This window comes from Scyliorhinus canicula, chromosome 3 (assembly GCF_902713615.1).
Source record: "Scyliorhinus canicula chromosome 3, sScyCan1.1, whole genome shotgun sequence".
In the NCBI taxonomy this organism is placed as follows: Eukaryota; Metazoa; Chordata; class Chondrichthyes; order Carcharhiniformes; family Scyliorhinidae; genus Scyliorhinus; species Scyliorhinus canicula.
Genome location: NC_052148.1, coordinates 160,054,313 through 160,198,491, shown reverse-complemented (window position 1 = coordinate 160,198,491; position 144,179 = coordinate 160,054,313). Strand labels below are relative to the sequence as shown.

At 47.7% G+C, this 144,179-nt stretch overlaps 1 protein-coding gene across 5 annotated transcripts; it reads left to right on the top strand.

Moving 5' to 3' along the window:
• Nucleotides 1-53,499: 53,499 nt before the first annotated feature.
• LOC119963062 (complement C1q tumor necrosis factor-related protein 7) lies at nucleotides 53,500-143,686 on the top strand. Of its 5 annotated transcripts, none has more exons than XM_038791610.1 (4): nucleotides 53,500-53,737; nucleotides 58,761-58,845; nucleotides 114,338-114,595; nucleotides 142,311-143,686. In XM_038791610.1, exons 2-4 carry the CDS (start codon nucleotides 58,797-58,799, stop codon nucleotides 142,937-142,939), a joined length of 936 nt encoding a protein of 311 aa, XP_038647538.1. In that variant the 5' UTR covers nucleotides 53,500-53,737; nucleotides 58,761-58,796; the 3' UTR covers nucleotides 142,940-143,686. The 5 variants fall into 5 exon arrangements, with proteins under 5 accessions (XP_038647538.1, XP_038647541.1, XP_038647540.1 ...); XM_038791613.1 differs by lacking the exon at nucleotides 58,761-58,845 and adding an exon at nucleotides 109,474-109,531 and having other exon boundaries at nucleotides 53,501-53,737; XM_038791614.1 differs by lacking the exons at nucleotides 53,500-53,737; nucleotides 58,761-58,845 and adding exons at nucleotides 80,450-80,872; nucleotides 109,474-109,531.
• The last annotated feature ends 493 nt before the right edge of the window (nucleotides 143,687-144,179 follow it).

The following is a 144,179-nucleotide window of genomic DNA, read 5'->3' as shown; positions in this document are numbered from 1 at the left end:
GAATGATTTTCTGGTTCGCGCTAATAAGGCTAACATTAGTTGGATCCTTCTCATCCATTGGGATTTCTGCTCTCCTTCACAACTAACTTTTGCTTCTATGCTTGTTTCATTATCACCTTGACTTGCTTTGCAAGATCACCACTTTTCTCATTTCATGACTCCTGCCAGCTATTCTTTCACAGCCGTTACCCTTTTGTTCCCTTCCTGCAATCTTCTCCCTGGCTCGACACTGTAGTGTTGTCCTCACTTGTCTGCATTGATCCCACAGTATAATGAAGTGGGATGGGGATTCAGAATGGGGATTCGTATTCAGTTTAAATTGTGCTGCTCAGTCTTGGCTGATGATCTGCGCTGCAGAGTTAGCAATCTTCTCCCAGTGGAAACATGGGGTTTTCAGTGGTGCTAGTTTTGTTCTGTGGTCCTTGCCATTGTATTGGCGTTGCCATGGATGGTGATTAAGGACAGGTCCTTGCACACCAGTAGGCCTATGACCACCAGGCCCATGGCATCCACAACATAAAATATATGGGATGACCAAGGTGAGAGTATAATGGATCCCAGGGATGGGATATCCAAACCAAGCAATAAGTTTGACATTAGTTGATTGAACCATCACTTGTCACTTCTGTGAGTGCACACATTTCAGTGTGCAAAGTGGAAGGATGTTTGCACGTCTACTTGTATCCAGTTTTGCATATGCTGACCCTGCATCTGTAATCTGGCAGGTGGCAAAGGCTTTTCGTGGTATCACTGTGCCAATACATTATTTGATGTTCACCCTTCTGAATGTCATCTCACTTTGTGTGTTGATGGCCTGATCATCCTCATAATCGACCATGTAATTTGACTCGACATTTCGTCTTGACCCTTTTTGGTACATGCTTGATTGTTTAGACTGTTGTACCTGTCTGGCGTCTACTTGTAGCTTCTCATGATGTCATTTATTTTAGTCTTTTCTTTCTGCAATGGCACTCCCAGTGTCCTCTGGTGCCACTCTCACAGTTTACAGACGAGGATACGTTCTTGATAGAAACAGTCAATGGGATTTTTCTGTTGGATGCTGATGAAGAACCAATCATGCCTCTCGCATAAATAATGAAAGAGTGGACTATATCACTAAATCTTAATGGCATAGCAACACCATTCAAGAATGATACAGGAGCGCACGTAAACATTATCTCACAGTAGCATCTGGGGCAAGCTTATCAAATGCCAATAGTAAAGAAATCGGAGTGTCGACTTCTGGATTACAATGGTAACACAGTTGTCACAAAAAGTTAATTTTGGCTTGTAGTTAGATATAGCGAAACTGAAATGCCTCTCAACTTCGAGGTGGTGGACGACGGATTGTAATCGTTAGTGGGTGTGCAAGCTTGTACAGCGTTGAATCTTGTTGAAAGAATTTACTCAACAGGTACGTCGAATGACCGAGTTGAAGGTCTATCAAGTTTTTTCGCTGAACCAAAAGAAGAAATCTGGGAAAGTCTATCAAGTTTATTTGATGAGCCAGCAGCAGAGGACTCTGAAAGTCTAACCACTGTAGTTCACGGCAAAGACAACAGTGAAGAAACAGATGATGAAGAACACGAAGAAGACTATAAAGGTCTATCCATATTATTTGCGACTAGTGAAGTAGCAACCATTAGTAGTATGCAAGTTGTGCAGGATAAAAACGAGACTGACAGATCTCATCTGGACTGTACAAGGGCTGATGACAGAAGTGCAACAGTGAACAGATCACTTGACAGCACAGCAATAATGAACATCCAACAAGAAGATGGAGACTTCTTAGACAAGTTGACTCCAGATAAGGAGCACCAAGAGTTCATGCATACATCCGATCATCCAACAGGAACTGATATCACAAAGCCTGATGTGACATCAGATAATCCTGAAGGACACGGATGGTAAACAAGTTAAAATTGAATCAACCAAGCAACAAGACTGATCCTGAGCATACCAGGAATAGTTCTGCTACTACAGAATATACTCAGAGGTACGAATGTGATACCAAAGGATAATTCAATGAAATATGGCACTTGAATGAAAGGAAAGTGTTGGAACTTGCAGTCATGCTTGACAAACCATACTAATTGGGAAGCAACCCACATGACAACCAGACAAGGGACTGCAGCACAGTGTGTGCAACACTACTACCATTCAAGGTAGACCAGACAAATGCGTGTGTTGACTATACCAAGTTCGTGTATAATGGCACCAATGGCAGGAAGAACAGGACATTGTTTGGAAAGAAACAACAACATTCCAAAGGTCTGGAAGTGGTGGTTCTTGCTGAAACACCAGATTCCAAACAGGTTTTTCAGGCAAAGGAAACACGAACGCAATATCACAAGCACAGAAAGCGACCGTGTCAGACTACGAACATGATTCAACCATTCAAACATTTGATTGTTTAGACTGATGACTTGTTGGTACTGTAACACACTACCACAGTGAAGACAGTGCATATTCAAATTTGTGGACTGTAAAAACTTTCAATAATTTAAACAATTCTTAACTAGTGCTCAACTACTTGTAATGAAAAGACAACGATTTTGATATATGTTTGTAACAATCTCCAATTATCAAGAAACAGGAAGAAAGAGGGATCATATGATATGTCTAGTCATTAGTAACAGAACAGGATAATGCATTTATGATTAATACTGCATGACATAAGTGTGAAAGAAAAATATCTTAAACAAAGTGCAATAATTTTTCTTTCGAAAGAAAGGGGGATGTGGTATTGTCATACATGAAGGCAATGGAAGGGTTAATAAAATGTATACAGAGAGCCACTAGAAGGAGCTAGTTCTATAAGTGTAGACGGAATGATGCTAAGCCTTGTGAGACAGAAGGTTGGAGAAGGTGGTAGCAGAAGGAGTGAGGAGTTAGCTAGAGACAGACTGAAGGAAGATGGAGAGAGAGAGAGCGCAGGTAGTAGTTTAAACTGGTAGTGAGATTAGATGTAGATAAGAGTAGTTTATGTGTTATTAATCAACTGTATGTTTCTTAGGGACACAGTTAGTAGTGTTACATAAAGTAGTTTTGCTTGTTAACAAAGCTTGTTGTTCTTTGATCAATGCTACACATCAAAACCATCCGGGTAAAGTAAAGTAGAGAACAACACAACCACCACCTTCTGAAAGGGAACTAGGGATGGGCAATAAATGCTGGCCTCACCAATGTATATATACATCATTTCACAACATTCACCTAGTTAAAAGCTGTTTATCTCTAACCTCTTTCAGTTTTACTGATGGCTTATTGAGCTGAAAGATTCACTCTGCTTTTCTCTCTGAAAATGCTGCCTAACCTGCTGAATGTTTCCATCCTTACCTGTTTTTATTGATGATTTTTACATTCTAGTCCCTTGAAGGAGATTGGTTAGCATCCAGCTAACAATATTAAGGGAACCATATTTTATAATGTTCAGTGACAGCCTACTCTTTTAGTAAGAAAACAATTGTGCATTTAGCAAGCATTCTATCACCTGTGTATCTTGGCTCCCATATCTGGTGCTGGTATTTATTTATTTTACTTTTCTTTGCCGGAGGTGATTCAGCTATCTGTCGTGTTCAATCGCAACTTGGTCAATGAATGGATCACAATTACTGTATTCTCAGAAATCAGAGTTTACCCTAGACATACACAATCATAAATGAGACATTTAAAGTGGTGTCCTGTCAATAATACTTTTAAATGATACAAAGACAAAGAAATGTGGTTAACTAATAACTGCTTGCCTTTTTAATAATTTTCTTTGAATAATTTTGTTTCAACCGATGATGATGATATTGAAAAAACACTGGCTGGAAGAAGTTACACACCTAACAATTAAATCATAACATTGGTTGCTTCTGTCTAGGTTTGATTCTAACTAGTTGACAAAGTTTTGGTGCGAATTTCAATGGAGTTTTCCTGCTCAACTTCCAGAACCTCAAAAGAGCTGTAGAAGTCCAGCAAAATGGTTCAAATGGCATTTACAGCATCTTTGAGTTGTCTGTGACTCCACCAGTAAAGTTACAGCAATGAGTAGGAGGACATATCGCCAACACACTGCCCCAACTCTTATAAATTTACCTTTACTAAATGATGTTCCCTGGAAGTATAACAGCAGACTTAAAGGCAATGTGCACAGTTAAAATAAGCTCACTGATGTTCCTTAGGTAAGCGGCATCATTAATTGATGTAAATTAATTTTCTTCACATTGCTGAGTCAGTACAGTCATCGGGCAGAACCACTGAAAAATTGTGGAAGACTATTCAGAAAAAGTGGGAATTTCCCTTAATTTAGGGAAGTGAAAGGTGATCATATAAGATCCTGAGGGGACTTGACAGGGCAAGCGCTGAAAAGATGTTGCCCCCTTGTGGGAGAGATTCAAACTAAGTGGCACGGATTAAAAACTAAGGTTGGGATTCTTCGCTTGCTGACGCCGACTTTGTGGAGAATTCCTTCTTACGACCGAATCGGGGCGGCGCCTACTTTTGGATGCTCCGCCCCCTTCAAAACAGCATCATCGGGGAGTTCGCCGCACACGTTGGGACGGCCTCAGGACATTACCTGAAGGCCTTCCCCCGATACGCCGCCACCGATGGGCTGGGTTCCCGATGGCGCGGGACATGCGTGCTCTCAGTTTTCGGGAACCTTGCGTGGCGGCTGCGGACTGTGTCCAGCGCTGCCACAATCGGGAGGGGGGGGGGGGGCGGAGCCGTGCCACTGGCAGGGGCTGCTTCAGCGAGGGCTGAGGGAACTGCTGGGAGGCCCAGGGGGGCACTATCTGGCTGGTCGGGTCCGCATGGGCCGACGTCATGTTGTATGGGTGACCGATGCAGGTTATCACCGTGCACATGGACGGCCACGGACCCGGACATTCTCCAGCCATTTTTTCCACGGGAGCCTGAAGTCCTACCCAGTATGGCTGCTAGCCCCTCACCGGTGCTGGAATCGGCGAGGGTTCGGCGCCGATTTTGGTGTCGTAGAGCGCCACAGTTCCCATGCCGCGTCGGCACTACTTAGCTGCAGAATTCAGCCAAAGAGTCTCTCATTTCAGACGGAAGTAAAGAGAATTGTTGTCTCTCAGGAAGCCTGTGGAATTCTCTTCCCCAGAGAGGGCGAAGGCAGGATTATTAACTATTTCTAAAGCTGATCTTAACTGACAAGGGAACCAAGAGATATAGGGGTAGACAAGAAAGTAGTGGCAATAAATTGCAAAAGCAATGGCCTGTAGCTAACCCTATAGCAGGGATTCGCTTCATGTGGGGATTCCAGTGTTGGCGAGAGGAGTTCTGGAAAGAAGTTTCTCTGTGACAAATCGAAGAATATTAAATAGATTCTAAATCTGAAAGAATGCTGCCAGAGAAGTAGTGGAATCTGATGAACCACAACAAAGTAATTAATTTATAATTAAGTCAAGTATGGAATTAATTGTATAATTAAATCTGGCATTTAATTAATTAATCGGATCTACGGGGATAATATTAAAATGAATTAAATAGAGGGTACCAACATTAAAGTAGTCTGAATTTTTCAATAAATTTAACTCAAGGTGTAATTAGAGTTCAGCAAATGATAAAACAAAGGAGCAGGTAAACAAAAACAAAAGCAGAGCAGAGCGAAAGTGCCTGAAGCTAAAAACATATAGGCCATTCAGCCCCTCGCGCCTGCTACACCAGCCAATAAGATCATGGCTGATCTGATTGTGGCTTTCTCCCCACTGTCCAGTCTGTCCCCCATAATCCATGACTCTTGTTGATTGAAAACCAGTCTAAGTCGAATTTATTCAATGACCAAACCTGCACTGCTTGCTGGGGAAGGGAATTCCAAATACAAATAACCCTCTGAGAGAATACAAAAGAGAAAATGCTGGAAAATCAGCTTTGACAAAGAGTCTTCGGACTCGAAACGTTAGCTCTTTTCTCTCCCTACAGATGCTGCCAGATCTGCTGAGACTTTCCAGCATTTTCTCTTCCGTTTCAGATTCCAGCATCCACAGTAATTTGGTTTTATCCTCTGAGAGAATAAATTGATCCGCAGATTCATCAATCTCGTTATGGCTGAAAATTCTCGCCGCAAGGCCATAACAGGATTGTCACTGATGAGTTCTCAGGATTAGATCTTGGAGAGCCCAATGCCAGCGAATGATGGGAGTGCGACAAGGAGCACCGATTCTAGCAAATGGGGACCGTGTTGGGAGGGGCCTGATACCGGCAAATAGGTGGAAGGGTCTTTAACATTGATTTGAGATCGGGACTCCTTTAAAGTTGGTGCCCTGATCTCTATGGAGCCAGGCTTGCTGGAGTCTTTAGGCCCCTCCGCTCACAATAACGATACAAAACACACCCCCTACTTTAAAATGGCAAAGTGTGAGAAGATCTGGATGGCAAACCTATCAATTTCTCTGAGGAGAAACCTGTTTGAACCCAATACACTGCCATTTTTTGGAAAATTCCATATCCCTTTTTTTAAAACTGTGGCTCCTAGTTCTAGATGCCCCCCCCCCCCTCCCCCTCCCCCCACAAGAGAAGAAACATATTTTCCTTAGAGGCAGGTTGCCACTTAAAGGAAAGCTGGAAAATAGGATTTCTGTAATGTATATTCTTGCAAAGTAAATACCAGGGCAGACTGACACATCCATGCTGATGGATGTGGACTAGAGTCATTGGTGATGGAGCAAGGCAGGAGTAGACTACCATGGCTATGGGAGAGGGGTGGCAGGAGAACCTCAAACGGGAGACTGGGTGCAGGTCTAGTATCTCAATGTCAGTGAATGTATCTTCGTACGATATCTGCTATTCATCACCCTCTCACGTTGCTCAATGTATCACACCTTCATCACTCACCCAGCAACACTCTCTGGCACTGAGAATTCAGACCGCATTTCCAGATACTCCATCTTATACCCCAACCGATTCTGTCACCCTCTGACCCACATCTTACTGGCTCTCCAGCTATTATCTATGACAGGAACCCAAATACATTACTGCAGAATCACTGCCATTCCACCCTCTCTCTTGGGACAAGATGATGCACCTTGTGGATGTGGGTGCAGGCAACGCCATGTTTGCTATCTGCACAGCCCCACCTTCATGCAGCTGTGTGCACCCAAATACTTTGAATTAGCAATATCCTGGTATCATACATCCTAACCCGTTGTGACATCAAGAAAGCAGATTTGGTTAATGCAGGTCCTGGCAAAGCCGGTCTTGTCCAAAAATGAAAGGAAGAATTGTAAAGGAGCTCAGGGGTGCTGGTTAGCTCAGTTGGTTCGAAGGTAATAGAGGCTAGCTTTATTTATAGTTATATTCATATAGGTGCTAGTTGAATGCATGTAGCTCAGAGGCAAAAATATTTAAAGTGTCTTGACTGTGGGAATCCTGTCATTTTTTCATATAATGAATTAACCATTGTAATCCATTGTATTCAGCACTAAGAATGTATTGTTCTTTGTCTAATCAACTAATCAGTTCTAGCAAGGTCTCTGCCAAGCTGTGTTACATGAAAAGTGTGAGAAACATATCCAGTAATTTTCCTAAGATTGTGCATGCAAAAGCTTAGCTAGTTTTGATAGACACCAGTCAATCTTAAGTCATGTTCAATATTTGATTAACAAATCATCCTAGAAGTAATGGACATTCAATTGGACAAACCAGGATGTCTCAGCTGAGAATTAGAAGCCAATGAAAGTGAATGAGGGGTTTAACCAGAGATAAGAATTCCCTTAATAGCAGGACCTCATGGACTAGGTCTTTGTTCCTGAATTTGTGAATCATCTATCTGTTTCTTGTGTTTCAAGTGATTTCCTTTTGTGCTTTATGCTTTTTGCCATGTGCCTAACATTTCTTATGTATTGTTTGATATTTTGTTTCTAAGTTTTTATTGAGTTCTTAGTCAAGTGTATTCAAGTGAGTAATTAACATTAATAAAGTTGTATTTTGACCCCTCCCACCAACCGGACTACCAATTCTCATTAGAAGGTAAAATAAGAGTCCCAACAGAAGGCTAGCGTGTGGTTCAGAATAATGTTAACAGTGCAGGGTTCAATCCCTGTTCTGGCTGAGTAAGACTTGACGCCTATCTTCACATTCTACGCTGTAGTAAACACACAACACAAGGTGTGGTTTGGTGACCCTTGAATAATCAAGGATGCTACTTGCACAAGAAGACGAGGTAGTGAAATGAGCAGGCATCCTGGTTCCAGGAAAGTAAAATTTGTAGAACATTTTGATTGGAAAGAGTCTGAAAGAGACTGTTCTTGGAGGTATTTTGATCCATTTGTCACAAGAGATGGCAGAGGAGAAGGTGACCTGAGCACAGAAAGGCTGTATGTAACAGGAATGAAAGCAGCAGTGACAGTATCTCTAGGTCTGCAGCATGACAAAGGGATGGAGTAGAGCCTGTGGAGGGGTTAAGCTCTGCATAATGCCCCGTCAATTTGGAGCCAGACTGTCCATGACCCCTAACAGTGACTAGAGGCTGTCTCGCAGACCAGCCCATGCACCCAGTATCTTCATATATCTACCCATTGGACGTCTTCTGTATGCCTTGCAATTGAGGTCTTCATCTGAGTTCTTGGAAAATATCTGTGGCCTTGTTCTGGGGAGATGTAATTGAATCATCCTTTATCCCTGACCTGGTTGCAATGACTCATATGCAGTGTTTCACCAGGGGCTGGTTTAGCTCACTCAGCTAAATCGCTGGCTTTTAAAGCAGACCAGCAGGCCAGCAGCACGGTTCGATTCCCGTACCAGCCTCCCCAGACAGGCACCGGAATGTGCCGACTAGGGGCTTTTCACAGTAACTTCATTGAAGCTTACTCGTGACAATAAGCGATTTTCATTTAATTTCATCTTACTTCTAAAGTAGCCTCTGAGATTCATGCAATGTTGGTGTCTGAGATGGTGCCCGTCAGTGTCAGATCAAGTAGCAGGACCTGTTGATCATTGTGGCCTTCTAGCTTCCTCTTTTTCTCCTTGGGCTGTGTGGATGAATGGGCGGTGGTTCTTGGGCACCTGAAGCAGGAACTCAGAAGGAACAGGTTAGATGCGTGTGTATGAGGTAGGGTGGGAATCAAAAGGTTGATCACCAAGAGCAGCTTGCTGATTATGCTGCACAGCCGGATGAGAGTGAGCTGTGAGTTGACAAGGGACATAGGCAGGAACATGTCATCATCCTTAATGTTCCCAGTGACATCAGATGTTATAACACTGTTACAGCAGAGATCAGTCTCATCCGCTGGGCTCAGGAAATTCAGGGGCCCTTGTTCCCCCACTGGGCCCTAGTTCCCCCACTGGCTCTGCTTTGCTACCTTCTGTTCTGCCCCACCTCTTCTGTCCCCTTTCCAACTATATCAGTTTGTACATTTCTACCTTCAGTGCTATAGAAGGATCACTTCAATCCAAATTTTACCACTGTTTCTTCCTCCACAGATGCTGCCAGACCTCCTGAGTTTTTCCAGCATTTTGTGTTCTTATTTCAGGTTTCCAGCACCCGCAGTATTTTAAATTTATTATCATAGAATCATAGAATTTATATTTGGCCTGTCGAGTCTGCGCCTTGGAAAGAGTACCCTACTTAAACCCACACCTGCACTCTAACCCAGTAACCCCACCTAACCTTTTTTAGGACACTAAGGGCAATTTGACATGGCCAATCCACCTAACTGGCACATCTTCGGACTGTGGAAGGAAACCGGAGCATCCGGAGGAAACCCACGCAGACTCGAGGAGAACGTGCAGACTCCGCACAGACAGTGACCCAAGCCGGGAATCGAATCTGGGACCCTGGAGCTGTAAAGTGACAGTGTTAACCACTGTGCTACCCTGCCGCCCACATCCAAATGGATTAACCTGGAAATGTAGAAAAATGGAAACTGGTTTTAGTACCTTGACCACAAGAAAGTTAAATCTTCATTCCTTCAGAAAACATTGAGGTAAAAACACAATTTGGCACCTGACTATGTACATATCATTACAGGCTTCAGAGACCATCAACATCTAAATACAGCTATTCACAAACTCCTTGTGGCTAAACTGAAAACCCACGCATCCCCGTGCTCCCAATGACGTCACACATTCATACACACTTTTTTTGTCAAAGACACCCATACACAGAATCAATTAGGAAGATGCTTATTAAAGGACTATTAAAACACTCTATTACACTGAAGTGGATGATAATAGTGGGCAAAGTTAAAATCAGTAAAATAACAAATATCATTGAAAATGGCTAAATAAGGCAATAAAATAGAAAGACAAAATACTGCAAACTGTTAACATTAGCAATCTAAGGTGCAAGTCAATCACCCACCATCAGAATTGTTGCCGTTTTATATAACAAAATATCAAAATGCATCGCTCTGCCAAAGAGCTGGGAGAGTCACAGGGCTGGGTTCTCCATTTGGAAGATTGTTCCCCGGCCGGAGTAAAATTACACCTGGCTGGCGTTAGGTGTGGCGCACAGTAGCTATTCACTCTCCCTCGGCATGCTAATTTATGCATGGCAGAGAACTCCCGCGATTCCCTTTGGAATTCTGTTACCGAGCCGCCATTTTCAGCAGGTGGCCTGATACCGAGATCCGACAGATGGCCCCCCTCACCCCCACAATGCAAATTCCCCCACCCCCGCTGACAAGTAGGGGCATTCTTCCCTCATCACCACGGGAATTTCTGCCCCCCCACCCACCCACCCCCGCCTCACGGAGATGCACGAGGGTGACACGACTATCCCCTCTCCCCACCAACACCTTCACCTGGCTCTTATCAGAAACCTCCCATCAACCAGAGCTCCCTTCAGGCCCCTATATCAGAGCCCCCACCAGACCTCACCTCCCCGGTTTGATGGTGGCCTCAGATACGGGGGTCGGATGCGGGGGTTGGGACTGGGGTGGGCAAGATTTGTATTGTGTGGGGGAGAGGGCCCTCCGATGGACTTTGGGGGGGCACCTATGTTACACACTTGCCCCCTTAACCCACCGTCGGGTCCACCACGAAAATACTTGCACCAATCCACGCCCATGCATGTGAATCCTGGCCAAGTGGGCCGGAGCATCTTGGAGGCATGGAGAATTGGGTTTCTAGGTGGGGAACCAAAGCATCGGAGCGCGGGCACAGGTCCTGTTTTTTGCTCGATTCACCACCGCATCAGGAATGCCGCTATTGGTGACAAGCGGCGAGAATCCGGTGCTATGTCTTTTCGTCCGACGTCATTTCGTCCAACGACACTTCGTCCACGTCTTTTGGTCCAACGTCTTTTTGTCCGCACGTCTTTTGGTCCTAGGTCTTTTTGTCCGATGATTTTTTTCGTCAAAGACTTTTTGTGACTTGTTACGTTTTTTTGTCGGATGATTTTTTTTGTCAAAGACTTTTTGTAACTTGACTTTTTGTAACTTGCTTATTAGCACTCCACTCCACTCCCCACATTAACTTTTTGTAAATAGAAATCTTCTCTAATTCACATAGCAAGGTATAATATGCAATAAAGGATTTTTATTACCGGTCTCTTCCCTTTAACGAGCCTCGTTAAAGGATAGTTATTATCGTTCTCTTTCCTTTAACGAGCCTCGTTAAAGGATAGATATTATCGTTCTCTTTCTTAATTCGCCCATCCCGAAATGGCAAAGTTCATTGTGTCAACGAAGAGCAATTTTAAGTAATTAGTAAACTTTTAGATTTTTCAACTTGCATTTTACTTGCATTTTATCAATTACTTGCATTTTAGCAATTAAATTCACTTGCTGTATTGTACTTGCATTTTATCAATTAAATGGTTTTATACGGAGTTAATTTGTAATTGGCTAATTGGACAAAAAGACGTTGGACCAAAAGACGTGTGGACAAAAAGACGTTGGACCAAAAGACGTGGACGAAGTGTCGTTGGACGAAGTGACGTCGGACGAAAAGACGCGACACGGGGAATCCACCCACAATGTGCAGAGATGCCTCTTCCTCAGCTGTCAGAATCAATTCTGTGCTTTATAACTATCCTCTCATCAGAACAGCAGACAATAACTACTTACATTTGCAACAGATAGCTGGCAATGCTCCATATCCTGTTTTAAACACAATTAGGAATGCAGATTGTACACAAGTCATGCCAACCCCAATTTGTCTCTGTCTAACTGAGGCCAAATGTAGATATTTGGCTCAAACATTTACTTTTAGCTCAACTTGAAAGGATACAACAATCTGAAAGCACACAGTTTAGATGTGTTCGGTATTTCTAAATTTGAACACCCATGAAGCATTCCGAGTGCAAATTTTGTCTCATAGTACATGATTTTCTTACCTCATGTGCTAGAATGTATAATGGCAAATGAGGCTCCTTGCTGGGAGAGCTAAATCATAAAATTATTTCTTCAAAGTATTTATATAAATGATCATTCGGAATCACAGCAGGGGCTTTCCTGTCTTAACTTGGGTGGGACTTTGACAGGAACTCAAGAGAAACGACATAAAATGTACAAGAGGTTCCTGAATTGTTGTAAGATTTTTCTCTTTATTTGACCTCTGTCCGGATGTAGTGAGTGGTTGGGGGAATGGGGATGATGGTGTGTGGAAGTTAGATCATGTCAGGCAGAGTGAGTTTTAGTTTTACTGTCCATTTTGTACGTCAGGCATGGAGATCAGTACAACTGATTCACAAATGATTTTCTATCTTTGGAATATCAGGATGCTTGCAAAGCTGGCATGCTAATATTCATGTCCAAATTTCTGAGGTGTTGGGATGAATGTAGGAATTTCAGATGTATTATAGGTATTCGGTGCTGTAAGGGTTAAAATCCTGTTTTAGAGTGTCTACGACTGCTGCAGTAGTGTATTAAAGAAGCCTGGTTCAAAAGGGAAGTATGTTTTGGAAACAAAGAGTGCGATTAAGATGTCGTAAAAAACCTTGGGCCAATGCAAATTTGTTTGGATTAAGGGTTTCCCTGTGGAGTTAATTAGATTTAAGCTTGATATGACAATGTAATTATTGGGTGGAGCTACTGTATCAGGCATTTTGCTGAAAAGCAGTTCATTGGGTTTTAGATGAAACTGTGAGCAGAAGTCCAACATTTGCTCACTGCAGTTCAGTTGAAGATATATCTGTATACCGATTTACAGTTTTTTTCAAGCAGTTCAGAATAGTCTGATTAGAAGGTGAGCTGCAACAAGCTGAGAAGCATCTTCTGAAGAAATATAGCCAGAGTTTCTGCATAGTTCTGACAGGACTCAGATCTTTTCATTAAGACAGTCTCAGAGAACATCTCTGTACAAATGTATTCCTGAATGCTAACTGTATTTAACATTGGATTGAGAGCTGAGATGTCTTTTTTTGTTGTTTGAGTGAAAATAAAGCTGACAATTAAGGGTTATTGTGTCACTATATTGATTAGCATTGTTTCAGGTAATTGTACGTTCTTTTGTGCGATTTTAAAGATATTTTAATACTGTATTAGTAATAAAGTTTGTTTCAATATTCAATATATGAGATAGCCTTTCCTCCCAGTCTTACAAAATTGAAATAAAATATTGGGGTTTCTGCCCAGTACCCTAGCAACAGTTGAGGTCTAGTCCGGGATCCTAATAATGTGTTTCCCCTCACATCATCGTCCACCGAGAGTAATAATCAGAGTCAATGATTTGCTGATGGTGATAGGACATAATCTGTGCATTTCCTGGTTCCTGATTGAAACAAGGACATGGGTATATCTCTTCACGTTCCTTACATACCATACTAAACAAAAAATACATTAAAATATAAACTTCCTAGATATCCTCATTTGATTCATTATTTTAAAACTGCATATTATTTATTTTAGTTTGATCTGTCATGAAATTATATATATTAATCATCTTTCTTATGACAGGAACTCTCTCTACTTAACAAAATGTCTAATATGCAAATTAATACATTAGCATGTCAACATTTTCCTTCCTTTGCTTTTCTTGGTTAATCGTGCTCCTCTCCATAGATGACAACTAGCGGCACATAGGTTTAGATCCCCTGTTAGTTCACCAAACTCTCGTAACTGCAGGATGTTCCAAAGCACTTTACATCCAATGAAGCATCTTTGAAGTGCTGGAAACACGGTGGCCAATTTGGGCAAATTTCCACAAACAGAAATATGATACCTACAGTTTGTTTCAGTGACATTTATATTTTGGCCAGGTCATTGGAGGAACTCCCCTGCTCTTCTTCAAAATAGCACACAGGGACCTTTCATGGCTGTGTAAGGGGGTGAATGGGGTCTTGGTTTAACATCCCCTCTGAAAAGCAGTGCAGCACTCCCTTAACACTGCGCTGGAGAGTCAGCCGAGATCCTGAACTGACAACCTACTGACTCAAAGGCAAAAGTGTCACCACCAACTAAACAATGGCCAGGTTAATTGATCACTTTTCATGTTAGCCATGCCCAGCAAGGGAAGAGGTAGGAAAGGATGTCAGTTCCCATTCCCAAGGGGGGGTCTTCTGAATGAAAAATTAGCTTTCCGGGAACAGAAGCAGAATATATTAATTTTACTTCTCAATATTGCTGTGGATTTAAATAGTATTATCATGGATATAATCCAAAACTGAAGAATGTCCCTGATTCTGTATTTATTCTAACTTTGCTCAAAATAGCTGCCCAGCTTGTAAAGCTGGCTAAACATTGACAGGGGTCTTTGGGCTGAATCTTATTAACTTTTGAATTTCCCAGTGTCGGGACCATCTGTGTGCCCCACGCCAAATTGTCCTGCCTGCCTGCTTACATAATCTTCCTGGAGGCGGCGAATTAACAGGCCTCCTCCAGGAACCCAGTTGGTGGCAGGCGGTTCCCCCAAGTGGGAGGGCCACTTGGAGTGCCCAAAACAGCAGGTGGCCAGCAGCCCCAGCGGGAGACTTGGGCACTGCTGATGTAGGTATCAGATAATGAGGGTGCCTTAAGATGGAGATACTCTCTGAATAGGTTAAAATAAATGTGGCCACAGCAGGAATATGACCCTGCCACAGTATGGCCTGTAGGCATACCTGTGACTCTCTGGTACCCGTGACTCTGAGGGTGAAAATCAAAGGAGGCCTTGCTGGCCAATACAGGCACATGCCACCTGGAGGCCAGCTCTAGCCATCTTCCAGATTTGGACTTCAAGAGGGAACTATCAGATGTTGCAAACATTTCTGCGGCATCACCAAGCTTCCCCCAACTGCCCCCAATTAATTGCCATTAATTGAGTAGCTACTGTTGCCAGGTGGATAGCTGTTACCAGTCTGAACCCACATCCAACAAGAAAGCTTGGCGACTCCAGGTCAATTACCAGACCCGCAACTTTCCAAAATTCACCTCCCTCCAACTGCAAAAATCATCCCTCCACGCGGCTGATAAGATTCCGCCCTGTAGTTTCACCAGAGGTAGTTCAATTCCTGTGTGAAATTGTTCGACTCAATGATGCAATGCGACCTTGGTATTGGAAAGATCTGCTTGATTATAGATTGGTGATGTATAGAATAAAGTGCCAACAGTACTTAAAATCGAATGTTTGTGACTACTGTAGGACAGTGGCTTTGTTACTGTACCAGTAAGTCATAGAAAGTGACTTGATATTCCGGCATGATAGTCTGAGTATTTGAGTTCAGGAAAAAAATTGGATTATAAAAAGTTTTGATTAGCTTAAAAGTGACCACAAAGCTCTCAATGGACCCACTATCTCATTAATGTCCCTTAGGGAAGGAAACTTGCCACGTGGCTCCAGTAGCACCGTACCAATGTGGTTAACTCCAAGCAGCCCTCCTGAGGTGCCTTTTTGCTGTCGAAGATGATTCACCAATAACATATCTGGGCAGCCAGAGAAGCTAAATAATGCTGAACTTGTCCCATCTTAGAAATTATGATGTTTTAAAATATTGGCAACAATACTGTGGCTCTCAACTGCTTGACTTCATTTTGGAGAATCATAAGGGTGACAGCAGTTTGACTCCATCTAAGCAACAGTGAAAGCAGCTGCAACTATTCCCCAAATAAATGGGCTTTCCGTTCGGAAAGTAGGGAGGACTTTGAATGATCTGGTGGCTGGGTTATGTTTTGTCAGTTATTCCGTTTACAGTGTGGCTGAGGGATATAAAGATTTCTATCTCTTTCAACACGGGTCTATATATTTCATAGAAATTATTCTGAACACACCAGTACAGAAATCCGGTCTGTTTTGTATAATGAGTGCAAATGTTTTCCAAATTCACACATGTTGTTCTACACCCACATGACAACATATCCTATAAAAATATTGTTGGAACAGAAAATTATATTTTTTAGAATGAAAAAATGTTTCCAGAAATTGAACAGAATATTCCATCAATTATTCATTTTAAATTAGTTGATTGGGGATAAACAAAAATCTCTATGTAATAAAAGATTCCAGATTGGTGCCTCGGCTACATTGTGGCACATATGTTCTGAATTAGGAATCTTGGGAGCATTGAGAGAATAAAAATGTAAGAACATAAGAAATAGGAGCAGGAGAAGACCACATGAGCCCTTGAGCCTGCTCCAACATTCAGTATGATCATTACCGATCTTCTGCCTTAACTCCAGTTTCCTGCTTGCTCCCCATACTCCTTGATTCCCTGAGAGACCAATGTTTTAGTTTTAAATAGACTCAATGGTGGAGCATCCACAACCCTTTGGTTTAGACAGTTCCAAAATGCATAATCCCCTATGTGAAAACTTTATCTTTGCCTCTGTTATAATGATCAACTCCTTAGATTGAGTCAGTAGTTCCGTGTTCCAGATTCCCTGTCAGTAGAAACAACCTCTGAGTGTCTATCCTGTCAAGACCCTTCAGAATCCTGAATGTTCCATTGAGATTACGGGCGCAATTTAACACACAAAAAACAGAGGTTCGATTTTGGTGTGAATGATGGGATGTTTCTTGATGCCTGCAGCAACAATTGTGCTGTCACAGCACAAGTGTATTTGCTACTAACAGGATGCTGTTGTCAAGGCAAAAAGATGTTCTGCCTATCATGCAAATGAATAATGTGGTATATGAATTTCAGTGCCGGTGTGGTGCCAAGTATGTAGGTCAATGCCCCAATGACTGGGGGATTGGATCACACAGTACATTCCTTTAGATGTTAACAACATGCAAAGCACTGACTACCCAACCAGCCCATGCTTGCCAAACTCAAACGTTGGGTGAGATTTTCTGGCTGTTCACACCAGTGGGACCTTCCAGTCCCACTGATGATGAACCCCTGCCGCAGGTTTCCCAATGAGGTGGGGTAGATTCAATGGAAAATCCCACTGACCGCAGCGGTATAAGATTCTGACAATGACAGGCCACCTCCCACCACTGAGAAACATGTCGCGTGGGAGGGGCTGGGGTGGGGGTGGGAGGGGGGGGGGGGGCGGACTGGGAGGGCAGAAAATCTCAGCAGGAGTGTCCAACATTAGATATGATTCTGCAATTGGATAGCACTTGCTAACAATCATGATTGTGCTATGAATTACATTGACAGGGTGGCGCAGTGGTTAGCGCAGCTGCCTCACGGCGCTGAGGACCCGGGTTCGATCCTGACCCCGGGTCACTGTCCGTGAGGAGTTTGCACATTCTCCCTGTGTCTCCATGAGTCTTGCCCCCACATCCCAAAGATGTGCAGGGTAGGTGGATTTGCCCTTTTTTGTATAACTTAACTGTTGTAGTTTTGTGTAATGAAAGCGTGCTTGTGTGTATGGCACGGTGCTTTTCCCTTTTTAAATAATGGGACACTAAGGTGTACAGGCATCATTGGTCTTTCGAGGAGATGACGGACTGTCTGTGCCGCAGAAGACTCCATCCCAACAAAGAAACATGTGGCATCTGTGCCATGTCCTCACAGATTGGCACCGTGTGGAGGAGGAGGGCACCTATCCCCAGTGGCAGTCAGTGTCACCGCAACTCTGAATGTCTATGCAACATAGAACATAGAACAGTACAGCACAGAACAGGCCCTTCGGCCCTCGATGTTGTGCCGAGCAATGATCACCCTACTCAAACCCACGTATCCACCCTATACCCGCAACCCAACAACCCCCCCCTTAACCTTACTTTTTAGGACACTACGGGCAATTTAGCATGGCCAATCCACCTAACCCGCACATCTTTGGACTGTGGGAGGAAACCGGAGCACCCGGAGGAAACCCACGCACACACGGGGAAAACCATTTCATTCCAGGGCTCGAACGGGGATCTGTGCGGCAATTCCTAAGCTACAGCCCATAAGTGCCTCCATGGAGGTCACGGATGCCCTGTATGCCCGGGCATCAGACTACATCAACTTTGAGCTGGAACAGGTCCACCAAGATGCCTGGGCTTTAGGATTCTCCACCATCATCTGGAAGTCCCAGGTCCGGGGTAATTGATGGCACGCATGTGATCTTACGCACACCGGAGTATTAGGGAGTGCCCTTTATTAAAAGGAAAGGGTTCCACTCTCTCAATGTTCAACTCATGTGCAATAACCACTTCTGGATCATGCATCTTTCGCAGGGAGCATGTATGATAACTACATACTGGGACACTCGGAGATCTCCAGCTTTTTCGAGGACCAACCCAGGATGATGAGTTGGGTCATGGGGGATAAGGGGTACCAGTTGAGCTCCTGGCTTATGATGCCACTGCGGGGGCCGGAGACTGAGTTGGGGGCCTGATATAACAAGGCCCATGTTGCCACTCATTGAACGGTGCATCGGACTGCATCGGTTCCGATCCTGGACTGCTCTGGTGGTGTCCTGCTATACACCCTCAGAGGGTCTCTCACTTTGTGGAGGTTTGCTGTGCCCTCCACAAACTGGCACAGCAGCAGGGTGAGTTGCTGGAGGAGGAAGGATATAAGGCCTTGCCTGAGGAAGAGGAGTTGGACCAGGAAGGGCTAGAAGATGAGCCCAGGGAGGAGTCACAGGAGGTGCAGAAGGATGGAGAACAGGCAGCACCAAGAGTCCAGCGTGCCTGGAGGACCAGGGATACCCACGTGTTTGCCCGATTCACATAGGACAAGACTTTGTCTGTCTACTCACCCTCTTTGACACAATCCCTCCTTCACCCCACCAATCCCGCCAAATCTCTCCTTCCCCTCCCGTTCCTCCAATCCACCCCTATTCCTTCTCCCCCTCCCCCAATCCCTCCTTTCCTACACAAACCTTTAATTCCCCTCCTTCCCACCCACTTGCCTCATTACTCCCACCCCCCCATTCCCCGACCCTCCCACACACACCAACCCCCCCCCCCCCCCCCCGCCCCAAACTACCCTGTTCCATCCTCCCAAGAGTCTGCGTACCATCACTTCAGGCAGGAGGGCGATACCTCGCTGTGAGGGAAGCTCTGGTGCTCCTCAGTTTATGCTAAAGTCTGTCTACTGTCATTCTGCTGACAGCGCGCTCACACTCATCCTCTGCATGGGGGCATTTGATCTTGGACCTGGGAGGCAGGGGTGCAGGCAGGCCCGTGTGAGGGTTAACATGACAGAGGCTACACATGAATCAAGAGTAACCTGTTTTAATTGTGAACATTTGACTTTTCCATTCCTCCCTCACAACAAATAGTGCCCCTGTGGTGATATCATGGTTGTGTTGTAATTCACCAACTGACCACTAGGAATCTCATTAGTATATAAGTGAATGCCAACACCCTTTTGATAAAATTCTCACCTCCCAATTGGGTGCATACCTATTCACCAAAACCACAGGAATCCCCTCCCATATCGCACTCATGATCACATATCTTCCTTCTGATGCCATCACTATATTACCCACTGAAAAGGCCATCCTCTTGAGAATAAGCACCGCTGCGCCCCTCGTCTTCAGGTTAAAGCTCAAATGGAACACCTGTCCCACCCACCCCTTCCTCAACCTCACCTGGTCTTGAACGCTCAGATGTGTCTCCCCCTTGAAAATAATATTCAGCTTCAAGCTTTTTAATTGGGCGAACACCCGAGATCCTTTAAACCGCCCATTTAACCCCCTTACATTCAATGTGACCACTCTGGTCGGGGACCTTCGGCGCCCCCTCACCCGCCCCGATCAGCACTATCCCATCCACAACGAAGTCCAACAGGGCCTCGCCTCACCCAGACTCCAGGCCCAACCAAGATGGCTGTCATCACCCCTCTCCATTCAGTAGCCCAACATCATCAGCAACCTGTCCCTCCGATCAACATGATACAAGATTGTCTCCTTCACCTCCTGGATCAACGAGGTCTGTGCCTCCAACTGCTGCTCCATTCTTTCCAGAGCTGCCCAAATTGACTCAGTCCCTTTTGCCAGATCGTCCTTAATTGACTGTCTCTGCTTTCTAAATTTCCCCCATCAAACACACCACCAACCTTCAGTTGCCCACTGAGCTGGCAACAACCACTCCGAGAAATCCGCCATTTTTTCACTTCTGTGCCTCGCGGGTCTTCTGAGTCCTATGAGGACTCTTTATGTGACATACTCCTCGTGTGGTAGCCTGAAGGCATCTCACACCGGAGGATGTAAAATGTACTAGATGCTGTGGTATGAAGAGGCAAGAGTTCAGCTCCTTTTTCACCAACACACCTTTAATGGTTCAAACTAACTCTGCACAGAACTCTACAGATCATCACAAGCTCCAGAGTCCACCTGAAGCCGCTTTACATATCAGTGTCAATCATTGAACACTTAACATAAATGAGACAATCATTGAACACTTAACAGAAATGAGACAACTAATTGCAATGTCTCTTAACCCATTACTTAACAGTCTCCCCTTCCTTGGAGAAAAAAAACCAATTAGGTAAAAACAAAATTTCAAGAAACTAAAATTTCAAGAAACTAAAACACACACCTGATTCCCCCCTTTTTTTTAAGTAGAAGAAAAAAAAAACATTCACAGAAACAGGCGCCCTTCATTGACGATATCTAAAAGTTTCTGTGAACTAGCCCCTCTTTTCGTGAAACAGTCTGACAGTTGATAGCTACTGTCAACCCATTTAATTTTTGTTATTTCACCTCTGCCCAACATCTGCTTTAAACGTGCGATGTCTATCCGTAACCTCTTTTCATTGACACTTTTTTTAGAGTGCACATTTTCCCACAGAGATTTATTGCCAATGTGACAGTCAATAGGTATATTACCTAAATCCTCTAATCCCAAAATGTCTGTCAATATCTGACTTATATAAAAGGCCATATCCACCGCTTCCACTAAGCTTAATGTCTCAGCAGCCAAAGTGCTTTTGACCACTCTCCTTATTTTCTTTGTTTCCCACACAAGAGGGCAACATTTACCATTGTTCCCCAAAGGAAAAATTATAAAACCTCCTGCGCTTGAAACTCCATCACATAAATTTGCATAGGACACACCACTATAAACTATGAGTTTCAAATGCCTCGGATCACCTAAAACAGGGAACTTCAAAACACACTCCTGCATTTTTAGTTTGGCCAACACTTTATTTGCTCTTATTATGTCTTCCACTTTGGGATCATTCATCTTTGTACTCAACTCTAAAACATCAAAACTCACGTCCAGTCTAGTCTGTCTTCCTAACCAGTTCAGTTGCCCAATTAAACTTCGCAGTTGCTATTTTTCTACCTTCGAAACCATTGCGTTTTTTTGTGAAACCCGGCCACGACTAATTGCTATTGGACTGATGCTTTCCAAGTAAGATTGCTGACGTAAAGTTGCCCCTAACTGAATCTGTCCGATTTCCAAACCAATATATTTAAATGCACCGGAAGCCTGATTTCCAACCCTGAATTCTTTCCTCAAACCAGTGATGACAATAGCTTCAAAATCACTAGTCCCACCCCACAAAAAATCATCGACATGCATCATGAAGATGCCAGCAGGATTTCCTTTATAGTGCCAGTAAAACATTGCAGGATCTGCTTTCAACTGGCAACAGCCTAACTTTAACAAGACTGACCTCACCGAAAAGTACCACACTCTAGATGCATCATTTAATCCATATACACATTTGTTCAACTTCCACAGTACCCCTTCTGTGTTAGCTGCTTCTTTAGGAGGACGGAGGAAAATGTCTCTCTGGAGCTGATGCCCCTGCAAAAAGGCAGCTTTTATATCTATAGATTTGAATTCCCATGCCTTTGTGGTTAATAGAGCCAAGAAGATCTTTAAAATAACCTTTCCTGCTGCAGGTGAATCTACCCTTAAGTCCTGATCGTCTAAGTTTTCTTCATATCCCCTTGCCACAAGCCTGGCTTTTGCCTTATAAGTTCCATTTGGAAGAACCTTTTCTGTACAAATCCATCTGTGGGATAGAGCTTTTTGTCCCCTATCTGGTACTTCCGTGTATACCCCAAATTCACTCCAACTATGCAATTCTTGCTGTTTAGCATCTTTGATAACTTTTTCATCTAATTTATTTGAAGCCACCAAAATCCTCACGTGCATGTGGGCTTCTACTTCGATTAGTATTCGTAGTCTTACTCCTGTTCCAAGATCTTGATAAACTACGTCCCCTTTCCTGCCTGGTATCTCGTTCTGTACTGCTACTGCTTGATCTTTCTCTTCTGTAGCGGGATGTCCTTTCAATAGTTCTCGACCTTTTCCTGCAAACCTGTTCACTATCCGATGTACTATCTGAACTGGCACTGCGTTTCTGTGCCCTCCATTTTTGAACTTCGCTTTCCCAATCCATTGTCTTAACTTCCTCCCCTGAATGCTGTACATTCAACCAATGTTTATACTTTCCAGTGGCCTTCCCTGCTCTACTAATAACGGTTGCATCCTTCCATTGACTAGACCCTTCAGGCAAGTATGTCACTTTTGTACCAACCTTTGGCAGTTGCCCTTTCGGAAAAATGGCCTGATCTAATTTATCAGAAGTATCGTGTTCCTCTACAGAAACCCTGTCTATATCAGTTAACTGGTCCTCATAGTTCTGTATCACATGCGTACCAGATGACTCTGGTTCCTCGTCTTGTCTGTCTGCTCTGTCTAAATTTGAAAATTTGTAATCGGTACCCATTATCCTTGATGAATGTACCCTAACAGTTTGATTACCATGTTGCAAAATAAATGTTTTGCCATCTATACCTATGATCTTCCCTAGGCCTTTCCATTCATTAGAATTGTCTCTCTTATAGTATATCATTTCTCCTTGTTGAAAAACGGCATCTGATGGCCGTACATTATGTCTTAAAGCTCTGCGAATTCTTTCAGAGACTTCTGCTTCCAAAAAAGTTTTTCTACTGCTATGTAACGCGTTTAAATGTTCAGCAAAACCTGAGCTAATTGTAGTCCCTTCCCAAGATGGAGGCTGGTCATCCAAAATGGAGGGAATTTTAGGATTTCTACCAAACACTAATTGATAAGGACTATAGCCCCCAACCATCTGCAATGAATTCTTTGCATGTACCGCCCATGCTAAAGCTGAATTTAGCGTGCAGTTTGGTCGATCTCCCAAAATTTTCCGAAGCATGTCATCGATAACAGCATGATTTCTTTCGCAGACACCATTACTAAACGGGCTTTCGGCAGCCGTGTTCATAACTCTGATATTCATGTTTTCACACATATCCATAAACTCATCATTAGCAAATTCTCCCCCATTGTCTGTAAAGAATTTTGCTGGTGGACCCATTCCTGTCCCGATCCATTTTTCCACAATTTTGTCCAAAATTACTCTTTTCTTTACTTCGTACAATCGTTGATTGACTAAATCTGGTAGCTAAATCTACAAAATGCAAATAAATATATTATTTGCTTTATCCCAGATCTTAAGGTCCATGGCCACAATGTCATTAAAATCCCTGGCCAAAGGTAGGGTTACTATCGGTCATGTTGGTGTCCTTCTGTACTTCCTGAAAACTTCACAGCGATCACTAACCTGTTCTATCAGCTTAGAATAGTCATCATCCCTTACCCCTGCATCCTTTAATAAATTTTTCAGCCTCCGAGGAGACGGATGTGCAAATTGCCTATGCAGTTTTACTACAATAAGCTTTTTACCAGCTAAAGTCGCATTATCAACTGTCATTAATACATCCTTAACCACTCTACTTGAAACATTATTTGTCAATAATGGAATACAATAATGGAATACAATAATGTCCCGACTGTGTAAATTGTAAGTCCACCGTCTTTCCAAAAACTGTTGCCTTATCCTGTTCCATATCCAGCTTCATGTGTGCTTTCTTCATCGACGGTCTGCTCAGAAGCAAAGGTACCTCACTTGATATAACATCCGTGCTAATAAAATGATTCACTCCAGCAATATTGCAAGGGATCACCACTCTTTTCAGCGACTTCAGAGTATTATCATCCCCAAACCTGAAACTTGTGGAACTTTTAAATTCCTTAACCTTGTTACGATTTTCAGCATCCAATGAGTCCAGATAACATTTTAACCAGTCAATCCCACACACAGTAGATGTGCAGCCATTGTCCAATACAACACAGTTAAAAGATTCTACAACCAACACCCTCATTACCGGCATAAAACAGCTTGTTAATAGGACAATGCCTTCTTTCTGGTCACTATCTTTTTCCTCTTCTGACTCTTCCGTGTCATGTGTCGCTTCAAACACTCTATCATAACTAATTGGACAGTTGAAAGCATAATGGTATTGAGAGTCACATCGAAAACATCGATTTATCATGCCCCGTGCAATTCTGGGGTTCATCCTCCTTTGTAGGTTCTAACTGGGTTTCTGTCTTCATAATTTCCTTGTCTCGATCTTCTTTTATAGTCTTGAGGCCTGTTCGTAGCCATACGATTTTGCCATCCTGTTGGTAGTGTATCTTCCATATTCTGCCTTATAGCAGGCTGACCTATTTGGATCATCAGAGCCATTGGAATCGAATGTTTCCCCAATTTTTTTTTTAAAGCTGTTGTCATCTGTTCGAATAAGGTATCGTTATCCGTAAACTGAACTCCTGTCAAAACTAGGAGCCTATCCATGTTGCTCACTCTAGCACAGTCAAGTAATTTAAAGGCCAACACAGACTGTGGAAATTCCAGCCTGTGTTCTGCAGCCTTTTATATAGTCTGCCAAATTCCATTATATAGTCTTCCATAGATAAATCCTCCATTTTCCGGAACTTATCAAAATCCGACCATGCTTCATACGCACTTAACAAGTCATCTTTCTTATAAATCTTGTCCACATAAAGTAATAAAGTCACCAGACCTTCTTCTGAGTCTAACTCTTCCAACTCCAGCTCAGAAAGCACTTTGTTTTGGATTTTACTGCCATATGGTAAAGAAAGAGCCAATGCCATACCTTGTTTTCTCTTTCCTAAAGCAGTCACCTTAGTCCACATAACTACTGCACTTCTCCATTGGTCGTATGATTCCCTTTCAGAAAATAGGGGAGGATAATCATAACCAGCCATCTTTGTCCTGGGTTCAGCCATATTTCCCTTTTTTTTTACTCCTTGGTTTGATCTGGAAAAATTGTATCTTTCACACCTTCACATTTACACAGCAACCATTCTCTGCTACCATTTGTAAAATGTACTAGATGCTGTGGTATGAAGAGGCAAGAGTTCAGCTCCTTTTTCACCAACACACCTTTAATGGTTCAAACTCACTCTGCACAGAACTCTACAGATCATCACAAGCTCCAGAGTCCACCTGAAGCCCCTTTACATATCAGTGTCAATCATTGAACACTTAACATAAATGAGACAATCATTGAACACTTAACATAAATGAGACAACTAATTGCAATATCTCTTAACCCATTACTTAACAGAGGAGGCCTTCAATGATATCACTTTTACACCTGCACAGCGCCCATTAAACAGGCAAAAAAGGCCAAAACCAAATCCCCAGCAGGAGCCAACTTATGTGCGACCGCTCACTTCATGGCTGCCACTGGAAGTTGCCCTATGATGTTCTAAGTGCATTGTTTAGACTTCTTCCTTAATATGTTGCCGCATTTTCCTGACAGCACGTGGTTTTCTCTCCATCTCCTTTCTTTAAAATCGGTGTTACATTTGCTAACTTCCAACTCACTGGGAGTTTTCTAGAATGTAAGGAACTTTGGAAAACGAAAACCAATATATCCACCATCCCTGCAGCTACATCTTTTAAAACCCTAGGATGTACGCTGTCAGGTATTGGGATATATTGGCTTTTAGTCCCTTAAGTTTCTCTTATATATTTTCTCTGCTGGTATGAATTAATTAATAAGGAAATTATTTGCACAGTCATGTGGGAATATTTGGTGCCTCAACTATATTCTAGGTTGCAGCTAATGATACTTTACTTCCTATAAACTTTAGAATTTGTAGTCAAGTTGAACATCTGTGGTTAGTGGGTAAGAAATCAATATGTTCTTGGCAATCAAAGTTGTGGTGAATCACATTCCGCGTAATTCACACTGTTGTTATATGATGTGCTGTATTCATGTAAGCTCGGTATATGAGCAGTTGCGTGGCTCTGCCCATAGGGGGAGATGAGAGTTTATACTGGGCTCCACCTTTGGCTCCGCCCATGGCTCCTCCCACTAACTGGAAGTATAAAGCTTTGCAGTTGTGAGCCTGCCTGCCAGTTCATCACATCGCAGGCAGGCTCTGTTGTAAGACTATTAAAACCACTGTTCACTTCCAACTACGTGTCTTGTGAATTGATGGTCACATCAATTTAATAGTCTTAGGAAACTGGAAGAAAACGACTAAGGAAACGACTATGGAAACAGCCCTCAAACCTGACCGACTAGAACTCGACCCGCAGGCTGCAGAGGCAAGAGAAATCTTTCAACACTGGCTCAGATGTTTTAAGGCCTACCTGGCTGAATCAGGTACTCCAGAAACTACAGAGGAGCAGAAACTCAGTCTACTGCACGCAAGGGTGAGCCACCGTATATCTACTCAACTCAATAGTACTAACTCATATACGGGGCCCTAGCCATGCTAGATTGAATGTACGTGAGGCCCATCAATGAGGTCTACGCGCGCCATATTTTTACGAACGGCCGCCAGCACCCCGTGGAGTCGTTGGAAGAATTCCTGTGGGACTTAAAGACTTTAGTTCGGGACTGTAATTACCAGGCTGTATCAGCCGAACAGCACATGGAGCTCGCCGTCAGGGATGTGTACGTGGCAGGCCTCAGATCAAACTATGTACGCCAACGGTTGCTCGAAAAAGGGACCCAGAATCTAGAGGACATGGTAGAATTGGCTACCACCATGGAGGTCTCGTTCCGCAGCCTCGCCTCATTCCCCGCGGACCAAGCGACCCCATCCTGGGCCACCGACCAGCGACTTCCCCAGGCCTGCGCCGCGTGGCCACCCAGCCACCACGCAGCTCCAGGGTGCCATTTTAGCGGGCAGCCCCAGCACCCACGGCAGTATTGCCCGGCCCATAACGCGACCTGCAGCAGCTGCGGTCGCAAGGGACACTATGCCCGGGTCTGCCTGGCAAAGCAGGCCCCATCTCCTAACTCTCCTGCAGCCTCCCAGAGCACTCGTTTTCAAACTCCACAGGCCCGCAGGCCCCGAAATGCTGCGGCCTGTACTCCGACTTCGCCCCCAAATGACACGTGCGACTCATGGGGGCCGCCATCTTACTTGCCGCCCGCCATGTGCGATCCATGGGGGCGGCCATCTTGGAATCCTTCCTCTCCTCACTCAGAAAATCATCTCGAAGGCTACGAATTCAGGGGGAGTCATCACGGGGCCACTCCAGCACAGCTGATCGAGCCGCCGACTACCCGCAAATCAGCGCGGTGACGTTGGACCAGTCGCGTCCGAAACATCTCCGCAACTCCAAGGTGACCATTGAAATCAACGGGTACAGGACACCGTGCCTCTTCGACTCCGGGAGCACCGAGAGCTTCGTACACCCAGATTTGGTTAGACGCTGTTTGCTCCCTATCTTCCCTGCACGGCAAACTATCTCCCTCGCTTCGGGCTCTCACTCTGTTCATCTCCAAGGGCGCACGGTCGTGACCCTAACGATCCAGGGCACTAGCTACTCGAACTTCCAGCTGTACGTGCTCCCTGAACTCTGCGCCCCACTCCTACTGGGACTCGACTTCCAGTGTAACCTGAAAAGTCTAACACTCAACTTCGGCGGGCCCTTGCCCCCGCTCACTATTTGCAGCCTCGCTACGCTATAAATCGACCCCCCTCCACTCTTTGCCAATCTCACGCCGGACTGCAAACCCGTAGCCACTTGCAGCAGGCGATACAGCCTGCAGGACAGGGTGTTTATCAGAACCGAGGTCCATAGGCTCCTACGTGAGGGGATCATAGAGGCCAGTAACAGTCCCTGGAGAGCTCGGGTGGTGGTCGTCAAGACCGGGGGAAAAATTCCGAATGGTAGTGGACTATAGCCAAACCGTTAATCAGTTCACGCTCCTCGATGCGTACCCACTCCCCAGGATTGCAGACATGGTGAATCAGATCGCCCACTATCGCGTCTTCTCCACGGTGGATCTGAAGTCTGCATACCACCAGCTCCCAATCTGCCCAGAGGACCGCCACTTCACGGCGATTGAGGCCGACGGCCGCCTCTTCCACTTCCTCCGGGTTCCCTTTGGCGTCACGAATGGGGTCTCGGTGTTCCAACGAGCAATACACCGAATGGTGGACCAGTACGGGCTGCGGGCCACGTTTCTGTACTTGGATAACGTCACCATCTGCGGCCATGATGAGCAGGACAACGACGCTAACCTCCATTGATTTCTCCAAACTGCCCAGAAACTTAATCTTACTTACAACACGGAGAAATGCGTTTTCCGCACGTCCAGGCTAGCCATCCTTGGCTCTGTCGTGGAAAACGGAGTCCTGGGCCCCGACCCGGACCGTATGCGCCCCCTCTTAGAACTCCCTCTCCCTCATTGTCCTAGGCCCTCAAAAGGTGCCTGGGGTTTCTCTCACATTATGCCCAGTGCATCCCTCAGTATGCGGAAAAAGCCCGCCCACTATTTAAGGCCACACTCTTCCCTCTATCGGATGAGGCTCGTCAGGCCTTCACTCGTATCAAGGAGGACATTGCCAAAGCGGCCATGCGGGCGGTGGATGAATCCACCCCATATCAGGTAGAGAGCGATGCCTCAGAGGTAGCTCTCGCAGCCACACTAAATCAGGCAGGGAGACCAGTCGCCTTTTTCTCCCGAACCGTCTCCGCTTCGGAACTTCGACACTCCCCGGTCGAAAAAGAAGCCTAAGCTATCGTGGAAGCTATACGTCACTGGAGGCACTACCTCGCAGGTAGGAGGTTAACCCTCGTCACCGACCAAAGATTGGTTGCCTTTATGTTTGACAACTCACAAAGGGGCAAAATTAAAAACGATAAGATCCTATGGTAGAGGATCGAACTCTCTACCTACAAGTACGATATCATGTACCGACCAGGGAAGCTCAATGAGCCCCCAGATGTCCTGTCCTGCGGCACGTGCGCCAGCGCGCAAGACGACCGCCTCAAAGCTATCCACAATGACCTCTGCCACCCAGGGGTCACCCGGCTCGCCCACTACGTCAAAGCCCGAAACCTGCCTTTCTCCAACGAGGAGGTAAAAGCTATCACCAGGGACTGCCCGATCTGTGCGGAGTGCAAACCGCACTTCTATAGACCAGACAGGCCCCACCTAGTCAAGGCCTCCCAGCCCTTTGAACGCCTAAGTATCGATTTCAAAGGGCCACTCCCCTCGACCAATAGGAATGTATACTTCCTGAACGTAATAGACGAGTTCTCCCGCTTCCCCTTTGCTATCCCGTGCCCCGATATGACCTCCCACACAGTCGTTAGGGCCCTGCACAGCATCTTCACCCTGTTTGGTTTCCCCAGCTATGTACACAGCGACAGGGATTCGTCCTTTATGAGTGACGAGCTGCGTCAGTACCTGCCTCGAGCAGGACTACCAGCTATAATCCCAGGGGGAACAGGCAGGTGGTGAGGGAGAACGCGACGGTCTGGAAGACCGTCCTACTGACCCTCCGGTCCAGGAAGCTCCCGACCTCCCATTGGCAGGAAGTCCTCCCCGACGTGCTCCATGCTATTAGGTCCCTCCTATGTACGGCCAGCAACCAGACCCCTCACGAGTGGCTATTTGTTTTTTCCAGGGGCACTACCACGGGGGTTTCGCTCCCAGCATGGTTGAAGACACCGGGCCCGGTTCTCCTCCGGAAGCACGTCCGGACCCACAAAACTGACCCACTCGTGGAGAGAGTGCTCCTACTCCTCTCGAACCCCCAATACGCGTTCATCGAATACACTGATGGCCGTCAGGACACTGTTTCCCTCCCGGACCTGGCGCCTGCAGGATCCTACTCCGACACTACTTCCGCCAAGGTACCCCTCACACAATACCCCTCCCAATCCCCCGCGCCCAGCGCCCCCACGCCTGTAGGTCCATTCCCCGTGCTCCGCGCCCCCGCGCCCTTGGGTTTCCGGTGCTCCCCGTCAGCAGTCGAACCAGTCGGATACGAAGCTCTGACAGAATCACCCCCGGAGTCCGCCATCGTACCCTCGCCGACCGCCACCACCCTACCACCAGAGGAGGCTGCAACCCCGGTGCTTCGTCGATCCCAGAGGACGACTCGGCCGCCGGATCGACTCAATTTGTAATTTGTAATCTGTCATTTGTCATTTGTCATTTGTAGACACATCAGCCCCGCTGGACTTGATTTTTTTTACAGGGGGTGAATGTGGTGAATCACATTCCGCGTAATTCACACTGTTGTTATATGATGTGCTGTATTCATGTTAGCTCGGTTTATGAGCAGTTGCGTGGCTCTGCCCATAGGGGGAGATGAGGAGTTTGTACTGGGCTCCACCCTTGGCTCCGCCCATGGCTCCGCCCATGGCTCCTCCTACTAACCGGAAGTATAAAGCTTTGCAGTTGTGAGCCTGCCTGCCAGTTCATCACTTCGCAGGCAGGCTCTGTTGTAAGACTATTAAAACCACTGTTCACTTCCAACCACGTGTCTTGTGAATTGATGGTCACATCAAAAGTTTCCTGGTTTATTTAATGATTTATGGTTGTTTTTTTCCCTTGGAATAATTATAGTGCACAAAAAACAAATGTTCAATGCATTTATCCAGTGATTTATGCCGATCCTAACTGAGGAACGCAGGGAATACATCTGAGTAAGAAACCTAAGGCAGAACGAGAGGGAGGCAGGAGGAAAAGGAGAAGTTTAAAGAAGGAGATGGGGGGGGGGGGGAATAAAATAAACAATATCTGAAAGTAAAGGAAGCAGCAGAGTAGAGGGGCAGACTCATGTTTAATTTGGTGAATAAGGGTCCTGCTGCCATGGTGGCAATTTGAAAGCCTAAGTGGTGGAAAGTATAACCAAGTAGAGAGGGATCTGTAGAAAGAAAATTTAGATCCAAAACATGGGCCGGGATTTTCCGGGCCTTCTTGCCGGTGGAATATTCTAGTCCCGTCAATGGTGAACCTGAACCTCCACCGTGAGTTGCGACGGGAAGCACATAGAATGGGAAATCCCATTACGTGTGGTGGGCTCTATGGCCAATGGTGGGGCACTTCTTCTGCCGTGAAACACACCACGGAGGGTGTGGAAAATCCCACCTGTTAACTCTGTTTCTCTCTCCACAGATGCTACCAGGCCTGCTGAGTTTATCCTGCATTTTTTGTTTTTAGGTTAGGCTTCAATATGGAGCAAGATGCCATGCTCATCAGACAATTTTCATTCAAAACCGGGAAGTCAACCCTGCAATCATTTACAATAACCCTGTGGATGGCAAGGGTACTGTTCATCAATGTAGAGACATTCTGGAGGGAAATGGGGAGAAGGTTGTAGTTACTGATCAGCTGACAAGATAGCAGTGGTGGTTAGGGTGTGGACTATAGGAAGGAGGCTGGTGAGATTTGTCTGAACAACCAATTACTTTCCTTCACTTTCAAAGAACTTTGTCACATTTGTTCGATGCCCTGAGTTTCTGCAGTGCATCTTGTAGGTGGTTCACACTGCTGTCACAATGCAGCAATGGTGGTTAAAGTGCTGGATGGAATGCCAATGAAGCAGGCTGCTTTGTCCCAGATGGTATTAAGTTTCTTGAGTGTTAATGGAGGTGCACTCCTCTCGCCAAATTGAAAATATTCCCTCACAATCCTGAATTGTGCCTTAAGAATTATATTTAAAACCGTAGACCGGAATTTTCCGGCCATTATTTCAAGTGGGATCTTCTGGTGCTGCCGAAGATGAACCCCCACCGCGGGTTTCCTGGCGGCAGGGGGGCCGCATGCAATGGGAAACTCTGTTGACAGCAGCTGAACCAGAGGATCCTACCAGTGGCCAATGGCGGGCCATCTCTGCTGTCGCAAAACACACCACGGGGTGGGGGCATGGAAAATCCCACCCATAATCTAACTTCTACCCTTGATAAGAAATCATGGTATGTAGCCATAGTAATTCTAATTACTGATCAATCCAGTACTTTACTGCTAGGATTGTATTCCAAGACACATAGAACCTCATTTAGAATGATAGAATTTGAAGTGCAGAAGGAGACCATTCGACCCATTGAGTCTGCACCGACCCCTGAAAGAGCACCCTACCTAAGCCCGCACCTCCACCCCTAACCCAGCAACCCCTCCTAACATTTGGACACTATGGGGCAATTTAGCATGACCAATCCATCTAACAAGCACATCTTTGGACTGTGGGAGGAAACCAAAGCACCCGTAGGAAACCCACGCAGAAATGGGGAGAACGTGCAGACTCCACACAGACCCAAGCAGGGAATCGAACCCAGGTACTTGGTGCTGTGAAGCAACCATGCTAACCACTGTGCTACCGTGCCGCCGTAGATACACAGATGAGTTGATTAGCGAAATGACCTTGTCTATGTGTTAGCTGCAGTGATATCATAAACCAGCTCATGATATTATAACACCTGGCTCAAAAAGGAAATCTTCCCGCAACTAATTCAATCATTAATACTTTTTAAAAATCTGGGGCGGGATTCTCCCCTACCCGGTGTGACGGGGGGTTCCGGCGTAGGGGAGTGGCGCCAACAACTCCGGGGTCGGGCCTCCCCAAAGGTGGGGAATTCTCCGCACCTTTGGGGGCTAGCCCCGTGCCGGAGTGGTTGGCACCAGAAGACTGGCGCAAAGAACTGGTGCCAGCCGCAGCGGGGCTGGCCGAAAAGCTTTCGCCGGTTGGCGCATGCGCCGGCGGTGACGTCAGCGGCCAGCTGCCGCTGATGTCACCACCGACGCATGCGTGATGTGGATTTCTCTTTCGCTTCCGCCATGGCGGAGGCCGTGGCGGCCGCGGAGGAGAAAGAGTGCACCCAGGGCACTGGCCCGGAGTCTGAGCGGGGGGCCCCGATCGCGGGCCTGGCCACCGTGGGGGCACCCCCCGGGGTCCGATCGCCCTGCGCCCCTCCCAGGACCCTGGGGGCCCGCTCGTGCCGCCGATCCCGCCGCCACCAGAGGTTGTTCAAATCTCGGTGGCGGGAGAGGCCTCCCAGCGGCGGGACTTCGGCCCATCGCGGGCCGGAGAATCGCCGCCGGGGCCTCGCCGATCGGAGTGGCGTGATTCCCGCCGTCGCCACTTCCTGGGTGGCAGGGAATCTCTGCCATGGCGGGGGCGGGATTTTCGGCAGCCCCAGGCGATTCTCCGACCCTGCTGGGGGTCGGAGAATTTCGCCCCTGACATCCAACAGAAAGAGGGAATTTTTGGTGAACTGGATCACTTCTCTGCATTTGCTTTCTCTTCATCTTTGGCCTGAATTTCTGTTATAAAATTGCTTATCTGAAATTAGGTCTACATGTTTACATGGAATACTACCAAAAAATCTTGAGGATTTGGCTGTGAAACCACAATAATAAATCATTTGAAATGTAAAGCCATGGCCCAGAAAGCAAGACCGATCTAAACATAGCAAATATCTATGGCAATCATAATGACGTACAGATACTTAAATACTAGACAGATGAATGACAAATTGCACCAATATTGTGGAATATTTCAATCTGTGAAGAAATATTTCAATCTCAGATCTTGGACTTTCAGTTAAGATATTTCACACAGTGCTCCAGCTGTTAAAATGAGATGGTTTTGTTATTAATGACAAAATTAATGAAAATATTTAGACTAAATGCTACTTCAGAAAATTACTCTGAATAATTCTAGCTTTCAGGGGAATCTTTGGATACTGTAACCATTGTGGTCGATATGAAGTCCAGAACTGACTTTTTTTCATTTTTTTAAATGAACAAATATTAGGCGCAGTTGTCTCGATTGATTCTAATTGCTCCCACCAGTGGAAAAACCGAAGTGTTTCCAGCTGGGGCATGGTGAGGTGCTCAGGTGGAATTCAGTATGATTTGAAATATTTTGGAGAGGGACAGGTTTTGCGCTGGCCTTGAAATGGGTGGGGCCTAAACTTGCTGACAGAACCTGCTTCTCAGAGGTTGGATCACCCATTTGAAAGGGCTGCACAATCTCAGAATAATATTGCAGCTGCCTCTCCCCCCCCCCCTCAATTGCTGGCAAGGACCTCCCCCCCCCCCCCCCCCCCCCCCCACAATCGCTGGCAAGGTACCGACCTCAAGTCGGTGACATTCCGTTATAGGGTCTCCAAATTAGCCCTCCTTCAGGGCCCCTTCCCCTTCATCTCCCCCCCCATTCTCCCCTTCCCCTCCCCCCCCCCTCCCCCCCCCCCACTCAGTCCCTCCTCAGTCCCCACCACATGGCAGTGCCAGCCTGGCACCATGGGTGGGGGGAAAGGGGGTGAGTGCCCCCTCAACACTTACCTCCAGGGTGCCGAGGGGGGGTCTTTAAAGGGAGCTGCAGCTCAGGGGGTGGGCTCAGGCTGGGCTGGAGGGGCTAAGGTCAGGGATGAGGGTTAAGTGGCAGGGCTTCCCTCTAAGGCTTTGAACAACATTAAACTGTCTTTCAGAATTTGAAGCTGTAGTTTAAAATCTTCCCTCCGATGTGTTGGAATCTTTGATGCCTCTCCCAGCATGTCAAGCCCAAGAATCTGTCAGATGAAGGTACAAATGTTCCAATTGATGTGTTGGTAACCTTTGAAGTGTTTTTTTTTTCACAGTCAATTTTATTCCCTTTTAACCTTTAACCTAAAATGGTGGGGTCAAAGAAATAGCTGAACAACTAAATACATACCAGTCTTCACAAATGAGACACAAATAAGGTACCAGAAATGTAGGGGATGCAAGGTTTAGTGAGAGGGAGGAATTCAAGGAGATCAATATTAGTAGAGAAATGGTGCTGGGAAAATTGATGGGATTCAAGACTAATAAATCCCCCGGGCCTGATAATCCGCACCCCAGAGTACTTAAAGAAGTGGCTCTAGAAATAGTGGATGCGTTGGTGGCGATCTTCCAAGATTCTAAAGACACTGGAACAGTTCCTGCGGATTGGAGGGTAGTTAATATAACCCCACTATTTAAAAAGAAGGGAACAGAGAAAACAGGGAATTATAGACCAGTAAGCGTGACATCCATCGGTAGTGTGGAAAATTCCAGAATCCATTATCAAAGGTTTTATAGAAGAGCACTTCGAAAACAGTAGCAGGATCGGACAGAGTCAGCGTGGATTTATGAAGGGGAAATCATGCTTGACAAATCTACTGGAATTTCTCGAGTATGTAACTGGTAGAGTTGATGAGGGGGAGCCAGTGGACTTTCAGAAGGCTTTTGACAAAGTCCCACATAAGAGATTAGCATGTAAAATTAAAGCAGATGGGATTAGGGGTGGTGTATTGAGATGGATAGAAAATTGGTTGGCAGACAGGAAACAAAGTGTTGGAACTAATGGCCTTTTTGCCAAATGGCAGGCTGAGACTTGTGGAGTACTGCAAGGATTGGTGTTGGGACCCCAGCTATTTACATATATTATTGATTCACAGATCATAGATCATAGACTACCTGTGATGATATGATCTGCATACTCGTCTGCCATTGGGCCAGAATGTCGGCTTACCATTGGCCCTGGTCGGTCATGTGCCTCTCGACCGATTGGCCGAGAGGCTGAGTTAACCACGCCTCTATCAACGAGGTATAAATGCTCAGAAGCCTGACGATCGTTCCTTTCCACTGTAGACGATCGCCAGGCTGTGTTCTAGTTAATTAAAGCCTGACATTGGTAAATCACTCGCCTCGTGTGCAATCGATGGTGCATCAATTTAATTAACTACAACTTTGAAGATGGAGTTCCGCATCAAGCCCGAATGCCTCCGCATCAGCCCGCAAAATCTGAACTCTACAGAACTTTTCAAACTCTGGCTGACTTGCCTCGAAGGGTTCCTGGCATCTACAACCACCCCCCCCCCCCCCCCCCACCGGGGCACAGAAGCTGCACGTCCTGGAGCCGGCTTCCGCATCCCCACAGCTGATGCACCTAGCCGGCGTCCTGGAGCCGGCTTCCGCATCCCCACAGCTGATGCACCTAGCCGGCGTCCTGGAGCCGGCTTCCGCATCCCCACAGCTGATGCACCTAGCCGGCGTCCTGGAGCCGGCTTGTGCATCCCCACAGCTGATGCACCTAGCCGGCGTCCTGGAGCCGGCTTGTGCATCCCCGCAGCTGATGCACCTAGCCGGCGTCCTGGAGCCGGCTTGTGCATCCCCGCAGCTGATGCACCTAGCCGGCGTCCTGGAGCCGGCTTGTGCATCCCCGCAGCTGATGCCGGTCACTCACCTCTTGGAGCCGGCCTGCGCGCCTCTCCGCTCACAGCGCCGGCAACGCTAGCTCCGCCTCCAGCGGCCACGAGGGCTTCCTGGGCGCCGCCATCTTGGGGTGCCGACCCCACGTGCGGGTCCTGGGCGCCGCCATCTTGGGGCCCCTACCCCACGTGCGGGTCCTGGGCGCCGCCATCTTGGGGAACAGACCTCACCTGGGGATCCTGGCCACCGGCTTCCACATCTGCCACGCAAGGTCCCTCCAGCATGGAATCGGACAGCGACGACGGATTTTCTCCACGGCTCGCGGCCGTTCACCCCACATATGGATCCTGGCCACCGACTTCCACATCTGCCACGCAAGGTCCCTCCAGCATGGAATCGGACAGCGACGACGGATTTTCTCCACGGCTCGCGGCCGTTCAACTCGACCAGTCTCATCCACGCACGCTCGCCAAAACGACTACGCTGATCCACCTCAACGGCCACAAGACGGACTGCCTGCTGGACTCCGGGAGCACGGAAAGCTTCGTTCACCCTGACACGGTAAGACGCTGCGCGCTCCCTGTCCATCCCGTAACACGCAAAATCGGTTTAGCCTCAGGTTCGCACTCCGTCCACATCACCGGGTGCTGCATCGCGGACCTCACGGTCCAAGGGAAGGTTTTTAAAAATTATAAATTCCTTGTCCTCCCTGACCTTTGCGCACCGGCACTCCTAGGACTGGACTTCCAGTGCAACCTGCAGAGCTTGACTTTTCAATTCGGCGGCCCTATACCCCCCTCACTGTCTGCAGCCTCGCGTCCCTCAAAGTAGACCCTCCTTCCCTGTTTGCTAACCTCACCCCCGATTGTAAACCCGTCGCCACACGGAGCAGACGGTACAGCGCCCAGGACCGATCCTTCATCAGGTCCGAGGTCCAGAGGTTGCTGACGGAAGGGGTCATCGAGGCCAGCAACAGTCCCTGGCGAGCCCAAGTGCTGGTGGTCCGGACGGGGGAGAAAAACCGGATGGTCATCGATTATAGCCAAACCATCAATCGGTTTACGCAACTGGACGCGTATCCTCTCCCCCGTATCTCTACCATGGTAAACGAGATCGCGAGATACAAGGTCTTCTCAACTGTGGACCTTAAGTCCGCTTACCACCAGCTCCCCATCCGCGCGAGTGACCGACTGTACACCGCGTTCGAGGCTGATGGGCGCCTCTACCACTTCCTTAGGGTTCCGTTTGGCGTCACGAATGGGGTCTCGGTCTTCCAAAGGGAGATGGACCGAATGGTCGACAAGTACGGATTACAGGCTACCTTCCCGTACCTTGATAATGTCACCATCTGCGGCCACGACCAGCAGGACCATGACGCCAACCTCCAGAAATTCCTCCAAACCGCAAAACTCCTTAACCTCACGTACAATAAGGATAAATGCGTGTTTAGCACCGACCGCCTAGCCATCCTCGGCTACGTAGTGCGTAACGGAGTGATAGGCCCCGACCCCGAACGCATGCGCCCCCTGATGGAACTCCCTCTCCCCAATACCCCCAAATCCCTCAAACGCTGCCTAGGGTTTTTCGCATACTACGCCCAATGGGTTCCCAACTACGCGGACAAGGCCCGTCCCCTCATGCAAACCACGACCTTCCCGCCGTCGACGGCGGCCTGCCAGGCCTTTAGCCGCATCAAAGCGGACATCGCAAAGGCCACGATGCGTGCCATCGATGAGGCCCTCCCCTTCCAGGTCGAGAGCGACGCTTCAGAAGTAGCTCTGGCGGCCACCCTGAACCAAGCGGGCAGACCCGTGGCCTTCTTCTCCAGAACTCTCCAGGCTTCCGAACTCCGCCACCCATCTGTGGAAAAGGAAGCCCAGGCCATAGTCGAAGCCGTGCGACATTGGAGGCACTATTTGGCCGGCAGGAGGTTTACCCTCCTCACAGACCAACGGTCAGTAGCCTTCATGTTTGATAATGCACAAAGGGGCAAGATCAAAAATGACAAGATTTTACGGTGGCGGATCGAGTTGTCCACGTACAACTATGATATCTTGTATCGTCCTGGGAAGCTCAATGAGCCTCCTGATGCCCTGTCCCGCGGTACCTGCGCCAGCGCGCAGATAGACCGCCTCCGCTCCCTCCACGCAGACCTCTGCCATCCAGGGGTGACCCGCCTACACCACTTCATTAAGGCCCGCAACCTGCCCTACTCTATCGAGGAAGTCAGGACAGTAACCCGTGACTGCCACATCTGCGCCGAGTGCAAACCGCACTTCTACCGCCCCGAGCGCGCACACCTGATCAAAGCATCCCGCCCCTTTGAACGTCTCAGCATTGACTTCAAGGGGCCCCTTCCCTCTAACAACCGCAACATTTACTTCCTGGCGGTTATCGACGAACACTCCCGCTTCCCCTTCGCCATTCCCTGTCCCGACATGACCATATCGACCGTCATTAAGGCCCTACTCTCCATCTTCTCACTGTTCGGCTACCCCGCGTACATTCACAGCGATCGGGGGTCCTCATTTATGAGCGACGAGCTGCGTCAATTCCTGCTCAACAGGGGCATCGCCTCTAGCAGGACGACCAGCTATAACCCCCGGGGTAACGGACAGGTCGAGCGGGAGAATGGTACCATCTGGAAGACCATACTACTAGCCCTCCGGTCTAGAAATCTCCCTATTTCCCGATGGCAAGAGGTGCTCCCCGATGCACTGCACTCTATCCGCTCACTCCTCTGTACTGCAACTAATCAGACACCTCATGAGCGTCTTCTTGTTTTCCCCAGGAAGTCGTCCTCCGGATCCCCTCTCCCGACGTGGCTGGTCACCCCCGGACCCATCTTGCTCCGGAAGCATGTGCGGGTGCACAAGTCCGACCCGTTGGTGGAGCATGTCCAGTTACTCCACGCTAACCCGCAGTATGCGTATGTGGAGTACCCCGACGGTCGGCAGTACACGGTCTCCCTCCGGGACCTGGCACCCGCCGGCGTGCAGCCCCCCCCCCACCACAGACCCCCCCCTCCCGTTTTTCACCCCAGCACCCCACTCAGCTTCCCCATCCCTCATCCATGGCGTCTCCGCGGCCAGCTCAGGTGACGGAGACTACTCGAGGTCTATCGCTCCCGGACTCCAGGACATCAGCAGGACCATCAGCCGATCCGACGACACCTCCTCCACTACGGCGCTCGGCCAGGACGTCAAGGACCACCAAACGACTGATCGAATCCATCTAGAGTTCTACAGTCCCATGGACTTCCTTTTGTAAATATTGTTATGTCTGGGCCAGTGGCAAGCTCCCAAATTCGACAAGGGTACGGAGAGAAAATTATTCTCCCGACGGCTACTCATATCATCAGTTCTTCCCCCCCCCACCCCGGGTCTCGTTCACACCCCCCCCCCCCGCCGCCTTCCTTCTCCGTAAGGGGTGAATGTGATGATATGATCTGCATACTCGTCTGCCATTGGGCCAGAACGTCAGCTTACCATTGGCCCTGGTCGGTCATGTGCCTCTCGACCGATTGGCCGAGAGGCTGAGTTAACCACGCCTCTATCAACGAGGTATAAATGCTCAGAAGCCTGACGATCGTTCCTTTCCACTGTAGACGATCGCCAGGCTGTGTTCTAGTTAATTAAAGCCTGACATTGGTAAATCACTCGCCTCGCGTGCAATCGATGGTGCATCACTACCTCCTCAGGTAGGCACAGTGGAATTAGATGTAAAGGCACTCACTTCAGGACACCAGATCCTTGCCTCGGTGTTGCTGTCGGGTTCCTTGGGCTTGGGAAACCAGCCAACCACAGTTAAAGTTAGAAAGCTGAATGAGAATTAGAGTGCATTGTTTCATCGTCACGTTGATAGGACCAGACCCCTTCTTGGAGCTGGTCACCTCTACTTTTGTATCTCAAGTAAAGCCAGACGTGGGCAGGTTGCGGGGTGGTTTGTGTCTAGAATCTGATTTTTAGGACTTTAACCCTCCTCATCACCTTACCTGCTAAACGTAACTAAAGGCGAAATGCTTTTCCTGCTTGGTCACTATCATGTTAGCACAAACTGCATGTATTTCTGCCATAGTTTCAGTGCTGGAGTAGGAGAAGCTTTGAAGAATTCCATAATGTTCTGGTTTAATGTCTATCAACTAGCAAATCTACAGACTCTGTACTGGTCAAACTTTAGTTAATGCTTCACATGTTCATCGTAAAACATATGAAACAGAGTGCCAGCATTAATGTTTACCCTGCAGGGCACAATGATGCGGCCAGTTTGCCTGAAGTAATCATCTTTGTCAACAAATTGAATGTTAGCTTTGTTGAGAGTAAAAAGGAAATTGAAGACCTCAGCGGTAAAGCATTCCCATCAACTGGCTTTTATTGAATTTTTATATTTCACTGATCTGTTATGCTAGTTGGGATACTAGTTAGTAAAACAAAAGAAACAAACAAATTGATTTCACCCACCTATAGCAGTGGAAATAATGTTATCGGAAGAATTACTATGTATAACTTCATTGTGCTTTTCTGGCAGGGAAATAGGACAATTTAAAGTTAACACACCGGCAGACTTGCTGGTCCAGAGTTTCAAATGTGACTTAACACAGGCACAGAGTGTATGGAGTGCAGCTGCACACCTCTGTCCAAGTTGTCGCAGACCAACATTAACTTTGGGCTAGGACCTCATTCAAATAATTTTAGTGCACAGACCACATTACCCATGTGACTTATTGGCTATAGTTCTATTTGAGGAGACAGGAAATTGAATGTCTCTGAAACAATTTGAAGATAGATTACCCCTCTTAAGGGGGCGGTACACTCTGGCTGCAGACAGTAGGCAAATGGTTGCAAGAGATCCTGGCAGAACCTCCAGATTCTCTGATGCTATGTTGGAGACCCTGGCCCAGTGGACAGGATTAAGGAGACCTTATTCCCTTCAGGGATCAGAAAGCCCACCAGACAACACCTCATCCACCAGTGACAAGAGATTGCTGAGAATGTCAATTTCACAAGCTTAGCTGTCAAGCTATCTATACCAATCTCTTGCTCATGCTTCCAGCTCCTGCAACCTGACTATTTATATTACCCCATTCCCTTGTTTCACTTTATTCTCTTACCATCCCCTCATAGGAGAGAACTGGTGCAGGATTACATAACATTACATGTAAAATACAACAATGGAGCAGCTATTTCACTTAAACAGTCAGTGCTAAAGTTTATGCTCCACTCACGTCCCCTGCTATTCCATCTACCTTATCTCAGCCTTTCAGCATATCAACTTGTGGTGAGCCACATGTGGCTGTTGTATATATTATTGTATTTACTCACTGTTACTGTTGTTGTGTTGATGTTGTTGTTGGCTCCGCCTGTGGCTCTGCCCCTCTGAGAAGGTATATAACCCATTGACCTGGGACAGCCTCTCAGTGTGGGAGGAGCTACTGGTGGGCACATTCTAGCTGATTAAAGCCACAGTTCATGTTAACTACCATTTCGACTGGATTGATTGGTATCAATTTAATCAGCTCGATTTTTTTAACATGGAAGAAGTTTTAAAATCAGAACGCCTCAATCTTGACCCGCAGGCGGCGGAGGCTACGTCAATACTTGAAATTTGGCTCAATTGCTTTGAGGCCTACCTCAGCTCCTTTGCCGCCGAGGTCACCCCGGAAATTAAACAGCATCTCCTCAACGCCAGGGTGAGCCACAGGATTTTCCAGCTCATCAGAGACGCGGCCTCATACACAGAGGCAGTGGAGCTGCTCAAACAACAGTTAGTGAGGCCGGTGAACGAGGTACTCGCTCGATACCTCCTGATCACGCGGCGCAGCGCCAGGATGAGTCACTGGCTGAATATCTGCGTGAACTGAGAGTACTCGTCCACAATTGTAACTGCAGGACTGTCACAGTGGTCGAGCACGCGGAGCTGATGGTCCGGGACACCGATGTGGCAGGTGTCCGGTCCAGCTACATCCGGCAGTGGCTTCTAGAAAAGGGGGCCCTCGACCTCGAGGAGACTGTGAAGCTGGCTACCTCACTGGAAGTGGCCTTCCAGAGCCTGGATGCCTTCTCATCCGACCACGCGGCATCTTCGGGGGACGTCGGAGGCGCAGCCATCACCCGACCCAGGCGTTCCTCATTCCTGCGCCGCGTGGCAGCTCCGGAGGACCATGCTGTTGCTTCTGCGGTCAGGGCGAGCACCCCAGGCAGCGTTGCCCGGCTGGCAACTCCACCAGTAACGAGTGTGGCAAGAAGGGGCACTACGCTAAGGTATGCCTAGCTAAGCCTAAAAATCAAAAACCAAAAGCCTGTCAAGCCCGGTCTGAGACTCACAGACCCCGCAGCATGGCATTGTGCCTGCCCAGAGTGCCCTCTGCTGATGCATCACTCACCGTGTGTGATCCATGGGAGCCGCCATTTTGTCTGACTTCGTCGACGCCGCCATTTTGTGACCAGCACGACACTCATCACCATCAACTCAGCTCCATTCAACTTGACCAGTCCCGGGCTTGCCATCTTCAAAGCTCGATGATGGCCATCAGGCTCAACGAGCAAGAGACGTCCTGCCTCTTCGACTCCGGGAGCACGGATAGCTTTGCCCACCCGGACATGGTAAGGCGCTGTTCCCTCTGGGTCCTCCCCGTCTCACAAGTCATATCCCTAGCTTCCGGATCACACTCCGTGCAGGTCCCGGGGTACTGCACCGCCAACCTGGCAATACAAGGCATCAAATACGCCAATTTCAAACTCTACGTCCTCCCCCATCTCTGTGCCCCTCTCCTCCTGGGTTTAGACTTTCAGTGCAACCTCTGTAGTCTAACCCCGAAGTTCAGGGACCCCTGCCCCCTCTCACCGTCAGAGGCAGATGGCCGTCTCTTCCATTTCCTCAGGGTCCCCTTCGACGTCACCAACGGGGTTTTGGTCTTCCAACGAACGATGGACCGAATGGTCGACCAGTACGGGCTGTGGGCCACGTTCCCGTACTTGGATAATGTTACCATCTGTGGCCATGACCTGCAGGACCACGACGCCAACCTTCAAAAATTCCTCCGCACCGCCTGAGTATGTGTGGGGAGTGTAATGTATATATGCAGCTGCAGCTTGTCAGCCTCCCGAATGTCAATCACGAAACCGGCGAATCCTGCAGTTTTTCATTGGAATCGATTGTGTTCCACGTGACACCGGTATTACCCCTCCACAGTTGCTGAATCAATCCAGCTTCGGCGGCAGTTTTGTTGCCGTGAAAGTCCTCAAATTCCGCCTCGGCGTCAACACTTAGTTTCAGAAACTGAGAATCCCGCTCAAGGTGTTCAGGAAAAATAAGGATGGCAAGAAAGGAGGAGGCTCTTTAATTAGGGAGGTGGTGGCACGGGATGTACACCGGAGGCTTCCAGTATTTCACAAAGGGGTTTATTGATGAAAGGCAAAAGCAGATAAGTAACAGGCACAGAACACATTTACAGGTCTTAACACTTCAGCTCCAGTGTCCACACTGCCCGGGGTCCTGCTCCCAGGGCCCCGCACAAACACCTTATTGTTCGCGCATTCCTGTGCAGTTGGCCCTAAGCCGGTCATGTGGACCATAGAGCCTACCCCTTAAAGGGGCCACGTTATAACATACCCTCCAAGTCCCTTGCTACATCTACCCCAAAAAACTATCTACAGAGTTACACATATTATGAGTCAATAAGGGAAAGAAAGTCCCTCAAAAAGTCAATCGGTCCAGAGACTGCCAGGTCCTCCCAAGCCTGTGTAGTCCTGCCACAAGCTCAGCATTCTTCTGGCAATTGAATTGTTAACTGTCAATGTCACCTCAGGCGGCAGCGCCTCAATGATCAGCAAATTGGCCTCACCCACTTGACTGATGCAGCTGCTTGAGTAGATTCAGGAGCCCCTGACTCCCTTTGGCCAGATGGAGCTACAGGAGTGCTGCTGGTGGGACTTGTCGACTCCAAGCTGGGGGTCACCACCCCTCGACTTCTCAAGTGGTAGACATGCTTTCTCTCTGTCTTCGTGTTGACATTGACCACATATGACACTGGTCCGTCCTGATAACTAAGGTGCTCCTGAAGTAAAACTATGGACCAAAACTGAGTCTTGTCGTGATATGCGGACACATACATAATGATATACAGACAAGCAGCTAATGGACACAGAGAACAGGACATGGCCAATAAGCAGGCAGGACACTCAGGGGTGGGATCTGACTGTAAAAGACATGAGGCACTCACACGCCGCCTCTTTCCACTGATGAATATCTAGAGAGTCAGTCAAGGGTGTTGTTACAATCTCACACCTCCACCAAGTGGCTAAGAGCTAGTCTGGTTCAGTCAGACAGAGTAACCACACTTAAATTAGCAGAGAGTCGAACTCAGAGAGAACTGTGCTATTAGTTCAATAAACATAATTGAACTAACTTCAAGGTCTGGAGTATCTTTTTGATCTATGCTGCATCCAGTTGCAACCAGTGTTCTATCAGTGTACCTAACACGACAGGTCTCCCAACCAGAACGACCAGTCGCCCCTCTGCTCTGACTCTTCTAGGAGGCCTGACATGCCTCCACCCTCCCCACCAACTTTCGACACACAAGATCCAACCAGATTCTCAACTGATGGCCCATGAGCAGCTCAGTGGATATGACTACCATGGTGGAGTTGGGAGTTGAGTTGTACAACAACAAAAATGTAGCCCATCTTCTGGCAAAGTAGTATATCTGATTGCTTTCTCATAACATTCTTGAAGGTCTGAATGGCCCTCCATGCCAAACTGTTAGACATTGGATGGCACGGAGCCGTCCTCATGCGTCATAGTCCACTTTTCCGTACAAAACCTGAAAATCATCACCAGTAAAGGGGGTACCATTGTCCAAAATGATTGTGTCAGGAAGCCCAATATTGGAAAACACTCAGCGCAAGAACTGCTGCATTTGGCACGGGTACGTAGCTGTGTGCCAGAATCTTCCTTGGGTGGGCGCTATGTAGGTTTTGAAGGAGGGGACCCCTGGCTGGAGGTGGAACGACTACTCACGATCCCCACAGAACTATACCATGCTCATGTGTTAACTCGTCCTGATGAGTGAAGTAGGGCCTCAGTTGCTCAGACATCTGGAGCACCACCCAGTCTGTACTATTCTTTTCACCTTTGAAAGTATGGAGTCTCTTTGGGTCCAGTTTCGGATGTTTCAGGCGGACACTGGCAGCGCGTCTAGGAAGTTCAAGCCCAGTATGATCTCTTGGGTACTGGTGAGGGCGGAATGCTCTTTGCCAGGGGCAGGCGACTTAATGCATCCGCATTGACAGTTTTCGTGCCAGGCTGATGCTGGAAAGCATAATTGTAGGCCACCAGCAAGGCCCAAACATGCACCCTCCCCAATGCTATGGGCGCTATGGCTTGTCTTCCCTTAAACGGACTAGTAATGGCTTATAGTTGGTCACTATGTTGAACTGCCATCCATACACATATTGGCAGAATTTCTTCACACTATATATAACCGCTCAGCCCTCTCTCAATCAGGGCATAGTTCTGTTCTGCTTTTGAAAGGGGCTTTGAGGCAAAGGTGATAGGGCACTCCAAACCATCTCCCATTTTGTGGGATAAAACTGCCCCTATACTGTAAAGGGGCACATCACATGTGGAAAGTCTGCTCCCAACTACGGTCAATGAAGACCTGATGTCGACTTCCATTTTAAGGGGTTTGCCGTTTACCCTTAAGATAATTTCAATCGAGGCTGTCTTATTCAATTGCACTTCATTCAAATAATACGTTGTATGCTCCTCTTCAGATCTCCTCTCATTATGTTCAGCGATGCTCGGACTGCTGCTGCTGCTGTTGTTTTGTTTGCATTGGCACAGTTTGCGTGCGCGGCAATGTGGTTAGATGTGCCACCTTCGGTTGCATCGGAAGCACACAAACCCACGACGTGACAGATCTCCTGGGATGGTCTCTCCTGCAACAATCACAATCCACCTCTGACTTGGTTTGACGCTCATCTCTTTCCCGATGTTTTGACTCCGGTTCCAGTCCCGAGAACGGAGTCTGGTTCTCTGCTGTGCCTATCGATTGTGTTGCGGACCTCGCTCCAAACTGCCCTCTTTTTGGTTAACCTTCCCTTCGGTCACACTGTGGAGCTTAACGCCACCTGAGTAATCTCGATCGCTTTTTCTAACGTGGTTTCGGCCAGAAACCTCTTTTGGATATTAAGGTTATGGATCCCACAATCCAGCCAGTCGCGTACCATATTACTAAGCACAGTCTCGAACTCAGTGTTCAGTGAGCTGGCGATGAAGGCTGAGACAGATTCTTCATGGTCCCACACTGCAGAGTTCATTTTATAATGCTGGAGGATTATTGAGGGCCTTGGGTTGTAAGGTTCTTTGACCAATTTCACTACCTGGTTGAAAGTCTTCAAGTTGGGTGCCTCTAGGGCGTGAGGTTCCTAATCAAATTATATGTTTGGGTCCACAAATTGTCAGAAATATCACCTTCTGCTTGTCCTCGCCCGTGATCTTGTTTGTGGTAAATAAGGAGCCATTTGATGTACTGACGCTAATCCTCAGCCCTTTGGTCAAATAGGTTACTTTACAAATGACAGGCATTTTCACTCATAGTTTGAATGATTCTGACTCTTGCTGGAGCTTCTCTACAATCTCAACTGCTCCTTCCTCCCCCCTTCAATTAACAAATTCTGTCTGCTGCAATCAAAAACTTTTACCTTGTTGCCAATGTTGCTGGAGACAAACACTGGAGGTTTCCGGTAGTTAACAAAAGGGGTTTATTGATGAAAGGCAATTAAGTAACAGGCGCAGAGCACAATATAACAGCTGGGGCTGGATTCTCTGCCCCACGCACCACATTTCTGTTTCACCCCTCCGGCGGCATGCTCCGTCACGCCGGCTAGTCAATGGGGTTTCCCATTGTGGGACAGCTCCACACTGTTGGGAAACCCCCGGGCTGCCGGTAAAACGGAGCATCCCGCCAGCGGAGAATCCAGCTCCAGGTTTAAACTTCAGCTCTGGGGTCACAGTGCACAGGGTCCTGCTCCCAGGGCCCCGCGCAGACTCCCTATTGGCCTGAGCTCACGATTGCCCCTGAGCCGGTCACATGGTCTGTGCAGCCCTCCCCCTTAAAAGGGGCTGCACTACCACAAGGGAGAATTTTACCGTCGAGTGAGAGGATGCCCAGGAATGGTCAAGGACAGAATCTTTTGGTTATGGTTAAGAAACAAGAGAGGTAGCATTATACTACTGTGTATATTCTACAGGCCACTGACAAGTAGAAAAATATGGAGGAATGAATCTACAATGAAATTACTGAGTGGTGTCAAAGCTACAGTGCAGTAATAATTGGGCACTTTAATTATCTTAAAAACATCTGGAATAGTAATAGTTCAAAACAGAGTGGGAAGATTCTCTGAAGTATGTTCAAGAGAACTTTCTTTATCATTATGTTTATGGCCCAATGAGGAAGAAGTCATTGTTGTACCTGGTTTTGGAGAAAGAGGTGGGTCAAGTGTCAGTAGGGGAACAGTGATCACATTAAAATAAGGTTTAGATTTGCTATGGAAGAGGATATTAAGCAATGTAGATTCAAAATACTTAATTGGAGGATGGTTAATTTAAATGGGGTGAGAATATATCTGTCCAGGGTAAATTGGAATGCAAGATTGGCAGGAAAAGCTGAAATAGAACTGTAGGCTCCCTTTAAATAGGCAATAGTTCAGGTATAGTTGAGGTACATTCCCTCGAGGGGAAGCGGGGGAGTTGAGACAAACAATGTCAGAGCTCCATGGGGGATGTATTAGATAGAGAGTAAGACAAAGCATAAAAGAGCGTCAATGGCAAATGCCGGGTTGATAACACAAGTGAGAAGCAGGCAGAAAGTTTAAAGGGGAAGTGAAAAGGAAAATAAGAGAGACAGAGAAAGAGTATGAGAAGAGATTGGCAGCTGACATAAAAGGAAATCTAAAGGTTTTCTATAGGCATGCAAATAGTAAAATCAGATGTAAGAGGGATGCTGCCAATTAGAGACCAAAAGGTTGAAGGCAGAGGAAATGGCTGAGGTACTAAACAAGTACTTTGCATCTATTTTTTAATCAAGGACGAAATTTCATAATGAAAGAGAAGTTAGTTGAGGTACTGGATGTGCTAAAATCAATAGAGAAGGTATTAGAAGGGCTGGCTGCACTTAAAATGGCCAGGTTACGAGGTCAGGTGGGATCCATCCAAGGATTCTATGGGAAGTAAGGGTGAGAACTGCAGAAGTATTGGCCATAATCATCCAATCCTCTTTAAATTATGGGCGGTGCCAGAGGACTGAAGAATTGCAAATTTTAACCCTTGTTCAACTAACAGTGGAAGGATAAACCCAGCAACTACAGGCCAGTCAGATTAACTTCAGATGCGGGAACGCTTTCAGACATGATATTCACAGACAATTGAACAACTGTGTATTCATTAAGGAAATCAAGCAGATTATTTTCAAGGCAAATTGCCTTTAACTCATTTGACTGAGTTTTGTGATGAGGTAACTATAAGATTGATGAGTGTATTGTGGTTGATGCAATGCACAGGGCCTTCCAAAAGACATGAGATAAAGTGCCACATATTAGGCTCGCCAGCAAATGTACATCAAAATCCATCTGGTTCAAATATTGCAATGAAATGTGAGATGTTCATGATGATGTGAAATGTGAGAAGCCCGTGAAATAAAAAGGACAGTGGCAGCATTGGTGTGAAATTGGTTGAATAACAGGAAACAGTCGGTGCAAATGGTTGATAGCCGTAGTGGAGGAAGGTATACACTAGGATTCCCAAGGGGAGGATGCTAGGACCACTATTTACCTGATATATATTAATGAGTTAGTCTTGGGTATACAAGGCAGAACTCCAAAATTTGCAAATGTCACAGATCTCGGAAGTATTATGAACTTTGAGGATAGTTCTAAACTTCAAGATGACATAAAAAGGCTAGTGGAATGGGCAGGCATGTGGCAGACTAAATTCAATGTAAAGAAGTTGAAATGATATATTTTGGTTGGAAGAAAGAAGAGATAATATAAAACAAAGGATACAACTCTAAAGGGAATGCACGAACAGAGAGAGACCTGTGTGCACAAATTGTTGAAAGTGATGGGGCAGATGGAGAAAGTGATTCAAAAGGCATACGGGATTCCCGGCTTTATTATTGGAGGCATAAATTACAAAAGCAAGGAAGTTATGATGAACGTTTATATAACACTGGGTGTGATCGAACGGCCTTGTCGCGCCCGACTTGGTGAAGGAACGAGGCCGTTACGGTTCTCGTGAGATTTGCGACGCTTGGAATGCCTCGCAAGATTAAACGAGGTCTCGTGAGACATCACGATCTGCATCTCGCCTTTGCTGGGTGACATCCAGATTAACATATTTAATGACTCACTTAAATATGTCTGCGCCCAATTTTCACAAAGCCTGGGATCGAACGCCCGCACCTGGGAGACCACCATGGAGTCGTTTGGCACTGGTCCACACAAACGTGGACCAGGTGTAACGGCACCTGGGGGGGGGGGTCTCGCAGACCATCAGAGGCCCCAGGTGGTGGGGCTCTGGACAGGGTAGTAGCCTAACACTCCCACTGCCTGCCTGGCACCTTGACAGTGCCATCTGGGCATGTTGGCAGTGCCAGGGTGCCCGAATGCCATTTTCATGCTGGCAGGGGCATTACCGGGGGCCAGGCTGGCAGTGCCAAGATACTCAGATGCCAGATTGCCCATGCCAGCGATTGGGCCTGGGTGCACTCTGGCCTTAAGAGGTGGGGTGTGGTGAGCTCGAGGACCCCCTAAGAGGTAAGTTGGGCAGTGGGGGGTTCAGGAGGCTGTGGTAGGGATGCCAAAAGGGGTCGGGATATCAGGGAGGCATTTGCAAATGGCACCCTGAAATCTTCCTGTGCTGACAAGCTGAGCTCATGTGCAGATAATGAGGTAAGTGCGGCCTCGGCGAGGTATTCCCCGCAGAGGGCCCCCAAAAAACGAAGTCCCGTTTGATAGCCGGGTCATTATCGGCGCTGCAGACTCCGAGAAACACCTCGCTATCCGCGCCCAAAACGGTACTCTTTTTGATTCCTGTTAAATGGCACCCACTGTTTCAGTTTCAAGTGGAGCAGTGTGTTCAAATCTGAGCGGCGCACTTTCGGAAGAAAGTGAAGACTTTTAAGTGGATGCAGAGAAGGTTTACGAGGAGAGGTCTAGGAATGGTGATCTTCAGTTATGTGGATAGTTTGGAGAAACTGAGACTGTCTCCCTTAGAGAAGAGAAATCTAAGGGGATTTGATAGTGATGTTCAAAATCACGAGGGGTCTGGACAGAGTAGACAGAGAGAAACTGTTCCCATTGGCAGAAGGCTGGAGGACCAGAGAACTTTGATTTGAAGTGGATGATAACTGAACCGGGATGACAAAAGGAATCCTCTTCACACAGCGAGTGGCTAGTATCTGGAATACACTGCCTGAGAGTGCGGTGGAGGCAAATTCAGTTGTGGCTTGCAAAAGGAATTAAGTAAGAACTGAAGAGGAAATAAAATTGCAGGGAAAGAGCAGGAGGGATTGGGACAAGCTGAGTTGCTCAGGCAGAGAGCTGGCACAGACATGACAGACCAAATGGCCTCCTTCTGTGTTGTAAACATTGTATAGGAGGTCATGTGACTCAGTTGGCAGCACTTCTATCTCTGAGGCAAAAGGCTCTGGCTTCAAGTCCCATTCCATGACTTTTTTTTTGTAAAACATTATATTAAGGTATTTATAATTTACTAATAATAACAATAAACATTACAAATACAAATGTAAACATAGTGCATACAACATCTCCATCCCTCACTAATCCCACCTACCCTAAAGAGAAAATAGCCTAACTCCCCCCACCCTATTCCCCCCCCCCCCCACCTTTTATTGCCTCTGCTGACAGTTTAGTTTTCCCCAAAGAAGTTGATAAACGGCTACCACCTCCGGACGAACACCTCTTAAGGCAAAATTTATTTTCTCATGTCAGAGAAACCCAGCCATGTCCCCTAAGTTTCAGATATGCCCAAAACATATGGACATGGTTTGCTGGCCCTCCCACACACCTCGCACACCTGTCCGCTATCACAAAGAACTTGCTCATCTGGGCCACCATCATGTGTGCCCGGTGAACCACCTTGAATTGTATCAGGCTGAGCCTGGCACATGATGAGGGCATGTTGACCCTGCTCAGAGCATCCTCCCACAGACCCACCTCTATCTCCCCCACTCCCAGCTCATCTTCCCATTTGCGCTTTAGCTTATCTGTCTGAGTTACTTCCCACTCCATAAGCTCTTTGTAGATATCCAAAACCTTCCCCTCCCCCACCCGTGTCCTGTACCCCCCATGGCGGTGGGAGTGGAAAAGTCGAAACCTGCCTTTGCACAAAATCCCGTATCTGCAGATATCAAAACCCATTCCCTCCCGGCACTTCAAACTTCTCCAAATCCTCCAAAGAGGGAAAGCTCCCCTCAATAAATAAATGTCCCATCTTCTCGATCCCTGCTCTCTGCCACCTCTGAAACTCCCCATCCTACCTCCCCGGGTCAAACCGGTGATTATCCCAAATTGGAGCCCACATCCATGCTCCCTCCACTCTCATATGCTTCCTCCCTGGCCCCCGGACTCTCAGTGTCGGCACTACCACCGGGCTTGTGGAGTATTGGGCTGGCTAGAATGGCAGAGGTGCCATTATCAATGCCCCCAAACTTGTGCACTTACACAATGCCGCCTCTACTCGCTCCCGAACCGACCGCCCCCCCCCCCCCCCCCCCCCCCCCCCCACGACCCACTTCCTAATCATGTTTGCCACCCTGTAATAGTTGCTAAAGTTCGGCAGCGCCAGCCCACCCTCCCCTTGACTATGCTCCAGCATCACTTTCTTTACTCACGGGGTTTTACCGCCCACACAAAACCAGGGATCACCCTATTTACCCCTTTTCAGTCCATGACTTGAAGATAGTCATAGCAAGGGTATTCAAAACGTGACCTCTTGAGTTGTTAATCAGCTATCTATCCTTCAAAGCTCCACACTGTTCTCCAAAGGGTGTGAAGATATGAAAAACAAAAAATTATTATGTGATTTCAAACGACGAGAGCCATGCAACAAACATCAGATCCTTATTTAAACATTTGGAACAAATTCTATATACTTCGGGTGGGAGGAGACTTGGGGCCTATGGAGGAGACCAATCCAATATGGCAGTGGCAATTCTACAATCAGATATGCTCATGCGCCTCTTGCGATGCAATTTGCCTGTTATATGTCTGAAATATGGGTGCAATGCTAATGAATTTCTAGGGTACTGCTTCTAACGGCATAAAACTTTTCTGTGGGAAGATTGTTTGGACTAGTATATGATTTATTCAATAATACAAACAAACTGGCGGTACTTATTTTTAGTCTTGCAACTAAACAAAAGACCGTGACCCAGAAAGTTTGTGTTGGATTGTGCTCCGGAGTTTGATTCAATCTGAGTGCCTCATAACATGTGGGCTACAGTGACTTTCCCATGAACTGATTTGTCTTCAATAGATAAATGCAGCAGACACTGCCATAACTTGCTATGTTATTAGTTCTGTGTACATTTGCATTCCTGACTCTGCAGGTCAGTGAGGTTCATATGTGGGAGCTGGTGGCTGAATTGACTAAATGGTAAGGTCGTATTTTCACTCATGGATTCTCGACATTTTATAAAAGAATAATGAGACCGCTCTTGAACATATTGGAAATGAAGTAATAAAATCCGCAGTGTTCTTTTCATTTCAGGCAATCCTAATTTCTCCTGACGTTACTTGCTATTCTTTGATGAAATAATCCGGCCCATTATTATGTTATTCTTAAACTATGCAACCGACTAACCTGCCAAAAATGGTAGTGGAAATGTTTCTGGTTTGAGGCAGGGGGGAGGGTGGGGAGGATGGAGGGGAAGGAAAAAGGACAGTATGGGTTGTAGCTGTCGTGAGTAATGCAAACAGTCGCTCTGACATTCAGTGTATCGCAACCCGTTTCTCTCATGAGCTCTTTCCTACCCGTGTGTGGTAAAGGTAACAGGCATGTTTGGAAATGTTTAAAGAAACACTAGAAATGACCTTTACTCTGAAGCTAAATACAAGTTTGTGAAGGGTCTTCTGAGGACTGAGTTCTACAGAACTTGTATACTGCAGTTGAAGGGCTGCCTGAAGGTGGTAAGTGATTTTAAGAGGTCTAGTAAATAGTTTTTTGAAAAAGGTTGCAATTCAACTTCTTTAAAGAATGCTGCTAGATTTCAATTTTAATCTTTGGATCTCTGGAGCAAACTGTAAAACAAGTCCAGCTGCAACTTCTCAACGATTGCACAGACCACAGCTGGACTGATGTTTTCTTGTTCTCAAAATAACTTGAGCACTTATGACAGACTTGAAGCAATTGTCAACACATATAACTGCTGGACTGCTTATTGTTCTGATAATTATTAAATGCTTGTCTGCAATAGAATGGGCGAAAAGAAACAAGGCATGTTACGTTGTTCTGGACTTTTTCAAGAGACTCTCTGCGATATCAATATAGAACAGTTTACAATTTTAACCCTGCCATTCATCGGAAAAGACAAGTATAACAATCTTAAACTGGAATTAAAATGTTATTTCTGAAATGAATGTTTGACAGTTAAAATATTGCTGGGAAGCAAATATTTTATTATCCCTTTGGAAATGCGGGCTAGTTGGAGAACTATATCAAAGCCCAGAGACCCCAAATAGACCAGATGCAAGAACTGTTTGTGGGCCTTTTGCAGTTGTAACATGAACCAGTATTTATTTGTTTCACTGAATATTTTACTTGAGGCATCATGTGAGAATGCAAGCAGCCGCTGCAATACAGATTATTTGATCGTGAATAGATTTTTCTGACCTTTTCAAAGTTTCTTGCACCAAAAATATGACCAGTACAAAGCATCTTGGTGAATTAACCTTCGAGAGTTGATATTGTTGAAAGGACTGTATTGTTTTGATTTAATTTAATTTATTGTCACGTGTACCAAGATACAGTTCTGCATACAGTTCAGGTAGATTGTTCTATACATGAAAAGAAACAGTACATACGATAAAAACGCAATGTAAATACATAGACACAGACATCGGGTGAAGCAGACGGAGTGTAAGTGCGGAGGATCTTCAGACTTGTAACTGAACATAAAAAAGAAAGGTTAGAGATGTTAGAATGAAGTTTTAAAAGTTAGTACGGTTATAGATATAGGAAGAGGATCTGTATGAGATAGCTCTCAGAGCATCGCCATGCTCCGGCGCCATCTTGGAAATGAGAGTTACTACTGCCTTTTGGATTCTAGCTCGATTGGATTTATCTGTTTCTTCATGTTGTCCTCTGTGCCACTGTTTTCAGCAATAATCCTTTAATGTAAAAAATACCTTTAAAGAAGTTTGACTCTTTCAAAATAATGGGATGCATTTTAACTGACCTGACTCACCAGGATTTGGTATGGCGGGGGTGCTGTGGGTCAGTGAGGTAGGGGAAACTTGGAATTTGGGATCCCTCCCCCCACCCTCCCCGCCCCACCCATGTTGTCATGTGTGTGATATCCACTGGCTGATTCTCCGATTCGGAAGCCAGGCTGATTTGGTATGTTTGATTTCTGTCAGACGGATAGAGGTTCAGTGGAGGCCTGAGTACAAGACAGGCCCTCCCTCAGATGGGGGATCCAACAATCTGTATGGTAGAAGGGGTTGATCAGATGTGGGGGGCAGAGGGCTGGTTTGGTCTGGAGAGACAGGGACCATTCCAGGGTAAATTGGGAAAATCCCACCGGTGGAAGGGGTGTCATCCTGGGGAGAGGAGAGGAGAGGTGGTCCTTAGGTCAGGAGGGGAGAACAGAAGCTGAAGAGGGAATGGTCAGAAGTCTGTGAGTGGCGGGGTTGCGACAGGGGATGGTGGTGGAGAATTAAATACTCACCGAAGAAGGAGGCTCCAAAAATAATCCCATCCTCAATTAGGCGAAGCCCTGCACAACAGTGCAAAAGGCAAGGCTGAGGCATTTGCAACAATCTTCAGTCAGCAGTGACAAGTAGATAATCCATCTCAGCCTCCTCAGGAGGTTCTCAGCATCATAGATGTCAGTCTTCAGCCAATTCGATTCACTCCAGGTGACATTGAGAAATGGCTAAAGACACTGACTAGTGTAAAGGCCCTAACAATATTCTGGCAATAATACTGAAGACTCCAAAACTAGCCACAGCCCAAATTAAACTGTTCCAGGACTGTTCCAAGTCTGGTATCTATCCAGCAGTGTAGGAAATTGCCCAGGAATGTCCCTTACACAAAACACAGGACAAATCCAACACAGTCAGTTATCACCCCATCAGCCTAATCTCGATCATCAGCAAAGTGATGGACGATGTCATCTACAATGCTGTTAAGCACTCACTCACTCAAAAGTAACCTGCTTACTGACACTCAGATTCAGTTCCTCCAGGGCCAATCAGCTCCTTATCTCATTAGAGCCTTGGTCCAAACATAGAGTCAAACTCCAGAGGTGAGATGAGAATGACTGTCCTTGATCATAGAATCATCGAATTTACAGTGCAGAAGGAGGTCATTCGGCCCATCGAGTCTGCACCACCCCTTGGAAAGAGCACCCCACTTAAGCCCACACCTCCACCCTATCCCCGTAACCCAGTAACACCAGCTAACCTTTTTAGACACTAAGGGCAATTTATCGTGACCAATCCACCTAACCTGCACATCTTTGGACTGTGGGAGGAAACCGGGGCACCCGGAGGAAACCCAAGCAGACAGGGGCAGACTCCGCACAGACAGTGACCCAAGCCGGGAATCAAACCCGGGGTCCTGGAGCTGTGATGCAACAGTGCTAACCATATCATGTGATATCAAAGCTCCAGCATTTAATAGAGTGTGGCTGTAAGGAGCCTGAGCAAAACTGGAGTCAATAGAAAACAGGAAGAAAACCTTCCACTAATTACAGTCATATTTGGCACAAAGGAAGATAGTTGTTGGAGTCAATAATCTTAGTCCCAGGACATCACTGCAGGCGGTCGTCAGGGTAGTGTCCGAGGCACCACTATTTTCAGCAGTTTCATCAATGACCTTCTTTCCATCATACGGCCCGAAGTTCACTGATGACTGCACAATCTTCAGCACCATTCGTGACTCCTCAGACACTGAAGCCGTCTTTGTCCATGTGCAGCAAGACCTGGACAACATTCAGTCTTGAGCTGATAAGTGGCAAGTAACATTTGTTCCACACAAGTGCCAGGCAATGATCATCTCCAACAGGATAAAATCCAAGCATCTTCCTTGACATTCATTGGCATTATTCATCTCTGAATCCCCCGCCATCAACGTCCTAGAGGTTACCATTGACCAGAAACTGAACTAGATTAACCATATAAATACTGTGGTCACAAATGATAGTCAGAGTCTGGGAATGCTCAGGCGAGTAACCCACCTCCTGACTCCCCCAAAGCCTGTCCACCATCTACAAGCCACAAGTCAGGAGTGTGATGAAATACTCTCCCCTTGCTGAGATGAGTTCAAAGCAACCTGCCTGATTGATACTCCATCCGCTACCTTTTAACATTCAACAACTTCATACAAGGCTCAATGCATCACATCCCGATTGGGCGCGCATGCGCAGTGCGGCCGCTAATTCTTTTTGGTGGGGCTCTCAGTGTGAGGGTGGGGGTTCTCGGGGTGGGGGTCTCAGTGTGAGAGTCTCTCCTTCCCTCCCCGGAAGCGCACTGTAGGCGGGGTTTGTTTGAAGTGGTGACGCTGCAGCGGGCTGTGTGAGGCGGGGTTTGGAGCGGAGAAGCTGCCTGGGGAGCTGGGCCGGGGCTCCGGCTGCAGTTTGTGGTGAGTGAAGCTGAATTGTTTTGGGTTTGTCCCGGGCCCGTGGGGGCACCTCATCCCGGGGGCCGCGCTGCCGAACGACAGGCAGCTCCGCAGCTCCCCCACCCCCGCCCCAAACATACCGGCCTCTCGGCGGAGCTGCTCCACCTCTCTGCCGGATCAGCCGCCCGGCCCACGTGGAATTAAGGAACTCCCCCCCCAGCCCCAGTGTGGCCTCTCCCCCCCCCACCCCCAGTTTGCCCCCTCCCCCAGTGTGCCCCCTCTCACTCCCCCATCTTGCCCACTCCCCCCACCCCCATCCTGTTCTCTCCCCATCCCCTGTGTGCCCTCACCCCCAGAGTGCCCCTCACCCAGTGTGCCCCCTCTCGCTCCCCCCATCCTGCCCACTCCCCCCCCACCCCCAGTGTGCTCTCTTGCTCTCTCCCCCAGTGTGACCTGTCCCCCCCACTCCCATCCTGCCCTCTCCCCCCATCTCCACCCTGCCCTCTACCCCCCCATCTCCAGTGTGCCCTCTCCCCCACCCAGTGTGTGTCCTCCCCCCCCGGGGTGCCCATTCTGGTGCTCGGCTCCCTCCCTCTTTCTGTGACTCCGGCTCCTCCTGTACCGCTATTTTTTTAAATGGTCGTAGCTTTTTCTTTTACAAGTTCGGGGGGTTTTATTCATTTTTTTATTCATTTAATTTTTATTTCTTTCATTTATTTTACTCATTTTATTTTTTTTTAAAGTTCGGGGGCCGGTTTATTTGATAAAATTTTACAGGAAAAAAGTGCAGAACTTTGGACAGATGGAGACTCCATACTTTCCGACACCGGAAGGCTTCACCTTCATCCAACAGGTTCCATTGGAGGAGTGTGTATGAGGGCCAAAGGGACCCAAAACCATTTCCACCAGTTTTGTCAGCAGCAAACAAGGTAAGAGAAAATGGTGGGTCGCTCAGGTCAGCCGGCGTGGGTCGCGAAGGTTGGCCGGGTTGGGTCCCGAAGATTGGCCGGTTGGTAAAAATGGGTCCCCGGAAAAAAAAGTTTGAAGAACACTGATATAGGCACCATGTCTGTTTATGACTCTGATCTGAAATTCATCATAACCACTTGGGGTTTGCAGTGTAGAACTCCAACTATCATCGCCATGTCTGCAGTGACCCAACCCAGAACTTGCACAAACTGGTGAGCTGCATAAGGATACCTGATAGCTGTCCACAGCCTGCCAGACTTCACGTCAACAAGACACCAGCAACAACTCCGGGCAATGCTATGGTCCATTTCTTCATGGGCCTGACTCAGCGTTGTGCAAACAGTACTGCCTGAATGAGAGGTCTAAACATTGAAACTCGTCCTTTGGTTTCATTAACAGATTCAACATGAATTGGCAGTACTGGTCATACCTCCAATGGAGGCTCAACACGAGCGAAGGTGTCAGTTCACCTGTCTTGCCAACAGTAAGTAAGAACTGGGGGTGAAGGAGTTAATTGGTTCTGGCTATGGGGTGCAGAGGTAATCCTGACCCCTGGATGTAGAAGAACACGTCCATATCTGAAAAATCCATCTTCCTTGTTTTTCATGCTCAAATTTCACAAGTTCCTGGCTCGTACATCCAGATTACAGATGAGTTGTTTCCTATGAGACCAGAAAACCTATTTCCTGCTTATTAAGGTTCTAAGTAATAATTGTCAAACTTAAACTTTGGGTGGTTTAACTCTTCCTTCCTGGAGCATTCCTCACTGCTGCTCGCCAAGAAGCTGCCATGTTCCTGCAGGTTTGGAACTTGTACAGATGAAAAATAATTGCCTAAGGCTTCCTGCAGTGAAGTTCGATGGTTTGTCTACTGCCTCAGTCAATGGGTTCAGGAATGATCTAGCTCTGAGCTGGAATTCACAGTTTTCTGACTACTGAATATTGGTTCTCTTGTGCTGTGTTTCTACATCAAATTGCAAAAAAAAGATCTCTTGATTAGGTTACATTACCTTCTATGTCTCAATAAATTTCCTTCCAATTGGCCCGTGAACAACTAATTCAGCCCGTGTTTCTTTTGGAAATTAAAAGAAATCACAAAGGCTTCAAAATTCCTGAACGACGAAAGCAAGATTCTCACTTGGAGAGGCCAGGAACCTGTGGCAGAACTCCATTACATCAGGATTGTAACCTGTTTATACAAGTCCTTTAAATCCCAGAAGGAATTCATTACCTCAATAGCAAAAAAATAAAGGAACATGCAGCATTTGTTCAACCAAGGAAGGAACTGCTATTCCCTGGTTGGAATGTCTACGTGGTCACCTTTGATTGGGACCGGCACCTGTGGTGCACCTTTGCAGGCACATTGCTAGAGGATCAGTCATTTGAATGATCCTGTCCCAGGGTTTGAGACAGAATTTCCTAATGGGGATGAGGCTGGGTCTGCTCCGCTGCACTTGCAATGGTAGAGCAAGAACGCCAAGGCTTGACGTATAATTCCTCTGGGAATGGATTCAAAATGATTGGTCTGAATGCATTCAATGGGCTTCAGAAATTCCGCTCAGCATGCCGAATATTATGATTTATGGCTATAGGATTTTGTAGTCCTAGAGCCGTGGGAAGCTTGTCAAAGAACAGTGCCATTATAAATAGACAATACTTATAAATATCTGCACTCGCATTTGAACAAAGTGCCAAAAAATTTCCATTTGTGAGTGACACTGGCAAAGCAAGTATTTATTGCTCATCTCTAAATTCTCTTGAGAAGGTAATGAACATACAGTGCAAAAGTAGGCCATTCGGCCCATTGAGTCTGCACCAACCCACTTAAGCGCTCACTTCCACCCTATCCCCATTACCCAATAACCCCTGCTAACCTTTTTGGATCTTCTAGATCCACTTCAGTCCATGAGGTGTAGGTACGCCCACAGTGCTATTTGAAAGCATATTCCAGGGTTTTGACTGAAGAGAGATATAGGGCAGGATTCTCTGATCCAGCTGCTAAGTGTTGACGCCATCATAAAAACCGGAGCGTTTTACGACGGCGGGAACGGGCTGCTGTGAGTAGCGATTCTGGCCCGCAAAAGGGGCCAGAACAGACGCCGTGAGAAGCGGGGGGGGGAGGAGCGGCCCAAACCGACATCAGATGGGCGCAATGCATCAATGACGCTGGCCCGCGACGTTTAAGGTGCACGAGCGGCGCTCAGTCCCGAGACCCGCAAGATGGCCGCCACCCGCCGTGCTGCCCCGGGGTTCAGGGACCACAACCTGGACACGCTTCTGGACGGGGTGGAGGAGAGGAGGGCGGTCCTGTGCCCCAGACGTGGAGACCACCACCTGCGCAGCACCGTCCGGCGATTGTGGTGGGAGGTGGAGAATGCCGTCAGCGCCGTGGGGCACACCCCTCATACCGCCAACTAGTGGGGCAAGAAGATGCACAACCTCACGAGGGCAGGCAGGGTGAGTACACAGTGATGTGCCCCTGGCACCACCCCCGCATATCACCCACACGTGTGAAAAGTGCCACCCCACCCCACCCCCCCCCCCAGGGGGATGGAGCAACCCCCTACCTGACCCACATGGGCTGTATCCACCCATGTCAGGCGCTTTGGCCGGGTGCCCGGTGCTGCCATGCCATCATTTACCCAAAATCAGCACTGCCAGCATCGGACCGCCTAACACTGATGTTTGATTCCCCCCACCCCCCCCCCCCCCCCCCCCCCCACCCCCAGAATAAGACCGCCCACAACCACAGGGAGCGGGTGGGAACCGGAGGGGGCCCCGTACTGCACCTCCTCATCGTCCATGAGTAGAGGGCATTGGACCTCGCAGGCGGAGCCGAGGACCGGGAGGTTGCCGGCTGTCAGGTCAGAGGCGAACCAGCAAGTGAAACTCCCCTGCCTGACTCCAGCCCCCCTCACCCCATCCCCCCATGCCCCCTCACCCCATCCCCCTATGCCCCACTGCACCCCCTCACCCCATGCCCCACTGCACCCCTCCTCACCCCATGCCCCACTGCATCCCCTCACCCCATGCCCCACTGCCCCCCCCCTCACCCCATGCCCCACTGCACCCCCTCACCCCATGCCCCACTGCACCCCCCTCACCCCATGCCCCACTGCACCCCTCCTCACCCCATGCCCCACTGCATCCCCTCACCCCATGCCCCACTGCCCCCCCCTCACCCCATGCCCCACTGCATCCCCTCACCCCATGCCCCACTGCACCCCCTCACCCCATGCCCCACTGCATCCCCTCACCCCATGCCCCACTGCACCCCCCTCACCCCATGCCCCACTGCCCCCCCTCACCCCATGCCCCACTGCCCCCCCCTCACCCCATGCCCCACTGCATCCCCTCACCCCATGCCCCACTGCACCCCCCTCACCCCATGCCCCACTGCATCCCCTCACCCCATGCCCCACTGCACCCCCCTCACCCCATGCCCCACTGCCCCCCCCTCACCCCATGCCCCACTGCCCCCCCCTCACCCCATGCCCCACTGCATCCCCTCACCCCATGCCCCACTGCACCCCCCTCACCTCATGCCCGACTGCAGCCCCTCACAGCCGTCCGCCTGTTTAATGATACATGCTGCCTTGTGTCTTACAGGACCGGACGGTGGTCCCGGACCAGTGCCAGGCCCAGTGGCCCCCAGGGACGCAGGCCACGGCGGGGAGACCAGAAGCCATGGAAGCCCTTCCAGTGACACAGACACCCAATACACTGAGACCCAGAGGACGGACACCCAGGACACCGAAAGCCAGGACACGGGCACCCAGGACCCAGACACGTAGAGGACTGACACCCAGGACTCTGACACACAGAGCACACCAACCCAGAGGACTGACACACAGAGGACGGCAACCCAGAGGACTGACAGACCGGACAGTGACACGCAGACGGGGTCAACGCAGGTCAACGCAGGAGGACCTGGACTTTGGCTCCGACGATGACCTTGATTTCTCGGCACTGCTGTCTCCCACACCCTCCACCTCGGTTGGGCACTTTAGTGATGAGGCTTCTGGGACACTGACTGGTGAGCACCACACAGCTGTACAGGTAGGTGGAGGTAGGAACAGCCGAGGGGCCGGACAGTCGGAGGGCATCCCAGCCCCAACAAGCAGCTGCCGCCCAGACGGTTCTCGGGTTCCTGGACTTTCCAGACCCACCCCTAGACCTGATGCAGTTAGACACCCAGGGACTAGACAATGGGATGACGGCCAGCTTCCAGCAACTGAACACGCAGGTGGAGGAGTCCATCCGAGTCCAAGAGCAGGGAGTGGTTCCGGTCATGGCTGTCATGATATGCAAACATGCACATAATGGACATAACAGACAGGCAGCTAATGAACACAGAGAACAGGATATGACCAATGAGCAGGTAGGACACTCAGGGATGGTAATCTCACTATAAAAGGCATGAGGCACTCACACTCCGCCTCTTTCCACTGATGGACATCTACAGAGTGAGTCAGGGTGTATGTACAGTATTACACCTCCAGCACGTGGATAAGAGCTAGTCTGGTTCAGTCAGACAGAGTAACCACACTTAGGTTAGCAGAGAGTCGAACTCACAGAGAACTGTGCTACTAGTTCAATAAATCAGATTGAACTAACTTCAAGGTCTTGTCATGTGAGAGTGCCTTTAAGAAATGGATGTTTAAGCAATGTACCTTTAAGCAATGCAGTGATGTCAGAGTGTGGGTGGAGCTGGGCTTTTAGCTCAGCCATTTTGAAGTTTTTAGTTTCAGTTTTGAGAGAGCAGCTGAAAAGTGCCTGGTTGGTTGGTTTGCTGAGAGCTGCAGGAAAGAAAAGGGCTGGTCTGGTGATTTCTGCAAATCCAAAGACTATAAATACATTGAATGTAACCTGTTGTGCTCCTATTTTTGAAGGGTTGAAGTCTTTTGGAGGTTTAAAAGAACAGTTTGCAGGATTGGGTAGTGTTGTATTATTTTCGGGGTTATCATTGAAGTAAGGGGTGTTAAGAAATCCAATGTGTATTTTAAAAGGTTAAGTTGAATTCGTGGAATAAACATTGTTTTGTGTTAAAGACCACATGTCCATAATTGTAATACCACACCTAGGGAACAAGCCGTGTGCTTCAAAAGCAACAATCCATTAAAGGGGGGGGGGGGGTTGGTTGGACTCCATGATACATTTTGGGGTTCTGAAAACACCTCTCCCATAACAGTCTGCAGTATGTTTTGGGTCAAAGCTGCATCCAGTTGCAACCAGTGTTATACTAGAGTACATAACACATCATGATACCAGGAGACTGCTTAATCTAGGTGGTTTACCTCAGTCCATTCCGTGACGACCAGCGAATGTATCCCGGCACCATGGAGAAGATTCAGGCTCCTCACCAGCCATGGACCTCTGGCAATCTCAGTGCCAACTGGCGGACATTCAAGCAAAGGTTTCTGCTGTACCTCGAAGCATCAGACCTCGTGGGTGCGTCTGATGCCAGGAAGATCGCGCTTCTCCTCTCAACCACGGGTGATCAAGCCATCCAACTCTTCAACTCTTTTCATTTCACCAAAGGCCAGGACAAGACAAAGTTTCAGACCATCCTGGGCAAGTTTGACAATCACTGTGAAGTGGACACCAATGAAATCTTCGAGCGCTACATTTTTCAGCAGTGTCGACAAGGTAAAGATGAATCTTTCAACTCCTTCTGAACCAACCTCCTGCAACTTTGGTGATATTGCTGACTCTATGATCAGAGACCAAATCGTTTTTGGCGTTCACTCTGATCCTCTGAGAGAGCAGCTGCCGAAAATCAAGCATATGACCCTGCCAGTCGCAATTGAAACATGTACAGTGCATGAGCACACCAAAAATCGCTATGCCAAGTACAAATTGGCTTAAAATTAGAAATTTGCCTCCCACGCCATCTCCCGGATGCAGCGCCTCAGCATTGATGACAGCGGCCATTTCACGCGGTTTTCCCGGGACCCCACGCAACTCATCACAAATTCAATCCATCCTCGCTGTGGATTCTACGGACGAATGGCATGGGGTGATGCAGGTTAACCACTGCTCCACCCAGTTTAAGCTGGACACAGGTGCTTCTGCCAACCTCCTCTCACAGGCAGATTTCAGATGCATCCAGAAGCACTCCAAGGACCTTCCATCCTGGACTACAATGGGAATGCCATTACGGCACGAGGAGCCTACCATCTACTCGTCTCTAATCGGAGTACCCATGCATGGTTACGTTTTGAGATTGTTAAGCCAGACCAGGTTTATGCAACCACATCCTCCAATGAGGATCTTCAGGCCGACATTGACGACATCCTCGCTCAGTATCCAGATGTGTTCGACGGGATGGGCGCGCAGCCATATCGATACAAGATTCTGCTACGACCGGGTGCCAAGCCAGTGGTCCACGCACCACGCCGGGTCCCGGTTCCGCTGAGGGAGCGCCTGAAGGAACAGCTCAAGGATCTTCAGCAGCAGGGCATCATTTCCAAGGTAACCGAACTGACTGATTGGGTCAGCTCGATGGTATGTGTCAGGAAGCCTTCGGGAGACCTGTGCATCTGCATTGATCCCAAGGATCTCAATAAGAATATTATGCGTGAACACTGCTCCATCCCGAAGCGGGAGGAACTCACCAGTGAGATGGCACACGCACGTTCTTTTACCAAGTTAGATGCGTCATGTGGATTCTGGAGAATCCAGCTGGATGAGTCCAGCATAAGGCTCTGCACATTCAACACACCGTTTGGCAGATACTACTATAATCGCTTGCCGTTTGGCATTGTCTCGGCATTGGAGATCTTTCACCGCATCATGGAGCAGATGATGGAGGGCATTGAAGGGGTTTGTGTGTATGTGGATGACATCATTGTGTGGTCCACAACCCCCGAAGAACATGCTTCCCGTCTCCAGCAGGTATTCCGCCGCGTCCATGCCAATGGCCTGAAGCTGAACAGGTCCAGGTATTGCTTTGGCATGTCGAGACTTAAGTTCCTAGGTGACCAGATCTCTCAGCAGGGCGTGCGCCTGGACACAGACAAGATCAAGGCCATCAAAGCCATGAAGGTCCCTGAGGACAAGAAGGTGGTGTTGCGTTTCCTGGGCATGGTCAATTTTCTGGGGAACTTCATCCCAAACCCGGCCTCCTATACCACGGCCCTACGCAACCTGGTAAAAACGTCCACTACCTTTGAGTGGCAGGCAGCACATTAGGCAGAGTGGCTGGAGCTGAAAGCCAAGCTCACCACTGCACCCGTCTTGGCATTTTTCAATCCCGACAGGGAGACCAGGATAGCCACAGATGCGAGCCAGGATGGCATTGGGGCAGTGCTGCTTCAATGCGATGACACTTCATCCTGGGCACCGGTAGCCTACGCATTGAGGGCCATGACGCCCACCGAAACACGGTATGTGCAGATCGAGAAGGAATGCCTGGGTCTTCTCACTGGAATTCTCAAGTTTCACGACTATGTCTACGGACTGCCGACGTTCACTGTCGAGACGGATCCACAAGGACCATAATAACATGACGCCTCGGTTGCAGCGCATCCTCCTCAAACTCAGAAGGTACAACTTTGACTTAGTGTACACGCCTGGCAAGGAGCTCATCATCGCTGATGCATTGTCCCGCTCCGTCACATTGCCTAGTGAACCGCTGGAAATCATCCGGCAGATTGAATCACAGGTGCAGCTGTGTGCTAGCACCCTCCCGGCGTCTGATGAGAAGGTGGTTCGTATCCGCGAGGAGACAGCCAAAGACCCCCTCTTGCAGCGTGTCATGCACCACCTCGCCAATGGCTGGCAGAAAGGGCAGTCCCCTCAATTTTACAATGTAAAGAACGGCCTGACGATGATTGATGGTATCCTAGTCAAGCTGGACCGGATTGTCATTCCACTCAGTCTCCAGAGCTTGGTGCTCTGCCAAACCCATGAGGGATCATCGTCGAGCAGTGCAGACGCAGAGCCAGACAGGCTGTCTACTGGCCCGGTATTAGCCAGGACATCTCAAACATGGTCCTCAACTGTGCGACCTGTCAACGCTTTCAGCCAGCACAGGACAAGGAGACGCTCCAGCAGCATGAGATCGAGACCTCCCCGTGGTCCATAGTTGGCATCAACCTCTTTTGTGCGAATGGTCGTGACTACGTGTTAATTACCCTGAAGTCGTGAAGCTCTCAGACCTTACTTCTCGTACATCATAAGGCCTGTAAGGAGACGTTCTCCAGGCATGGTACCTCTTGATACCTATGAGGCCACCAGTCCGGCTTCCATCCCGCCTGTCAAGGCGCCGTCGTCCCTACCACCACCTCTCCAGCGGTCAACAAGGCTCAGATGCAAGCCGCAGAGACTGGACATAAGGACACTTGTGTTGTTTGTTATGTTCTGTTTCCTCGCTTTAGACATCTGTCTTCACATGTAAATACGTTCACATGTGCCACCGTTTGTAAATAGGCTAGTCTAGGCCACCACTTGTATATATATTTCCACAAGCCAACAGAATATACACAAAAAAGGGGAGATGTCATGATATGCAAACATGCACATAATGATACACAGACAGGCAGCTAATGAACACAGAGAACAGGACATGACCAATGAGCAGGCAGGACACTCAGGGGTGGGATCTCACTACAAAAGGCAGGAGGCACTCACACTCCGCCTCTTTCCACTGATGGACACCTACAGAGTGAGTCAGGGTGTATGTACAGTATTACACCTCCAGCACGTGGCTAAGAGCTAGTCTGGTTCAGTCAGTGTAACCACACTTAGGTTAGCAAAGAGTCGAACTCATTAAGAACTGTGCTAACTGTGCTACTACTTCGATAAATCAGATTGAACTATCTTCAAGGTCTGGAGTATCTTTTGGGTCAAAGCTGCATCCAGTTGCAGCCTGTGTTATACTAGAGTACATAACACATCAATGGCTGTCACCCAGACCGACACCGCATGGGTGGCGTCCGCGGTGGAGGCAATGGGGGCAAAGGTGTTGGCCATGGGTCAGGTTATGCAAGCCGTGGGGCTTCATCTGCATGTGTCATCCGTGGCCCAGGACAGGGCTGTCCTCTCACAGGCAGCCATGTGCCACAGCCAGCTAGACATCTCAGCCGCGCTCCGCAGTCTGGCCGAGTCTCAGCAGGCCATCACTGTGAGCATCTGCGGCTTTGCCCAGATGCTGGGTGGTGTCGCACACGCCAAGAGGGAGGTGGCGCAGTCCCAGACTGGGATGGCTCACTCCCAGAGCTCCATCGCTGCTGACATAAGGACCCTGATCGATACCGCAGCAGGCCTCCAGGACTGGCTGTGCTGGGTATCGATGGTGCCTCGGGGCTTGTCTCCACTTGCACCCCATCCCATAGAGAGGCCCAGGGGCCACCGGGTACCCTGAGGAAGGGGGAGGGGCTGGGGCCCTTGCCGGTGGCTCCTTCAGGGGAGGTCCCGGAACACCGCAGCATCTCGGACTCCCCCCGTTCCATCCCAGGTGCATCTAGTGGGCAACGGGCAGAACAGGTTGGCACCACGCCATCCAGGATGCCCGAGGAGCAGCCTGACCCGTCCAAGCTGGGCCGCCCCAGGAAACGAGCGCCGATGGGGAGCCAAGTCGCAGGGCTGGAGTCTCAGCAGTCCGCCTCCACTCCTGCTATACCATCTGGGGAGGCACAGAGACGTAGTGGTAGGGCCCTTAAGGCCAAGAAGTTAGACACCTAGTAAGTTGGCATGGGTGCAGGGCACAGTTTAGTTATAGGAGCTAGGGCACGTGCATATAACCTTTCTAATTAAACTCACTGTTACACCAATGCAAGCTGCCTCTGTGCTATGTCCGACACCTGCAGGTAGGGGACTGAGTGCCACTGTGGTCGAGGGGTGAACGAACGTTGAGCCCCAGTGGGTGTAATGTGCGCCCCCCCACCAAAAACGTCCATGCCACCCCGCCCCCAGCGGTTCGACAGGGCCATGCGATGGAGTGTCGAGCATGCATACAGGGACCACGCAGATGGAGGGTGTAACTGTGGCAGACATTGTCAAACGATTTGGAGCTGACAGTTCATCGCAGAGCGGGTTGTCATCATCTTCAATGGCATCGACCATACCCGCTTTCACAAGCAATAGTGTGAGCTCAGCCCGTTGTGCCGCAAGTGTGTAATGGAGGGGTGTGATATATGAGGTCGTGTGGGAGCAAAGGGTGGTGGGTGGTGGGGGGGAGGTGCGTCTCATGGGTGTTGAGAGAGGTGGGGATGTGGGGTGGTGAGGTGGTGCCGTACAGTGCCCATGCTCAGCGAGACCCGACCACCTAGTTGGTGAGATGTGCGGCGATCGATGCCTCCCGTGCTCGCTGGCCAAGCCGATGGCGTCATGCAGCCTCCCGTCCCCCCCTCCCCAACCTCCTCATCTGGAGAGCCATGCTCTTCCCCAGGCTCCCCCTCGGCCTCCTCCTGCTCCTCCTCCTTCTCCTCCAGCACATCGCCCCTCTGCTGGGCTATATTGAGCAGGACGCAGCAGACCACAACGATGTGGCTGACCCTCTCTGACGGGCACTGGAGGGCCCCCCCCAGAGCAGTCAGGCCCCTGAAGCGCATCTTCAGCAGCCCAAAGCACCTCTCGACCACACTCCTGGTTGCTGCGCGGGCACCATTGTAGCGGGTCTCCGCGTCGGTTTGTGGCCTCCGTATAGGCATCATCAGCCATGACTGCAACAGGTAACCCTTGTCGCCCAGCAACAGCCCCTCAGCCGGGGAGTGTGTCCCTCGAACATGGCGGGGATGAACGATTGTGCCACGATAAACGTGTCATGTACACTGCCCGGGTACCGGGCACAGACGTGTATGATCTTCAACTGGTGGTCACAGACCACATAAATATTCATGAAGTAGGATTCCTTCCTGTTCCTGAACACCGCCATGTTATACGATGGTGGATGCATGGAGACATGAACCCCATTGATTGCCCCCTGTACCATGGGTATCCTGGCCACGGTAGTGAATCCCGCTGCCTGGGCATTCTGGTGGGCGAAGTCCATAGGGAAATGGATATGGCGGGCCGTGATGTCATACAGGGTGTCCGTCACAGCACGGATGCACCGGTGCACTGATGCCTGAGAGATGCCGGATAGGTCCCCACTCGACGACTGGAACGATCCCGTGGCATAAAAGTTCAGGGCCACCTTAACCTTGACGGCCACCGGGATAGCACGCCCTCCCATTGTTCCACGCGGTGCCAGGTGTGCCATCAGGTGGTGGATCTGGCCGACGGTCTCCCGGCTCATCCGGAGTCTCCTCCTGCATGCCCTGTCCGGCAGGTCCTCGAAGGACATGCGGTGCCGGTCGACACGAGGCCTCATTGGGTGCCTCCAGTGCCGTGCCATCACCTCCTCCACCTCCTCATCCTCCTCTTCATCCTCCTCCTCCTCCTCCCCATCCACATTGGTATCCCTATCCTGTGCCGTGCCCCGTCGTTGTCATCCTCCTCCTGCGTGTGTCAGGCGGGTGGCCCTGCAGCCTGAGCGGGTGCCACCTGGCCCTCTGCAGCCCATCCCTCTGCTGCAGCCGACGCTGCCACAGGGCTGCATGCAGGGCAGCGGCCCCCGCCACGGCGGCCAACATCGCAGGCTGGTGCCCAAACATTATGATCTGCAGGGGGTGGGAGGGTAGACAACAGGTTTAACCATGGCGCATGGCCCCCTCCACAATCATATGCCATGGGCTGCATGGCCGCCCTGGTTGTTCGGTTGCATTACGCTTGCGCCAACCACACGCATGAACACCCACTCCTGGCCGCACCCTCTGTGCCCCAACTCCTGTTGCCCATCCCTCCTGATAGCGCCACCGTTGGATGGCACTGCCCTCACTGCGGGAAGCCATGGGTGCAGCCTTGGACCTACTCGCCGGTGGGTGCCGCTGGCTGGGTGGTCCTCCCCCCCCCCCCCCCGGGGCGGGTCCACATGGCTGGGGGCATGTACTCAGCCAGCGCCCAGGGTCTGTGCCTATCAGCCTGACCGTTGTAATGGCAGCCGTGGCTCAGGCGCTGCCGTGCCATGGCGGGCTATTCCCAGCCAGCGGGACTGTCCACCCTACGTCCCCCCTGAACCTGGAGGCCCTCCCCCATCATACCCTTGCCCCCTCCCAGCCACGGCCTTGTACATCCCACCATCCGTAGGTCCCCCACGCCGACCCCTCACCTCCTGCTTCCTGATCGTGAGCCAGCATGACTGGCTCACAATCTTTAAAAGCATGTTAGAACGGCGCCGGCGTGACCTGGGTGATGCCATCGGGACTTTGGCCCACCTGGCTGCAGAATCGCCGATGCCTCGGAGAATGGCTAAACGGACCCCCACTGCCGATTCTCCGGGCTGCTCAGCACCGATCACAACCACGCTATATTCGCTTGTTGGCAGAATCGCGAAACAGCGTTGGACCGGCGTCACGCAAAATAGCGTTGGGAATGGAGATTCTCCGAACTGGAGCAGGCTGAGACAATCCCGCCCATAATCCCAAGTCAAGATGGTATGTAACTTAGATGTAAATTGGCAGACCATGGTGTTTCCATGCATTTGCTGCCTTTGTTTTTCTGGGTGGTAGAGGTTGCAGGTTTGGTAGTGTCATGTGAGAGTACCTTTAAGAAATGGGTTTTTAAGAAATGTACCTTTAAGAAATGGGTGTTTAAGAAATGTACCTTTAAGAAATCGGTATTTGTGAATGGGTGTGTGTATAAATATCTGTAGTGAGAGTACCTTTAAGAAATGGGTGTTTACTACTGCAGTGATGTCAGAGAGTGGGTGCAGCGGGACTGTCTGTCAGCTTTTTACTTTCATTTCAGGCTGTTTGCTGCAGGGTGTGTTTTAGTTTCGTTTTCAGTATTGGAGCTGACGCCAGACCAAGCAGGTGTACTGCTGTTCTCTCTGCCATCAAAAGACTATCTCTTGATCATTTGGTGAATTCAGAATTATAAATGGTTTCAGTAGTGACTTTAACCTGATGTGCTTTTGTTAAAGGTTTTGTTTTTAAGTCGTATGGATGTTAAACGGAAAGCTTAAAGGATGTTCACTGTATGTTTTAAAAAGGTTAACTTGAGTTCATAGAATAAACATTGTTTTGCTTTAAAAAATACTTTTCCATTTCTGCCGTACCTCACCTGTAGAGTGGGCCGTGTGCTACCCATACCACAATCTATTAAAAGTTGTTGGTCAGGTGAACTCCATGAAACACTTTGGGGTTCTCTAAACCCTGGCCCATAACAAATTGGGGGCTCGAGGGGGATTGAAGACTATTTATTGGGCTGGCTTAGTGAATTTAAAGACAGTGAGGGGTGAGCATATTGTGGGTGCTTTTCAGGTGTGGTATTCTAGTTTCAGTAGGGAGTGTGTTGTGGACAATGGCTCTTTCAGAGGCTCTGAAGTTTTTGGGGGTGGAGACGGTCACACACAGTACCTTACGGACAGAGACTAAAAGCAGACTGTTAGATTTGGCAAAAACACTGCAGTTAACATTACCTGACAAAATGTGAAAAGATGAGCTAATTATGGCAGCGGCTAAGCATTTAAAGTTGCCTGAGATACAGTTTGACTCTTTGGAAATGGTAAAAATTCAGTTGCAAATTAAACAAATGGAACATGAGAAAGAATTAAAGCAGCTTGAGCACGAAAGAGAGGAAAAGGTAAGAGATAGAGCGGAAAAAGAACAAGAAAGAGATTGAGAGAAAAAAGAAAAGGAGAGAGAAGAAAAGAGAAAAGAAAGAATAGCCCTAGCAGAACAAAAAGAACGAGAACGAGAAAGGGAGATACAGATCAGGGAAAAAGATAAAGAGAGAGAGTTTGAACTTCAGAAAATGGCCATGAAACATGACAGTCAGTTGAAATGGACAGACGTAAAGGGAAACGTACAGTTGGATGACAGTGATGACGATAGTGAGAAAGAGCTTCAAAGTCGAAGGCTTGGTGGGAATCTATTTAAATATGTCCAAGCATTGCCAAGGTTTGAGAGAAGGAGGTATAAGCCTTTTTCATTTCAATTGACAAGGTGGCTAAAAAAATGAAATGGCCACAGGACATGTGGGTACTACTGATTCAAACAAAGCTGGTAGGTAGGGCTAGTGAAGTGTTTGCATCACTACCGGAGGAGGTGTCTGGGACATATGAGGAGGTGAAAAAATCCATCTGAGGTGCATATGAACTAGTGCCTGAAGCTTACAGACAAAGGTTTAGAAATTGAAGGAAAGAATTTGGTCAAACGTACATGGAGTATGAAAGGCTCCAACAGACTAATTTTGATAGGTGGATAAGGGCTTTGAAAATAGACCAAACGTATGAAGCTCTCAGAGAAATTATACTTTTGGAGGAGATTAAAAATTCAATTCCTAATGTAGTAAGAACTCATGTGGAAGAGCAGAGGGTTAAAACTGTGAGGTTAGCAGCAGAAATGGCAGATGATTATGAATTAGTTCATAAATCAAAGCTTGGTTTCTAACATCAGTTGTAGCCTGTGAGGGATAGAAACTGGGGATATGAGAAATACTCAAGTGGTAAAGGTAAAGGTGATTTGATGGGAGATAATAAGGAGAGTGTACCTCAGATTAAAAAAGAAATCTAGGCCGGTGGAAAAGAAATTTAAAAATTCAAATGTTTTCACTGTAATAAATTAGGCCATGTAAAGTCACAGTGTTGGTGGTTGAAGGAAAGCACTGGGAAGGCTGATGTGGTAAAACAGGATAAGACAGGGTTTGTTAAAGTGGTAAAGGAAAGCCCAAGTGAAGTGAAGGAGGTGCAAAATATTGCACAGCCTGATCAAGAGGTGAGTGATAAGAAGGTGCCAGATCTGTTTACCCACTTGTGTGGGTAAAGTTTACTCATGTGTATCAGGAGGAGCAGGTAAAGAAGTCACAATTTTAGGACATACGGGAGCTAGTCAATCTTTAATGGTAAGAGATGAGGAGTTATATAGTTTGGGAAGAATGTTGCCAGAAAAGGAGGTAATATGTGGAATTCAGGGTGAGAGGAGTAGTGATCCATTATATAAGGTAAGGTTGGAAAGTCCAGTGAAGAGTGGTGAAGTGGTAGCAGGAGTAATAGAGAAACTATCTTGTCCAAGAATACAGTTTATCTTGGGTAATGATACAGTTGGAACGTAGGTGGGAGTGATGCCTACTATGGTTGATAATCCAGTGGAAAATCAGACAACTGAAGTGTTGAAGGAAGAATATCCTGGTAGCTTTCCGGATTGTGGAGTAGCAAGGTCGCAAAGTCACAGGTGAAGACAAGAGGAGAAATCAAAGAGTGAAGATGAAGTTGAAGTGCAATTATCACTTCACAGAAACGATTTTTGATCAGATGGTTGAAAAATAACAAGAACAGGTGGAGGATGTGGTGGATATTTTTAGTTCAGGAAAATTGGCGGAGTTACAACAAAAGGATGTAGAAATAAAACGGATGTATCAGAAAGCATACACGGAAGAGGAATCTGAGTATATACCAGAGTGTTATTACCGTAAAAGTGATGTCTTGATGAGAAAATGGAGATCTTTACATATGCAGGTGTATGAAAAGTGGGCAGAGGTTCATCAAGTAGTATTGCGGGTAGGGTATAGAAAGGTGTTACGAATTGCACATGAGTTGCCAGTGGGAGGTCATTTGGGAATAAGGAAAACTCAAGCTCAAATCCAAAAACGTTTTTATTGGCCTGGACTACATAAAGATGTAGTTAAATTTTGTCGATCATATCACACATGTCAAGTGATAGAGAAACCTCAAGCAGTGATAAAACCAGCGCCCTTAATACCAATTCCAGCATTTGAGGAACCTTTTACAAGATTCCTAATTGATTGCGTAGGACCGCTTCCTAAAAGGAAAAGTGGGAATCAATATCTTTTGACTATAATGGATGTGTCTACTAGGTTTCCAGAGGCCATTCCAGTATGTAATATTACAGCTAAAATGATTGTGAAGCAGTTACTTAAGTTCTTTACTAGATATGGACTACCCACAGAAATACAATCGGATCAAGGATCAAATTTTAACTCAAGGTTATTCAAGGAAGCTATGGATAGCTTAGGAATAAAACAATTTAAATCAACTGCATACCATCCAGAATTGCAGGGAGCGTTAGAAAGGTGGCATAAGACATTAATGACAATGTTGAAGGCTTTTCACAGTAACTTCATTGAAGCCTACTCGTGACAATAAGCAATTTTCATTTCATTTATTGTCAAGGTTATCCAGAGGATTGGGATAAAGGAATTCCATTTGCACTGTTTGCAATTATGGATGCACCTAATGAGTCAACTAAATTTAGTCCTTTTGAACTAATTGATGAGGTAAGAGGACCACTTAAATTGATTAAGGAAAAATTGAAGAGTGAGAAATCGGAAATTACATTATTGGATTACATGCCATGTTTTAGGGAATGATTAAATAGAGCAGGTGAATTGGCTGGACAACATTTAGAAATTGCACAAAATGTGATGAAATGGGTAGTGGACAAGAAATCCAAAGTTCGCAGTTTTGCCAGTGGAGATAAAGTTTTAGTGTTGTTACCAGTGGTAGGTGAACCTTTAAAAGCTAGGTTTTGTGGACCTTATCAGATTGAAAGGAAATTAAGTGAGATGAATCATGTGGCAAGAACACCAGATAGAAGGAAGACTCACCGAGTGTGTCATGTGAATATGCTTAAAAGGTACTTTGAAAGGGAAGGAGAGAAAAAGGAGGAGGTTTTAATGATTCTAACTCAAAGTGACAAACCAATTCCAAATGACTGTGAATTTGACATACTTCAAATTAAATTGGAAAACGAGAGTGTTCTTAAAAATTGGGTAAATTGTTGAGTTACCTTCCAGAGGAAAAATGGACTGACCTTAAAGAGTTATTGATATCACATGGGCAAGTTTCTGGAGATAAATTGGGAAGTACTAAAATGGCTACACGTGTAGATGTGGGAAATGCTGTTCCAATCAAACAACATCCATACAGACTTAACCCTTTAAAATTGGCGTAGATTAACAAATAGATTGAGAGTATGCTTTAAAATGGCATAATTGAAGTGGGTTGCAGCCAATGGAGCTCACCCATAGTGATGGTACCTAAACCAGACGGTACCCAATGGTTGTGTGTGGACTATAGAAAGGTTAATGCAGTTACAAGAACGGACTCTTATCCTATCCCACGCTTGGAGGATTGCATTGAGAAAGTGGGACAATTAGCTTCTATTTCTAAACTGGATTTACTTCAAGGTTACTGGCAAGTACCTTTATCTGAAAGGGCGAAGGAGATTTCAGCTCTTCTGACTCCAGGTGGTATATACCAATTCAAAGTTATGCCATTTGGCATGAAAAACGCACCGGCCACATTTCAACGGTTAACTAACAAAGTTGTTTCAGGATTACCCAATTGTGGGGTACACACCAACGATCCGGTAATTTTCAGCCAGACATGGAAGGAACATTTAAAACATCTGATGGAGTTATTCGATCGACTTCAGGAGGATGGTTTGGTGATAAACCTAGCCAAAAATGAATTTGCAAAAGTGCAAGTCACTTTCCTTGGCCATATAATCAGACAGGATCAAATGGTCACATGGGATGTGAAACCAACAGTTACTGAGGACTTTTCAATACCCTCAAGACAAAGGGAAATCATGTGATTTCTTGGCATGAGTGGATTTTATCGAACATTTGTGCACAGGTTTTGTAGCACGGTTGCTCCACTGGTGGACTTGCTGAAGAAATGTCGAAACTTTCCGTGGACAGCGATCTTTCAACAGGCATTTGACGGCCTGAAAGCAGTGATAACAAATGCTCCTGTGTTGGAAAATTACAAGGAACTCTGTGACCAGATTGAACTAAAGTATCTGATTTTAAAGAGACATGCCGAGGCGTAGATAAATGGTCGGATCGTGCAGAGACCTTCTTGTTCAAAGAGACTGTCAATTGAGAAGGATTCCAGTTGGAGGAAGAAGAAAAAAAATGGACTATATTATTATACCTGTTTGCATGTGCTGTTTTTTTAAACGAAAATGTATATTCACTGTGTGCATTTGTTAAAGGATAGTGACAAGGTGAAAAATGAAACCATCTTGAAGTTGATGGGTTTTTTTTTCCTTGGGGGACGTGTCATGTGAGAGTACCTTTAAGAAATGGGTGTTTGTAAATGTGTGTGTATATAAATATCTGTAGTGAGAGTACCTTTAAGAATTGGGTGTTTACTACTGCAGTGATGTCAGAGAGTGGGTGGAGAATGTTTGTCAGCATTTTACTGTTTGTCAGCTGTTTGCTGCAGGGTGTGTTTTAGTTTCATTTTCAGTGTTGGAGCTGAAGCCAGACCAAGAAGCTGTACTGTTGTTCTCTCTGCCATCAAAAGACTGTCTCTTGATCATTTGGTCAATTCAGAATTATAAATGTTTTCAGTAGTGACTTTAATCTGATGTGCTTCTGTTAAAGGTTTTGTTTTTAAGTCGTATGAAATGAAAAATGAAAATCGCTTATTGCCACAAGTAGGCTTCAATGAAGTTACTGTGAAAAGCCCCTAGTCGCCACATTCCTGGTACGGGAATTGAACCGTGCTGCTGGCCTTCCTTGGTCTGCTTTCAAAGCCAGCGATTTAGCCCTGTGCTAAACCAGCCCCTTGGTTTTGTTTTTAAGTCGTATGGATATTAAAAGGAAAGCTTAAAGGATTACTTAGTGTTGTAGTCTTCGGTAGTTGTATTTGAATTGATGGTTGCTCAGATGTTCACTGTATGTTTTAAAAAGGTTAACTTGAGTTCATAGAATAAACATTGTTTTGCTTTAAAAAATACTTTTCCATTTCTGCTGTACCTCACCTGCAGAGTGGGCCATTTGCTCCCCATACCACAATCTAGAAAAAGTTGTGGGTCAGGTGAACTCCATGATACACTTTGGAGTTCTCTAAACCCTGGCCCTTAACAGTAGGTGCTGCCAAAGGAGTCTTGGCGAATTACTGCAATGCAACTCCTGAATGGTGTACCCTGCTGCCACAGTGTAACAGTGGTGGAAGGAGTGCCAGTCCAGCGAGCTGCTTTGACTTGAATGGTACCAAGCTTCTTGAGTGTTATTGGAGCTGCACTCACCAGGTAAGTGGATTACACCCCATTACACTCCTGACTTCTGCCTTGTAGATGGTGGACAGGCTTTAGGGAGTCAGGAGGTGAGTTGCTTGTCACAGAATTCCCATCCTCTGACCTGCTCTTGTAGCTATGGTATTTATATGGCTAGTCCAGTTAAATTTCTAATCATTGGTAACCCCTGGGATGTTGATGGTGAGAGATTTGGCAATGGTAATGTCACTTAATGTCAAAGGGAGATGGTTAGGGATTGTTGCTTACTGGAAATGGTCATTGCCTGGTACTTTTTCCATGAATGCTACTTGTCACTTATCAGCCCATACATGAATGTTGTCTCGGTCTTGCTGCATGCTAGCATGGACTTCTTCAGTATCTGAGGAATTATGAATGGGACTGAACACCATACAATCATCGAGGCCTAACTACCTTCAGCTGCTTTGTTAGTGGCCTTCCTGACATAAGTCAGAAATGGGGATGTTTGCTGATGATTGTACCATGTTCAGTCCCATTCGTAACTCCTCAGATAATGAAGCAACCCATGTCAGCATGCGGCATGCTTCCTAACACCAAGGAAGATGGTTGAGCTGCTGGAGATGAAAGGTGAATCATCTCAATCCCAGAACAGCAGGAGGTCCTTAGGTTAGTGTCCTAGGTATGATTCCAACCATGGAACAATTTCTTCTGGTTCCTATTGGCACCTGATGTTAGACTTGGTCAAATGTTACCTTGATGCCAAGGCCGGTCAATCATCTCAGCTCCGAAATTCAGCTATTTTGCCCCTGTTTGAACCAAGGTTGTAAGCAGATTTGAAGTCGAATAGCCGTGTTGGAACCCAAATTATGAGTCAGTGAACAGATTAATGCTAAGTGCCACTTGACAGCACTGTCAATTACACATTGCAGAGCTTTATTGGTGAATCAGAGTAGACTCTTACGACAGTGGATGGCTGGGTTGGACTTGTTCTCTTCTTGGGTAGGACAAGTTTCCACTTTATTGTGTATATGCCAGTGTTCTGCCCAAGACCTTAAACTGCAGCCCCATCTGCCTGCTCGAATGGTAATAAAAGATCCTATAGCACTATTTCAAAGAAAAACCGATAAGTTCCCCACAATGTCCTGGCCGATATTTATCCCTCAACCAAAATCACAAAAAACTGATAATCAGGCCATTAACACATTGCTGTTTGTGGGAGTTTGCTGACTGCAAAGTAGCTGCTGTGTTTCCTACATTACAACACTTCAAAAAGTACTTCCTTGACTGCAAAATGTTTTGAAATGTCTGCTGGACATAAAAAATGCTACATAAATGCAAGTCTTTCTTTTCTTTCAGTGATGGGAGTATAGTGTCTGTGCAATGGTTTGATGCTGCACAATGTCAATAAATCTAACTCTCTTATAACAGAATCATAGATGCCAGGGATGGCGGGACTGTCATATGAGGAGGGATTGACTAGGTTGGGATTGTTCTCACTGGAGTTCAGAAGAATGAGGGGGGATCTCATAGAGACTTATAAAATTCTAACAGGACTAGACAGGGTAGATGCAGGGAAGATGTTACCAATGATGGGTGTGTCCAGAACCAGGATTCACAGCCTGAGGATTCAGGGTAAACCATTTCGGACAGAGATAAAGAGACATTTCTTCACACAAAGAGTGGTGAGCCTGTGGAATTCATTACCACAGGAAGTAGTTGATGCTAAAACATTGAATATATTCAAGAGGTGGCTAGATACTGTATAGCACTTGGGGAGAATGGAATCAAAGGCTATGGAGAGAAAGCAGGATTAGTCTCTTGAGTTGGATGATCAGCCATGATCGTGATGAATGGTGGAGCAGGCTTGAAGGGCCAAAAGGCCTCCTCCTGCTCCTACCTTCTATGTATCTATATATCTATGCATGGATGTGTAGCTGGGATTTTCCACGTTGACAGAAGCTCAACATGATACTTACAAGGTAAGCCTTGCCCTACTGCTGACCCAAATACATTTTCTAGAGTCAACCTGACTTGAGCCATTTTGGCAAACTCCTAACTCAAGGGTGAGAAGAGAGACACTGCAGCAGATAGCAGGCACTTATAGTGGCAACACTTCGCCTTCACAACAGCTGAAGATTTTTCTAATAAATCATTTTCAGAAACGTCTGCAAATTCCTGGATGGAAGCGAATTGGTGGTCGCTGGTTTGAACAGGTGGTCAGATCTCATGCCTGGAAAGCATTTTAAATCTTCTGTCGGTTAGGAGCCTAACAATATTTTGAGGCTACCCATTTAAGACAGATATTCCCTGAGGCAGCCAGTAGCAGTTGCACTCAGCAAAACCAGGTCTTGGAACTAACTGCGATCAAAACTTAATTTTTTGAAGTGTACATACCTGAACATGGATCTGAGTGCATCAGGAATGGTAATGTAGTTGTAATGTCACTGGACGAGTAACCAGAGGCCTACGGTTTAAATCCCACCTCGGCAGCTAGTGAAATTCAATCAACGAACCTGGGATTGAAAACTAGTCTCACTAACGGGGATCCCATGAATCCATCATTGAATGTTGTGAGAAATCCATCTTGTTCACTAACGTCCTTTAGGGAAGGAAATCTGCCATTGTTACCTGCTCTGGCCTAAATGTGACCCACAGCAATGCAGTTGACTTCTAACTGCACCGTGTAAGAGGATCGCAAGCCGCTTAGTTAAAGAGCAGTTAAGGATGAGCAACAAATGCTGGCTTTGCCAATAATGCCCACATCCATCCCATGAAATAATTTTTAAAAAGGAATGCCTCCCATAAGCCGCTCACTTAAAACATGTTGGAGGTTGTTCCGCCTCCCCCTACCCATTTGACACTACACTGCAACCCAGAAACCAATCCCTCTCTCAGCTTATGATACGCCCCCTCCCACTGTCCCCTAGCTTTCAATCTGCCCCTGCAGCCTCCTTTCTTTTAGCATCTGTCCTCCAATTTCTCTTCCCCCCCCCCCCACAATAACCTGACTCCATCATCCTATTTCCCAGTCCTTCCTCGAGGGCTGACATGATGCGAGATCTCGGATAACTCATCATTGGTTGCCTGTTTGCAGCCCATTAGCTTCACTGAATTAATAGCTGAAGCAAGGGGTAACTCTAGCTAACATTCAGACACAAGGGATGTAGCCTGTGCATTGGGTGTGCCTGAATCGTTACCCTGTCACAGTGTTATTCATGCTGTGTTGTATGCTTCTTGGAGCTCCTAAGCAGCAATTAAACCACATCGGGTGCATTATTGAAGTGACTTTTTTCTGTCACTGATAATTTTGGTGTTCTTTAAAGGTGGGGGGAGGGCAACTTCAAGTTGCATAATACGTTGGAAGCAATTTCAGTAATGAAGAGAGCTTTTAAGAAAACGTGGCAAAGAAAGTTCTCAGTTAGTCTTTAGGAAGCAGCAAAACCTTTATTTTTGATGCCACATTTTAACATCAAAGGAACAGAAATGGACTCCAGTACATGTATGTAATCTATTTTCTTCTTCTAAAACCGCTGTATTGTTTTCTCATCCTAATTAACTCCTTTGTCTGAAGAGAAACAGATTTGCTTGCGTGGAACGATGACTAATTTATTAAACTCATCTGAAATCACTTAAGTTGCATAATAATTCACAGTTTGTAGAAAGTATTTCAACAGATATTGTCAGTAACCATGCATGTTTGTCTTAAGGCTGGAATCGGGATGAAAATCTCTTACAGAGTTGCCAGAACCATGGCATTAACTGTTGTTTATTACTGCTAACTCTGGGGGAGGTTGTTTCTGTCTTAGTATCTGCTTATCAGCAGCTGTTAATTGATCATATAAATCTTTAGTTCTAGTCTGTAAAGTCCACAGATAAAGTGTTGGGATGTCTGAAAATACGCAATGTTAGTTTCAGGAGAAAAATGCTGCCTTGCCAAATTAATGGCTGCCCAAAGGGGCAATCTGAATTAACCTCCCTGTCACTTAAGCTTAAAAAACAACATTAGTCCATTTTTAGAATAAAAAGGTAAATAAACCCCCGTAAAAATGATTGTTTTGTGGACTGCAACACTTGCTGGGACATGTTAATACATGCTTACTCATTTCATCAATTATTGGAGATCATATAAAGGTAGCATACATGATGCTTTAGCTGATAACTCTATAGCATATATGGCCGTATGCATTTGAGTGGAGGTAACTTTGCCAAAAATACCCCGATTGTAAGATCTCTGGACAATCAGAAACCAATTAAGTAACCAATTAACTTCCAACCCAGGAGGAACTTGAGTCCTTGATTTGTGTAAACTAGTTCTCAGTGGTGGAGGAAAGTTTGAAACAGCAGATGGAAAAATTGGAATGAATGGTGCTGTTCGAGGTGGAGCTCCTCTGCGAATAAAGCCCAGAAACACAGAGAAATGTTTCAGATGAAGAAAACATGTCCCTGGAGCCTGTCAATGTAGACCTAACTGAACTAACAGTTTAAAACAGAGCATCAAAAGAGAGAACTTGCAGTTAAGATGTGTCAGGATGTCCGAAAGCGCTCCACTGCCAATGAAGTGCTTTTGAACTGCAGTCACTGTTGGAATACATGTCGGGAACTAAATCTGGCACCAAAACAGAGGAGGGAACTAACAGCTGCAGTAGGGCTGTTTTTTGGGTCTCGCAGTCAAATAACTCGGAAGAAACAGGAAAATTGTATGCTAATCCTTATTTTGACACTTGAATAGAACCGTACCTGAATGACTTTAAAGGTGGATGCATATGAAAATGAAAAATAAAATGAAAATCGCTTATTGTCACGAGTAGACTTCAATGGCGTTACTGTGAAAAGCCCCTAGTCGCTGATGTGTTGGGTAAGCTGGGTCTGCGAGGAATACGTTTACTGCAGCAGTGAGAGAGTCAGGCTTCCAACACTTGAAGAAATGCAACTCCATTTTATTGAACTCTTAACTATCATACATACTTTAACTGTGGGTTGACACTATGCTGAGTTGACTGGAGACCTGAGGCTAACCTGACCAGACTATCTTACTACCACATGGTGTGTGTTCTAGTTGCTGCTCACAGGCTCTGACTGTCTCAGAGGCTGGATCCCGAGAGAGCGGGAAAACTAGTGTCCTCTGTATTTATAGTGGTTGTGTCCTGTCTGGTGATTGGCTGCTGTGTTCTGTGTGTTCATTGGCCATCCTGTGTGTCAATCACTGCCTGTCTGTGCACCGTCATATACCTGTGTGTATATTATGACATCTCACCCTTTTTTTTTAACATTTAAAAAATGTGTATAGGTCAATAAATAGTAAGTATGTGTGTGTGTAGGAGCCTGACTATATACAAAGTATGTGAACGTATTTACATGGGAAGGTGTCTAGTGCAGATAGAGGGCAGATAACAAATTAGGAAGAAACAATATGTACAGATGGGTAAACGGATCACAAGGTAATGCAACATTTAGTTTATAAATTCAGTCTCTGTGGCGGGCGACGAATTCTGGTTGACTACCTCAAGGGTGGGTCAGGGGCCGCCTGCACTGGAACAGGTGGAGCTGCCTCCAATGTAGAGGGTGGTAAAAGAAATGTCAGATCGGTGGCCTCGTGGAAGGGCGCGTCCTGAGGAACCAGCAGGCGAGGCGGGACATCACGTTCAGGTGGCGGGCGTGGAAGTAGCCGCAGTGCCCACCTATTAGGCCGAAGAAAGGAGCCATCATGCATGCGAACGAGGAATGATCTCGGGGCCACTTGCTTGACCACCACAGCTGTGGCAAACCAGCCACCGTCAGGTATCTGAACACAAACTCAGTCAGCAGGGACCAGAGTAGGGAGATCTGTGGCTTGGGCGTCGTACGCCGACTTGCATTGGGCCCGAGACTGTTGCATCCTTTGCATGACCGGAAAATTGTCAAGGTCCGGGATGTGGATAGCCGGCACCATCGTCCGTAGTGTGCGGTTCATTAGCAGCTGTGCTGGGGACAGGCCAGCGGACAAAGGAGTCGCCCTGTAGGCTAGCAGCGCCAGGTTAAAATCTGAACCCGAGTCAGCCGCTTTACACAGCAGTCTTTTAACAATGTGGACCCAGTTTTCAGCTTTCCCATTCGACTGGGGGTAGTGGGGCCTTGAAGTGATGTGTGTAAAATTGTACTGCCGGGAAAAATCCATCCACTCCTGGCTGAAGAAGCACTGGCCATTATCAGTCATGACTGTAAGTGGAATGCCATGATGGGGAAAGGTCTCTTTGCACGCCCTGGTGACTGTTGCTGATGTGAGGTCAGTCAGTCTGACCACCTCGGGGTAGTTAGAAAAGTAGTCCACGAGGAGGACATAGTTTTGGCCCTTTGCATGAAAGAGATCAATGACAATCTTGGTCCATGGAGAGGACACCAGTTCATGCGGCTGCAAAGTCTCTTTCAGCTGAGCCGGCTGGAACCGTTAGCACGTAGGGCAATTGAGGACAGTGTTAGCGATTTCCTGATTGATGCCAGGCCTATATCCTGCCTCTCTGGCTCGACAGTGACACTTTTTGACCCCCAGGTGACCCTCGTGGATTTGGCCGAGGACCAGCTCTCGCATACTCTGTGGGATTATTATCCTGTCCAGTTTCATTAGTATGCCGTCCACTGCTGCTAGATCGTCCTTTACATTATAGAACTGTGGGCACTGCCCCTTTTGCCAACCATCCATGAGATGGCGCATGACCAGCTGGAGTAAAGTATCCCTGGCCGTCTCCTGATGAATCTGCACGACCCTTTCATCAGTGGCCGGAAAGTTGGATGCACAAAACTTCACCTGAGGGTCTATCTGACAGACAAAGTCCGACTGCTCACATGGCGTGGTGATGGATCTAGAGAGTGCGTCGGCCACAATGAGCTCCTTGCCCGGGGTGTAGACCAGGTCGAAATCGTAGCAGCGTTGTTTGAGGAGGATACATTGTAGCCGTGGCGTCATATCATTGAGGTCTTTCTGGATGATGTGAACCAATGGCCTGTAGTCCGTCTCGACCGTGAATGTGGGAGTCCATACACGTAATCATGGAATTTGTCAATCCCTTTGAGGAGGCCCAGGCATTCTTTTTCAATTTGAGCATATCATTACTCAGTAGGTGTCATGGCTCTAGATGCATATGCGACTGGGGCCCAGGAGGAGGATTCGTCCCGCTGGAGGAGTACTGCCCCAATGCCAGCCTGGCTCGCGTCAGTGGAGATCTTCGTCTCCTTGGCGGGGTCGAAAAAAGCTAGTACCGGGGCCTTGGTGAGTTTCACCCTAGTCCGTAGTTTTTTTAACAAGATGGCGGAGAGCTGTGGTGTGTGATGCAAGGTTGGGGATAAACGTCCCAAGGAAGTTGACCATCCCTAGGAAGCGGAGGACCAACTTCTTGCCCTCCAGGGTCTTCATGGCGTTGATCGCCGACACCTTGTCTGCATCTGGCTGCACACCGAACTGCGAAATATGGTTGCCAAGGAACTTTATTTCTGATTGACCGAACGAGCATTTGGCTCTATTGAATTGGAGGCCATGCTCGTGGATCCTATGGAACACTCGTTTGAGGCGATCGATGTGCTCCTGAGGAGTCGTGGACCAGATAATGATATCATCGACGTACACTCGCACCCCCTCGATGCCCTCCACCATTTGCTCCATTAGTCGCTGGAACACCTCCGAGGCGGAGATGATGCCAAAGGGCATCCGGTTGTAACAGTAACGACGGAACGGGGTGTTAAATGTGCACAGCTTGCAACTGGACGCGTCCAACTGTATTTGCCAAAACCCCTTGGAGGCATCCAGCTTCGTGAAAAACTTGGCGTGAGCCATTTTGCTGGTGAGCTCTTCTCGTTTAGCTATTGGGTAATGGTCCCTCATGATGTTACGGTTCAAATCTTTGGGGTCGATACAAATGCGAAGTTCCCCTGACCGTTTTTTAACACAAACCATGGAGCTACCCCAGTCTGTGGGTTCCGTGACCTTAGAAATGAAGCCCTGGTCCTGGAGGTCTTGCAGCTGCTGCTTGAGGCGGTCCTTAAGGGGCGCCGGCACCCGACGCGGTGCATGAACCGCAGGCATGGCATTCGGCTTCAGTAGTATCTTGTATCGGGGGCAGCACGGTAGCATTGTGGATAGCACAATTGATTCACAGCTCCAGGGTCCCAGGTTCAATTCCGCCATGGGTCACTGTCTGTGCGGAGTCTGCACATCCTCCACGTGTGTGCGTGGGTTTCCTCTGGGTGCTCCGGTTTCCTCCCACAGTCCAAAGATGTGCGGGTTAGGTGGATTGGCCATGCTAAATTGCCCTTAGTGTCCAAAATTGCCCTTAGTGTTGCGTGGGGTTACTGGGTTATGGGGATAGGGTGGAAGGTGTTGACCTTGGGTAGGGTGCTCTTTCCAAGAGCCGGTGCAGACTCGATGGGCCGAATGGCCTCCTTCTGTGCTGTAAATTCTATGAAATTCTATGTATCGCTAGGGGAGTGTGCCCATACCTTCGAAGTCGCTGTGGTATTGTGCAATGATGTCATCTAATTGGGTTTGGAAGTTGACATCTGGTGAGGCAGTTGCCTCAGCGGATGACGTGGTGTGAACCCGATGCACAAGATTCAAGATTTTGCAGGCCTGAGCACCGAGCAAGGAAGCTCTGTTGGTTCCTACAATTTCAAAACGCAGGGTTGCTTTTGAAGAACGATGGGATACCGCAAGCTGGCATGAGCCACTGGCAGCAATGGCATTGCCATTGTAGTAGAGGAGCTGGCAGGCCGGTGGAAGAATGCAGATGGTGTCAAGGTCAGACTTTGAAATGAGGTTCGCCGGCATCCAGCCTGAAGCGTACACGAGCCTTGTTGACCGTAAGGGTGGCACACCACTCGTCGTCCGGATCAATGCTCATCACTGGGAGTTGTTTCACCTTCTTGACTGAAAGCATCGTATGCTTGGTGATGATGCCTACCCAGAACAGGGGTGTGAGGCCCTCGGTGTTGGGATCTGGAACCATGTCGGAGTCGGAGTCTATAACAGGTTGCTGTACTGACCGGATGTTCCTGCGCTGCGGCTGGGATCGCTGTGCGTTGGGCAGTTGAGCAGATCTGCACAGGGCTGCGTAGTGACCAAGCTTGCCACACTGGAGACAGTGTCGAGATTTCGCGGGACATTGCCGCTTTAAATGGGCGGAGCCACGGTAGCACGTCATGGCGCTGACGTCAGGACGTTCCATGCACCACCGCGCATGCACGGTGTGGTCGAATGATGAGCGCACCTGTGCAGTTTGGTCGTCGGCCTCGCCGTCCCCTTGGTCGTTGCGTGCATGCGCAGGAGCCCAGGAAAAGTGCGCAAAATGGCCGCCCTCAGACTCAGGCCCTGGAGCTGTTTTACGGCCTGCACCCGCTCCGCATCATGGGGGCCTTGCCGCGCCGTCTCTGCCACCTTGATATGGGAGTACTGGTTCTTAGCTTGCTCGTGTAGGACGCAGGTCTCGATGACAATGGTAAGGGTGAGCTGCTTAACCTTAAGGAGCTGCTGGCGAAGGGGATCGGAGTGGACCCCGAAAACGATCTGGTCGCAGATCATGGAGTCGGAGTGGAGCCATAGTTACAGGACTGCGCGAGGATACGGAGATGGGTTAAGAAGGTTAAGGGTTGAAAAAGTACATACTTACACTGAAACCTCTGCTGGAACACATAGCGTTCAAAGCTCTCGTTGACTTCGATGTCACAGTGGCTGTCGAACTTCAGCAGGGCTGTTTTAAACTTTGTCTTGTGCTCGCCTTCAGCAAAGGTGAGGGAGTTAAAGATGTGGATAGCGTGGTCCCCGGCTTTAGAGAGGAAGAGAGCAATCTTCCTGGCATCTGATGCGGCCTCGAGGTCGGTGGCTTCAAGATACAGCTGAAACTTCTGCTTAAAAATCTTCCAGTTTGCACCGAGGTTGCCGGCGATGCGGAGCTGTGAGGGACGGCGGACGCTGTCCATGTCACCGGATGGCTGGTCGCTGGTCAAAGGCAGATTATCTCAAGGTAGGTCCGTCAAACCCGAGCATAACTCACTGGTACCATGATGTGTTGGGTAAGCTGATGTCTGCGAGGACTGTAGCAGTGAGAGAGACAGGCTTCCAACACTTGAAGGAATGCAACTCCATTTTATTGAACTCTTAACTATCATACATACTTTAACTGTGGGTTGACACTAAGCTGAGTTGACTGGAGACCTGAGGCTAACCTGACCAGACTATCTTATTACCACATGGTGTATGTTCTAGTTGTTGCTCATGGGCTCTGACTGTCTCAGAGGCTGGATCCCAAGAGAGCGGGAAAACTAGTGCCCTCTGGCTTTATAGTGGTTGTGTCCTGTTTGGTGATTGGCTACTGTGTTCTGTGTGTTCATTGGTCATCCTATGTGTCAATCACTGCCTGTCTGTGCACCATCATATACCTGTGTGTATATTATGACAGTCGCCTCATTCCGGCGCCTGTTCGGGGAGGCTGGTACGGGAATTGAACTGTGCTGCTGGCCTGCCTTGGTCTGCTTTTTTCAAAAGCCAACGATTTAGCCTAGCGTGCTAAACCAGCCCCTCTGTGTAAAAAACCCTCATATATTGCTGAAGACAGAACAGTAATGAAAATTAGATTGCAATAAATGGCAGCATTACCATCGGTGAATCCCCCACAATCAACATTTTAGGATTACCATTGATCAGAAACTGAACTGGACTCCTCGCATTAATACTGTGGCTACCAAGGCAGGCCAAAGGTTAGGAATCCTACGGCGAGTAACTCATCTCCTGACTCCACAAAGCCTGTCCACCATCTCAAAGGCAAAAGTCAGGAGTGTAATGGAATACTCTCCATTTGCCTGGATGACTGCAGCTCCAACAACTCAAGAAGCTCGACACCATCCAGGACAAAGCCTACTTGATTGCTCCTCCTTCCACAAACATTCAAATCCTCCATGGGCATGGGGCATGGACAGAGTAGATAGTCAGGAGCTTTTTCCCAGGGTGGAAGAGTACTTTGGGGCATAGGTTTAAGGTGCAAGGGGTAAGGTTTAAAGGAGAGGTACGAGGCAAGTTTTTTACACAGACGGTGGTGGGAGCCTGGAACCCGCTGCCTGAGGCAGTAGTGGAAGCAGACACTGTGGTGATATGCATCACTGTAAATACACAAAGGGTTAATGCAAATACACTAAGACTAAGTAAACACTAGAGGGAGCACCAGAGACATCATGACATGCAGACATACAGCTAATGAACACACAAGATAGGACACGACCAATGGGCAGTCAACACACCCAGAGGTGATACTACCACAAAGGGGCTACCCATATAAAAGGACAGGGCACACATGCTCTTTCTATTTCCATAGGCGACACTCAGTGAGACCGGGGCAGATCAGGAAGCATCACACCCACCGTATGGATTAGAGCAGACTGGTTAGTTAGATTGCGTTACTATAGCAAGATTAGCAGGAGAGTCGAACTCAAGTAGGAGAATTGTTAACTGTTCAATAAATGTGTTAAACCTATATCCAAGTCTGAACCTTCCTTTGTCAGAGTATACATCAAGGAAGCAGTTTATGCTACATGAAGAAGCATAACAGAGTTTATTATAATACAATTATAATACTACCCATGCACACGCTAAGATGATTAAACTATTCCTACCACTAAATAAACCAAAACTTATCTCAAATGGAACTGCTGGATCAGGGGACAAGGCCTCTTGCTCTGCTCTGGTCTGTAGACTTCAGGTTGGTACGGGTTAAAAAGGGGTCAGCAGTGTCTATGTCTGGTAGCGATCGTTGTGAGACACTTACTTGCTGGTGGCTGCTGTCCCAAACCTCTCCTCTCTCTCGGTCAAGGTCTTCTTTGGTAAAAGCTGGTCGAGATGCTGGTCCAGAGAGGAGGGCTGATTAAGAAGAATGAACTAAGTGTGGGACCTGTCTTTTATAGGTCCTAGGGCTTTGCGCCCTTTTTGGCGGACCCTTTACCTGCTGGGAATCGATTGAGTCTCTTCCCAATTGATTTGTTTGAATCCCCCCAATACTGAGGCTGTCTCTCGGCTACTGGGCGGGCCTTCAGGTGCTTTGTTTTCGAACCCCGCTGGTGCCGGGGTGTTTGGTTTCGCATACACTGTTGCAATCACTTCTCTATTTGTGTCCATTGTCCCTGGGATCGTTCCATTGCTATGTTAACTATCCCGGAGATTGCCTCATTAGTATGCGGAATGTTCGTTTCGGTGCTGTCTGCTCTCTTCGCAGACAGAATACACATTGGCTTGGTGCAGCCTGCTTGTGCTGCAAACATTGTCCATTTTAACCTGCAAGCTTTGCGTTCCTCCATTTTGTATTGAGGGAATGGCCAACTTCGGTGGCTACACTCCCTCCTTGTGATCCTCATGATAAATCATGAAGGATCTCCCAAGTACGGTGTCTTTGGGTCCCCTGACCTCAGCGAGTTCCATGGCTTCTATCCTTGCCTCAATTATGGCAAAACATTTTTAACTAACAATTTCTGATTGGCGCTATGTCAAAGGGGACATGCATTATCAATTGGAATCGGGAACCTCTAACTATCCTCAATAAACTACTCTCATCTCAGATTTAAACATTCTACAACATTCTAAACCCTTAATCATTCACACAACAGCATCTTTACACTTCATTTTCTGACTCGGCAGTTGAGCGCAGAACATTATGATACATCCGCAAAAGTCTTTATTTACAGATCATATCAAAACTAAATCCTTTATTATGCATCAAGGGGTTGGGGGGATTGGTGGAATCCGAAAATGGGGAATTGTACTCTGTACACTGTTCAGGCACAAGAGCGGTGGGCTCTCCTTCTCCATTTCCTCATCCTGAGGGTTTGGACTAAAATGCATAGAACTGCAATCATCAAAAGTGATTCTATGACATACGACAAGGAGTACCATGTCAGAAATATGGTACACCAGGTCGGGGTACTGTTACCATTGACTGGGCTGGGGGTGGTCTGGGTTTGGGAGAAGTTAGCAAACGTTGTACTGTGGGAAAGGGGGTCCGCGTCCATGCGCAACCACACAGATGCCACAATAGCTAAAAACATAGCAATTGGACTGCTCCTCATCTTCTCTGTCTCTTCTCTTCTCTTCTCTTCTTTCCTGGGATCTTGCTGTGCTGTTGCTTCGGTTCCTCTCCGAACGTCCGAAAGCTAGGGGATCAAGCATATTATCTGTTAGTGTTCAGCTTAATATCTTGGCTTTAAGTATATCTGTCCTCTTGTTCCAATTTTCCCTTTATGATGGTCACCTCCATGTGACTCCCTCATTTGTTTTTTCTAAACGGATTTAGGACCAGACATATACTTATCTATTAAACCAGTGCGATCCGTCTCGCAGAGTGTTGCAATTTACCATCCCAAAATGTTCTTGGATGTAAATAGCGTATGGAGTGGCGACCGAAGGGCTACCTTAAACAAAATGAAACCAAGCTTTAGAAATGAAAGGTCGAATGAGTTGTGTATGGGCCGCGACGGGTAAGAGTTGAATGGGATCCCCGGGTAGGGCGTGCTGTGCTGTACCCGAGCTTAGCTGACCAGAGGGGTGGTCCTCAGACAGGGCGGGTCCTCAATGCCGTTTCTCCACTGCCTGAGCAACCTGAAATGAACGGGCAAGAATGTAGTCATTGTGGAATTGCAGCCTCTATTCTCAGAATAGAGGGGCACCTAAAAAAAAAGGGGGAGGAGCCAAGATGCTCCTAGTGGGGTGAAGGGTGAAGCGTTGAGCTGGGCTCCAGACATTTCAGCTGAGTCAAGTTCTCAGAAATATCGGCGGACAAACTAACGTGCATGTGAGGTGGTCACAAGCTTTTCGGCTGAAAAGCAAGTGGCCAATCTCCAAATCAAACATTTAACAGACAAACATACAAACATGTATGCAGGTTCCATCAGAAAGGACATCGCTTCTCTCAAGCGGTTCCTCTTTTTACATCATCTGGACACCTCACTTCTCTTCATTCTCTGCGAACAGGGTCGCAAAGGGGTTGCCGTGTCGGGAGTCAGACATCAAGTCTTCCTCTTCTCCCGGATCCCATACCCTTGTATGGATCAGGCATGCAATTTTTGCATTGTGTGATCGGGGGTCACTCTCATCGTTTCGGACAAGTCTCCAAGAATTGTCCCTTTGCCAAATCGTGGGGTCTAAAATTGAAGGAGCGTTGTCGGGGTCATCATAGTTGGGTGGTGGGTTTGGGTGTGGGTCTAGATTTTTTATGTAAGTGATCTCCATGGAGTCAGTGGAGTCGGGGTCGAAGTCGCTGAAGTGGGGGCTGTAGGGTGGACTGCTGTGGCTGTCCTCAGTATCACAGTCACTGTCACTGTCTCTGCTGTGGCAGCTTGTGGGCGTTCCGGGGCGTGTCCTAAAGTCGGTGGGCGGAGTCGAGGTCGAGTCCGATGAGGAACTGGTCTGTGAGGGGGAGGGTGGAAATGTGTCTCTTGTGGGTGAACGAGGTGTTCTGCTGCGTCTAGCAGGACATGGTGTGAGTGGTTTGACTGTGTTCCATAAGGCTTTAACTGGTTAATATGGAACCACGCAGTCTTACAGTTTGGGTATTTTATCCTATATACCGAGGGGCTGATTTTGTCCGAAATTGAGTACGGGCCAGAAAATTTTGGAGCCAAAAACGTGCTGGGGTTATATACAGATAGCATCACTTGTTGCCCAACCTGAAATTCTGTGGGATGGACATTTTTGTTGAAACAGGCCTTGTTCTGTTTCCTTCTTTTACCGAATTTTACTGCGGCTGCTAGCTGAGCAGACCTTACAGTCTCAACTAATTGTTTTACTGCTTTCTCGTGTGTGAGGGCCGTCACTTCTGGGTTGGTCATGTCGAGTCCTAAAAGGAATTCTGATCCTTTCATAGGGCGTCCGGTAATGAGTGTGTGTGGGGTGAAACCTGTAGATGATGAAACAGTATTTCTTATGAACATTAGAGCGAATGGGAGCACTGAATCCCAAGTCGAATTGTTCTCCTGTACCATTTTTCTAAGGGTCGATTTTAGAGTCCGATTCATGCGTTCCACTATCCCGCTTGACTGGGGGTGATACGCAATGTGTAAATTCTGCTTGATTCCGAATATGGTCAGGACGTTCTTCATGATCCGTCCTGTAAAATGAGATCCCTGATCTGATTCTATACTTCTGGGGAGTCCCCATCTCGTGAAGAGTCTTATCGGCCAATATTCCTGTTGAATGTGGATGCCAAATTCTTGCCAAAATGTTGGCGCTTATGCTGGAGGACTGCTTCCCACAGGTTGTTGGAGAGATCAGACAGGTCTTGTAAAGGATAGGCGACTGTCGTAAAGTCATGCTGTCCCCATCAGAACACATTTGATTGGGTAGAGTGGAGTTATTTGTTTGCGGTGTTGGAGCAGTTTGTGATTGGGCCTAAGTTTGTGGCAGGAGTCAAATTGTTGTATAATGAGTTGAGCTCAGGATATTTTCAGTGCATAGGCAAACGCTAAGAAGGTGCGGTGTTAGAGTACGAAGTCGGAGGCAATGTGGGTGAGGATGGAGGCAGACTCTTTTAGGATGTTGTGGGTGCTTGCAATGGCTCCACTCCCATTCGCCCCAGGGGAGTATTACGGTAGTTTGGTGGTGGTGACCACACTGGAGATGTAGAGACAATTTTGGCAGCATTTTAAGTTAGGGGTGGAGTCAAAGTTGATGTTGCTTCAAGAAAATCATGGCCAGGATTCTCGAAAATCCCGGCCAAGTGTTGACGCCGGCGTCAAAACTGACGTGAGCAACTCCGGTGTCAAGGGCCTACAGGCTCAGGTATTCACCCCTTCCTAGAGGGCTAGTACGGCGCCGGAGTGGTGTCCGCAGCTCCAGCGTCGAAAGCCAGCGTGCCACGGCTGGCGTGGGTCCGCACATGCGCGTGATTGCCATCTCCATGCCGTCCCCCAGCAATATGGCTGAGCCCTACAGGGGCCCGATGTTGAGGAACATAGAACTCCCCACGGAATTAGCTTCCCCGCCGATCGTTAGGCCCCGATTGTGGGCCTGGCCATCATGGAGGACCCCTCACCCCAGAGTCGGATCCCCCCCCCCCCGTCCCTTCCCCACCAGGACGGCCCCCGCAGCCAGAACTCCAAGGTCCCACTGGGTAGGACCATACATAACCCATGTTGGTGGAACTCGGCGGGCACTCGGCATGGAAAATCATCGCGGAGGCCATTTTCACCAGCCCCCAACCGACCGCCGACCCCACGGGCTGATTGGCGCCGATTCTCTGGTCGCCGGAGAATCGGCGGCCTGGCGCCGGAGCGGCGTCGCGCGATTCTCACGCCCCACAGCGATTCTCTGAACCGGCACGGGATCAGAGAATCCCAACCTGCTGGGCCGGAGAATCGCTGGGGAGCAGCGTGAATCCTGCCCCGACGCCAGCTGCCAGATTCTCTGGCGCTGGTTTTCGGCGGGGCGGGAATCGCGTCGCACTGGTTGGGGGCTGTTGTCCCCCCCCGGCCGATTCTCCGCTCCGCGATGGGCTAAATGGCTGCCCGTTTTCAGCCAGTCCCACCAGCGTAAATCCTTACTGGCTCTGCAGGCGGCTTGCGGAGTCCTCGGGGGGGGGCATGGGGGGATCACCTGCGGGCGAGTCTGTGCCATGGGGGCACTCTTTCCCTCTGCGACAGGTGCTGTAACGGTCTGCCATGGCCGGTGCGGAGAAGAAACCCCCCTGCGCATGCGCTGGGATCACGCCAGAACACACTGGCGCTCCCCGCATGCGCCAACCCCGCCAGCGCCAGCCTCACCCCTGAAGGTGCAGATGATTCCGCACCTTCCAGGCGGCCCAACGCCAGAGTGGTTCACGCCACTCCTCGGCGCCGGTACGAGTCGCAAGATTGGATATTAGGCTTCAGGGCTGGGAGAAGCGGGGGTCGGGGGGTTGATGGAAATTACGGAATTATTTCTGGAAACTGCTTGAGTTGGCAGAGAAGTTTAGGATTCCACGGAAGGATGCCTTTAGGTATATGCAGGTGTGGGACTTTTCAAGGAAGGCTTTCCCGACATTTCCAGTGACACCACTGGAGGGGGTGTTGTCGATAATGGGCTTGGAGGGGGGGGTTCATTTCAAACATCCAAGGGAGGATTTTGGAGGAGGATAGGGTGTCATTGGAGGGGGTTAAGGCCAACTGGGAGGAGGTGCTATGGGGGCGCTGGAGGAGTGGTTGTGGTGTGAGGTGCTGTGGAGGGTGAACGCCTCAACCTCGTTCATGACACCTGATGAGGTCAAGGTTGAGCCATTTGTTTGAGGGAGTTGGAGGACACTTGTGAGCGGTGTGGGAGGGGCCCAGCCAACCACGTGCATTTGTTCTGGTCCTGTCCGAAGTTGGAGATATTTTGGGGTTATTTCTTCAGCTTTATGTCAGCGATCTTGCACCTGGAGCCCAGTTCTGCTGAGGCCATAATTGGGGATCAGACCTGCGGAAGCTGCAAACAAGGGCGGTGGGAGATGATTTAACCTTTGCCCCGCTGATTGCTCACAGTCGGGTTCTGATGAGGTGGAGTTCAGTCTCTCTACCCTGTGCCTCAGTGGGACTGGGGAAGCTGTTCCTATATCTTGAGTAGGTTACGTTCACCTTGAGGTGCAAGCTTCTATAAGAGATGGAGTCTGTTTGTCTTGCACTTTAAAGAGTTGGCACTTTAAAGGCGGGGGGGTGTTATTTTTCGGGTCATATGTGTATTAGTTGGTAGTGTGGAGTGGGGGGTTCTTCTGTTATCCTTCCTACTTTGTGTTTTTTGTTTCATGTATAAAATGTTAACATGATTTTTTTTTTTAAATTTTTCAACAAAATACAATAAAATGTTTTTTTACTGTCCTTTACATATTTTCCTTCAATTAAAAAAAAAACATTCATGGGAAATGAGTGTCACTGGCTTGTCCAGCTTTTATACCCTTGCCCTTTCAGAGGGTATTTAAGAGTCATAGAATCCCTACTGTGCAGAAGGAGGCCATTCAGCCCATTGAGTCTGTACTGACCCTCTGAAAGAGCACCCTACCTCGGCCCATGCCACCACTCTATTCCTGTAGCCCCATTTAACCTACACATCCTTGCGCACTAAGGGGCAATTTTTACCATGGTGAATCCTGCACATCTTTGGTCTGTGGGAGGAAACCGGAGCACCTGGAGGAAGCCCACACAGACACAGGGAAAACAGATAACCTCCACAAAGACAGTGACCCAAGTTCGGAATCGAACCCGGTCCCTGGCGCTGTGAGGCAGCAATGCTAGCCACTGTACCACCCATTGCAGGGGGCCCAGGTAAGGACGGCAGATTTCCTTCCCTAAAGGACATTAGTGAACCAGATGGGTTTTTACAACAATGATTTCATAGTCATCATTAGACTTATAATTCTAGATATTTATTAAATTGAAATTTTATCATCTACCATGGTGGGAATCAAACCCGGGATCCCAGAGTGTTAACCATGTTCCCTGGATTACTAGTCCAGTGACAATACCACTACACCACCATCTCCCTCAAACGCTGTCTTAATCTTTTTCATAGAACCATAGAATTTATAGTGCAGAAGGAGGCCATTCGGCCCATCGAGTCTGCACCGGCCCTGACAAAAAGCACCCTACTGAAGCCCACATATCTCCCCTATCCCCGTAACCCAGTAACCCCTATTTAACATGTTTTTTGGACACTAAGGGCAATTTAGCATGGCCAATCCACCTAACCCCCACATCTTTGGTCTGTGGGAGGAAACCGGAGCACCCGGAGGAAACCCACGCAGACACGGGGAGAACGCGCAGACTCCGCACAGACAGTGACCTAGCTGAAATCGAATCTGGGACCCTGGAGCTGTGAATCAACTGTGCTCACCCCACTCTGCTACCGTGCTAAACTTCCATGTGCTGCATTTCCTTTTTTGTTCTGATTTATATTTTCAGCCATGAAATGCTTCTCTTTTGTTTCAAATGTAATCTCGTTTTACTGTTCTCCCATGGAACCTTGGCATTTGATGTATTATTTTCCTTGATTGGAAAGGATTCAAGCTCTGTCTTTTCAAGTATTTTCTGTTGCTAAGCTACAGTTCAATTTCCCATTTTTTCCTTCCAAATGATCTGGACAATTTTCCTTTTAATCTCACTAGATTTGTTTTTCTATGCCAATTATGTACCTTGGTACTTAACTCTTCTTTTATTCTGGTACAATTCCTTTGCTGAATCTAATTATAGTGTGGTCACTGATTCCAGAGTGGCCTCCCCATTTTTAAACTTCAGATTCTCATCCAGAACCAAATGACAAAGTGTTTTTTTTTGTTAGAGTTGACATTGACTGAGTAAAAAGTCCAGAACATACTGCTGAAAAACGTTTCCCTTTTATTGCGACATTTTCTCTGTCCCAATCTGGTTTTTGCCTCGCTAAACTTTCCTTTAATTATAACTCTATTGTTAATATGTTACCACACTAACTAATCTTCACCTACCATCCTCCATTTACTCTCAGAAGACCATGAAAGTTACCTGAGAGTCCAAGACAGATGACTCAGGAAAGGATCAAGAACGAGAGAGCACAGATTTAAAGTAATTAGTAAAAGTGGCAAAAGTGAGATGAGAAACTTTTTTATGCAGCGAGTGTTTGATGTCTAAGAGTGTGGTGCAGCATTCAAAGGGGATTAAGCTTTTATATGAAAAGGGAGAATGTGCAAGGTTACGGGGAGAAAGCAGAGAATAATACCAGGTGGTTTGCTTATTCGGAGAGCTGGCAAAGACACAATGGGCCAAATTCTTCTGCATCACAGCAATTCTGTAATTCTGTGAATTTTTCGTCTTCCTAATGCCAGCTGGCAGCCTCTTTAAAGTGTATCAGATATTGAGCTGTGCTTGATGGTGATCGCAAAATGCCATGAGATCACCTCCAGGGCGTTGTTGGACTTCTAACACAGAGTGGGGTCTATGTGCTCCCTGTACTCTATTCCTGGCCACAATTATCACTGCCCTTCATGGATGATGAGCAGCACGGAGTCCACAACCAGAAAATCTCTTTGAGCTGGGAAAACGTCAGGGAGCAGAATTGACATGTCTCAGACTGAATTTCCATAGACCCTGCTGCCTCCAAAGCTGCCTCCATGGGGCCGGGAAGATTCTGCTCCTTGCTTCAGAATGGGACCTAATTTCAAAGTCATGCATCAATAGAAAGAGTCACGATAGATGGAAATATCATGGTGGACTAAGAAATGACAGATGTGATCAATTAATTCATCATGTCAGTCTTTAATAAAAATGGTAAGTAATTCCAGAACCCATTTGACTAGGTCTGGAATCTATAACAAGTGCGGAGATTGGTAAACCAAATGCTAATAAGAAACATAAAACACAAAATATCAAAGGAGCACCAAGGGCAGATTGGGTACTTACTATGGTTGTAAAATTCAACTTCTTAGTGCCCAGTTTTTCAGCACAACGCGTGCCGTTTTGGCAAAATTATGTCTGCAGCACACTTCTGGTATAAGTTGCACTGGAACACCATTTATAGGAGGGCATAAGCATACACTGAAATTGTGCAGAGTAAACAGATCATAATATCAATCTGCACTGATTTGGCACCAGCGCTCCATTTTGGAGCTCACACCCTAGATAACACCGTCTCTTAAATACTCATAGCTGAACATGCATTCAGCAGCAGGAAGGAAACCCAGCAGTAAAGGTGAAAAGGTGCCAGATTTCTCCATGCTCCTTGACATTGAACAAGGGCTTTTTGGCAGGTCTGCCAATGCACTAAGCATTTCATTGTACATATCCTTCTGCTGTCGGCTGTCACATTAAAGTCCTCAACATCCACTGAGGCAGAGTTTGTGTGTGGCCAGACCCTCAGGTGAGCTGGTACAGCACTTCCCTTGCCCTCTGCCCTTTCTGTAGTCGACTTATTTCTTATTATGTGCCGATTCCCACCTCTGTGTTTCTGTTTCATCCCTGTCCTCCTGCACTTACACCAACATCTGGTCAGATCTTGGTTCCATGAAAGGTGAAAGGCACAAGAGTAAGTTTGTGGAGAGCAATAGAGGAAGCAAGAGGTGCATACTCGCACCATCTACATTTGTAAATCGGAAGAAATTGTGGGAAGAACAGCTTGTGTGAAGGGGTATTAGACATAAGGATACTGTCACCTTGTATGGTATGCACCTGACCAATGCAGATGGCCTCAGCAATGAGCTCGCCAATGGACATGGGGAGCACCACCTCCTCCAAGAGGGTAAAGATATGTAGCTGTGTCTATCCCAGCTGGCTATATCCCACTACCTCTAGTCATGTGCCACATTTTTCTACAAGAAAGAAAGAACAATTGTTGAAAAATGGACATGCTGTCAACCCTCCTGGTTTGAAGTTACAAAAAAGCTTTGCAGTTAACTAGTCCCTGGTGCATTCTTCATGGCAACGCCTCTACCAATCAGAATCCACTTGCCAAACATTCAGCATTCTCTGCTCATTCAGTATAAATTATTGTTCCCTTTACAATTGGTATTCTTGCAAACTGTCCTGATGAGTGCAAGACAAAAAAATTTGACAGCATGTCTAATTTTTAATCAGTACTCAAGTTCTTTACTAGTAAACAACGATTTTAAAAAAAGAAATGTGTGTCAATGAATGTAGTGCAACCTTTTTCGGTCTTTTGAATAATTGACAACATGTGCTAGCTACACGATGTGTGAGGCTAAGTACTAAGTGTCTGTAGATAAGATAAAGCAATGTAAGGCTTTAGTTGTGATTATTAGAGATTGTTAGTAGTTGAGTAATGGGAGTGTGGTATATTGGGCATTGTATGAGCTGAGTGGTGCAATAGGTAGGGTATGGCATTGGAGATGTATTCACTGATCTTTACCCTCATGTTAGGTCTTTGAAGTTTTTTCAGCATTGTCCTTGAGACTAGTATCCTGTCATTGGCCTCCATGGTTATCTGGTCTCACTGTCTTGACAAAGTCTGTCTGGAGGTCTCTTTATTCCTGTGGTAAAGTACATAATTCCTCCATTCCACCTCCCTATACCTAGACATCAAGTGCAGCATCAGGCAATTTGTGAGCTCTCTGTCCCCGGTATACCAGAATTCACTCTCCTTTTCCAAATTAGCTCCACGACCTCCACCAGCCAGAATGTACCTCCCCTTTAAGAGATGCAAGCATGTTTTCGGGAATGTGGACTGAATTTAAGTACTGCTCTGTGGTAAACCACTGTTGCACCTGTATTAGGCGATGTATGGTAGGACCTGTATTACAGGTTCACCGGTAGTCTCTGCCTGCTGTATAAATATGCGTGCCCTCCAGCTAGCAGCAATTTCGCAGCTGCTGTGGGAGACCACACATCATATAGCAATAAAGCCTCAGTTGGATTCAACTATCGTCTTTGTCCAATTGATCGTGCCTCAATTTATTGCTTTAAGATTTTCGCCTCAATCAGGTAGGCAGACCCGTGGCATTCTTTTCCTGCACCCTTCATGCCTCACAAATTCGGCACTCATCCGTAGAAAAAGAGGCCCAAGCTATCGTTGAAGCTGTGTGGCATTGGAGGCATTACCTGGCCAGCAGGAGATTCACTCTCCTCACTGACCAACAGTCGGTAGCCTTCATGTTCAATAACACACAGCGGGGCAAGATCAAAAACGATAAAATCTTGCCGTGGAGGAGCAAGCTCTCCACCTATAATTACGAGATTTTGTATCGCCCCGGCAAACTCAACGAGCCCCCAGACGCCCTATCCGAGGTACATGTGCCAGCGCACAAATAGACCGACTCGGGGTCCTGCACGACAGCCTTTATCACCCGGGAGTCACACGGTTGTACTACTTCATTAAGGCACAAATTCTGCCCTACTCCATCGAGGAAGTATGGACAATTACCAGGGATGGCCAGGTCTGTGCGGAGTGCAAGCCGCACTTCTACCGGCCGGACCGTGCATGCCTGGTGAAGGCCTCCTGCCCCTTTGAACGCCTCAGCGTGGACTTCAAAGGGCTCCTCCCCTCCACCGACTGAAACACGTATATTCTCAGTGTGGTCAATGAGTACTCCAGGTTCCCCTTTGCCATCCCATGCCCCGATATGACATCTGCCACCATCATCAAAGCCCTAAACACTATCTTCGCTCTGTTCGGTTTCCCCGCCTATATTCACAGTGACAAGGGACCCTCATTCATGAGTGATGAGCTGCATCAGTTCGCGCTCAGCAGGGGTATCGCCTCCAGCAGGACGACCAGCTATAACCCCCGAGGAAATGGTAGAGAGGGAGAACGGGACGGTATGGAGGGACGTCCAACTGGCCCTACGGTCCAGGAACCTCCCAGTCTCTCGCTGGCAGGAGGTCCTCCCTGATGCACTACACTCCATTCAGTCACTGCTGTGCACCGCTACTAACAACATACCCCATGAAAGTCTTTTAGCCTTCCCCAGGAAGTCCACATCCGGGATGTCGCTCCTGACTTGGCTCGCAGCTCCAGGACCCGTCCTGCTCCGTAGGCACGTCTGACTCCACAAGGCGGACCCTTTGGTCGAAAGGGTGCAATTGCTCCACGCCAACCCCCAGTATGCCTACGTGGCGTACCCCGACGGCCGCCAACATATTGTCTCCCTCAGGGACCTGGCACCAGCAGGTTCCACACACACCCATCTCTCCGGCTCGGCGCTCCCAGCATTAACCCCACCAGGATCACCCGTCCTTCCCCTGCTCACACCTGAGGATTAAGAGGATTTTGACACACTCCCGGAGTCACTATTGTCTTTGTCCAATTGATTGTGCCTCATGCTCATTTCAAACAACTTGGGTTGCATGCTGTAAAAATTGAGCAAACAGGTCAGCAAGTTTGGTAGGAAGTGGGAACATAACTTTCAGTCATCTGTTACCATTCAGTTTTTCTCCAAAATGAAAATAAATATCCTGAATGATTTCTGTTTCAGGACCGTAGTGGATTTAGAGTTGTGTAAGGAGGGCACTGGGCAGCACAGTAGCACAGTGGTTAGCACTGTTGTTTCACAGCACCACGATCCCAGGTTCGAATCCCGCTTGGGTTACTGTCTTTGTGGAGTTTGCGCGTTCTCCCCGTGTCTGCGTGGGTTTCCTCCGGGCTCTCCGGTTTCCTCCGACAGTCTAAAGACGTGCTTGTTAGGTGAATTGGACATTCTGAATTCTCCCAGACGCCGGAGTGTGGTGACTAGGGGCTTGGCACAGTAACTTCATTGCTGTGTTAATTTATGCCTAATTGTGACAATAATAAAGATTATTATAAATGAAACTAGTAGTCGCAATTCACAGTCAATTTTTCAAATGTTAAAGATCCTGCTCAGTGTTGACAAATGTGGAGTTTTCATCCCCGCGGTGCGGAGGTCGTCCTTATTATTATTTACCTCATGTTAATGCTCCAGGATTTTGAGGAGAAAGCAGGTCAGGGGTACATAGAGGATAAAGGATGCACAGCACAATGTGTGAAAACTGGCAACCTCGACCCTGAGTCATGCTGTAGTTTGGGTCTGGCTGGTTTGAGAATCGGAATCTTAATTTATTTCATAGGAGACACTTGAAATCAAGTAAATAAGTTTATTTTTATTTAAAAAATATTTTTCTTGAAACTTTTCATTTTTCCAGAGTTTATAGAAAGAGATCATTGTGTATTTACATATGAATAGCTCCCTTTCCCTCTGACCCACCTGATGGGTTGCCCACCCTCCCTGCCCCACCTGTTGGGTTGCCCACCCTCCCTCTCTTCTCCCTCCCCTGTTTAGGTGTTCCCCTTGCGTCTTGCTTTGTTTTTCATTGTTGCCGGGTTTTTGCTTCTTTGTCCCGGTAGAACCCTATGTCATGCAACTGGTTCTGCTTGTTTGCAGGCTAGAATGGATGCTTCCGCCTGTGGGTAGGGGAGGGAGGTGTTGGTAGTTCGGGCTTGGCTACCCCCCATTCTGGCCTGGGACCCTTTGTGCCTGCTATAGGGCCCTGTCTTGCCCCCCCCCCCCCCCCATTGTCTACCCCTGCAATTTCCACCACCACCCCCCTCCCTACCCTCCGCCTTCCCTCCTTTCCTCCCTCTTCCTATTCTTCAGTGCCTTAGTGGCCCCTATGCAACTTTCCCCCACCCCCCCTATATTGGCTGTCGGCTTAAAACAGGTCTTGAAACAAGTTCGTGAATGGCTTCCATGTCTAGTGGAAACCCTCTTCCAACCCTCGGATGGCGAATTTGATTTTCTCCAGGTGGAGGAATTCCGACAGGTCGGCCAGCCAGTCTGCAGCTTTGGGTGGTGCTGCTGATCGCCAGCTGTGCAGGATTCTTTGGCAGGCGATTAGGGAGGCAAAGGCAAGGGGTCAGCCCCCATCCCCATGAATAGTCCTGGCTGGTCTGATACCTCGAAGACTGCCACTTTAGAGCTTAGCTCCAGCCTCATCCCCACAACCTTTAACATTGCGTTGAAGGAGGTTGTCCAGAACCTGACAAGTCTTCGGCATGCCCAGGACATGTGGGTGTGGTTGGCCAGGCCTCCTTGGCACCATTCTCACTTGTCCTCCAACTCCGAGAAGAACCTATTCTTTCGGGTTCTGGTCAGGTGTGTTCTGTGCACCACTTTCAGCTGCATGAGGCTTAACATTGCACAAGTGGAGGTAGAATTGGCCATGTTCAGTGCTTCGCTCCAGAGTACTCACCCTATTTCAATCCATAGTTCTTCCCCCCATTTTTCCCATATTTCATCCAGTGGGGAGCGCGCCCCTTCTAGCAGTCATCCCTACGGGTCCCCGCAGTTCCCCCTCCTAGGTTCCCACGTCCAGTAGCTCCTCTAACAGTGAATGTCTCGGTGTCCGTGTGTATGTTGTCATCCCCTTGCAGAGGACATTCTGTACCTGTAGGTGTCGCAGTTCGTTCCCAATGGGTAGTTGTAGTTATTCTGTCAGTTCCTCTAACATCTCTTGTCTGTCCACCATATGTAGTCCCTAACAGTCTGTGTCCCCCCCGTCCTGTCTCCACCTCCTAAAGGTGGTGTCCATCCTGGCTGGTGTAAACCTGTGTGTGCCGCAGGTGGGGACCGTAGTGAACATATTGGTTAGACTGAAGTGCTGTTTCATTTGATTCCAGGGTTCGGAATTGGCTTCCACCACTGGGCTTGTTGACTGCTTGGCTGGCGGGGATGGGAGTGCCGCTGTGGCGAGGGCACAGTGTGTCGTCCCGGTGCAGGAGTTCTCCTCCATCCTCACCATTCCGTTTCTGGTTCTTTCACCCATTTCCTCACACAGAGTAAAAAACTCTGGCTGAATTGTAGGTTTGGGAGGGCCGGACCCCCGGGTTCACCCCCCCCCCCCCCCCCCGGTTCACCCCCCCCCCCCCCCCCCCCCCCCCCCCCACCACCACCACCACCACCACCACCACCACAAATGCCATGGTCATTTTGTCAACCGAGTTTAAGAAGCCCTTTGGGATATAGATCGGTATGGATCTGAACAGGAAGAGGAACCTGGACAGCACGTTCATCTTGATCGTCTGCACCCTCCCCGCTAGGGAGAGCGGGAATGTGTCTCATTTCCATGGTACTATTTTTACTTCCTCCGCCAGACTAGTCAGCTCCCATTTGTGGATCCGTATCCAATCGTGGGCAACCTGGATCACCAGATAGCAAAATTTGCATTGGGCTCACTTGAATGGTAATCCCACCAGCTCTGCCCCTACCCTTTTCGAGTTCACAGGGAAGACTTCACTCTTGCTGAGGTTGAGCTTGTAGCCGAGAAGGCTCCAAACTCTCTCAGGAGCTTCATGATCCCTTCCATGCTGTTTGTGGGTCCGAGATGTAGAGGAGCACATCATGCGGCAAACACAGGTTTACACCAACCAGGATGGACGCCATCTTTAGGAGGTGGAGACAGGACGAGGGGGACACAGACTGTTAGGGACTACATATGGTGGACAAACAAGCGATATTAGAGGAACTGACAGAATAACTACAACCACCCAATGGGAACGAACTGCGACACCTACAGGTACAGAACGTCCTCTGCAAGGGGATGACAACATACACACGGACACCGAGACATTCACTGTTAGGGGAGCTACTGGACGTGGACACCTAGGAGGGGGAACTGCGGGGACCCGTAGGGATGACTGCTAGAAGGTGAGACTGTGAGCTCTCTGTCTCCTCTTTGGATTCCCTTCCAGTTTTTCACTGCTCTGCGGGCCATCACCAACAGCTCATTGCCAGGGTAAATAGGCGTGGGAAGAGCGGACATCTCTGCCTTGTGCCTCTGTGCAGCTGGAAGTTTTCCGAGCTGGTGGTATTGGTCCGCACGCTCGCCATGGGGACGTTGTACAGGAGTTTCACCGAGGAGGTGAACCCTGTCCCCAGCAGAACTGCTCCAGTACCTCAATGACATACTTCAACTCGACTCTGTCAAAGGCCATTTCTGCATCCAGGGAGATGGTCACCTCTGGTGTTCTCTTCCCGGATGGAGTATAAGTTTCTTTTTATTAAAGTTGGAAGAAATATGACCGAATAATTGTCATAATATCCACTCATGTATATCATGAGATGCAGACAGGCAGTGATTGACACACAGGATAACCAATGAACACACACGACACAGAACAACCAATCACCAGACAGGACACCACCACTATAAAGCCCACAGGGCATTAAGACTCTCCCTCCCTCACAGGACACAGCTACTGAGATAGTTAGAGTGCACAAGCCAGTGAACATCATCACCATGTGATAGAGAGCTAGTCTAGTCAAGCCAATAGGAGGTTATCAGTTAGGTTAATAGAGTGTCAACCCACAGCAGATTGTGTACAACAATCAGCAGGTTCAATAAAACAGTGTTGGATCATCTCCTGTGTCAGAAGCCTGTTTCTAGTTTTACTGCATCCAGTTGCAGTCGATGTTAGACCAACTCAGATAACACATCAATAGTGAATAAATAACTCATGAAAAAAAGATATAAATATGATTAAGGTTGACACACAATCTCGGGTCGGCTGGGATTGCATGGAAAAATTGGAGCGCGGGAAAAGACCGGTACACAAAGTCTATAACCCATATGGGTGCACCTGGTTTGTTAGAAAGACTGGGCCCATAGGGTTTATTCCCGGATAGACTTTTTTGTCCTGAGCAGGGGATTGATTCCGAGGGTGCAGGATGCCGAGTACTCGGCCATAGCGATTTCGGACCATGCCCCGCACTGGGTTGATCTGGAGATGGGGGAGGCGCGGGACCAGCGCCCGCTTTGGCGCCTGGATGTGGGGATGCTGGCGGAGGAGGAGGTGTGTAAGAGGGTTCGGAGAAGCATTGAGGGGTATCTGGATACCAATGATACGGGGGAGGTCCAGGTGGGGATGGTCTGGGAGGCTCTGAAAGCAGTGATCCGGGAGGGAGCTGATCTCCATCCGGGCCCACAGGGAAAGGAGGGAGAGGAAGGAGAGGGAGAGACTGGTGGGAGAGCTTCTGAAGGTGGACAGGAGATATGCGGAGGCACCGGAGGAAGGGTTGCTGGGAGAACGGCGCAGGTTGCAGGCCAATTTTGACTTGTTGACCACCAGAAAGGCGGAGACACAGTGGAGGAGGGCACAGGGCGCGGTATATGAGTATGGAGAGAAGGCGAGCAGGATGTTGGCGCATCAGCTCCGTAGGCGAGATGCGGCTAGGGAAATTGGGGGAGTGAAGGATGGGGGTGGAAATGTTGTGCAGAAGGGGACAGAAGTAAATGGGGTCTTTAGGGACTTTTACGAGGGATTGTACCGGTCGGAACCTCCGAGGGGGAGAGAGGGGATGGAGAGCTTCATGAACAGGCTATGTTTCCCAAGGGTTCAAGAGGAGCTGGTAGAGGGGCTGGGGGCGCCGATAGAGTTGGAGGAGCTAGTCAGGGGGATCGGACAAATGCAGTCAGGTAAGGCCCCGGGGCCGGACGGGTTCCCGGCAGAATTTTACAAAAAATACGCGGACCTGGTGGGTCCCCTGCTGGTGCGAACTTTCAATGAGGCATGGGAGGGGGGGGGGCTTTGCCCCCGACGATGTCGCGGGCATTGATCTCTTTGATCCTAAAATGGGATAAGGACCCCTTGCAGTGCGGATCATATAGGCCTATCTCGCTCCTTAACGTAGACGCTAAGTTGCTGGCGAAGATCCTGGCTACCAGGATAGAGGATTGTGTGCCAGAGGTAATTCATGAAGATCAGATAGGATTTGTCAAGGGGCGGCAGCTCAACACGAATGTGCGGAGACTGCTCAATGTTATCATGATGCCGGCAGTGGAGGGGGAGGCGGAGATAGTGGTGGCGCTGGATGCAGAGAAAGCGTTTGATAGAGTTGAGTGGGGGTACCTGTGGGAGGTGCTGGAGAGGTTTGGATTTGGAGAGGGATTCATCAAATGGGTGAGGCTGCTTTACGCGGCGCCGATGGCGAGTGTAGTCACAAATGGAAGGAGATCGGAGTATTTTAGGCTCTATCGTGGGACCAGGCAGGGGTGCCCCCTGTCCCCCTTGCTCTTTGCACTGGCGATTGAACCGCTGGCCATGGCGTTGAGCGAGTCAGGGAAATGGAGGGGTCTAGTGCGGGATGGGGAGCAGCACCGGGTATCGCTGTATGCGGACGACCTGCTGTTATATGTGGCGGACCCAGAGGGGGGAATGCCGGGGGTGATGGAGCTGTTAGCGGAATTTGGAGGCTTCTCGGGCTATAAGTTAAATTTAGGCAAGAGCGAGGTATTTGTAGTGCACCCAGGAGATCAGGAGGAGGGAATTGGGAGACTCCTATTTAAGAGGGCAGTGAAGAGTTTCAGGTACCTGGGGGTGCAGGTGGCCAGGAGTTGGGGGGCTCTTCATAAGCTTAACTTCACCAGACTAGTGGAACAGATGGAGGAGGAATTTAAAAGGTGGGACATGGTGCCGCTATCGCTGGCGGGCAGAATGCAATCCGTTAAAATGCCGGTTCTCCCGAGGTTCTTGTTCCTCTTCCAATGCTCGCCCATCTTTATCCCTAGGGCCTTTTTTAAAAGGGTGACCAGCAGCATCATGGGATTTGTTTGGGCGCATGGCACCCCGAGGGTGAAGAGGGTCTTCTTGGAGCGGAGTAGAGATGGGGGGGGGCTGGCATTGCCCAACCTCTCGGGGTACTACTGGGCGGCCAACGTGTCGATGGTGCGTAAGTGGGTGATGGAGGGGGAGGGGGCAGCATGGAAATGGATGGAGAGAGCGTCCTGTGGGGATACAAGCCTGGGGGCCCTGGTAACGGCGCCGTGGCCGCTCTCTCCCACGAGGTATACCACGAGTCCGGTGGTGGCGGCTACCCTCAAGATTTGGGGGCAGTGGAGGCGACATAGGGGAGAAGTGGGGGGCTCGATGGAGGCTCCGTTAAGGGGGAACCATAGGTTCGTCCCGGGGAACATGGATGGGGGATTTCAGGTATGTTATAGAGCGGGCATTAGACAGCTGAGGGACCTGTTTATCGACGGAAGGTTTGCGAGCCTGGGGGAGTTGGAGGAGAAATTTGGGCTCCCGCCGGGAAACATGTTTAGATATCTGCAGGTAAAGGCATTTGCTAGACGGCAGGTGGAGGGATTCCCTGCGCTCCCCGCGAAGGGGGTGAGTGACAGGGTGCTCTCGGGGGTCTGGGTCGGGGAGGGGAAGATATCCGATATTACAAGCTTATGCAGGAGGTGGAAGAGGTGTCAGTAGAGGAGCTGAAAACGAAGTGGGAGGGGGATCTGGGGGAACAGATCGAAGACGGGACATGGGCTGATGCCCTGGAGAGGATAAATTCTTCCTCCTCGTGTGCGCGGCTTAGCCTCATTCAATTCAAGGTGCTGCACCGGGCCCACATGACTGGGACGAGGATAAGTAGGTTCTTTGGGGGTGTCAGGTGCTCGGGGAGTCCAGCGAACCATGCCCATATGTTCTGGGCATGCTCGGCATTGAAGGAGTTCTGGAAGGGGGTGGCGAGGACGGTGTCAAGGGTGGTGGGATCCAGGGTCAAGCCAGGATGGGGACTCGCGATCTTTGGCGTTGGGGTAGAGCCGGGAGTGCAGGAGGCGAAAGAGGCCGGTGTGCTGGCCTTTGCGTCCCTAGTAGCCCGGCGAAGGATTTTGCTACAGTGGAAGGACGCGAGGCCCCCTGTGGAGACCTGGATCAATGACATGGCGGGTTTCATTAAGCTAGAGAAGGTCAAATTCGCCCTGAGAGGGTCGGTACAAGAGTTCTTTAGGCGGTGGCAACAATATGTTTGCTTATTTTATTTAAATTTGATTTATTTAATTTTAATGTATGGTTAAGTTCTCGTGTTGGAGGGGGGGAGTGTGATACATGTGATGTTACGGTATGGGGGGAATTGTGGGTGTTATGGGGCTGTTAGTTGCATATTACTGCTTGTTGCTATACTTGTTGTTATATTTTTATATTTTCCGTAAAAAATTCCAATAAAAATTATTTTTAAAAAAAAAGAAAGACTGGGCCCACACAGTGGTGCAGTGGTTAGCTCTGCTGCCTCATGGCGCCAAGGGCCCAGGTTCGATCCCATCTCTGGATCACTGTCCGTTTGGAGTTCGAACCCCACAATGGGGTTCCCCAGAGGGCCTGCCCCACACAGCCCCCTGGCACAGTCGCCAACACTGCCAGGTTGACCAGGGTGCCAGAGGCAGTGTCCGGGCACTACCTGGTCCTGTCCCTCTCTCCCTCAGGCCATACTTACCTTCACAATCCCGGCGGGTTCCCCTTAACGGCTTCAAGTTTTGCAGAATCTGTTGTAAACCTCGCTGACGTCACATCACATCGGTGAGGGGAGGGGAAAATCTGAGAAGAAGATCTCGCTGGCAAGGTTCTTGACCCCACGGTCTTGCAGGATTTTTCACAGCTTTGCCATTTTCACCTGCGGCGAACGCCAACTGAAAATCTGCAATGAGTGTTAAACTGTCAGAACCATCCAAAGTTAGCGGTTTAAATTGCTTTGTCAGATGGTTCCCAGCGCAATCGTCCAGGGGACATTAACGCTTCTGGACAATTTTCGGGTAAAACCTAATCTGGGAACTTCCAAGCGGGATTCCCCAGCGAATTTCCATAAATGCAACTATGGGGAGTCAGGAAGTTAAGGCCACTATCTTAGTGCGCCAAATGGTAATTTTTCCTTTTCTAAATTTTTGTAGATTTCAAGAAAGCCTATGAAACTTTTGTGACAACTAGTCATTTCTGTTGCAATTGGAGGTTCGTACAGTGGCCATGAAACTTTTCCATGTAATATATTGGTTGTACTCTGTAGCTTAGACATACAGAAATGAAACTTTTGCATTGACTTAAATTGAGAGTCGATTGTTCAGAATGTGAAAGAAAGCATAAAAATATATCACAAATACCCTGAATATACTATTTCTGTGACATTTTGTGTTGGAATTTCCATCTGGTTAGAAGATAGCGAGGGTTGGAGGTAGGGGAGGATTTACATCAGCTGTGATCTAATTACATCCCAGAGCCAACCTCCAAGATGAACAGTTATTAGAGGCAGAGGTATACACTGTAGTTTAACACTAACTCTGGTGCTACTGATTGTCCACAGCACCTCATGAATGCCAAGTTCTGAGCTGATAGGTCTGTTCTGAATCTATCTTATTTAGTACAAGTGTAGTGCCACACTCTATGACGGAGGGTGTCCTTATTGTGAAGAAGGACCATGTGGTGGGCACTCTAACAAATACTCTCATGGAGACATGCACCTGCAACAGGTAGTTTGGTGAGGATGAGGTCAAGTAGGTTTTTTTCCTCTTGTGAGTTCTCCCACCCCCTGCCACAGGCCCAGTCTGTGTTCTTCAGGACTTGGCCACAGGTTTGTCAGCTACTGAGCCACTGTTGGTATTTAATATTGGAGTGCCTCACCCAGGGTGTATTCTGTACTTAGTGCTTCTTCCTAATTGGGGTACAACATGGAGGAGGACTGATTCATCAGCTGAGGGAGGGTAGTAGGTGGCAATCAGCAGGAGGTTTCCTTGTCCATGTTTGATCTGATACCATGAGACTTCATGGGGTATTGAGTCAACGTTGAGGATTCCCAGGGACATTTTCTCCTGTTTATATATTATTGTGTCACCTCCTCTGGCAGGCCTGTCCAACCACTGCCTTATGACATACCCAGGGATAGTGATGGAGTCTGGAACATTAGTTGAAAGTGTGATTCTGTGAACATGACTATGCCAGGGTTTTGCTCTGCTAGTCTGTGGGAGAACTCGCCCAATTCTGGCGCAAATATCCAAATGTTAATGAAGAGGACTTTGCAGGGGCCTGGGACTGAGTATGCCTTTGTTATATCAAAATCCAACATATGAGTGGAATTTTAACAATGGCATGTCATTCTCGATGCCACTCCCACTCTCTTGATCTTTGCTGAGTACAATTAAAATTTAAAGTGTCAGCATGGGAGCAACAGGTGTTCACACAGCGGGGAAGCTGTTCCGTAGTGAAACCCGCCATCAGCTGACAATGCTGCAGCTATGGGGGAATTATAAAGGAGCCTCCTGGACAAACTGGGAGGCTCCATTGTAGGCACAACTTTCCTACCCACTCTGTTAAGATAAGATCACTGAGAGTACAAAGTTGGTCTTTTATATATATTTTATATTACATTGGCTTCACTTTATTCGCATGTGCATTATTATTATTTGTTGAGAGTTGTTTAGTCAGAGCTAAATGTACTGGACCACTGCATGGTTTGCACGCATTGATGGTTACATGAGAGTTAAGGACATTACTTTATTGTGGAAGAAACAATGCTGTATCTTCGCATGTTCATGTTAGTGTCCAGTATTGAACTTACTAAGTTCTGTGACATGGTTGAACGTCTCAGCTGGTTCTCCCTGCTGTGTTTTGTAAAGGACATTGCCCGAATTCACTCTCAGTGAGGATAATTGAAATGTTGAGGTGAACTCAAAGCCCTGTGAGGACACTGCCAGCCAACACCCTGAGATGGACCCACATGCGGACAATACTGACACCATCCTTTCGGCCCCTCATTTCACTACCCTAGCTGACAGGCCAGACTACTCACAGGATGCCAGGCCCTTCCTGCTTCACTCCTCAATTACCCAGGCCCAACCTTCTGTCCTCCCTTGGATCCCTCTTCCACTCCTTATGCCCCTGCCCTCAGCCCATAACCTCGCCCGCAACGCTGATGCAACCTCGCCGACCAAGAGCCTCCATGAAAGCTTCTAATCTCTCGTGCTGCAGAGTTTAACAAAGAATACCGCTTAACTCAGATAGAACTACACAAGCCAACTGTTGCTCCACCTTTAAACAAACATATGCCACAAAGTTCCCATGTGCTGTGGGCAGGATGTAAAAAAGTATCAATACAATGAGTTTTCATAGAAACAGTGCAAAAGGAGGCCATTTGACCCATCAAGCCTACACTGACCCTCTAAAAGAGCACCCTACCCAGGCCCAATCCCCCACCCTATCCCCGTAACCCAGCTAACCTTGTGGACATTGAGGGAAAATTTAGAATGGCCAATCCACCTAACTTGCACACCTTTGGACTGGAATGCAAATGTATCACAAGTTGAAACCTGCCACAGGATAGCGTGAAATCCTACACCCCACCCCCACCACTGCCACCACCTGAAAGTAGGAATAGACCATATTGATCATGACCCTGCTCTGCCATTCAATATGATCGTGATTGATCATGGATTTCAACTCCATTTTCCTGCCTGCTCCCCATTACCCTCGATTCACACGGCACCAAAAACATCTCCACCCCAATCATAAATGTATTCATAGATGAAGCATCCACAACCCTCTGGAATAGAGAATTCCAAAGATTCACAACTCTATGACTGAAGTAATTTTTCCTCATCTCAGTCCTAAATGATTGTCCATTAATCTGGAGATGTGCCACCCTGTTTCAGAATCCATAGGACCCCTACAGTGCAGAAGGAGGCCATTTGGCCCATTGAGTCTGCAACAGCCTCCGAAAGAACACCCTACCTAGGCCCACTCCCCACCCCAGCCCCGTAACCCAACCCAATCTGCACATCTTTGGACGTGAAGGGGTAACTTTATCATGGCCAATTCACCTAACCTGTACATGATTGGACTGTGGAAGGAAACCGCAGCACCCGGAGAAAACCCACACAGGCACAGGGGGAATGTGCAAACTCCACACAGTCTCCCCAACAGGTGGAAAATGAAATCTTTTCCACTGCTGGAAACTGAAATTTCAGTTTCTGCCTAATTAAGTCATCTCACCTGCCTGTTTTCCCTCTTTCAGGCCTCAGGAAACCTTCCCCAAATTGGGTTAGATTTTGCTGTCAGTGGCAAAGTGACATCACTTCCCATTGATCGCAAAGAAGGCTGCCCACAATGGTGTAGCAATCTCTGTGAGGGTGACTTCCCCTTTCCCGGTGGCAGCTTAAGCCTGATGCCATGTAAAGGGAACCTCAAAGCATCCAGCAACAGTAATACCTGCAAGCTAAATAATTAGCCAATCACATTGAAAATATCTCACACACAACAAACTAAGAAGTTCTAAGCACTGATTACCATCATTTTTGATTAAAATTTTTAGATACTGAAGCAAATCATTATTGGCTTAAGATAACAGTTAAAATTAAAAAAATGTATAATAAATTTGGAGTACCCAGTTCTTTTATCCAATTAAGGGGCAATTTTGTGTGGCCAGTCCACCTACCCTGCACATCTTTGGGTTGTGGGGGTGAGACCGACACAGACACGAGGAGAATGTGCAAACTCCACATGGACAGTGAGCCGGGGCCGGGATCGAACCCGGGTCCTCAATGCCGTGAGGCAACAGTGCTAACCACTGTGCTATCGTGCCGCACTATAAAGTACCTTTTTGAAGGGTGTTTACATCAAGACTAAATATAAAAGTGGAACATTTCAGCAGTTCACCGATTGCTTAGAGATTTCAGTCTGCATGGACTTCAACAGCGCTCCTTCTGAAGAAATGTCAAATCATGAACAGCAATTTATGGATTTCCATATTATTCTGCACATGTGCAGACTCCTGTATTTTTGTCAGTTCCAGCATGATAACAATAGCGAATACTGAGAGACACCCCATTATTACAACTGCAAAATTCACGCCAAAGGTTAACATTGAAGGTTTCAGATTACTCCTGTTAATCTCCCGAATCCTTGAGGGAAGATTTTGGGACCTGAAATTTAGAGAATAATTATTAAATCTGCTTTTTTGACTAGATTAAAATTAAAGGACTAAACACAGCCAATCAATGCCTATTCATAAATGTAAAAGTTAGGGGTGACACGGTGGCCTAGTGGTTAGCACTGCTGCCTCACATCTCTGAGGAACCGGGTTCGATCCTGGCCCTGGGTCACTGTCCGTGTGGAGTTTGCACATTCCCCCCGTGTCTGCATGGGTTTCACCCCCACAACTCAGTGGGGGTGGATTGGCCACACTAAATTGCCCCTTAATTGGAAAAAAAAGAATTGGGTACTCTAAATTTATTTTTTAAAATAGAGAAATAAATGTAAAAGTTCAGCTTTTATATTAAAAGATTCGCTACAGTTCACAAGGAGGCCATGCAACCCTCCAAAGAGCAGCTAGGCCCACTCCTCCACCTATCCCTGTAACTCAGTAACTCCACATAACCTTTGGACATTTTAGCATGGCCAATCTACCTGACTTGCACATCTTTGGACTGAGGGAGGAAACCGGAGCACCCGGAGAAAACCCTCGCTGATGCGATGAGAAAGTACAAACTCCACACAGTCGGAATCGAACCCAAGTCCCTGGTGCCGTGAGACAGCAGTGTTAACCACTGTGCCACCATGCCGCTTTTCTGAGAACTCTTCTGGGTCTTATTGAAGTCTTCTGTTTATTTTTATTGTTATTACTTTATTGATGGACCAATCTGTTGTGAGAAGGCTTCAGTAGGCAGGAGTGAGCAGTATTTCACAATATGTATATAATTCATGTGAAAATGTGTGATATTCAACCTATAGTAAAGCATGCCATATATCAATTGTTCTTTTATTTTATAGATCACAAGATGTTTGCTTTACTTTACTTGGCAACCTTTGTGTACTGTGTATCTGGCCAAGCTCTTCTGAGCAAACTCAAGGGAGATCGAAGATACACCAGTAACTTTTCCAAATTAATATGTAGTGTACCTGGTTTACCAGGACCACCAGGGCCACCAGGAGCAAATGGGACCCCTGGGCCTCATGGACGCATAGGCCTCCCAGGCAGAGATGGAAGAGATGGCAGATCAGGTGAAAAGGGTGAGATGGGGACATCAGGTACAGTATTTATACTTTTTATCCCAGCTATTGACACAATATACATTTTTTTTAACCAAACCAGCCATATTAGAAATAATGCTCAATGATATTTGTAATATGCTGGTCACAATACACATATTTGACACCTTAATATTGTGCGGGTGTGTGTGTGTGTGTGTGGAACCCGGTGGTGCCTGAGGTAGACTTAGTCTTGGTGGCCGTCGAGGACCCAGGAAGACTACACGTTGGGTGTAGTGGGGTCCGGAGCCCATAGCAGGAATGCTGAGGGAGTTCGAAAGATCGGGGCTGACTTTACAAATGACAGCCTGATATAGGAGTACTCTTCCTGCACTGGTGAGTGTTCCCCGCCAAGGCCAAAAAAAGGCCACAGTGCCGGTGAATAGCGGGGTGTTTCTCGTGCTGCGGATTCTGATTTTTTTTCCCCCATTAAATCAAGTCCAATATTTCACATCGACTGCTACCGTTCATGTGATGAAGAATAATCATCAATGTGAAACGATCTGCGGAATTGCAGTGGGAAGCGGGCCGCCATTGGCAGACAGTGGGATCTTCTGGTCCTGCCATTGTCAACAAGGTTTCCTGTTGAATGCTCCCCTCGCCACTGGGAAACCCACTGCAGGGGGGGGGGGGGGACCATCAGCAGGACCGTAAGATCCCGCCAGCACGAATTGCCGGAACCTTGTTTCACTCCAGACGCTAAGTGTTTGCAGCATTTCTTATTTTCATTTCGGATTCCCAGCATCTCTAGAATTTGCCTTTACGCCACATATTCATCAAGGCTTATGACATCATCGATTCTTGGCTATGATTGGAGCTTTGGCCAAGATATTCCGGTCCCACACGTGGTGGGAATTACCGCTGGCAGGATGGTCCATTCCCAACCAAAGATCCTGATGCACGATCAATTACACAAAGACGAGAGTTGGATGCAATCAAGGCTTTATTACATTAAGATGTGTGGCCTCCAACAGCAGCTGGTGAAATGGCTGCTGTATGGGGAGCACACATATTTATACTCCGCCTACTGGGCAGAGCCAGCAGACAGGGAACTACCTCTGTACCTGTAGTACAGGGCCTTACCATAAAGCACCTACATCAACATCCTCTGTATACAATACATACAGCAGTGATGACTACCACATTCACCCCCTGTTAAAAACATTGAGTCCAGCGGGTGGGGGGGTGGAGAACTATATACAGAAAGATGTGTTTTAAAAGTACAGATAACATTATAAATTCAGGCGGTCCAGAGCCTTGATCTGTCGTTGAGAGCGGCGCAGTGCTGGCGGCGACTCCGGCCTCAGTTTGGTTTTCGGTGACTCCGGGAGCGTGTCGTAATCTTCTTCATCCCCAGCTGTGAGCAGGGGGAGGACGGATTGTCCTGGAGCGGGGGCTGCGGTGGGGTGCGCTGGGGGAGGGGAGGGTGGCGCCGAGTCGGGGTGTGTGTGTGTGTGGAACCCGCTGGTGCCTGAGGTAGACTTAGTCTTGGTGGCCGTCGAGGTACACTACGTAGGCGTACTGCGGGTTGGCGTGAAGTAGCTGTGCCCTCTCAACCAACGGGTCTGCCTTGTGGAGTCGAACGCGTCTATGGAGGAGAACGGGTCCTGGAGCTGCCAGCCATGTCGGGAGCGAAACCCTGGAGGTGGACTACCTAGGGAAGGCAAAGAGACATTCATGGGGTGTTTCATTAGTCGCAGTGCACAGGAGCGACCGAATGGAGGGAAGGACGTCAGAGAGGACCACCTGACAGCAGGAGGCTGGGAGATTTCTGGACCGTAGGGTCAGTTGGACGGCCTTGCAGACCACCCCATTCTCCCGCTCCACCTGCCCATTTCCCCGGTGGTTGTAGCTGGTCGTCCTGCTCAAGACAATACCCCTGTTTAGCAGGAACTGGCGCAGCTCATCGCTCATGAATGAGGATCCCCTATCGCTGTGGACGTAGGCGGGGAAGCTGAACAGAGCGAAAATGGTGTTGAGGGCTTTGATGACGGTTGCAGACGTCATATCAGGTCATGGGATGGCAAAGGGGAGTCTGGAGTATTCATCGACCACACTGAGAAAGTACATGTTATGGTCGGTGGAGGGGAGGGGCCCTTTGAGGTCCATGCTGAGGCGTTCAAAGGGGTGGGCGGCCTTCACCAGGCACTGTCTGGCCGGTAGAAGTGTGGCTTACACTCCGCGCAGACCTGGCAGTCACTGGTGATAGCCCTGACTTCCACGATTGAGTAGGGCAGATTGCGGGCCTTGATGAAATGGTAAAAATGGGTGACCCCCGGGTGACAGAGGTTGTCGTGCAGAGTCCTGAGTCGGTCCACCTGTGCACTGGCACATGTACCTCGGGATAGGGCATCAGGGGGGTCGTTGAGCTTACCGGGGCGATACAAAATCTCGTTGTTGTAGGTGGAGAGCTCGATCCTTCACCTCAAGATTTTATCGTTTTTGATCTTGCCCTGCTGTGTGTTATTAAACATGAAGGCAACCGACTGTTGGTCAATGAGGAGAGTGAATCTCCTGCCGGCCAGGTAATGCCTCCAATGCCGCACAGCTTCAACGATGGCTTGGGCGTCTTTTTTGACGGAGTAATGCCGAATCTCGGAGGCATGGACGGTGCGGGAAAAGAATGCCACGGGCCTGCCTGCCTGATTGAGTGTGGCGGCCAGAGCGACATCTGATACATCGCTCTCGACTTGGAATGGTAACGTCTCGTGGATTGCGTGCATCGTAGCCTTGGCGATGTCGTCGGCCTTGATACGGTTGAAGACCTGGTGAGCCTCGGCCATCACGGGAAAAACAGTAGGTTGAATGAATGGGCGGGCCTTGTCTGCGTAGTTTGGGACCCACTGGACGTAATAAGAAAAGAACCCCAGGCATCGTTTGAGGGCCTTGGAGCAGTGGGGAAGGGGGAGTTCCATGAGGGGATGCATGCGGTCGGGATCGGGCCCCAGAACTCCGTTCTGGACCAGATAGCCGAGGATGGCTAAGCGGTTCGTGCTGAACACGCACTTCTCCTTGTTGTTGGTCAGGTTGAGGAGATTGGCTGTGTGGAGAAATTTGGCAAGGTTGGCGTCATGGTCCTGCTGATCGTGGCCGTAGATGGTGACATTGTCCAGGTACGGGAAAATGGCCCGCAGTCCATTCCGGTCAACCATTCGGTCCATCTCCCGTTGGAAGACCGAGACCCCATTGGTGACGCCAAAGGGAACCCTAAGGAAGTGGTAAAGGCGGCCATCTGCTTCAAACGCGGTGTACGGGCGGTCCACCTTGCGGATGGGGAGCTGGTGGTAGGCAGATTTCAGGTCCACAGTTGAGAAGACTCGGTACTGTACAATCTGATTGACCATATCAGATATGCGTGGGAGGGGTACGCGTCGAGCTGTGTGTATCGATTGATGGTCTGACTGTAGTCAATGACCATCCTGCGTTTATCCCCAGTTTTCACAACTACCACTTGGGCTCTCCAGGGGCTGTTGCTGGCCTCGATGATGCTTTCCAGAAGTAGTCGCTGGACTTCGGACCTGATGAAGGTTCTGTCCTGGGCGTCTGCTCCTGGTGGCGACGAGTTTGCAATCTGGGGTTAGGTTTGCGAATAGGGAAGGTGGGTCGACCTTTAGGGTCGCGAGGCCGCACACAATAAGGGATGGTAGGGGACCGCCGAATTTCAGTGTTAGGCTCTAATTTCAGTGTTAGGTTGCACTGGAAGTCCAGGCCGATTAGCAGGACAGCGCAGAGGTTGGGAAGAACGTTGAGGCGGAAGCCGCTGAACTCCATGCCTTCGACTGTGAGAGTGACGATGCAATACCCCCGGATCGCCACGGAGTGGGACCCGGAGGCCAGGGAGGTTCTCTGGTTGGCGGGGTGTACCGCGAGGGAGCAGTGACTTACCGTAATGGGGTGAGTTAAGCTCTCGGTGCTCCCGGAGTCCACCAGGCTGAGATCTCGTGCCCATCGACCTTCACTTGAAGCAGTTGCAAGGTTGTGTGGACGAGATTGGTCAATCGTGACCGAGGCGAGACGCGGCTGGTCATCGGCGGTTGCAGGCGACGAGCGGCCGGGTGAGGCACCCGGGGGCATGGGTCCTGGGTCGGGTAAGATGGCGGCACCCACTGGCCACACGTTAGAATAGAATAGAATAGAACAGTACAGCACTGAACAGGCCCTTCGGCCCTCGATGTTGTGCCGAGCAATGATCACCCTACTCAAACCCACGTATCCACCCTATACCCGTAACCCAACAACCCCCGCCTTAACCTTACTTTTTAGGACACTACGGGCAATTTTAGCCTGGCCAATCCACCTAACCCGCACATCTTTGGACTGTGGGAGGAAACCGGAGCACCCGGAGGAAACCCACGCACACACGGGGAGGACGTGCAGACTCCTCACAGACAGTGACCCAGCCGGGAATCGAACCTGGGACCCTGGAGCTGTGAAGCATTTATGCTAACCACCATGCTACCGTGCTGCCCACGTGTCGTGGGAAAAACAAGATGGCGGCACCCGTTGGTCCTGGGGGGAACAAGATGGCGGCGCCCACGGGCCGCACGCATTGCGAGTCGAGCAAGATGGCGGTGCCCACGGGCCGCACGTGGTCCAAGGAGGGGAAGATGGTGGCGCCCACGGGTCGCACGTGGTCCGAGGAGGGGAAGATGGCGGCGCCCACTGGCCGCACGTGGGAGGTGCCGGAACAATAGCGCTGAAAGAGCGGGCCTGGCACACCGCAGCGAAGTGCCCCTTCTTGTCACAGGCCTTGCAGAGGGCGCTCCGGGCCAGGCAGTGCTGTTGGGGGTGTTTGGACTGCCCACAGAAGTAACATTTGGGTCCCCCGGGTTTGGCTGGCTGCCGTGCGACACAGGCGTGGGGTTGGCTGAGGGCGGTCGCTGATGGGGTCCATGATGGGGGTGGCCGTCTGCGGAGTCCATGATGCGCGGGGGGGTGGGCCGCGTGGTCGGGGGAGTAGGCCTGGATGATGCGTGAATGCGTCTCTCATGAGCAGATTCGAGTGTTCTGTCCTAACTAGGGGATCCAGGGCACGCCAGAAATCTTCCACTGACTCACCAGGAAGTTGACGACGCATGGAGAGGAGGTGCCTGGTGTAGAGTGTGTTAGGCGGCTGAGCTAAGTTTTCCTTCAGTAGCGCCATGGCTTCTGTGTAGGCCGGCATGTCCTGGATAAGTGGAAAGATGTTGGAGTTCAGCCGCGTGTAAAGGATCTGGATCTTCTGTGCTTCTGGGATTGGGTCTGTCACAGACCCGATGTATGCTTCGAAACACGCTAGCCAATGTTCAAAGTCCTTTTTGGCCTTGTCTGCTTGCGGATGCATCTGCAGGCGATCCGGCTTGATGCGGAGGTCCATCTTCTGAAAACGTAGTGTAATAAATTGATGCACGATCAATTACACAAAGACAAGAGTTGGATGCAATCGAGGCTTTATTACACTAAGGTGTGTGGCCTCCTACAGCAGCTGGCGAAATGGCTGCTGTGCAGGGAGCACAAATATTTATACTCCGCCAATTGGGCAGAACCAGCAGGCAGGGAACAACCCCCGTACCTGTAGTACAGGGCCTTACCATAAAGCACCTACATCAACATCCTCTGTATACAATATATGAAAATGAAATGAAAATCGCTTATTTTCACGAGTAGGCTTCAACGAAGTTACTGTGAAAAGCCCCTAGTCGCCACATTCCGGCGCCTGTCCGGGGAGGCTGATACGGGAATCGAACCATGCTGCTGGCCTGCTTGGTCTGCTTTAAAAGCCAGCGATTTAGCCGAGTGAGCTATATACAGCAGTGGTGACTACCACAAGTCCGTTGTCTTCAGGTGGGAATTTCCAATCTGGTGGCAAGTGAGACTGGAAAATCCAGAACTTTGATCTGAGTGATGAATCTTCTGTGTCTTTCTCACCTCTCTGTGTGGAGTCTGCACGTTCTCCCCGTGTCTGTGTGCGTTTCCTCCGGGTGCTCCGGTTTCCACCCATGGTTCACAGATGTGCAGGTTAAGTAGACTGGCCATGCTAAATTGCCTGTAGTGTCCAAAGGTTAGGTGGGGTTACTGGGTTACAGGGAGGGAGTGGAGGTGTGGCTTGAGTGGTGTGCTCTTCCAGGGTCCGGTGTAGACTCAATGGGCCGAATGGCTTCCTTATGCACTGTAAATTCTATGATTTTATTATTCTATGATTCTAAATGAACACCAGATGATTAAGAAGCTCAAGAAGGACTCAAGGTGATTTCTAATTTTCCTTTATGGAGCCATAAAATGGAAGATTTAGGACCCCACTCATCCCTTGCTGGACTCACCAACCTTCCCTACTGCAATACAGTTAGAACTTCCCTTCCATAATCTTCAGGCAAGTGGGAAACTTAGAGAACTCTACTGTATTTTACTGGATAAACCGAAATTCCAGTGAACTTTGGATCAACGTCTTTGCCTGTGCATCACGTTTCATACCATACTTATTATAAAACATTGTGTAATTAGAATCAAAACATGTATAATTTATGTTTATAGACTCTCCCTGGCGTTTGCTCTGTGTCACTCCCTTTCTCTCTCCCTGGTGTTTGTTCTATGTCACTCCCTTTCTCTCTCCCTGGTGTTTGCTCTGTGTCACTCACTGTCTCCCTGGTGTTTGCTCTGTGTCACTCTGTCTCCCTGGGGTTTGCTCTGTGTCACTCCCTTTCTCTCTCCCTGGTGTTTGCTCTGTGTCACTCACTGTCTCCCTGGTGTTTGCTCTGTGTCACTCACTGTCTCCCTGGTGTTTGCTCTGTGTCACTCACTGTCTCCCTGCTGTTTGCTCTGTGTCACTCACTGTCTCCCTGGTGTTTGCTCTGTGTCACTCACTGTCTCCCTGGGGTTTGCTCTGTGTCACTCACTGTCTCCCTGGTGCTGGCTCTGTGTCACTCACTGTCTCCCAGCTGTTTGCTCTGTGTCACTCACTGTCCCTCTCCCAGCTGTTTGCTCTGTGTCACTCACTGTCCCTCTCCCTGGTGTTTGCTCTGTGTCACTCACTGTCTCCCTGGGGTTTGCTCTGTGTCACTCACTGTCTCCCTGGTGTTTGCTCTGTGTCACTCACTGTCTCACTGGTGTCTGCTCTGTGTCACTCACTGTCTCCCTGACGTTTGCTCTGTGTCTCTCCCTGTCTCCCCTGGTGTTTTCTCTGTGTTGTTATATTACTGGGTTCAGTAATATCTATCGTTACTAGTTGCTGTTGATTCCGATGATCTGACGGTGTGATCCTGAAGAAATCACGAGTCTTCAACTTAAGCAAACTAATTTATTAAAGTACCGATTCATTATAACTGAGTTTTACACTCTACTGAACTATCTCTAGAAATCAGGCAATTAAATATGATTGTATTTACTGATACACAACTATAAATACTAACGATAATAAGAGCTATCTCTTATACACTACTGCTAACTAAACACTCCTGGGTTGAATGCGACCAAGGTCCTCTGGGAGCTGAAACTTATAGGTTTCATCTGACGATAATGAATTCAGACATGCCATAATATAATCTTTGACGATCCCATAGCTGTTACATTTTTTTATAGCACTGGAAGATGATCAGGATTTGGAAACTGCAGATAACGTTGTTCTCAGATCTCTATTCATTAGTATCTGTGCTGGTGACAGACCTGTTGATAATGAAGTTTGTGTCACCTGGCTGGGTCACTGTCTGTGTGGAGTCTGCACGTCCTCCCTGTGTGTGCGTGGGTTTCCTCCGGGTGCTCCGGTTTCCTCCCACAGTCCAAAGATGTGCGGGTTAGGTGGATTGGCCATGCTAAATTGCCCGTAGTGTAAGGTTAATGGGGGGATTGTTGGGTTACGGGTATACGGGTTACGTGGGTTTAAGTAGGGTGATCATTGCTCGGCACAACATCGAGGGCCGAAGGGCCTCTTCTGTGCTGTACTGTTCTATGTTCTATGTTCTAAGTTGCTCGGTAGAATAGCAGCGCAAGATGGATGTCTGACACAGAATCAGAGATTTATTAATCGGTTGTTTAACAATATTTACTTATTTTTCTACTTTCCCATTCGACTGTGGTAATGTGGGCGAGATGTTGCGTGTTTAAAAGTCTTGCAAACTCTCCCCAGTCATTGCTATCGAAACATGGTCCATTGTCTGTCATGACCGTGGTTGGTATTCCATGTTGCGAAAATGTTTCTATACTCGCTTTTATCACAGACTTGGATGTCAGATCAGGTAGCTTCAATACCTCTGGATAGTTAGAGTAATAGTTGATACTGAGCACGTAGTCACGACCATTAGAATGAAATAGGTCAATGCCTACTTTGGCCCAAGGAGAGGTTTCCAACTCGTGTTGCTGTGAAGCCTCCTTGCACTGCGCAGGCTGGAACTTTTGACACTTTTCACATCCCAAAACCTTGTCAGTGATGTCCCAGTTTATGCCCATAAACTGCTTGTCTACTCGTCTTTTACACTTTTCAATCCCGAGGTGTCCCTCATGAATCTGACTTAGTATCATGGGCCTGAGACGCAGTGGAATGACTATCCTGTTGAGTCTCAGAAGTAGACCATTTATCACTGTCAAATCTCCTTGAACATTGTGAAACTGGGGACATTGCCCTTTCGGCCACCCTTTATTGATGTGGTGAATGATATGTAGTAGCAATGCATCCTTTTTATTCTCCTCTCTTATTAAGTTTATTTTTTTCATCTTATGCTGGAATGTTGTCTGTACACATCTGTACCTGAGATTCAATGTGTTGAATGAATTCCAGTGGTTCGCTTTGTGAAGTGATGGAGCGTGATAACGCATCTGCTATTATCAGATCCTTTCCAACTGTGTAGATGCGGTCAAAATCATATCTTCAGAGTTTCATTCTTTGGAGTCGTGGAGTCATGTTGTTAAGATCCTTATAAATAATATGCACCAATGGTCTGTGGTCGGTCTCCACAGTGAAAGTGGATCATCCATTCCCTTAGTCACGGAACTTTAATATTCCGGTTAGTAGACCCAAACATTCTTTTCCGGTTTGAGCGTAGCGACATTCTGTTGGTGTCATCGCTCTCGATGCATATGCGACAGGAACCCAAGACGAGCTACCATCCTTCTGCAACAAAACTGCTCCAATTCCGTTCTGACTTGCGTCAGTCAAAATTTTTGTCTCCTTACTTGGATCGAAGAATGCTAAAATCGGTGCAGTGGTGAGTTGCGATTTTAAGTCAAGCCACTCTTGTTGATGATCCTTCGTCCATTCAAACGAGGTTGATTTTTTAATCAGGTTTCGCAGAGCCGTTGTTTGCTTTGACAAATTGGGGATGAATTTGCCCAGGAAGTTGACAACGCCAAGAAAACCAAGAGCTGCTTTTTTGTCCTCCGGGACTTTCATTCCTTGAATGGCTGCGACTTTGTCAGTGTCATGTCGCACACCTTTTTCTGAAATTTGGTCTCCTAGGAACTCGAGTGTAGAAGTGCCAAAACGACATTAGGTTTGATGCAGCTTAGGGCAGCACGGTGGTACAGTGGTTAGCATTGCTGCCTACGGCGCTGAGGACCCGGGTTCGAATCCCGGCCCTGGGTCACTGTCCGTGTGGAGTTTGCACGTTCTCCCCGTGTCTGCGTGGGTTTCACCCCCACAACCCAAAGATGTGCAGGGTAGGTGGATTGGCCACGCTAAATTGCCCCTTAATTGGAAAAAATAATTGGCTACTCTAAATTTAAAAAAAAAGGTTTGATGCAGCTTGAGGCCATACTCATGTATGCATTGAAAGACTTGTCTCAGTCTCGAGGCATGTTCTTCTGGTGTTAATGACCATATGATGATGTCATCTACGTAGACAGGTACACCATCTATTCCCTCAGGCAACTGTTCCATAATGCGGTGGAGTATTTCAGACGTAGATATAATTCCGAAAGCAAAATCTGCCAAAAGCTGTAGTAAAATATGCAGAACTTTCTGCTCGAGTCTTCCAATTGAATTTGCCAGAAACCTTGCGATGCATCGAACTTGGTGAAGATGCGAGCATTCGCCATTTCGCTGGTGATTTCCTCTCTTTTCGGGATGGGACCGTGTACCCTCATGATGTTCTCATTGAGATCCTTGGGATCGATACATATCCGTGGATCACCTGACAGTTTCTTCACATAAACCATCGAACTGACCCAGTCAGTCGGTTCACTGACTCTTAATATTATACCTTGTCGTTGTAGCCTTTTTAATTCCAACTTCAACCTTTCTCTTAGTGGAGCAGGAATTCTCCTTGGTGGATGTACTACAGGTTTAGCATCCGATCGAAGTAAAATCTTGTACTTAAATTGTAGATTGCCCATGCCTTTGAAGACATCTGGATATTTATCAAGGACTCTTTGGATATACTTTTGTAGATCAGGATGAGACGAAGTTGCAGTATAAATACGTGGTATTAGGCCTAGGTCCTTGCAGGCTTGGGCACCTAAGAGTGACGATTTATCTGACTTGATAATCTCAAATCTTAGTTTTGTTTCAATATCCTTGTTGGAAACAACTAAATAGCATGACCCTATTGACGAAATAGCATTGCCATTATGGTCTGTTAGTTTACAGGCAGCTGAAAGGATTTTTGGAGGTTGCTTGAGACTTGAGACGTCGAGCTCGGATAACAAGTTAGCTGACGCGCCTGTGCCCAATTTAAAATTGATTGGGCATTAATTTACTTTGAGCTCCATTCATTATCTGAAGTAATGGAATTAATTGATTTGGTCGGCGAAGTTACTTCAGTGAAGTTTTCATATTTTTCAATGATCCATACAAACAATGTATTTTTCTGAAGTAACTTTCTGAATCTGTCGAAAAATCTTAATCTAACTCTTCTACTTTTGATTGTACACTTCGAACATTAATCTGCCTTGAAACGGTTTGGAAGATTTAAATGCGAGTGTAGATCTGCACTGTGTAGCATAATGATTGAATCTGCCACTTGTGAGCATTGTTTTCCTGAAAGGGCATTTTTTCTGAAAGTGGGAGGTTCGACACCTTGAACGTGTCATTGTGTTGACGTCATGACACCCGACACTTCTTCGTGCATGCGCAGATCCATTTTCGGCTGTCTAGCATTTCTGAGCGAAGTGCGCATGTGTGGGGCTAGAATTCATGCACGCAAGATGGCTGCCGTTTGAAACGTGCATCTTCTTCATCTTAAAAATATTCTAGAGAAATATTTTTAAGTGGGGTCAATCTTGAAACAGAGACTTCCCAGGCAAGTGTTTGCACTCTGTTTTCATACCACCTTTACACACTATGCCTCTTGGGGAATTTTTGCGTCTTTTCACAGAGAAAATACTCTTGGTACTGATTTTCTGATTATTGATGAACCGTACACATTTCTATTGCGATTTCTAAAGTCAATTCTTTTTGCCTTAGTAATCTTTCCCTTAAATGTTCATCAGTGATGCCAAACATGATTCGGTCATGAATCCTTGAATCATTAAGTGCCGAAAAGATACAGGATTGTGCTACTAGTTACAAAGCTGTTAAAGGATTCATCTTTTCCTGGCTATCTCTTCTTAAATATGTAGTGCTCAAACGTTTCATTGGTTTGAATCTTACAATTGCCATCAAATTTAATTTTTTAAGGATTACTTCAAACTTTGTTTTGTCTTGATCTGCAGTGTATTGAAATGTATTGTAGATCTCTATCGCGTGTGGACCAGCCATAGTTAGTAACTGAGCAATTTACAAGCATCTGTTGTATTATTTAAGTCAGATGCTTCTAAGTAAAGCTGAAATTGTTGTTTAAACAAATGCCAGTTTACATTTAAGTTACCAGTGATCCAGAGGTGTCAAGGAGTTTGTGTTCTGTCCATCGAGCTGGGAATCATCAAAGCTTTTTTGGAAAGTGGTGCATCTGTTGCCAAATAGCTGCAACATTTTTCCTTCTTTTCTAACGTTACTATTCTATTCTAGGTAGTTTACTATAGTTAATCCTGGTACCATGTTATATTACTGGGTCTAGTCATATCTAGTTGCTGTTGTTGCAGATGATCTGATGATCTGATCCTGAAGAAACCACGACTCTTCAACTTAAAGCAAACTAATTGATTAAAGTTATGATTGATTATACCTGAGGTCGACACTCTACAGAACGATCTCTAGAAATCAAATAATTAAATATGATTGTATTAACTGATTCACAGCCATAAATACCAACTATAATGAGAGCTATCTCTCATACACTGCTGCTAACTAAACACTCCTGGGTTGAAAGAGACCAAGATCCTCTGGAGCTGATAGGTGGATCTAATACGGGCAGCACGGTGGCATTGTGGATAGCATAATCACTTCACAGCTCCAGGGTCCCAGGTTCGATTCCAGCTTGGGTCACTGTATGTGAGGAGTCTACAAATCCTCCCCGTGTGTGCATGGGTTTCCTCCGGGTGCTCCGGTTTCCTCCCACAGTCCAAAGATGTGCAGGTTAGGTGGATTGGCCATGATAAATTGCCCTTAGTGTCCAAAATTGCCCTTAGTGTTGGGTGGGGTTACTGGGTTATGGGAATAGGGTGGAGGTGTTGACCGTGGGTAGGGTGCTCTTTCCAAGAGCCGGTGCAGACTCGATGGGCGGAGTGGCCTCCTTCTGCACTGTAAATTCTATGTAATTCTATGTAATGGTGTCCTCTCGCATTGGTGTTACAGCTAGATGTTACAATTAACCCATTAGTTATATTCACATATACATATCATTACATGTGTCACTCACTGTCTCCCTGGGGTTTGCTCTGTGTCACACACTGTCCCGCTCCCTGGTGTTTGATCTGTGTCACTCACTGTCTCCCTGGTTTTTGATCTGTGTCACTCACTGTCTCTCTGAGGTTTGCTCTGTGTCACTCACTGTCTCCCTGGTGTTTGCTCTGTGTCACTCACTGTCTCCCTGAGGTTTGCTCTGTGTCACTCACTGTCGCCCTGGTGTTTGATCTGTGTCACTCACTGTCTCCCTGAGGTTTGCTCTGTGTCACTCACTGTCTCCCTGCTGTTTGCTCTGTGTCACTGAATGTCCCTTTCCCTGGAGTTTGCTCTGTGTCACTCACTGTCTCCCTGGTGTTTGCTCTGTGTCACTCACTGTCTCCCTGAGGTTTGCTCTGTGTCACCCACTGTCTCCCTGGTGTTTGCTCTGTGTCACTGACTGTCCCAATCCCTGGTGTTTGCTCTGTGTCACTCACTGTCCCAATCCCTGGAGTTTGCTCTGTGTCACTCACTGTCTCCCTGGTGTTTGCTCTGTGTCACTCACTGTCTCCCTGGTGTTTGCTCTGTGTCACTCACTGTCCCAATCCCTGGTGTTTGCTCTGTGTGAATCACTGTCTCCCTGGTGTTTGTTCTGTGTCACTCACTTTCTCTCTCCCTGGTGCTTGCTCTGTGTCACTCCCTGTCTCTCTGGTGCTTGCTCTGTGTCACTCCCTGGCTCTCTGATGTTTGCTCTGTGTCACTCACTGTCTCCCTGGGGTTTGCTCTGTGTCACTCACTGTCTCCCTGGGGTTTACTTTGTGTCACTCACTGTCTCCCTGGTGTTTGCTCTGTGTCACTCACTGTCTCACTGGGGTTTGCTCTGTGTCACTCACTGTCTCCCTGGTGTTTGCTCTGTGTCACTCACTGTCTCCCTGGTGTTTGCTGTGTCACTCACTGTCTCCCCGGTGTTTGCTCTGTGTCACTCACTGTCCCTCTCCCTGGGGTTTGCTCTGTGTCACTCACTGTCTCCCTGGTATTTGCTCTGTGTCAATCACTGTCCCTCTCCCTGGGGTTTGCTCTGTGTCACTCACTGTCTCCCTGGTGTTTGCTGTGTCACTCACTGTCCCTCTCCCTGGTATTTGCTTTGCGTCACTGTAACAAAAAGGGTTTCCTTTACTCCACAACAGGCTGGTATTGGGTGTTACAGATAACTGTGGGTGTCTCTCTCCTGCAGGTGTTAAAACCACGACCCGGAAGTTTTGCACTGGGACAGCTTTGCAAGAGAGAGGGGCCAAGTCTCACTGTTTATACCTAACCAGTGAGGTTGTCCTTATGCCACACCAGTTACCTTGACCGCCACCTACGCCTGTGTGAGTCTCTCTCCTGTGATGGAGAAATGTCACCCGGAAGTTCCCCACTAGTGCAACTTCACAAGAGAGAGAGAGGGACCACTGTTTATTCCTGACCAGTAGCATAGAACATAGAACAGTACAGCACAGAACAGGCCCTTCGGCCCTCGATGTTGTGCCGAGCAATGATCACCCTACTCAAGCCAACGTATCCACCCTATACCAGTAACCCAACAACCCCCCCCTTAACCTTACTTTTTAGGACACTACGGGCAATTTAGCATGGCCAATCCACCTAATCCGCACATCTTTGGACTGTGAGAGGAAACCGGAGCACCCGGAGGAAACCCACGCACACACGGGGAGGACGTGCAGACTCCACACAGACAGTGACCCAGCCGGGAATCGAACCTGGGACCCTGGATCTGTGAAGCATTTATGCTAACCACCATGCTACCGTGCTAGCCTCTCTTGACTGAGCATGTTCGAAGTGCTGTCCTTTTCCGGTCCTTGCCTTCGGGATTATGTCCTGGCAATCATTGTGACTTGACCAGAGCGCACAGTGAAAGGAAGGTGAGAATCACAATAATGGTAGTTTTAAAATAATTGATTTATTCAAGAGAAATTAAGTCTTCTGCAACTCTGATTAACCCCCACACACACACATACACACACACACACCGATTATGAAATTCTATGTGTAAAACAAGAGACTAAACGGCACATCAAAAATTCTTACAGTTTATGCAGATTTACTTTAGCGACGCAAACACAGATACATTCACTCACCCACCCCAAACCTCAACAAGCTATACTAATTGGGTGTTTTCTGTGAGCTGGAGGAATATACTCACCGCTCCAGGGACAGGAAAGTTTTAAAAAAACGTTGATACAGATTTTTTTAGATTTTCTTCCAAGCCGTCAGGTCCTTGCGGCTGGTGCTCCTTCAGTTCTCGTGGTCTCTTTTCAGCCAGGCGAAGCGTGTGTCAGGCAAGAGAGTAGAGTTTCTTTCAGGGGAGTAGAGTTCTTGCAGGGGCGAGTAGAACATAGAACAGTACAGCACAGAACAGGCCCTTCGGCCCTCAATGTTGTGCCGAGCCATGATCACCCTACTCAAACCCACGCATCCACCCTATACCCGTAACCCAACAACCCCCCCTAACCTTACTTTTATTAGGACACTACGGGCAATTTAGCATGTCCAATCCACCTAACCCGCACATCTTTGGACTGTGGGAGGAAACCGGAGCACCCGGAGGAAACCCACGCACACAGGGGGAGGACGTGCAGACTCCACACAGACAGTGACCCAGCCGAGAATCGAACCTGGGACCCTGGAGCTGTGAAGCATTTATGGTAACCACCATGCTACCCTGCTGCCCATTTTTTCATTTTTTCTCACAGTTCCTCAGACTTGACTTTTTAAGGGCAAAATGCTGAATGGGCCAAACACTGACCCTCCCACAGGTGAGTTCCAGAACAAAGGAAGCCTTTCTGATTGTTGACAGAATGGAAGTGATCAAGTTCCCCAATCACAAGGTGTCATAATGTAATTTGATTTTAATCAGTGCCCTTACAAAAAGCTTGCAATATCTCTGGTTTCTGCTGGTCTCTTGACAATGGTCGCTGGAGCCAACTTCGTTATCTTATTAAGGTACTGTGCTTCCGTCTGGCCAGGAAAATAAGTGATTTGCATTTCAACTGCCCCTAGTCTCTTGATGAGATTGGGCTGTTTCATTACTCAGGGTCTGTTTGTCTTGATTCCGTTGTCTGCCTGATCTGCTCATTTAAAATGGAATGTCCTGTTCCAACATGTCTAGTTTATTTTCGTCCTTTGATGAGTTTGCTACAACTTACAGATTCCCCTTTGATACACTCAGATCCCGATCAGACTGTATCACCCAGAGACGGTATGCAAACTCCATCAGCCTCAGAAAACCATAGTCCCAATATCCCCTTACTACTAAACTAAAGTGGAACAAAAAAAACAAACAAATGCATCAAACAACATTCCCCAGATAACGGTATTTACATTCATGCACGGCTTTCGATTGTAAAAATGATAATAAATCCTTCAGATTTATCATCCCCAATCCCGGTTCCCCAAACGTTGGCGTTGGGGTTATCACTGCAGGAGCCGTCTCCTCAACTTGCTTCTTTGGGCTCTTACAATCCCCCTTGAAGTGTCCGGGCTTCCCACATCCATAGCACTCCGGCCTTTTGTCTGAGATTCTGCTGCCTTCCTGTCTCCACTCCCTTCTCTTTGGGGGTGCTGGTGCAATCTCGTGCACCCTTCCCTTGGAGGGCTTTTCCTCATCACTTTCCCCATTCCGGTATGCCAGGGTGAGCTTACGGATCATCTCATCTTCCCTGAGATTTGGGTCTTGCGGGGCGAACCAATTTTCTGCCTTGGCTCTAATCCTGGGGAGACAGTTAGCCACTAGTGTTTTAAGCCAGTGGGCTGCCCTCCCATCTAAATTCTGCCTATCGAGGGGGCCCCGCACGCTCCCTCGTATACTGTTCACAGCCTGTCTGCAAACATGTCTGGGGACTCTGCGACCTGTTGTTTCGTCTACCACACCCTCACAAATGGGCTACCCTGATTTAATCCCATGGCCTCCAAAACAGCAGTCTGTGCTGCTGCCACTGTTGCAGGTCTTCCCCCTTCCCTTCAGGTCACTGCCTTGCAAAGATAGGGGTCCAAAGTCATCAGCAGCAACTTTCCCCTTTCCACCTCATCACAGTCATTTATATCGGCTGCCTGCTGCACCTCCATAAAGTGTAACGAGGGGTCCCCAGTCCTGGTCAATGTTGGGAAGTGGGTCACCATTCCCCTTAGTGTCTGTGTCCCGTGGGGAATGATAATATCACTTTCTAGCGGTCCCCTGTCTGCCTGTCCCACTGGGGCACCATACTTGCGCTGCCTTACCGGGCACATCTGCCCTACCTGGGGCTACTGTTCCTACATCCCATGGCTCTCCCACCATGACCGGTAACCCCACCCCCTGGTGTACTACATATGGCAGAGACGCCGCTAACCGAGGGCGCTCTCCTGACCCCCCTTGGGCCTGTCCCTCCCGGACAGCTCGAACCCCATCTGCCGACCCGGACACATTACCGGCACCTCAGGAGGTGGTCTAACCCCCCTTACCCCTGGGGAATCGTATGCTGCTTGAAGCCCTCTATCTCCTGGGGACCCTCCCGGTCCTATCAGGCAGATCTGTCCCCTTGCCTGGGACAGAGCCTCTTCCAGCTTTTTGATCCTCAGCTGACAAGGTCTGTGGTCGCTCCCACCCAGCTCACTACAGGCCACCCTGTACGCTGCCTAGATGTCTTTGAATATCCCCTCTAATTCTCTGTAACTTTGGGTACCCTGTACATGGAGATCTTGGAAATTTCTCTCCCTCTCCTTTGCCTCTGTTACTTGGCATTGGAGATACTCTTGGGTATTCCGGTTAGACTCATTCACCTGCTGAATGAACTGTTTGGCTTCATACAGCTCCTCATAGAGCCTTTCCTCTGCCCTAGCGCTTTCCTCAGCATTTCTCTGTACTACCTTTAGTTGGCTCTCCAACTCAATAACTTGCTTTTCCATTTTTGCTACCTGTTGGGACAAGCATACTAGCCAGACTGCCTTTTCCTGGTTTTTATGATGGTTCTTACTCTCTGCCCATTCCCTTGTAGCCTGTATTGGCTGCTTCTCTCCTGTGAGAGCTAATACCCACGGTTTTGTAAGATTAATTTTCTTGAATAAATAGGAGGAAATCCTCTCTTCCGTTTTACTCCTTTCTCTCACCCCCTCTGGTAAATCACAAATTCCTGCCGTGGTCGCCATTGTAACGAAAAGAGTTTCCTTAACTCCACAACAGGCTGGTATTGATTCCGTTGTCTGCCTGATCTGCTCATTTAAAATGGAATGTCCTGTTCCAACATGCCCAGTTTATTTTGGTCCTTTGATGAGTTTGCTACAACTTACAGTCACTCACTGTCTCCCTGAGGTTTGCTCTGTGTCACTCACTGTCTCCCTGGGGTTTACTCTGTGTCGCTCACTGTCTACCTCGTATTTGCTCGGTGTCACTCACTCTCTCCCTGGTATTTGCGCTGTATCACTCACTGTCCCCCTTTCTCTGTGTCACTCACTGTCCCCCTTGTTCTGTGTCACTCACTGTCCCCCTGGTATTTACTCTATGTCACTCACTGTTCCTCTTTCTGTGCTGTTCCAGAACAGCATCGTCACAAAGAGTATTTATTTAAAACATGGATAAATTATTTAATAGCTGTCAACATGAAATAAAAGGAGAAAATGATTAAAATTACGATGCAGGTGCTGGTTGAAGCCTTAGAGAAAGAAACAGAATTAACATTTCAGATCGACGTTCTTTAGTTAGAGTTAGTTATTTAACTTTGATAAATTCCTGCTCCCAATAGATTTCCCAATTTGTGATTTTTATGTACTGGATTGTTGGATTAAATTTTAACATGAATACCCTAATTTGTACATGTTTTTATCAATTTACTGTGTATAATTCTCCAGCTGTAACAAATCTGTGCCATAATTATGAAGCAGTTCAGTTTCTAAGCTTGTAAATGTGCTCAGCGACAATAGTCCTTTAGTTGGATTTGGAGTGGGTGTGGTAGAACCTCTGCATGGTGATCTATCTGAGAACTTACTGCCAGCCACCACCTACTATCCCTTCTAGCATCTCTCACTGAAGTTACAGAGAAACAGGGATATGTATTCACTCCTCCAACCTCTTTATTATCTAATCAGTTCATGGCTGTACTGTATCCTAACCTTCATTTTGCAAACTTCTTTCCACATTCCTTCATAGAAGCATTGAATTTACAGTGCAGAAGGAGGCCATTCAGCCCAGTGAATCTGCACCGGCCCTTGGAAAGAGCACCCTACTTGAACCCACACTTCCACCCTATCCCGATAGCCCAGTAACCCAACCTAACATTTCTGGACACTAAGGGCAATTTAGCTTGGCCAATCCACCTAACCTGCACATCTTTGATCTGTGAGAGGAAGCAAGAGCACCCGGAAGAACCCATGCAGACCCGGGGAGAATGGGGGAATCTCTACACAGATAGTGACCCAAACCGGGAATCAAACCTGGGAACCCGGAGCTGTAAAGCAACAGTGCTACCGAGCCGCCCTTGGCACCCTTAATATTCTTGACTCAGTTTTGAAATTTTCAATTAACCACACCTTAACAACTTTTTATCTTCCAGAATTCCACCAACCTTTGTGTGAAATTGGGTGCTTTCTGACACTTATGGGGCGGGATTCTCCGGCCCGTCGCATCCATTTTCTGGTGCGGCACGCCCCCACCGGCAGCGGGATTCTCCGTCCCGCCAACCGGCCAATGGGGTTTCCCATTGTGGACGTCCCCACGCTGTCGGGAAATCCGTGGCCGTGAGCGCGCTGCCGGCGAAGAGGAGGATCCCGCCGGCGGAGAATCCAGCCCATGGTCTCCCAGTGTAAGGCTAGATGCCCTTGGCACTCAAGCACCAGAGGAAATAGTTTCTCTTTCCTCATTCCTTCAAACCCTTTAATTATTCTAAACACCTCAGTTAGGAGAAATACAAGTCTCGTCTATGTAAACTATCTTCGTAATTTAACCCTTTCAGCTCTGATATTCTGGTGAATTTGCACTGCAGCTCTCCAAGGGCAATGTACTCTGTCTGCTGTGGGGTCTAGAACTCAATGCAGTATTCCTGATGCAGTCTAACCAGAACCCCATTCAACTGCAGAATAAATTCCACCCCCTTGTAATCCAGCTCTAGATTGGCAATCACTCCCTTTCTTTTTGGAAAGAATAATCAACCACAATATCTCGGTCTCTTGAAACAAGCCATATCAACACTTTCACTCATCTTTAATTAATCCAGTGTGGAGTGATTTTGTTGACTCCAGACCCTCCAGATGCTGGATTCAGTCAAAGATTCTGTAAAGGAATACCACAAGCTGCAGACAGCCTGGACCAGCTGCTGCTAAACACTATAATGCAGATGAATAAGTATGTTAAAGGTCGAGCTTGCTTTTGTTTAAAGTTGAAAGCTGAATTAAAGTCGACACACAAAACATTACAAGCAAGGCAATTCACTGAAATGTCATTCAGTTCACTAAAATCGAGTAACATGAAAGTGAACCATTCACATTTGTCCCATTTGGTTCTATTCATGTGCTGGCCAATTGGGATTTCACTTATTCCCACATCAAATTATTGCAATTTGCATATTATGCATCTTTATATTAATTATTTTATTAAGTTTAATAAGAAGCCTGAGCTTGTAGCCACGTCGTGCTAGTTTGCTGCAGAGCTTGGCAAACATGGTTGGAGATGAATCACAGAATTGTGACAGTGCCGAAGGAGGGCCATCATGTCCACACCGGCTCTCCAAATGAGCAATTCACCTAGTTCCATTTCTCGACTTCCTCCTTCTAACTTTGCACATTCTCTCTTTTCAAATAATAGTGTTCTCTTATGAACGCATCAGTTGAAGCTGCCTCCATTGCAATCTGAGGCACAGATAATAATAATCTTTTATTGTCACAAGTAGGCTTACATTAACACTGCAACAAAGTTACTGTGAAAAGCCCCTAGTCGCCACATCCCAGCGCTTGTTCGGGTACAGAGAGGGATGTTATGTTTCTTAAATGAATGCTAGAAGTCGTTCAGCAGTTGAAGGATGGTTTATTGTGCTCCACAATAAATGACTTCATTAGCTTTTTACTTACAGAATAGCACTTGTAAAGATACTGCTTTTCTATGCTCTGCAACTAGGCCTGACCACACTCGCAGCCCTGAGCTCAACTTCCGTCCCTGTCCTGCTCCACCGTCTCTCCAGCCAAAGTGAGTGAGGGCGGGCCTTCGGCGTCACTCTTATATGTCCCCGTGCTGCCCCCTGGTGGTACATCCATTTCCCATCAGCCCCTACTGTACATACTCAGGCGAGGATCACTACAAGGGAGAAATCAGAATGTCCAATTCACCTAATAGCAAGTCTTTCGGGACTTGTGGGAAGAAACCGGAGCACCTGGAGGAAATCCACATAGACATTGGGAGAACGTGCAGACGCTGCACAGACAGTGACCCAAGCTGGGAATCGAACCTGGGACCCTGGAACTGTGAAGCAACAGTGCTACCCACTGTGCTACTGTGTCGCCCAACTCAAGACACATATCACCCGCTTTTTGAAAAGGTTTTTCCTCATATGCCATTGCTTCTTTTACTAATTACTTTAAATCTGTGCCCTCACCACTCTCAATCCTTTCACAAGTGAGAACAACTTCCCGCTGTCTACTCTTGTCCACGCCCCTCGTGATATTGAATATCTCCATCAAGTCTCCTCAACTTTATTTTCTCTGAGGAAATCATCCTAACTTCCCCAATCTATCTACATACCTGAAGTTCTTCAACCCAGGAACTTTTCTTGGGAATCTTTTTTACATTCTCCCCAATGCTGTCACAATCTTCCGAAAGTACGACACACAGAACTGGATCCAACACTCCAACTGAAGACAAGCTAGTGACTTATTCAAGGTTAATATTGCCTCTTTGCTCTTGTACTCTACACTATTAATAAAGCCCAGATTTCTGTGAGCTTTATTAGCCACTCTCTGAACCTGTGCTGCCACCTTCAATGTCTTATGGACATATACACCAAGATCCCTCTGTTCTTGCATGGACCACAGCTACATTGCCCAGCAATTGGATTCACGAGTAGATTTATTTTCTGTGCACATTGTTGAACCATTTGTGACAATTATTGGTTAGATATTTCCTCATTTAGCTGGATATCAATTATTTTATCTGAAGACTAATTTGGTCTAATTGCTAGCTAGGTTTTAGGAGTACTCACTATCCAGATTAAGAAATACATCATTTTTTTTCATAATTGACAGAACAGCTTTTCAGCTTTTATAAACTATTGGAATTGCTTACATAAATCTGTGGAGGATAATCAGATACTGATTAATCCCTACTGTTTAAGATGTTTTCTTGTCACTAGTATTATATATTTCTGGTTCTGCTATATTTAGTCTAGACTAAGTTGCTTTGATCACAGCTATTCCAAAAACTCTATAATATTTGACGTATTCAAAAAACACAATCTTGAGAGTAGCTGCATTGCAGAGATCAGGACATAGGCCCAGCGGGAAACATGCCTGCCAAGACTGGAGAAGCACATGTGAGGGAACGTCCTATTGTTACGCCCCAGGCTATGCTATTATATAATTTGATGTTGTGCAGGGCTGGCACAGATTTGAATGTAAGACACAAAATACTTGCAGGAGTGGACAGCGCTGGAAGTTTATCTAAGACAGACAGAAATTTGTAATGGCACTCCTGATGGCCAAGGGTTGCCTGGTGATGTCTTTATCCACTAGACTATGTTAATGAAGTATTTGTATTCAGCTCACATCTCACTGAGCACTTTTGGCTGCCCAAAATGACTAATCTGGCAGTGCTGATTACACAGCATATGCTTGTATTATTTCTCATTTGGAAATCTGTGAAACCTTCTGCAGCTACAACTAGAAATCCTATTACACTGCTAATAGGTCAAGTGCAATTTATTATATTACATTGCCTTTCTCTGGACTCAAAAGCAGTTCAACACAAATTATACTTTATGGCAGGGATTCCTTTTCCCACTGCTATTCTTTTAAAAGTAACGATTTTGATTTTTCTCCTTTGCATGTTTTTTGATTACTGTTTTCCTCTGTTTAATTTAGCTGCCTTATTGTCAATGGAGTAAATGTGGGGGAAACCAGATAAGCACAATGGAATCTAAAGTCATTAGCAACTGAAATCAGTCCTCATCCACATGATGCACAACGAAGGCACACCAGAGCAGAGAGGCTCAAGGACGATCCTAACTTTGAACTCAAGTGTCATAATCACTGTTGAGAGCATTATAAATTTCAGCAGTTATGTGTGCAGGTGAATCCTGGGAGACGTGGTAGTGGGACGAGGGGACAGGGAGACGGGGGGGTGCATAGTGCTGGTGGCATGGGATGGTGGTTTGGGAAGTAAGCGTCCGTAAGACAGTCCTCTTCCTGACTCTGTAATGCCTGTTGATTTTTTCTCAGGCCTTCGGTGGTTAGGTCACTGAAGAGGCTGAAGGAACATAGAACATACAGTGCAGAAGGAGGCCATTCGGCCCATTGAGTCTGCACCGACCCACTTAAGCCCTCACTTCCACTCTATCCCCGTAACCCAATAACCCCTCCTAACCTCTTTGGTGAGTAAGGGCAATTTATCATAGCCAATCCACCTAACCTGCACATCCTTGGACTGTGGGAGGAAACCGGAGCACCCGGAGGAAACACACACAGACACAGGGAGAACGTGCAGACTCCGCACAGACAGTGACCCAGCGGAGAATCGAACCTGGGACCCTGGCGCTGTGAAGCCACAATGCTATCCACTTGTGCTACCATGCTGCCCGAGCAGTAACACAAGCTCCAACTACTTTTATAGGAACAAGTTATTGCAGATAGAATACATTCGCTTTCTTACTTCCTGTAATTTGTTTTAAATGGAAAAAGGTGTGCCTTTTCTTACCTTTGGAGTGTGCATTCCAATTACATAATTCAGCAGCAAGCTCATGAGTTAAAAATAAAAAGGTATTGATTCTCACACAGGATAAATTAACGCAATGTCTCACTCACAGACTCACACATGCATGCACACAGTTTGGATACAGATAAAGAAAGTGCAGTTTTACCGATTACGGTTTATTCAGTCTCCAATTTCTAATTTCCTGTCTTCCGCTTGGCTCCCAGAGAGTGAGGATAAAGACATTTTCTGCTGCAGAGGATTCTGCTGAGGTCTTTGATGAGACAATGTACAGGAAAAGGCTGATAGGACTATGCACAATGAAATGCTTGGTGCATTGGCAAGCCTGCCAAAGAGCTTCCTGTCACTGTTAAGAAACACAGAGGTATCCAATTCCAATTTTGCCCAGGGCTTTGTGCAGAACTTGGAGTCCATCCTTTCCCTGGTGGAAGTAGTGGCCAACTCCACAACAGCATTTGTGGACCCAACTGTGGTGCAGTACCTAATGGCTGATATCCCAGCTTCCATTGCAGCACAGGCAGAATACATACCACATCTGGAAGCTCAGACTGACATCATAAAAATAATAATTGTTATTATTGTCACAAGTAGGCTTATATTAACATTGCTATGAAGTTACCTTGAAAAGCTCCTAGTCGCCACATTCCGGTGCCTGTTCGGGTACACAGAGGGAGAATTCAGAATGTCCAAATTACCTAACAAGCATGTCTTTCGGGACTTGTGGGAGGAAACCAGAGCACCCGGAGGAAACCCACGCAGACACGGGGAGAACGTGTAGGCTCCGCACAGATAGTGACCCAAGCGAGAATCAAACCTAGGACCCTGGCGCTGTGAAGTATCTATTGTTTCACGTACATCCAGCTTGATTGGCAGATTTTTCAGCCCCCCTGCTGGGCATGGTTTTGGCGGGGAGGCATGTAAAATATGATGGATGTCTAGCCCATCACCTTCCTGCCCACTCCCGACTAGCTTACCATAAAATGGTAGGTAAACCGATGCCAGAACCTGGCTGCCAGATTCCATGTTTAAAATAATTAACAGGCAACGGGATTTGTTAACAAGCCAACTGATGTGGATTTTACGCTACCCACATCATAATACAGTGGGCATGGGTGGGCGAGAATGAGAACCCTTTTTTAAGGCAACTGCTTGAAAAGTAGGGAGGAAGGGAGTTGCATCTTTTGACAGGTGCCCTATCCTGTGAACATCAGGAGCATCCCCCATGACACAAGCATCCCCCCACCCCCCATCTACTTTGTGCCTTCCTTCCTGACCTCCAAAACCTGTCCCCTCACTGCGCACCGCGCTGCCAGACTCTCTGATCCCTTCCCACCCTAAAAGCCCGAGACATTCCAGAGTCTGGGATCCTTTGTTCTGTCTCATGGGCCTGCTTGTAGTCCCAGCAGCGCCCACTGCTTCGTTCTGGTGTGCCGGGAATACTGGAACTGCTAACCAATCAGATTAGTTAGCAGCTCTCAAGGGCAGAACTTCCAGTGAGGGGCAGAGGTCCCACTGTGAGTTTATCCGTGCTACACGCCCAGCATGTTATTTTTGCAGATTGGCCATTTTCTAATTCAGTCAGTTTGAAACTGACTTTGTTAATGGGGGAGGGACGGCTAGCAATACCACCCTCTTCCCCGCTCTCCCAGTAAAATTAAGTCCAGTATCACACAGACTCTGGATAAAGTAAAAACCAAAATATTCTTGGATCCCATGGGCTCTCTAGCTTCACTATCAGTCTCCCATGTGGGACCTTATCAAAAGCCTTGCTGAAGTCCAAGTAGACTATGTCATAGATTATCATAGATTATCATAGAATTTACAGTGCAGAAGGAGGCCATTTGGCCCATCGAGTCTGCACCGGCTCTTGGAAAGAGCACCCTACCCAAGGTCAACACCTCTACCCTATCCCCATAACCCAGTAACCCCACCCAACACTAACGGCAATTTTGGACACTAAGGGCAATTTATCATGACCAATCCACATAACCTGCACATCTTTGGACTGTGTGAGGAAACCGGAGCACCCGGAGGAAACCCACACACACACGGGGAGGATGTGCAGACTCCGCACAGACAGTGACCCAAGCCAGAATCAAACCTGGAACCCTGGAGCTGTGAAGCAATTGTGCTATCCACAATGCTACTGTGCTGCCCTCATCTACACAACTGGTCACCTCTTTGGAAAATTCAATCAAGTTGGTCAGACGTGACCTCCACTGAGGTTAGACTGATTGGTCTGTAGTTTCATTTTTCATCTCTTTTTGAATAAAGTACCCCACTGGCCAGAGAGGAATTGAAAATTATTGCCAGTGCCACTGTTGTTTCCTGACTTTTTTAATGGGGCAGGGGCGGCTAGCAATACCACCCTCTTCCCCGCTCCCCCAGTAAAATTGAGTTCAGTATCACACAGACTCTGGATAAAGTAAATACCAAAATATTATTGAGTTGAAAGATAATATCGTTAAATTCCCTCATGCTGCTGAATATATGTCATTGCTTAAAACCTTTATTTACACCTATGAAGGAGGTCTCTGTATCTTACACAAGGAGGTAAGAGTTACATTTGACACAGCATCATTTGGATAACGTAGATGTGCAGTAGATGCTTCCTTTTGTGGGGCATTCAAAAATGACAGGTCATAATCTTAGCATAATAGGTAGCAAGTTGAAAACAGATTTGAGGAGAAACTACGGGCGGAATTCTCCGCTCCCGGGAAAAATCGGGAGGGCCGTCGTGAACTCAGCCGAGTTTCACGACGGCCTCGGAGGCCACTCCTCGCCCCCTGTTCTCCCCTCCCGGCGGGGCTAGGAGCGGAGCTCCGTACCTCTCGGCCGCGGGGGCGTCGCGCCAAGAATGGCGGCCGGCGCGACTAAAGACGTCAGCCGCACATGCGCAGGTTGGCCGGCTCCAACCCGCGCATGCGCGGCTGACATCATGACGCTGACGGCACGAACCCGCGCATGCGCGGTGGACGTCTTTCCCCTCAGCCGCCCCGCAAGACGTGGCGGCTTGATCTTGTGGGGCGGCGAAGGGGAAATAGTGCGTCCGATTTGGACGTTGGCCCGATGATCGGTGGGCACCTATCGCGGGCCTGTCCCCTCCTGAGCACAGTCGTGGTGCTCTTGCCCCAAATGGCCCCCTAGAAGCCCTAAACGGGCATCTGGTGCCCGTTACACGACTGCAGCAACCAGGTGTGTTTGCCGCCATCGTGAAACGGTCGTGAACGGCCGGCCGCTCGGCCCATCAGGGTCGGAGAATCGCCGTTCGCCGTGAAAAACGGCGAGTGGCGATTCTTCCGAGCGGGGGGGGGGGGGGGGGGGGGGGGAATCACGGGGGGTGCCGGGGGGCCCTCCCGCTATTCTCCCACGCCGCGGAGAATTCTGCCCTACATCTCCCAAAGGATTGTGAATCTGTGGAATTCACTACCCAGAGTGTGATGGATGCTGGGACTGTGAGTAAATTTAAATGGAGTTAGACAGATTTTTAATTGATAATGGGTTGAAAGGTCATGCAAAATGGGCAGGATAGTGGAGTTGAGGCCAGGATGGGATCAGCCATGATCACATTGAACGTGTTTAGGCTCGGGAGGTTAAATTGTCGACTCCCATTCTTAAGTCATGTGTTCTAGGGAGTAGATGCTCTGGCTGATTTCACAATCCAGCTCTTGGTCTGTAGCATTGTCGCTAACAGATGAGGAATATATCAGCCATGATAGAATGGTGGAGCAGAGCCGATGGGCTGAATGGCCTAATTCTGCTCCTTTATCTTATAAATATGAACTTATGGGGCTCCTCCTGAAATACATGAAGGCTGCAAGAGTAAAAGGTTTTACACACCATAATAAAATATTACATTTTGGACTGGTGTTCACAGTCACTTCATTGTAGTTAATGTAAGCCTACTTGTGACAATAAAGATTATTATTATTATTACTAGTGGGAATAAATAGATGAACAAACAGAAAGGAAATTAATTAATTTTTATTTTGCTTGTTATGTGTTGTTATTGGAATTCTACACCAAATGTTTGATGATAGATTGCAAGGTCTGAATGCAAATTATTTAAAATTTACCATCGCAACTTTAATCTTTGTGATTTATCCCAGGAATCAGGGGCAAAAACGGACAAGGAGGAGATGTGGGTCATAAAGGCGATAAAGGGCCAATTGGTAAAGCAGGACTCAGAGGACAGACTGGCCTAAAAGGAAAAATAGGACTACCAGGAACTATTGGACCTAAAGGAAATCAAGGACAAAAAGGAGAGACTGGAACATCAGGTGTTTGTAAATGTGGGAGTTTAGTGCTCAAATCTGCCTTTTCTGTTGGTATAACTACCAGTTACCCTGTAGAGAAAACGCCCATTATATTTAATAAAATCCTTTTCAATGAGGGTGGTCATTACATCTCTTCCTCTGGAAAGTTTATATGTGCCATTCCAGGGATTTATTACTTCTCCTATGACATTACATTGGCAAATAAACATGTTGCAATTGCACTGGTGCACAATGGTGACTATCGCATAAAAACCTTTGATGCCAATACAGGAAACCATGATGTATCTTCAGGATCGACAGTCATGTACCTGCAGCCAGAAGATGAAGTGTGGCTGGAGATCTTTGATAATGAACAAAATGGTCTGTTTTCTGATCCAAACTGGACTGACAGTTTATTTTCTGGGTTTTTACTTTATCCTGATGCCGATTATCTGGATGCATTGGCAGAAGATGAACTATAGTATGATGAGGTCCAAATATTGATTCCAAAGGTTTTTTTTAAAGATGCCTTATAACATTTGATGGTAATTTGCTTTTGTAGAAATTACGTGCATCTTTTCTTCTTCTCACTGATGACTCTACCTTGGAATCAGTTCAGAATTTGATCATCTCATCACGCCTGCCCCTGGATTCATTTTAATCTGGTTTCATTTACTGATATAATTAGGAGGGATGTGTCTGAGAGCAACTTTGATGATGACCTTTCGCAAATCCAGCACACGTGTATTGGATACATGAGCATGGGCTCCAGTATTGAACAGATCAAACCTTTTCGAAGACATTGCTGACGCCCCTGATGTGATGGTTCCAGTTAAGAATCTAACCCTTCTATCGCAAGTGGAAACCACGTTTTACACATTCTGACTGATTTTGTTTAAATTAAAAGTTATATATTTTTTGAAGAAAGTCAACTTCACCCTAATAGTACACTTGGAGAAGCTGAAAGGTTATTCTATCACTGTGAATGTTTGGTTTACATCTAATTTAGCAAACCTGTTGGTGACTGAAAATGCAAATATTTCACTTCTAAAATATGAAGTTATACCATGAGCTTCTCTTCTCTGAACAGATTCGTACCGTGAATTCTCTTCATTACTTGTTATTTTGCAATGGAATTGCATATTTTCTGCAATTCCTCAATTGTGTCACTTTTTATTCATATATAGTTGCATACAACGTTTGATAAAAGCAAGACCATGGAAAAGTCAGCAACTGGGCTTTCTTTCTTGTGTGATAACCATATTTGCTGAACTAAAGATGCACCAGGCCATAAGATGTATCAGAACTTTAAAAAGTAAATCCAGGGAAAAATATGTCAGTACATACAGGTAATAATATTAACCTATTCATTGCAGAACCCAAAGAAACAATGCAGCAGGAACTTTAACTATGGGCATTAACGTTTAATAACAGTCTGGGATGGAAGATTCAGATAGAAGGATATTTAAAAATCCATAGAAAAAAGTTGAGATGCAGAGAGATTTGGGAACGACAGATTGGGACAGGAAGGATGGGAAAGTTTAACAGTCATAATGAGCGGGATTCTCCTTTGGCGGGAATAAGTCCCGACTCCGGCGAGAAAACCGGCGCGAACCACTCCGGTGTCAACAGCCCCCGAAGGTGAGGAATTCTCCGCACTTTCGGGGGCTAGGTGCACGGCAGAGGGGTTGGCGCTGCGCCACCTGGCGCCGAAGGGACTGC

Excerpts from the sequence above, each read along its gene's own strand:
- LOC119963062 (XM_038791610.1), top strand. The coding sequence starts at position 58,797 with ATGGAGGCTCAACACGAGCGAAGGTGTCAGTTCACCTGTCTTGCCAAC. Across the intron at positions 58,846-114,337 it reads GTTCACCTGTCTTGCCAACA|ATCACAAGATGTTTGCTTTA; the intron begins GTAAGTAAGAAC and ends TTTATTTTATAG. Across the intron at positions 114,596-142,310 it reads GGGTGAGATGGGGACATCAG|GAATCAGGGGCAAAAACGGA; the intron begins GTACAGTATTTA and ends GATTTATCCCAG.